The sequence below is a fragment of the Phytophthora cinnamomi genome, assembly GCF_018691715.1.
Source record: "Phytophthora cinnamomi strain GKB4 chromosome Unknown Contig42, whole genome shotgun sequence".
Lineage (NCBI taxonomy): Eukaryota > Oomycota > Peronosporomycetes > Peronosporales > Peronosporaceae > Phytophthora > Phytophthora cinnamomi.
Window position 1 is genome coordinate 542,743 of NW_027150975.1, and position 133,887 is coordinate 676,629.

At 55.3% G+C, this 133,887-nt stretch overlaps 38 protein-coding genes across 43 annotated transcripts; 17 read left to right on the top strand and 21 right to left on the bottom strand.

Moving 5' to 3' along the window:
• Nucleotides 1-10,781: 10,781 nt before the first annotated feature.
• IUM83_14264 (uncharacterized protein) lies at nucleotides 10,782-15,927 on the top strand (the record flags this gene model as incomplete). The annotated part of the gene is made up of 4 exons (XM_067938992.1): nucleotides 10,782-11,078; nucleotides 11,163-11,273; nucleotides 11,349-11,417; nucleotides 11,506-15,927. The coding sequence occupies 4 exons, from the start codon at nucleotides 10,782-10,784 to the stop codon at nucleotides 15,925-15,927; spliced, it is 4,899 nt and encodes a 1,632-aa protein (XP_067791052.1).
• Nucleotides 15,928-16,073: 146 nt separating this feature from the next.
• IUM83_14265 (Major Facilitator Superfamily (MFS)) lies at nucleotides 16,074-17,727 on the bottom strand (the record flags this gene model as incomplete). Its single annotated transcript, XM_067938993.1, has 3 exons — nucleotides 16,074-17,034; nucleotides 17,113-17,457; nucleotides 17,549-17,727. The coding sequence occupies 3 exons, from the start codon at nucleotides 17,725-17,727 to the stop codon at nucleotides 16,074-16,076; spliced, it is 1,485 nt and encodes a 494-aa protein (XP_067791051.1).
• A 175-nt stretch (nucleotides 17,728-17,902) lies between these two features.
• Nucleotides 17,903-18,603, top strand: IUM83_14266 (SYS1 protein; the record flags this gene model as incomplete). Its single annotated transcript, XM_067938994.1, has 4 exons — nucleotides 17,903-17,971; nucleotides 18,058-18,209; nucleotides 18,282-18,381; nucleotides 18,454-18,603. The coding sequence occupies 4 exons, from the start codon at nucleotides 17,903-17,905 to the stop codon at nucleotides 18,601-18,603; spliced, it is 471 nt and encodes a 156-aa protein (XP_067791071.1).
• A 128-nt stretch (nucleotides 18,604-18,731) lies between these two features.
• Nucleotides 18,732-21,320, bottom strand: IUM83_14267 (F-box protein; the record flags this gene model as incomplete). The annotated part of the gene is made up of 2 exons (XM_067938995.1): nucleotides 18,732-18,929; nucleotides 19,896-21,320. 2 exons carry the CDS (start codon nucleotides 21,318-21,320, stop codon nucleotides 18,732-18,734), a joined length of 1,623 nt encoding a protein of 540 aa, XP_067791070.1.
• Nucleotides 21,321-21,748: 428 nt separating this feature from the next.
• IUM83_14268 (uncharacterized protein) lies at nucleotides 21,749-22,308 on the top strand (the record flags this gene model as incomplete). The annotated part of the gene is made up of 3 exons (XM_067938996.1): nucleotides 21,749-21,896; nucleotides 21,997-22,158; nucleotides 22,241-22,308. The coding sequence occupies 3 exons, from the start codon at nucleotides 21,749-21,751 to the stop codon at nucleotides 22,306-22,308; spliced, it is 378 nt and encodes a 125-aa protein (XP_067791058.1).
• Nucleotides 22,309-22,483: 175 nt separating this feature from the next.
• Nucleotides 22,484-28,075, bottom strand: IUM83_14269 (E3 ubiquitin-protein ligase listerin; the record flags this gene model as incomplete). Its single annotated transcript, XM_067938997.1, has 3 exons — nucleotides 22,484-23,940; nucleotides 24,034-25,222; nucleotides 26,633-28,075. 3 exons carry the CDS (start codon nucleotides 28,073-28,075, stop codon nucleotides 22,484-22,486), a joined length of 4,089 nt encoding a protein of 1,362 aa, XP_067791072.1.
• Nucleotides 28,076-28,364: 289 nt separating this feature from the next.
• IUM83_14270 (ATP-dependent protease HslVU, ATPase subunit) lies at nucleotides 28,365-29,915 on the top strand (the record flags this gene model as incomplete). The annotated part of the gene is made up of 1 exon (XM_067938998.1): nucleotides 28,365-29,915. The coding sequence occupies one exon, from the start codon at nucleotides 28,365-28,367 to the stop codon at nucleotides 29,913-29,915; it is 1,551 nt and encodes a 516-aa protein (XP_067790986.1).
• A 131-nt stretch (nucleotides 29,916-30,046) lies between these two features.
• IUM83_14271 (Ribosomal biogenesis protein LAS1L) lies at nucleotides 30,047-31,669 on the bottom strand (the record flags this gene model as incomplete). Of its 2 annotated transcripts, XM_067939000.1 has the most annotated exons (2): nucleotides 31,117-31,183; nucleotides 31,257-31,669. In XM_067939000.1, the coding sequence occupies 2 exons, from the start codon at nucleotides 31,667-31,669 to the stop codon at nucleotides 31,117-31,119; spliced, it is 480 nt and encodes a 159-aa protein (XP_067790987.1). The 2 variants fall into 2 exon arrangements, with proteins under 2 accessions (XP_067790988.1, XP_067790987.1); XM_067938999.1 differs by having other exon boundaries at nucleotides 30,047-31,669.
• On the top strand, nucleotides 31,308-31,682 carry IUM83_14272 (uncharacterized protein; the record flags this gene model as incomplete). Its single annotated transcript, XM_067939001.1, has 1 exon — nucleotides 31,308-31,682. One exon carries the CDS (start codon nucleotides 31,308-31,310, stop codon nucleotides 31,680-31,682), a length of 375 nt encoding a protein of 124 aa, XP_067790989.1.
• Nucleotides 31,683-31,911: 229 nt separating this feature from the next.
• Nucleotides 31,912-32,811, bottom strand: IUM83_14273 (uncharacterized protein; the record flags this gene model as incomplete). The annotated part of the gene is made up of 1 exon (XM_067939002.1): nucleotides 31,912-32,811. One exon carries the CDS (start codon nucleotides 32,809-32,811, stop codon nucleotides 31,912-31,914), a length of 900 nt encoding a protein of 299 aa, XP_067790990.1.
• A 1,216-nt stretch (nucleotides 32,812-34,027) lies between these two features.
• Nucleotides 34,028-35,332, bottom strand: IUM83_14274 (uncharacterized protein; the record flags this gene model as incomplete). Its single annotated transcript, XM_067939003.1, has 1 exon — nucleotides 34,028-35,332. The coding sequence occupies one exon, from the start codon at nucleotides 35,330-35,332 to the stop codon at nucleotides 34,028-34,030; it is 1,305 nt and encodes a 434-aa protein (XP_067790982.1).
• Nucleotides 35,333-36,295: 963 nt separating this feature from the next.
• IUM83_14275 (cytoplasmic protein) lies at nucleotides 36,296-37,609 on the bottom strand (the record flags this gene model as incomplete). Its single annotated transcript, XM_067939004.1, has 1 exon — nucleotides 36,296-37,609. The coding sequence occupies one exon, from the start codon at nucleotides 37,607-37,609 to the stop codon at nucleotides 36,296-36,298; it is 1,314 nt and encodes a 437-aa protein (XP_067790983.1).
• A 258-nt stretch (nucleotides 37,610-37,867) lies between these two features.
• IUM83_14276 (D-2-hydroxyglutarate dehydrogenase, mitochondrial precursor) lies at nucleotides 37,868-39,385 on the top strand (the record flags this gene model as incomplete). The annotated part of the gene is made up of 1 exon (XM_067939005.1): nucleotides 37,868-39,385. The coding sequence occupies one exon, from the start codon at nucleotides 37,868-37,870 to the stop codon at nucleotides 39,383-39,385; it is 1,518 nt and encodes a 505-aa protein (XP_067790984.1).
• Nucleotides 39,386-39,716: 331 nt separating this feature from the next.
• Nucleotides 39,717-41,234, top strand: IUM83_14277 (D-2-hydroxyglutarate dehydrogenase, mitochondrial precursor; the record flags this gene model as incomplete). The annotated part of the gene is made up of 1 exon (XM_067939006.1): nucleotides 39,717-41,234. The coding sequence occupies one exon, from the start codon at nucleotides 39,717-39,719 to the stop codon at nucleotides 41,232-41,234; it is 1,518 nt and encodes a 505-aa protein (XP_067790985.1).
• Nucleotides 41,235-41,298: 64 nt separating this feature from the next.
• Nucleotides 41,299-44,265, bottom strand: IUM83_14278 (MBO2, coiled coil flagellar protein; the record flags this gene model as incomplete). Of its 3 annotated transcripts, none has more annotated exons than XM_067939009.1 (1): nucleotides 41,299-44,265. In XM_067939009.1, the coding sequence occupies one exon, from the start codon at nucleotides 44,263-44,265 to the stop codon at nucleotides 41,299-41,301; it is 2,967 nt and encodes a 988-aa protein (XP_067790993.1). The 3 variants fall into 3 exon arrangements, with proteins under 3 accessions (XP_067790993.1, XP_067790992.1, XP_067790991.1); XM_067939008.1 differs by having other exon boundaries at nucleotides 41,299-43,197; XM_067939007.1 differs by having other exon boundaries at nucleotides 41,299-42,753.
• Nucleotides 44,266-44,566: 301 nt separating this feature from the next.
• Nucleotides 44,567-45,568, top strand: IUM83_14279 (Ribosome functionion factor 1; the record flags this gene model as incomplete). 2 transcript variants are annotated; one of them, XM_067939010.1, is made up of 1 exon in its annotated part: nucleotides 44,567-45,568. In XM_067939010.1, the coding sequence occupies one exon, from the start codon at nucleotides 44,567-44,569 to the stop codon at nucleotides 45,566-45,568; it is 1,002 nt and encodes a 333-aa protein (XP_067790995.1). The 2 variants fall into 2 exon arrangements, with proteins under 2 accessions (XP_067790995.1, XP_067790994.1); XM_067939011.1 differs by having other exon boundaries at nucleotides 45,104-45,568.
• A 105-nt stretch (nucleotides 45,569-45,673) lies between these two features.
• On the bottom strand, nucleotides 45,674-47,899 carry IUM83_14280 (uncharacterized protein; the record flags this gene model as incomplete). Its single annotated transcript, XM_067939012.1, has 8 exons — nucleotides 45,674-46,135; nucleotides 46,199-46,261; nucleotides 46,336-46,389; nucleotides 46,451-46,531; nucleotides 46,593-46,943; nucleotides 47,056-47,161; nucleotides 47,229-47,395; nucleotides 47,468-47,899. The coding sequence occupies 8 exons, from the start codon at nucleotides 47,897-47,899 to the stop codon at nucleotides 45,674-45,676; spliced, it is 1,716 nt and encodes a 571-aa protein (XP_067791086.1).
• A 329-nt stretch (nucleotides 47,900-48,228) lies between these two features.
• On the bottom strand, nucleotides 48,229-51,632 carry IUM83_14281 (Transcription initiation factor TFIID; the record flags this gene model as incomplete). Its single annotated transcript, XM_067939013.1, has 5 exons — nucleotides 48,229-48,725; nucleotides 48,800-48,863; nucleotides 48,955-49,323; nucleotides 49,395-49,632; nucleotides 49,714-51,632. The coding sequence occupies 5 exons, from the start codon at nucleotides 51,630-51,632 to the stop codon at nucleotides 48,229-48,231; spliced, it is 3,087 nt and encodes a 1,028-aa protein (XP_067791085.1).
• Nucleotides 51,633-53,078: 1,446 nt separating this feature from the next.
• On the bottom strand, nucleotides 53,079-54,699 carry IUM83_14282 (Isovaleryl-CoA dehydrogenase; the record flags this gene model as incomplete). Of its 2 annotated transcripts, none has more annotated exons than XM_067939015.1 (5): nucleotides 53,079-53,322; nucleotides 53,412-53,882; nucleotides 53,981-54,274; nucleotides 54,351-54,541; nucleotides 54,619-54,699. In XM_067939015.1, the coding sequence occupies 5 exons, from the start codon at nucleotides 54,697-54,699 to the stop codon at nucleotides 53,079-53,081; spliced, it is 1,281 nt and encodes a 426-aa protein (XP_067791004.1). The 2 variants fall into 2 exon arrangements, with proteins under 2 accessions (XP_067791004.1, XP_067791003.1); XM_067939014.1 differs by having other exon boundaries at nucleotides 53,433-53,882; nucleotides 54,619-54,621.
• Nucleotides 54,700-54,887: 188 nt separating this feature from the next.
• Nucleotides 54,888-57,287, top strand: IUM83_14283 (uncharacterized protein; the record flags this gene model as incomplete). The annotated part of the gene is made up of 5 exons (XM_067939016.1): nucleotides 54,888-54,911; nucleotides 54,988-55,028; nucleotides 55,486-55,567; nucleotides 55,650-55,829; nucleotides 55,899-57,287. 5 exons carry the CDS (start codon nucleotides 54,888-54,890, stop codon nucleotides 57,285-57,287), a joined length of 1,716 nt encoding a protein of 571 aa, XP_067791087.1.
• Nucleotides 57,288-57,472: 185 nt separating this feature from the next.
• Nucleotides 57,473-58,027, bottom strand: IUM83_14284 (Histone H1; the record flags this gene model as incomplete). Its single annotated transcript, XM_067939017.1, has 1 exon — nucleotides 57,473-58,027. One exon carries the CDS (start codon nucleotides 58,025-58,027, stop codon nucleotides 57,473-57,475), a length of 555 nt encoding a protein of 184 aa, XP_067791043.1.
• A 1,861-nt stretch (nucleotides 58,028-59,888) lies between these two features.
• Nucleotides 59,889-61,249, top strand: IUM83_14285 (Aspartate aminotransferase; the record flags this gene model as incomplete). Its single annotated transcript, XM_067939018.1, has 2 exons — nucleotides 59,889-60,020; nucleotides 60,098-61,249. 2 exons carry the CDS (start codon nucleotides 59,889-59,891, stop codon nucleotides 61,247-61,249), a joined length of 1,284 nt encoding a protein of 427 aa, XP_067791082.1.
• Nucleotides 61,250-61,602: 353 nt separating this feature from the next.
• Nucleotides 61,603-62,919, bottom strand: IUM83_14286 (CCT domain; the record flags this gene model as incomplete). The annotated part of the gene is made up of 1 exon (XM_067939019.1): nucleotides 61,603-62,919. One exon carries the CDS (start codon nucleotides 62,917-62,919, stop codon nucleotides 61,603-61,605), a length of 1,317 nt encoding a protein of 438 aa, XP_067791084.1.
• A 1,467-nt stretch (nucleotides 62,920-64,386) lies between these two features.
• Nucleotides 64,387-65,289, bottom strand: IUM83_14287 (uncharacterized protein; the record flags this gene model as incomplete). The annotated part of the gene is made up of 1 exon (XM_067939020.1): nucleotides 64,387-65,289. The coding sequence occupies one exon, from the start codon at nucleotides 65,287-65,289 to the stop codon at nucleotides 64,387-64,389; it is 903 nt and encodes a 300-aa protein (XP_067791083.1).
• Nucleotides 65,290-65,469: 180 nt separating this feature from the next.
• IUM83_14288 (Hsp70-like protein) lies at nucleotides 65,470-67,724 on the top strand (the record flags this gene model as incomplete). The annotated part of the gene is made up of 2 exons (XM_067939021.1): nucleotides 65,470-65,511; nucleotides 65,622-67,724. The coding sequence occupies 2 exons, from the start codon at nucleotides 65,470-65,472 to the stop codon at nucleotides 67,722-67,724; spliced, it is 2,145 nt and encodes a 714-aa protein (XP_067791044.1).
• Nucleotides 67,725-68,156: 432 nt separating this feature from the next.
• On the bottom strand, nucleotides 68,157-68,912 carry IUM83_14289 (putative C2 domain-containing protein; the record flags this gene model as incomplete). The annotated part of the gene is made up of 1 exon (XM_067939022.1): nucleotides 68,157-68,912. The coding sequence occupies one exon, from the start codon at nucleotides 68,910-68,912 to the stop codon at nucleotides 68,157-68,159; it is 756 nt and encodes a 251-aa protein (XP_067791088.1).
• A 1,605-nt stretch (nucleotides 68,913-70,517) lies between these two features.
• On the top strand, nucleotides 70,518-70,913 carry IUM83_14290 (putative C2 domain-containing protein; the record flags this gene model as incomplete). The annotated part of the gene is made up of 1 exon (XM_067939023.1): nucleotides 70,518-70,913. The coding sequence occupies one exon, from the start codon at nucleotides 70,518-70,520 to the stop codon at nucleotides 70,911-70,913; it is 396 nt and encodes a 131-aa protein (XP_067791011.1).
• Nucleotides 70,914-73,478: 2,565 nt separating this feature from the next.
• IUM83_14291 (putative protein kinase) lies at nucleotides 73,479-75,555 on the bottom strand (the record flags this gene model as incomplete). Its single annotated transcript, XM_067939024.1, has 7 exons — nucleotides 73,479-73,544; nucleotides 73,617-74,404; nucleotides 74,485-74,670; nucleotides 74,748-74,863; nucleotides 74,945-75,139; nucleotides 75,225-75,378; nucleotides 75,477-75,555. 7 exons carry the CDS (start codon nucleotides 75,553-75,555, stop codon nucleotides 73,479-73,481), a joined length of 1,584 nt encoding a protein of 527 aa, XP_067791137.1.
• Nucleotides 75,556-76,163: 608 nt separating this feature from the next.
• IUM83_14292 (50s ribosomal protein l24) lies at nucleotides 76,164-76,565 on the top strand (the record flags this gene model as incomplete). The annotated part of the gene is made up of 1 exon (XM_067939025.1): nucleotides 76,164-76,565. The coding sequence occupies one exon, from the start codon at nucleotides 76,164-76,166 to the stop codon at nucleotides 76,563-76,565; it is 402 nt and encodes a 133-aa protein (XP_067791009.1).
• A 243-nt stretch (nucleotides 76,566-76,808) lies between these two features.
• Nucleotides 76,809-78,098, bottom strand: IUM83_14293 (uncharacterized protein; the record flags this gene model as incomplete). Its single annotated transcript, XM_067939026.1, has 1 exon — nucleotides 76,809-78,098. The coding sequence occupies one exon, from the start codon at nucleotides 78,096-78,098 to the stop codon at nucleotides 76,809-76,811; it is 1,290 nt and encodes a 429-aa protein (XP_067791010.1).
• Nucleotides 78,099-80,352: 2,254 nt separating this feature from the next.
• Nucleotides 80,353-80,802, bottom strand: IUM83_14294 (AP-2 complex subunit alpha; the record flags this gene model as incomplete). Its single annotated transcript, XM_067939027.1, has 1 exon — nucleotides 80,353-80,802. The coding sequence occupies one exon, from the start codon at nucleotides 80,800-80,802 to the stop codon at nucleotides 80,353-80,355; it is 450 nt and encodes a 149-aa protein (XP_067791061.1).
• A 355-nt stretch (nucleotides 80,803-81,157) lies between these two features.
• IUM83_14295 (AP-2 complex subunit alpha) lies at nucleotides 81,158-83,326 on the bottom strand (the record flags this gene model as incomplete). Its single annotated transcript, XM_067939028.1, has 1 exon — nucleotides 81,158-83,326. One exon carries the CDS (start codon nucleotides 83,324-83,326, stop codon nucleotides 81,158-81,160), a length of 2,169 nt encoding a protein of 722 aa, XP_067791031.1.
• Nucleotides 83,327-83,661: 335 nt separating this feature from the next.
• IUM83_14296 (ribosomal l1 domain-containing protein 1-like) lies at nucleotides 83,662-84,870 on the bottom strand (the record flags this gene model as incomplete). The annotated part of the gene is made up of 2 exons (XM_067939029.1): nucleotides 83,662-84,532; nucleotides 84,665-84,870. 2 exons carry the CDS (start codon nucleotides 84,868-84,870, stop codon nucleotides 83,662-83,664), a joined length of 1,077 nt encoding a protein of 358 aa, XP_067791012.1.
• A 1,380-nt stretch (nucleotides 84,871-86,250) lies between these two features.
• On the bottom strand, nucleotides 86,251-89,924 carry IUM83_14297 (ER degradation-enhancing alpha-mannosidase-like protein; the record flags this gene model as incomplete). The annotated part of the gene is made up of 2 exons (XM_067939030.1): nucleotides 86,251-86,869; nucleotides 86,950-89,924. The coding sequence occupies 2 exons, from the start codon at nucleotides 89,922-89,924 to the stop codon at nucleotides 86,251-86,253; spliced, it is 3,594 nt and encodes a 1,197-aa protein (XP_067791013.1).
• Nucleotides 89,925-90,066: 142 nt separating this feature from the next.
• Nucleotides 90,067-90,799, top strand: IUM83_14298 (ATPase, vacuolar ER assembly factor, Vma12; the record flags this gene model as incomplete). Its single annotated transcript, XM_067939031.1, has 2 exons — nucleotides 90,067-90,603; nucleotides 90,674-90,799. 2 exons carry the CDS (start codon nucleotides 90,067-90,069, stop codon nucleotides 90,797-90,799), a joined length of 663 nt encoding a protein of 220 aa, XP_067791008.1.
• Nucleotides 90,800-91,245: 446 nt separating this feature from the next.
• On the top strand, nucleotides 91,246-91,551 carry IUM83_14299 (uncharacterized protein; the record flags this gene model as incomplete). Its single annotated transcript, XM_067939032.1, has 1 exon — nucleotides 91,246-91,551. The coding sequence occupies one exon, from the start codon at nucleotides 91,246-91,248 to the stop codon at nucleotides 91,549-91,551; it is 306 nt and encodes a 101-aa protein (XP_067791032.1).
• A 29,872-nt stretch (nucleotides 91,552-121,423) lies between these two features.
• On the top strand, nucleotides 121,424-121,994 carry IUM83_14300 (Long-chain-fatty-acid-CoA ligase; the record flags this gene model as incomplete). The annotated part of the gene is made up of 2 exons (XM_067939033.1): nucleotides 121,424-121,577; nucleotides 121,717-121,994. 2 exons carry the CDS (start codon nucleotides 121,424-121,426, stop codon nucleotides 121,992-121,994), a joined length of 432 nt encoding a protein of 143 aa, XP_067791115.1.
• Nucleotides 121,995-128,240: 6,246 nt separating this feature from the next.
• Nucleotides 128,241-128,811, top strand: IUM83_14301 (Long-chain-fatty-acid-CoA ligase; the record flags this gene model as incomplete). The annotated part of the gene is made up of 2 exons (XM_067939034.1): nucleotides 128,241-128,394; nucleotides 128,534-128,811. The coding sequence occupies 2 exons, from the start codon at nucleotides 128,241-128,243 to the stop codon at nucleotides 128,809-128,811; spliced, it is 432 nt and encodes a 143-aa protein (XP_067791116.1).
• Nucleotides 128,812-133,887: the final 5,076 nt, after the last annotated feature.

Sequence of the window (133,887 nt, forward strand, 5' to 3'; positions counted from 1 at the left end):
GTCAGGATGAAGTCGCTGATGACGTCGTCCTCCTCGAAGAAGGCGTAGAGGTGAGCCAACTCAGTGGCCCCCAGACTCTCCATCTGGACCAATGCCTCCAGATCGCCGAAGCCATCTTACAGGAAGGTCCTGCCGTCGTTGTGTCTCTCGGTTGCCGGAATCCCGACAACCCGGACGGTGGCGTCTGGAGCCTCCCCTGGCGCGATGTCAAACGCCGCAGGCTGACTAGGCGTGGAGCCCTGTCCGGACGAAAGCTGATCCTGCGCTTGGAGAGCCTTCGCTAGCTCTGTGTCGAGCGTGTGAAGGCTCTTGGGGGCCACGGCGCCCGACCCCTGTGGCTGATTCGCCGGGCTCGAGGTCTTTCCGCTGGGTGGAGGCGTGGGCGTCTTGTCCTTGGACCCGGAGTCCGGAGTCCCCCCTTTCGGGGCGGGCGGCTGCCACTCCGTCTGCTCCTCCTCCTCCTCGCTGTCGTCGCTCGAGCTACGAGGAGCGCTCGGAGGAGGTCCCTCGCCTACGCCTGGTGTGGCGGAGCCAGCCCCGACCGGGGCGCTGCTCGCTGCAGACGCGACCACCATCGTCTTGTTTGGCTGATGGGAAATCGCGATTTGGCTGCGTTTCGATGAAAGAAGTTCCGATTGGCGTTTTGCGACCCGAGTGGCTGATGCGATATGGGAAAAAGAAGGGAGACCACTTCCGCAAGCTGGGCTACCCTGCCGCCGTCCGGACCACTCCGGCGTTTGGACATTTTCGTCCGCCTTGCTACGCGTGGTCTCATCGCAATCTATCAGTTCGAGAGTAAATTCCTCTATGAGAGATTGCGATGAGAGGGACGGTTGACACGAAGCGGCTCCAGAAAATTTGCCCAAGTCTCTGCTCAAGTGGCCCGGCCAGCGACAGGCCCGTAAGACATGCGACGGAAGAGCACAAGAGAAGAGCGAAGACAAGCGAGACGGAAGGCTCAAGCAAGTCCAGACAGAGAGCCGAGGAAGACTGCTCAAGATCGTCCGGACTCCCGCCATAGTGAAGTCAAGTCAAACTCCAGACTCACTGGTCTCCGGACTCCGGACGCAGGATTCCAGACACCAGGCTCCGGACGAAGATCTTCGATGGGCGACCGGTCGCGCCCTGTCCCAGCCTGATTTGTACCCAGAAAGACCTTCCAAGTTTCAAGTATACTCCGACCAAGACGACCGACCATGATGTGTTATGCACGGATCAGACTCCTGCCCTATCCATGACCTGCGCGACGCGCGACGTAATTACGCCACGCCCCGACTATAGTGAAACCAAGATAAAATAGCTGACTCCGGAGAGGACAGTAGATACAGAAGCCTAAGAAAAGATAATGAGAGAGTTCAATTTGCCAAGAAGGGCGCAAGTGCTTCCCCGTCCCCAGGGACGAGGTGTGCTGTAAAGTAAGCGAGAGGAACAAGCCTCGATCGGAGGGATTAACCCTGCCGGCGGCCCTAAGCTACGAGACCTGCGTTTGGACGCGTCGTGACCGCGAATACCGCTGTGGAACTCTCCCAAAGGCAAAGACCAAGTTAGGCGGTGATCGGGTGACGCGCGCTCCGAAGTGACCTGTCCTATTTCATATTCCAGTTGTTGGTCCTTCGTTCGGAGGTCCCATTTCATATTAACTGCGTTTCTAGGAGGTTGTGTGTAGTCACCCCTGGATTCGATCGATTGACTACTGTGTGATAGGATTATATATTGTCCGACCGGAGGTTGTTCTCCTTTTGGAGTTTGTAATGGGTCTAACTTGACTCGCTACTTTTGCTTACACGTTGCGCTACGTGTATGAGGAAGCGTAAGTACTTAGTAATTACTTAGGTTAATTATATTTGAATACACAAATATAATTTAAATCAGATAAGACTCCAAGTGACTTAGATTCGGTAAAATGAGAACTGTATTGTTTGTAAATTGATCTTCCTCCTAAATCTGCTAAAAACTGTTTATCATCTATAAAAGGGGTTGGCAGCGGCTGGCTGTCAGAGCCCCGCTAATATGCATGTCTCTGATTGGTAGAAAGATGCTGCTTTCTACCAATAGGATCTTTGGGTAGGTGTGGACCACTCATTGTGGTGGTCCACTTCAATGTATCCATTGGTGTGACTTACACCAAGGTGAGGAAGTATCTAAAACTTTTAACAGATATTCTATCTGTTAAATTCACAAGTGGCTTGTAGCCACTTGTACGTGTAACCTCGTTACACCATCCTCCCTTAAGGTTAGACGCGCAGGGTCTCCGCACGTCAATCTTCGGAATTGACCATTCGTCAATTCTCCGTGTTTGGAGAAGAAACCCGCGCTCATTCAACAATGAGCGCGCCTCAAGAGAAGAAGACCCCGAAGTTGGTGGAGAGTCATCTCTCCATCGATGATTGCTCCGAACGCTAGAAGGCGAAGTATGGCGACGTCGTCGACTTCGACGACGACGATGAAGATATGGAGGGCGAGGAAGACTCGCCCTCAAAGCGCAAAGACTCAGTGTCGAGCGAATCGCTCGACATTCACGCCAAGAACATCCGCCCGCGTGAAGGGGATGAATCGGACGCTTCGAGTTCGAAGCGTTCGCGGACTGAGAGTGATACCCCACTCGCTTCCGCTGGGGCTCTCAGTACTCCGCGCGCTGCAGCTGCAGCGCGTGATTGAAAAGCTCAAGGCTCTCCGCGCGCTGCGCCTGCAGCGTGCGATCCGTGGATGCCGTCCGCATCCGAGATCGCGGACCGGTATGGGAACTCGGTACCTCCGAATGAGGTGCCGCTGTACGTATGCAGCGCCATCAAAGATGACGCCGTGGCTGCCGAGCTGCACTTTGATGCGGAAACGCATCAAAGGCGCGATTATTACATCGAACTCTTCCATGAGCTCCGATGGTTTCAAAGCAAGAAGACATCTTCTCGCAGCAAAGTGCCCGAGTGGCAGGCACTGTGTCAAAGTTGGAATGCTTTTGTTGAGAACTTCAACAAGAGGCCGAGTGCTTACCGTGATCGGATTAAGCAAGCGCGTGATCACTTCGAGACGTACTCGAAGCGTGGAAAGTTGCAGCAACTCCACGTTGCTGCGGAGGAGGCAAATGTGCCGTGCGCTGTGCCCGAGGGCTTTCAGTGCACGAAGTGCTTCCCAGGCGCGGTCCGCTTGAGCGACCGCGACCTGTACGGGTACACGTCGTTCCGTGTGCCCGAGAGTCTCAAAGAGCTCCGTGCTAAGAACTTAGCACGGGAGGGTTCGGGCGCTAGCGATGGTCGCAGCGCTCGTACTGCTTCCGCTGCACCAGCGCGTACTGCTCCTCGTACGCCCGCACCATTTCCGGAACGTCCTCCAGCAAGACGTTCCGCGGCTCCCATATATCTTGATGGGGAGAAAATCCTCTCCAACGAATACGAAAACGAGCCCCTTGAGGGCTCGTTTTCGGGATACTATGGTCAACAATCCGCTCAACAATCCAGCGGGTTGAGCCGCGGGCGTCACGAATCGGCGGTGGCGGGGTGGGAACACGCCCGGGTATGATCAGCTCCGGGCTGATCAGTATGCGCCTCTCCACGACCGGGTGACCGCCGTGGAGCGTTTGTAGGCGCTGAGTTCGCCGCCCTGAAGCAGGAGCTGGCGAACCAGAAGGCCCAAGTCGCGGCGGTCTCGCAGACCGCCTCGAATATCCAGGTCGAGTTGGGGACCCAGATGAAGGGGTTGCTCCAGCGCGTCCGCGCGCTGGAGGAGAGGTTGCTCGTTGCCGAGGCCAAGGCTTCCGCTTCTGCCTCGGCTCCTGCCGAGGCTTCGGGTCAGCCGAGCTAGATGGCTCGTGCGGCAGGTATGGCTTCAGCCGTCCGACGTAAAAGGTCAGATGGAGGCGCATGCTAGACGGTATGTCTAGCGTGTATGCGTTGCCGTGCCGTGCCAACACAGTGAACGGCCCGATGAAGCGCGGAGCAAGCTTGCTTGCTCCGAAATCCGAAACTGCATGTCTAGGCAGGTTTTGTGTAGCTAACAAAACTAATGAACCAACTTTGAGTTCATTTGTGTTGCTTCTGCCCGCATTGTCTGCGTTCAGCTTCTGTTGATCAACAGAAGCTGCTATTGTGTCTTGGACAAACCGAATTACGGCTTGTCTTTTGGTGATGAAACTGATTGCATCCGAGCTGAAGTCATTCAGCTCGCTCTCCTCTAGAGGCCCGGCCTCTGCGTGGTTCTTTGCGGTGTCTGCGCCCTGCGCAGACCCGTGGTCGTTGGCCTTGTTGTTGGGGGAGTCTGCGCCCTGCGCAGACTCATGTGGTTTGTCCATTGTTGCAGCTGACACTGTGCAAGTGTCAGCGGTTTTCTGCGGCTGCTGTATTGCAGTCGTAGATCCTCCCCCACTTAAAGTGGGAGCCATCACTCCGAGTAAACTCGGTAGGCGTGGATGCCGCATGGCATTCACGTAGAACGGTGTATGCCCGGTCGAGGCATGCACTGAGTTGTTGATGGCAAACTCTGCCATCGATAAGCACTCGCTCCAGTATTGGAACGAGTGAGCGTAGCTCTTCAACATACCGACGAGCACGCGATTCACGCGCTCGGTTTGACCGTCCGTCTGCGGATGATCCGCAGTCGACATGGAAAGCTGGCTCCCAAGAAGTGTAAACACTTCTTGCCACAGGTGCGCTGTGAAGCGCGGGTCTCTGTCCGACACGATGTCGGACGGCATGCCATGGTGTTTGAACACCATGTCGACGAACAGACGGGCCGTCTGCTTCGCGGTCACTTCTGCCGGCACCGCAGCAAGATGTACCATCTTGCTGAAGCGGTCGACGAAGACCACGACACCGGTATTCCCTCCGCTATCCGGGGGAAGACCAAAGATGAAGTCCAAAGACATGGACTTCCAACACTCCGACGGAGTCGGTAGTGATTGCAGTGGAGCCTGCGCGAATGGCGCAGGCTTCACGCGTTGGCATACCTCGCAAGCACGGATGTACTCGCGCACCCACTTATACTGGTGGTGCCAGTAAAAGTCGCGCGTGAGAAGGACGTATGTCTTCTCACGTCCGAGATGTCCCGCAGTCGGGGCATCATGATATTCGTACATGATCCTGAGTCGCAGGTCATGGTCATTCGGCACGACAACGCGGTCCGCGTTGTCGTCGACTGCATTATAAAGAAGCAGTCCGTCGTGCACCCGATATCGATGTGCACGCGCACGAAGGTGTTTGGGCAGCTTTTGACGGGACTTGTCAGAAGGCGCTGTGCCATAGGCCAGCAAGAGTTTCGTGTCCGCGTCGTGCGCGTACGCGGCCTTCACATCGTTCAGCAGAGACGATGTGGGTTTGCTCGATCGCATGACGTCAATGGCATTGACGTCAGCTGCTTCTGCGTAATCCAGCCGACGTGATAACGCGTCGGCCACTGCATTCAACCTTCCGGGATTGTATTCGACCCGGAAGTTATACTCCGCAAAGAATGAGAGCCATCTCGCCATTCTTTGTGATATGTGTGGCGACTTCACTGCGGTGCGCAGTGATGCATGGTCGGTGTAGACCACAAATGGTCTACTCCCAAGCAAATACACTCGGAACCTTGCGAGTGCGTATTTCATGGCAAGGAGTTCCCTGTCATTCACCGGATAGTTGCGCTCAGCTGGCTTCAGCTGACGCGATTGGTAGTAGACGACACGATCACGGCCCTCGTGATCGTGCTGCATCAACGCGCATCCGATCGCGAAATCGGATGCGTCACACACTACGTGAAATGGACGATCTTGGTCAGTCACTGCCAAGATCGGCGCCTCAGTCAAGCCCCGCTTGACTGCATCGAATGCCTTCTGGCAATCGGGTGTCCAATTCCACACAGCTTCTTTCTTAAGAAGTTGTGACAGCGGGCGGATCTTGCCCGCGTAATCCTCCACGTACTTGCACAAGTACGTGGCCAAGCCAAGGAACGGCCTCGGTTCCTTGACAGTTGAAGGCGTTGGCCATTCATTAATCACTCTGACCTTTTCCGGGTGAGGGCGAACACCATTTTTCCCTACGAGACACCCGAGGACGGGAATCTCGCTCGCCCCGAAGATACACTTCTTCAGGTTCGCGTAGAGCTTATGCTGTCGCATAAGCTCAAGTAGCTTCCGGAGATGCACCCTGTGCATCTCTACGTCGTCATCCGTCCACAGCCCGGCTGTGGATGAACACATCATCGAAGTAGCTCGGTGCGAAGTCGCGCACCGAGCGCAACAAGTGCGTCACGCACCTGTTGAAGGTCGCAGGGCGTTCTTAAGCCCCTGCGGCATTACTAGCCATTCCCAGAGCATGCCGCTTGGCGTGCTCACTGCCGTGAGAGGGATATCGCTCTCACGCATTAGGATTTGATAGAATCCATCTCGCAAGTCGAGAGCACTGTAAACGGTGCTCCCGGCCATCGAATCGATGATAACATCTTTTCGCGGTATCGGCGTCTGCACCTGTACCGTCGCATCGTTCAGCTTGTTGTAGGCATGAACGATGCGCCACCCGCCCTGTGGCTTTTTGACACAGAACGTCGGAGCACTGTGCGGGGACTTTGATTCCCGCATTTGTCCTGCTTTGCGACGACTTTCAAAGAAGTTGTCGATTGCTTTTACTTGCTCTCGCGGTAGTGGCCACTGCCGCGTGACACAGTCCTTCGTGCCCGGCACGAGATCAATCTCGTGCTGAATGCCCTTATCCTGCGGAAGCTCCGCAGGAATCTCTTCCGGGAGTACGTCTTTGTACTCCCTCAACAGTTCGTAATAGGGACTCGACTTTAACGAGTCCCAACCTTGTTCCTCGAAGCGCTCTCGCTTCGTCTTCGCACTGAGAGTGTCTTCACTCTCAGTGGTACTTCCCATGAAGAGCTGCATCAGCTCTTCGCTCTCGCTCTCCGTTCTTTCGCTGTTCGAAAGAACGCAGACCTGCTCGATGCGTCCATCGTGCAAGTCGCGTGTGAAGCGCTTCCAACTCATGGCTGGAAGCGAAGTCAACTCCGACGCCGTCGTCGGAGGATTAGCGAGTCCCATCTCGCGATACAGGAATCCAGTATCGGTGCGTGTCAAGACGCTTAGCGTCTCGACATTCGGCGTCACCGCCCCGGTCTGCCCAGCAGACGGTTCTTGTTGCGTCTCGGTCCCGGACCGAGACTTACGCAGCGCTCTCCGCTTGCGCCGTCTTCTTGTTGTGCGGAGCCGGGCTCCGCACAGTTGTTCTCCTGGTCCAGACCCGGCCGTGGACAGTTGTTCGTCGGCGGACCCTGTCCGTGGGCGCGCGGTATCAAGCCCGGCTTGACCGCATTTTCCTTCGTGTAGCCCGGCTGCACGGTAATGTGTTCCTTCGCCGGCAGACCCAGTCTGCGGGCGCGCGATATCAAGCCCGGCTGCACGACAGCATGCAAATTGCGTCAGTGCGGTACGTTTGCAACCGCCCGCACTGTTTGCAGCGTCAACTCCCGGAGTTGACACGCCTTCGTCACTTCGTCGCCATTCATTGGCGGAGCCCCTCATGACCGAGGGTGCCTCGGCTTCCGGAGCCGACGCGTCGTTGTCGCCCTGACCTCTTCGGGTCAGGGACTGCCCCTTCCTCACTTGAACGCGGGTGTTGGTAGCACATCTTTTTCTTCTGCCGTCGGCAGCATTGCCGACGTGGGTTTCACTTGTGCGCGACCTCGCGCACTCCTCGGGCACTCCGGGACAGCAGCGTTAAGCGCTGTCTCGACTGGTGAGCCGCGCGCACCTGTTGGTGCGTGCGCTGCGGTAACAGGGCCATCGCTCTCTGTTCCGCTGTCGCGGCCGAAGCGCACGAGCGTGCGCTTCTTCTAGTCTATCACCGGATCATGCCGTGCAAGCCACGGCATGCCCATTACCACGTCGAACTTATCGTCCAGGTCCAGGACGATAAAGTGTTCGACAAACACTCATTGTTTGTAAGAGAAGCGCACGTTCACGACGCGCTTCTCGGTCTTCACGATGGCACCTGTTGCCAGTCGTACCTCCAGAAGACTTCGAGGTCTATTAACCTCCTCGAAGTCAAGTCTCGGCAGGCTTCGTAGTCGAACAAAGTTGTTCGACGCGCCTGAATCTACCGAAGCTCGAACAGAGTCACTCACTCTCTTCGAGTAAACCTTCAAGATGACTAGGTTTGGCCTGTCATCTTGTTTCTTGCAGTGAGAGCTGGTCTCACTGGGGGCTGCAGTCCTCACGTGCCCGATGTCGGCACGCGTGACTGCATTACCAGTAGGGCGCCCCGCGCCTACTGGATGTTCGCATTTTCTGTTAGTCCGCGGCGATGCCTAGCATCGCCACGACGGCCTCCTCCAGGGGGCATGGGAGCTGTGCACTCCCGCGCAAAGTGACCGATCCTTCCGCAACGGAAGCATCGCACGTTACCTCCCTGCTGCTGGTAACCAGCAGTTGTTGCGTTCGAGAGGTCCATTGGTTCCGGACCTCCCGTCCTCGCTATCGGGCGCGGTTGCGGCCTCGGTACATTTGCATGGAGTTTAGCTTGCCGCAGGCTAAACGCTTCTTGCATGGCAAGGGTGATTGCAGCTTCGAGAGTACTCGGGTACTCTCGGAAGAGATAGGTCTTCACGGGTCCATCTCTAAGTCGCTTCATGAACGCGACGACCTTGGTCGCCTCGCCAATTGGATTAGTCACGATATTTGAGACCAAGTATCGTGCGCGCTGCGCGTAAGCATGAACGTCATGCTTACCCTGCTGAAGGTCGAGGAACTCCGCCCTCGACCGGAACTCGTTTTGCGGGGGCTCAAACGCTTGTTTGAGCTCCTCTTTGAATACTTCGTACGTGCTGAAGCACGTAGGATCGGAGAGTCGGCGACCATACGCCCAACCCCTTGCGCGTCCGCCAAGGCAGGACATGGCGAACGCGACCTTCGACAGCGGGTCGACGATGCGTCGAGCCGCTATGGCTGTGTCGAGCTCGACAAGCCATCGGAGGAGAGGCTCGCCCTCTCTTCCCACGTGATTGCTCACGCTCAATCTTAATGATTGAGCACGCGGTGTCGTCCCTGACGACGCCGTCACTGAGGAAGCAGCATCACGCTGCTCCTTCATGATGAATCCTAGAGCAACACCATGTTGCTCCGTCGGCGATAGCGTACGCAGCATCGTAGCTATCGCCGCTTCTCCAATGACTGTTGACAGTCGTTGGAGGGCTTCCCACTCTGGGTCAGACAGGTGGGGGCAGTCAGCGCGTGCAACATGCGTTGCAGGCGTGTTGGAGCTCTCCATGGGCACCTCCGTGCTCATGGGGTTCTCGGCTCCGCGTTCGTACACCGCGTACGAACGTCAAGCAGTCGGTCGTTGGACGGACTACAAAGTGCTATCAGGTGTAGTGGGTCTAACTTGACTCACTACTTTTGCTTACACGTTGCGCAACGTGTATGAGGAAGCGTAAGTACTTACTTAGGTTATTTATATTTGAATACACAAATATAAGTTAAGTAAGCTAGGATTCCAAGTGACTTAGATTCGGTAAAATGAGAACTGTATTGTTTGTAAATTGATCTTCCTCTAAAATCTGCTAAAAACTGTTTATCATCTATAAAAGGGGTTGGCAGCGGCTGGCTGTCAGAGCCCCGCTAATATGCATGTCTCTGATTGGTAGAAAGATGCTGCTTTCTACCAATAGGATCCTTGGGTATGTGTGGACCACTCATTGTGGTGGTCCACTTCAATGTATCCATTGGTGTGTCTTACACCAAGGTGAGGAAGTAACGGAAATTCCCGATTAATACCTTCTACCCAAATAGTACCCTCTCAGAGCAACCCGGTAGTAACCCTACAGTAATTCACGTACCCTACCCTGCTCTGATGACCAGTCATCTTGTTACACCTCACTTCTCTATAGAACGCAGCCCCAGCCATTCACTAGCGCTGCCTGCACACGTTCGCAGCACCCCAACACCGCCACTGACAGCAACACTGTCATTAACTCAGTCTCTGCTGCTGGGTTTGCAGACAGCTACCTGGACTGGCACGTTGCGAAGCACGACGTGCATGGTGAGCAATTCTGTACAAGCTGGGAAGCCGCTGACGAGGACCACGAGGATATGGACGACTTTAACCTGGACGAGCTGCACGACGCTCTTGATGATGCTGCACTGATCGACGAGTAAGCTAAGGTAGCGATGTAACCTTTTGGTAATACAGAGTAACCTTTCGAGATTTTGTGAGGGGTACTATTAAATAGTGCCCGGGGTATTATTCCGTAATTTCCGTTTTCTAAAACTTTTAACAGATAACCTATCTGTTAAATCCATTAGTGGCTTGCAGCCACATGTACGTGTAACCCCGTTACACACGACGCCTAATTAATGTGTGTTGGGCTGGCCACAGCACTCCCTCCGGGGTCACTGCTATCTCAGTATAATGTATTATACTTTCTCTGTTTGATAATGATCACCACAATCGTAATCTTGGCCTATCTCAGTCAAAAAGAGAGCTTTTGCAATCTGATTGGATATAAATGAAGACGCATTCAGCGGCCATTAGACGATATTTTTTTTCGCGTACTTCGATGTAGTTCCGCCAGGACGCGCCTCCTTTGATCTCAACCGCCGCCACTCATTCTTAAAGTTTCCGCCACGCCATACAACTCATTGCTCTCGTCCAGCAACAACTACACAAACTTCAACATCTCCAATACGTGGTCCACAGAACCTCCATAATCCGATCATCCCAGTTATCACTTTCCCCATTCGCGCGTTTGAATCGAGGGCGGGAGTAGGTACGGTACTGTACACACAGCAATTGAGCTACCGTACCGTAGCCGCCGTCGCCATGATGCGCGCCGACGTGTCCATGGGCGGCGAGTCCAAGCGCGAGGGCGAGGACGAGCAGGAGACGGGCGACGTGGTGCCGCCCATGCCTGCGGGCTTCTCCACGCCGCGGCGGCGCCAGCAGCGCCAAAGCAGTGGCAGCTTCGAGTTCAGCGTCACGCCCGAGCCCAGTCGGCGGCGGCTCTCGAGCTCCCGCGGGCGCCAGCCGCCCGCGGGCCTGGAGGAATCGCCCGCCCGCTACTCGCCCAGCAAGGTGAAGGCGGCGGTGCGCTCGTTCGCGGACTTTCTGCACTTTCTGGTAGGTTTTAGGCCTTCGGAGAGGGGAGTTAGCGCTCGAGAGAGGACTTAGAGCCAATTTTCGCGTCTTCTTGTGGCTGTGGAGGAACAGGAGGGCCACCAGCAGGAGTACGAGCTCATGCCCGTCATTATCCAGAGGTTCGCGGAGCTGGGGGCGGTCATTGAGTCCCAGAAGAGGCACATCGACCGGTGGAAGGTGCGGCCTGGAGTTTGGGGGGTTGTGAGGGGAGAAGGAGAGGAAGCTGAGGGTTGTTGGACGGTGCAATTGCAGGGCAAAGAGCTGGACTTGGCTATTGAGGAGGCTCAGCAGAACTTGGAGCTCATACGGGAGCTTGGAGAGGTGAGAGAAGAGAGTGGAGAGAGGTGGAGAGTTTTACAGTGTTGTTGATATTTTTTTTTGTTTTTCTTTGATTTTTGTTTGTTTGTAGACTATTCAGAAGCAGGAGCTGCAGATTGCGTCGGACAAGGTGGAGAAGCAGAAGTGGGAGGAGAAGTACCACCTCGCTGCGCAGGAGGTCGAGGCGCTGAAGAAACAAGGCACGTACCAGATCCAGCAGCTGCGGGCTGAGGTGGCCATGCTGCGGCAGGCGGGTGTTGACGTGGAGACGAAGCTGAAGGAGCGTGACGCCGCCCTTGCTGCGTTGCAGAAGAGCAACGACACGCTGAAGTCGCAGCTGCAGAAGATGGAGCAGGATAGCTCAGTGGTCATGCAGGAGAACACGACGATGAAGCAGCAAGGAGCGCGTCAGTCCGGCGAGATGCGTTCTCTGGAACAGCAAATTGACGAGCTGCGTGAGCATTACGAGTCGGTTGCCGGGAAAGCGGCAGAACTGGAGCACGATGTGGCAGCGTGGCAGGCGAGATATAAAGAAAAGGAGCACCAGGTCGGCGAGCTGGAAGGTGCGCTTCATCATGGCAGGCAAGAAATGGGACAGCGCGACGGAAATCTTGAACGCTTGATGGCCGAGAAGCGCAAGTTACAGGAGCACGTGGATAGGATGGCGCAAGAGCACGAGATGCAGCTTGCTGACCAACACAAGTACCGCAGTGAAGTTGAGGCGGAGCGGCAAAAGCTCACTCAGACTCTCCAACAGGAGTCAACACGGTTCCAGAAGTTCAAGAAGGAAGCTGGAGAGGTGCGCGCACAAATTGAGGCACAAGCAATGGCTGCAATGAAGCAACGCGAACAACAGTTGTTGGATGAAAAGTCCCGGGTGGAAGAAGAGCTGCAGCTTCAGTTTGGCAAGATCAACCAGGAGAATATCGAACTGCGAGCGAAAGTAGAGAGTCTGAAAGACATCAACCGACGCAAGAGCACAGAGATTGGTCGACTAATGGCTAGTTCCCAAGAAGTCGAGCAGCAGCAGCAATCACGTATCGCAGACTCTCAAAAGCTGCAGCAACTTACGGAGGAAGTAACACGTGCAAAGCATCAGACCGAAGCATTATCCAAGGACCTCGCTGCAAAGGATGAAGTGATTAAGTCACAGTCTACTGAATTCGAGACCCAGTACAACGATTTCGTTGCTCAAGTCGAAGAGCAGTTCAACGAATTGAATCGAGAGAATGAGCAGCTGCGGGCAGATCTTGATGACGCCGTGAATAAGCTGCATGAATATGAAGGACAATCTTCGGCGGGACGAGAGGAGCTGACTAAGTGGCGCACGGAGTGCGAGACGCTTCAGCACCAATTACACGAAGGTGTGCGTGAAAATGACTCTTTGAAGCGGGAAATCGAACATCGCCTACAAGAGATTGAAGCGAAAAATAAGGAGAACGCCGAGTTGAACTCACATATCGAGCAGTTCCTGTCTCCTGATAACGAGCGTACGAAAGAAGTGGAGCTCCTACAGAGAGAGCGTGTACGCTTGGAAGAGCAAAATCGGGAGCTGCAAGGGCAAATCGAGACTATCCGCGTTGAGGCTGATGCTAGATTGAATGAAGCTCAGCAAATACACACTCGATATCTCGAGGAGAATACGGTTCACGAAAACACGGTCCGCTCGTTGTGCGAAGAAAAGGAAGAAATGAACCGCAGTATGCTGGCAATGTCCTCAGAGAAGGCGACGTTGGAGTTTCAACTCACGTCTGTCCGCACAGAGATTGAGCATTGGAAGGCATCTGTGCAGCAGCTGGAAAACGACAAGCGCGAGCTTGAACTTAGATTGCAGGAAGTGATGCGACAGGCGACCGAGCAGATTGAATCACAGAAGCAATCGGTTGCTATGGCCACGGAGGACGGCCGGACGCAGCTTCAGAAATTAACGGCGCAGCTTCTTCAGCGTGACACGCAGATGAGTGAAGGCCACCAGCAGCTGCGGAGTTTGCAAGACACGATTCGGTCATTGGAAGAGAAACTCCGGGCGCAGCAGTATGAGCATGAGAGCTTGCAGATGAAACACGAGCAGCTGACTGTCGAGATCGAGTCTCTCCACAACGAGAAACGCATGCTGGAACAAGTTATGCGTCGTCACGGCTCCTCATTCCTACGCGCGGGCCAGCCTGTAGAGGATATTTCTCTAAGCTTGGAGCAGATAATACGCGAGATGGATCAGCGCGTACACGAAGAAAGTGACAAAGCTAGTCAGCTACAAGCAGAACTAGACTCCCAGTTGGACGCGGAACAGCACCATTTGACGGATGAAAGACGCGTGTTGGAGGAGGAAATTTCCAGGCTTCAACGACAACTTGAGGATAATGCTGCCGAGTTCGAGAAGCTAGACTCGGAGCTTGTGCATTTACAGCGCGAACGTGAGGAGCAGGAGCGTGCGCTAGAAGAAATGCAACAAACCATTTCGGCGCACGAGGAAGAAAAATGGAGGCAAGGCGCTGCTGCTGTTGACGTCAAGCGCCTGGAAGATGAACGTAAAGAATCAGAAGCAACCCATGAACAGTTCAAGGCTGACATTATGTCCCAGTTGAAAGAAAAAGAAATCAAGATGGCCGACTTAGAAGATGACATCTCAGAGCTGCAGTCCAAGCTTGATCAAGAAAAGGAAATGACGCGCCATCTGATGGATCGCTCTAATACTGAGAAACAAGAGCATGCATCCAAGGACCAAACCCGAGTCAGAGAATTGGAAACGTCGGTGAAGGAACTACAGCTCAAGCTTAAAGCCAGTGAAAGGTCTGCGGCAGAAAGGAAGGAGCAACAACTGCGGGTGGAGGAGCTGGAATCGTTAGTGAAGGAACTACAGCGCAAGCTCGAATCCAGTGAACAGTCTGCAGCAGACAAGAAGAAGCACCAAACGCGGGTGGAGGAGTTAGAAGCGTCAGTAAAGCGACTCCAGCACAAACTCCAAGTTAGCGAGCAGTCTGTGGCAGGAAAGGAGCAGAATGCCATGCACGAAAAGCTACAAAAGGAACGAGAGTACCGATCGTTGCAAGCGCGCTACGATAGACTTGCCGCTGAAAATGCCGCTACTGTAGAGAAAATGAGTGTGAAAGTGGAAGAAGTGAACCACCTGCATCAAGATATTGAGCAGCTGCATGAGAAGATTGAACAGCTGCACGACGAGATTCGTGATAATACGACTGAGATGGATAATGCAAGGGGCCACCTCCACATATCTGAGCAGCTTACACTGAAGCTGGAGGAAATGCAGGACGAGCTAGCCGCACGGGAAGAAGAATCGCGTCAGCATGTAGCCGAGTTGGCTGCGAAAGAGGAAGACCTTCGACATGCTCGAAATGCTGAACAGGAACTGAAGCGCCACCTAGAGGGGAGAATCAGCGAGAAGGAGGACGAAGTTGTTTCCCTTCAGGAACAGAACGCAAAATTCCGAGACCAGCTCAAGCGAGTTGCCCAGACAAAACTCTCGTCTAAGCAATCTGCTGAAACTGACGCTGCTGCTGCTGCTCGGGAAACAGCATTGAAAGAACTGGAGGAAGTCTACGCGCAGTCAGTGCAGCGAGAGCACGAGCTTACATCACAAATTGCTCAACTCGAAGACGCCAAGTCGGCTATGCTTACCCAGTTCCGTCGCGAGATGAGGAAGCTAAACATTGAGTTTGGTGCTCAGAGTTTGAGTGGGGATGGTGGCTACATCGACGACAGTGCCTTTCACCGCGGTATTATGGAAGTCTCATCCCTTCTCCGGAGTTACCAGGATCGTGAGACTCGCCAGGACGCCCTTATTCATCGCAAAGAAAAGCAGATCAATGACTTGAAGACGCGATTGGACGAGTTGGAGCATTCGTTCGACCTACGTGACGATGAGGTGAAGAAGCATGAGGAACAACAGCAGCGAGGACGGGAGAGGTCGATCCGCCAGAAGTTAGAAACCATGAGTGAAGAAGTCTCGAAACTGAAACAGGAGAATCAGGAGCTGCGTGAGAACCCCACATTTGATACGAACGGCGAGGCCAGTTCCGTGGCGGTTCGTGACTGGGAAGAGAAGTGCGCGAAACTTAAGCACCGCGTTCGTGAGCTGAAGGAGGCAAACTCAAAGCTCAAGGAAAGCCGCTTTTCAAAGGCCGACATGAAGGCGCTTGTAAAGGAGGTTGAGAACCTGACGAGCCAGGTTTTGGAGAAGGATGTGCAGCTCCAGGCTCTTCGTAAACGGGAGGCATCTCGACTCAAGAGCAGCAGTGTTTCAGCCGGTGCGACTGGATCCCGTCGCTCTAAAGACTTGCTTATCGCGCTGCAGGAAAAGGAGGACAAGATCATGGTGCTAAACGATCACTTGACTGGGCTCATGACGGAGAATATGCGCCTTCAACATAGTACGGAGCAGTACGCTATCCAGTACGGCCCACTGGACGGTGCAACCACGAATGGTGTTATTGGCAACTCAGGTATTCGAGTACCCAACCGCAAGCGGCAACAGCCTACCGTTCGGTCTCAGTAGAAGAATCCAAACTCATGACAGATAAGGACGTTCCATGTTGTGCGTCCTCGCTCATCAAACAATATTTACTGACTTTCGTTTGCTGTGTATATTGTGCTCTACTCGTTCAGTCGTAAAAGCTGTACACCTGCATTTGTCCAGTTGGCTTAAACTAGTTGGCGTTGTTTTGTTTCAGGGAGACATGTCCAGAAGAAGACCAGGCACACGACGTACGTGGCCCCATAAGCGAGGAAAGTGGCCGCGGTACCAAAGGTTTCGAACAACGTAAGCATGGAACCGTTCACGAGCAGCGAGATGAGCGACATCGTGAATGTGCAGTAGCTCATGTATCGCGCTCGATAGCTGTTGTCTTGGAACAATTCGCTGAGGATAACAACGAAGAGAATACTGGGACCAACGGCGGCGAACACGTTGAGCACGGCAAAGGTAATCATGATGCTCGTCGACGCCGCCGGGTTGTGTGCAAAATCGTCGGTGGAGTAGCGCGCAAAAATTCCACCGCTCACGACGAAACAGGCGCAGACGACGGCAAGACAGATCAAGTACACTTGCCGCCGGGAGAACCTCGCAATGACGTAACGTCCAGCAAAAAGCACCGACACCACGGCCACGAGTGAACAGAGCAGCCCAAAAATGTTCGCATCTCTACGAGAGTAGGAAGAACTGGTCTTGGCGATGATCTCCGGCCCGTAGAAGAGAGATGCGTCGACACAGTTATTCACATAAGCAAGCAAGATTCCGATCACGAGTTCAAGGTGTGGGTTGGGAACTGTCGGAGTCGTCGAAGAATTCGACGGCGACGGGGAAGTTGCAGCAGAATCCTGCTCGTACGGGCGTCGGTAGTTCCCGTTTCTTGATCGCTTGATGGTGACACTATTAGCACCGGAACTGTCGACGCTCTCTTCATCCGAGAGGTCTGTCGCTCCGTCCTCCAGATCCGTCGTCGGGTTCTCCTTCCAGCGGAGCCACTTGATGCTCTCCGGGAAGTGGAAATGGAAGTTGTAGAGCACATAGAGTCCCGGCAAACTCCCGAAGGCCAGACACGCTCTCCAGTTCTCACTCACCGCGATCATGAACAGATACGGCACCGCCACGCCCGAGTTCACACTACACACCAGCAGCATCACATCCACACTTAGCAACTCTGCTCCGAAACCTCTTCAACACCCCTAAAACCGTCCCTACCCAAGCTGGAAGAGCGTCAGGAACACCCCGCGACTCGTTGCATCCACACACTCGCTGATGTACATTGGGATGAGCAGGATGGACAGCCCGTTACCCACTCCGGAGCATAGTCTCCACAGCACGAGCCACGAGAAGCTCGTGCTGGCCGCGCCCGCGAACAGCGCGCCCACAATGGAGCACGAGCAGGCGAACATGGCCGTCGCCTTGCGGCCGAAGCGGTCGGCCAGGCAGCCGCCCACCAGCATCGAGCAGGCGTCGCTGAGCGTGGCCGTGGCGCTCAAAGCCTCCTCCTGCGTCGACGAGAGCTGCAGGTCGTCCCTCATGTATTGCAGCGTGGCTGCCAGGCTGAGCACAAGCAGCGTGGGCTGCACATTAGTACGGCAAAGTATAATACTTAATTAAGTGTTGAACCAGAGCTATTGACTGTCTGTCACACCTGACGTTGTAGCCGTAGATGAGTCCGCCCATGACGCTGAAGAGCACCCACGTGCGGCGTTTGAAGCCGCCAATGCCGCCGTAGCTCTCTCCGTCGGAGATCTCCTCCTCCTCCTTGTCGTGGCGTCGCTGGCGCTCGGAGCGCAGCCGCAGGAGCTCCTTGGTCTCCTCGGGGGTCATATTGCGATTCTGCGCAATGGTCATGTTGACGTTGACGTGAAGGGTGAGTGCCGTTTTGGGTCACAATAACCGATACCCAAAACAGCGAGCCCAAATAAGCGTGTTCGCCAAAATAGGTATATGTATCCAATTAGAAAAAAAGTACCGAAAAGCAGGTTCGGCGTGGAAGAAGGCGATGCCCAAGTTCTACGGCGCCGCGCGGTGGGCGCCCAAGCTCATCCTGCTGCAGATGCTGTGCATGCAGGTGCGTTGCGTCGACTGCGTTGCTCTCTCCTCTACCCAACCGTACCCTTTTCTCCGTCTAACGTGGCGGAATGCCCAATATTTCAGTGCTCGCACTACGTGGCTCAGGGGCTCATGCTGGGCATCTGCCACGGCGCCCACGTGACGCTGGACCAGTTCTTCGCCTACCACACGCAGACGATCGTGACGGTGCAGGGCCTCAAGAACTGCCTCGCCGTTGTGACCGCGAGCCTCGTCAGGTTGGCGCGGCTCCGTGGGGTTGGGAACGATCTCTTGGTTCAACTCACTCTGGATTGTATTGTGTTGGGCAGCGCGGTGTGTCTCGCGCTCTTCGTGGAGCGCGCCAAGAAGTGCCTCGACTTCGGCGTGACGCTCTACTTCATCGACTTCCTGGTGCAATGTTTCTATTCGGTGAGGATCGATCTTCCGGGCTTGAAGTGAGGAGGACGGAGTTCATGGCTGACGTGGGTTTGTGGTTTGCAGGAGTTCCCAAAGATGTGGGACTGGTGGCTCGTGCACCTTGTGGCGGCGAGTGTGACGATCGTGCTGGGCGAGTATCTGTGTTCACGTCGCGAGTTGGAGGAGATCCCCATGGTCGACCTCTTCACGAAGCGTTCGTCGCGGAAGAACTAACGGGGCATTACCTACCAGAGAGGGTCGAGTTCACGTTAATAATGCACACAAAGCCACTTGTGGTCTACGTTAACTTCTGGTTTGCTACGGCACATATAGTTTGCGCTAAGTCGTCGTTCACGGGCTGTTTAGTCTCCAGCGCGGGCCTGGTTAGACGCGCCAGGTTTTTGTAAAAGGAACGTCACCATGTCGAGTTGCATGAGGTAGGATTTCTCCATGCGATCCATGGCCTGACGCACGTTCTCATCGAGGCACCGTAGGCACGGCAGCAAATCGGCGTACGCCAACGCTGCCACGAGGTGCTCCAGATTCTCGTCTCGCAAAATCTGCCGGGGGAGACGGAGATGCGTCAACCGGGGTAGCGTGGTTAGCTCTTGCAATAGTACCGACATCGGTACTCGAGCTCGAGACAAGTCCAAACGCTGTAGCGTACAAGTCTGGGTGAGAGCTAGCTTGCGCACCCAAGAAGAAGATGCACTGGACGGGGCAACGACGCTCACAAAACGTTCAGCTGGAAGATTCGATTCCTGCAGGGCCTTGGTGAAGTATTGACTGCCCAAGGTTGTCCTGGGCATCAGCTCGTCAATTACGACAGCGCTCACAGAGTATCTTGAGTCGTCCGCCAAAATCCCGTCCACACGGGAAGGCGAACTGCCGTAGTACGCCACGAGCTTGCTTTTATACTCATTAACGTCGTTGATGGGCGTGGTTGACCAGTGACGCGACGGCTGGCGATGAAGCTGAGATCTGGAGCATTGAAGGTAGTCGTGTCGAAGCAGTTTGGACGCGACGGCAGAGTGTGTGATGATGAGGTACAATGCAAACTCTAGGAAACTGCGCAGCCCGCTCGAAAAGCTGGCGGGGAAACGCAGTAGCAGAGCCAATACCGTGGGTGCAGATGCATCCGCAAAACGGCCACGTCCCCACAGAGTCATTGCGGTTTGAATCACCGAACTTACCATGGTGGGATGGGGAAGTGCTACTCGATTGCGGAGCATCGCAGCCACCCCACCACCCTGACCACCATTGCCCCCGACACCAACGCCAACACCTGCCTCAACTGGAGCCGCCCCCTCTATTCGCTGTTGTTGTTGGGCAATCTCACGCAGACCATCCCCATTAAGCATATCTGCAGGATGATTCGCCTCCGCATCCACCGCAAGCACAGGATCTAGAGCACGCCGTTGAGCACTACCTGTGTGTTGACAATTCCTGCGGCTGAGAAATAGCTGAAAGAAAGGGGTGCGTCGTCGAGCGTGCGAGCGATCATTCTGCAGACCCCTTGCCTCCACCTCATGCGTGTCTACCATGTCCACGTTGTCATGATCGGCTTCATCCTCATCGTCATTTTCTTGTTCTACTTGTGAACCTGCAGGAAGTGAGGCGGCTTGGGACGATTCGGTCTTGTGCTTCCGTGGTGTACAGTGCACCACAATATTAACCAGCGAAATATCCACGTGCTCGCAATTCGACCGCTCTAAAGCATCCACTGCCAGCAGCATTTGGCGCAAGAAGGAGCGCAACGTGCGTTCGCTCACACGTCGCTTCGTGGACAGCCACGCACTCAACGTCATTCGATCCCTTCCGTCCGCTACGCTGTAGACATCCTCGTCATCTGCAGCACCTGCACCATTCTGGATATTCACCACCGCATTCTGCTGCTCCTCAGGCGCCGGGACATGTACAGCTCCATTCGGCATGCCAGCCACAGCTGCACCGTGGTTCTCTCCCTGTGCCTGTAGGTTCAAGTTCGCCGCCATCCGCGTCATGACCTGGTCCTCCTGTGTTCTCAGCGCCGCCGGCGGCGGTTTACTCTTCACACACACGAAATGCACACTGGACACCGCCTCGTCCCCTCCGCATCGAGGTACTCGCTGTGCCGTCGGCAGCGCGCCGACCTGAGTCTGCCTGTGAAGCGTCTGGAACAGCTCCAGAAACCTGCTGTTATACCTCGTCGCCGCTGCACCTGCTGCGGTCGTCGTCGCACTATTCGTCCTCCCATTATTGTCACTGCACTCGGCCGTGTACGCCGGCTGGGCCATCTTCAGTCTCTGATACACCATGAACACTAGGATGGCCGGGACGTCCTCCCGTCCACGCGTCGGGTCTCTCTCGAGCCCCAGCAATGCACGCAGCGGGTACCGCTCGTGCGGCGTGACGAGCATCGGCTCCCAGAACAGATCGTGCCTGGCCAGCGCCCTCCAGGCCCTGCACACGCCGCTGACGCGCAGCAGCTCGTGGCGCGAGAAGAAGGCGAACAGCAGCATCTCGAGGCCCCCGAGCGCCTCGACGCCCACGCTCTGCCGCGAGCTGTGCGTCGTCTGACCATCACTCTGCGTTTCTTCCTGCCAGTCCGGCGACTCGTCCTCGCCCGAGAGGATGAGGCTGGTGGAGATCTTCATGGAGAACGAGGCGTCGCCCCGCCGCGCGTCCAGCGGCCGCAGCGGGTGGAACTGCATGCGCTCGCGCACCTGACGCAGCGCGCGCAGCTTGTCCCTGCACTGGCGCTGCTGTTGCATGAGCGGGTCCTCGTCCTGCCGCGCGTGCGGCGAGTAGGCCGTGGGCTTGGGCTGGAAGCTCTGGTTCTGGATGGAGCGGATCCACTGCGACGACGGCGGTGAAGAGGAGGAGGAGGAGGAGGAGGAGTGATGGTCGTCGGCTGCGGGGCGCTTGGGCCGTCGGCGCGGCGACGAGGAGGAGGACGCGCAGGAGGCCATGTCGAGAGTGATGGTCTGCTGGACGGCGCACTTTTGCCAAATGAGACTTTCGACGGAAACACGGGCATCAAGTTTGGGAGGGAAATGGGTTGACCCAGAATCGCTAGGGGCCTGTCCCTCCGTGGTGTATTTTTAGGCGGACAACGCCCCCAACGGCTCGCATTTTGGCGCTGCAGAGAATCAAGTGGGCTCCAGGAGGAGGAAGAAGAGGAGGAAGCACAGTACATGCATGTACTTGCATGCATGAGTATTATCACGCTGCCAGTGTTGGGCCCTCGCTGTCACAGGCCTGCGACACTGAGTCACTCGAGCGAGGGAGCTCATCACATGTCACCGTGACGCTTTTCGCCCAATCGCTGCGAGGCACCGGTTTTGGAACGTGAAGAAGCGACGCAACAAGTTATTATCATTTCCGCTTCCGCGTGACCATGGGCAGCAAGGCCGGCAGCACGGCGGCCGAGCTGCGGCTCAAGTTCCTGTTCGCCAACCAGGACGGCGTGCGCGTGGAGATGGGCTTCCCTCGGGAGGTGACCGTGGCGCAGGTCAAGGAGCAGCTCATGCGCAGCTGGCCGCAGAGTGCGTCTCCCATTGATCTGATTCAACGTCACCAGTCTCACTTAACGCTTCACTCTCTCTCTCTCTCTCTCTCTCTCTCGCTCGCTCGCTAATCCGCCAGACGTGCCGCCTGCGGACGACGCCAAGGCCGTGCGGCTGATATGCATGGGGCGCGGCATCCTCCAGGACTCGCACACGCTCGAGTCGGCGGTGCCGGCCTTCGACACGCACCCGACGCCCGTGAACGTCTCGGTCTACCGCAAGTCGCAGACGGCGGTGCGGGGTACGTTGACGCTGTGGTGCAATGGGGGGGCAGCAGCTGACCGTTGTTGTTGTTGATGATGATGTTGTTGTTATTGCTGTAGAAGCTGCAGGGGGCCAAGCTGCGGCCAAGACGGTGGAGTCGGCGGGCTGCGGCTGTGTCATCTGCTAGAAACTGATACCTTGGATGTACACACGTGAGCAATCGCGCGCACAGGGCTCTCTCTCACTTACACATGCTGCGCGGTGGTCTCACTCTATATCTTGACTCCTGTTTAGCACTAAGTTATTGGAAAAACACGAGCTTACTACCCTTTGGATATTGAATCGCTGGTCGCCGCTGCTCCTCAGCAAAAGGGCTGCTGGCAGATCGGGCACTTGTTCTTGCCCGACTGGTTGAACCACTTGTATAGACACGAGTTGTGGTACTTGTTGCTGCACGTCTTGCACGGCAGCGAGGGCAGGCCCATATTCTTCGGGTTCAGGATAGAGTAACAGATCGGACACGGCTCCACGCCCTCGAACTCCTTGTCCACGTTGTGCTTCCACAGCAGCACGGCATCCAGCAGCGAGCCGTCGCGAGACGACGTCACGCGGATAATCTGCAGCACCCAGCGCCGCCAGCGATCCTCAGAAATGCCGATGCGCTTCGTACACTCGACCTCCACACAGCGCAGCGGATAGGACGACGGCACGCGCACCACCATTTCCAATGCACACTCGTCCTTCATGTACGTGGTCGTGATCTCACGGGACACCCGACTGCCCTTCACAGTCATCTCTTCATCATCCCAGGATTCACCGACAGCCGAGGAGCCTTCGCTCGCCTTCTGAATAAGCTCCAGCTCAGCGGCTAGCACCGACGGGGTAATGTGGTCCTCGAAGTATTTGGCAGCCCAGCTACGCGTGGCGCGTGAGCAGTCGTCATTCCACCAGGAACGCACCATTGCTGGCAGTCTCACCACCGTGCGGAAGAAAACACGGGTGCCAAGCTGGAAAACGCGTGTCTTGTGGAGCCTCCACGTCTCATCATCCTCCTTCTTGTCCAAGTCTGCCACATCAAACAGCGCAGTATCTTGCAAATCCAAGACGGCAGCCTTCGACGCAGACTGCGGTTCTTGTGACAACAACGCCGAACTAAAGTTCAGGAAATTCGTTAGCATCCCATGGCGCGCGACGTACGAGCTCAGCGACGACGCAATGAGAGTGGACGATGCGCCCTCACTTTCACTGCTGCTCTCGCCCCCACTCCCGCTCGTAGGGAACAACTGAAGGAAGAGATCCCAGAGTAGCAATTTCCCCGTGATGTCTTCCCGCTCTTGCAACTTTTGCTTTCGACTACGCATGCGGATATTTGTTGCACTACTCTCGCCGTTTTTGTCAGCAAACACTGAACGCAACGCTGAGCGCAATGCCTTGGGAATAAGCACTTTCGCTAGTGCTGATTCGGTCGCGGCCTCATCTTCAGCATTCACGTCAATCGCACTGGCATCGTAGTTGCGCAAGCGAAGAGCACCGCTGTAGGACGCCAGAATGTACAGCAATACACGCACCACCGGCTGCAACGGGTAGCGTTTCCCATTGAAAAGCGACGCTAAAGTCTCGATACCACCGAAAGACTCCAACACAAGCCGATTGACATGATCCACATCGTGAATACTTGTCAGGGTTGAGCGCAATGCCGGGAGAGCACTCGCGAGCACCTTTTCGACGTTAAACCACAATTCAGCAAGCTGGAAGCACTGCGACGGAGACACTAATGCAACATACGTGGTTACGATACTTGCCTTCAGTTCCGCACTCTCTGAGAGTGCACACAACACGGTAGACAGAAGAGCTTCTCGATAGTGTGCAGCAAGTTCATGGAGTGCATCAGGGTTCGACTCGTACAACGCACTCACAAGATCCATCAAAGCCAGTCGTGCGGCCACCAGCTCGTTGGAGTAACTGAGTACAATTTGCTCCTCGTCACCCTTGATAATCCTCCGATCACCGAGTGCTGGGTTGCGCTTGTGGATCTTCAATGCCGCGATTTTGGCTGTCTCGGACTTGCCCGCTATCGCATGTGTAATAACCACACGTGACAGATTCTCCCATGCAGCACGGAAACTCGAAGATGCCTTTTGAACATATCTCGAGAGAGCGCTGACGTACTCCGTCACAGCAATCCACTCAGCAACTTCCACAACCGTTGAAGAACTAGGCACCAGCACCTCCTGGATTCGAGACATCACTGATTCTTGTGTCGAGAGGCTGATGACATCTGGTACGACATCGGAACCGCTTAATAGCTTATCTTCTTCCTTTGCAGCTCGCGTCACCAGTTGCTGATACGCGAAGAATCCAACAATGGGTTCAGCAATGCCATCGCGAGCGCATAAAGCGAAGAAATCCTTGAGCACAGAAACCACACTGTCACTAGCTTCGAGCTCCGAGAACGTGGCACTAAACAACGAGACAGCAATAGTTTGGGCAGCTTCAGCCTTCCAGTCAGCCTTCTGATCCACCAGCTCCTTCACGAAGGCTGTTCGCGCAGCAACAGAGCTGAAATGTGCAAGCACTACTGCAACAAGGTTATCCAGTTTATCGTGCTGTGTTTGCGTAAGTACGCTCGGTTCTTGGTTCTTGGTAGTCGCACCCTGGTTTTTGTTCAAAAAGACCATATCGCGGTATGCCGCGTTTTCGCGCTTTTGTTTACCCTGGCATGTAGCAAGTGCATCTGCGAAGACCTTGTCAATAATTGCTGATGAACGCTTTAGTGCTTCATAGAGGTGCTCCAGGGTCAAATAGCTTTCCGTGATCTCCACCAGGTCAACACCTCTCTGAATGTGGTCGTCCGAGTGGAACACTACCCATGTCAATGCATGCGTGACATCTAGGTCAACGAGCTGGGCTACTAAATCCACAGCCCTCTGATCGTTTTTTGGCTCCAGAGAGACAAAATATTCTTCAAGAACACCGACGACTTGTTCGTCTTCACATACTTCACCCAAACCCGAGAGCACGCGACCGTAAAATCGCTTCTGCATGTCATCGTCATTGACGCTGCGGCATCGCAAATTGATAGCATCCAACTTCTCCACCAACTGCGGCACAGAATAGAATGTCTGATCAGCTCCTAGCTGCACGTAGCTCTTGACATACGCTGCGAACTGTTTGGTATTGAATGCCACAGTGCCTGCTGGCAAATCGGCAAGGAGGAAATTGTTGACGTGTTCAGCCAGCTCATTCACAAACGCCTCCGTACGAGAAGCAGTCCACTTTTTCAGAGAATGGCGCACAGTCCGTGCCCACAGCGCACTAGCTTCAGCCCTATAGCTTCCTCGTGCTGAAAGATGGAAGAGTTGCTTGTAGAGTCGACCCTCAACAGATTCAAGTTCAGCTGGAAGGTCCCCATTGAGTTTGAAGAACAATTCGCACAGGTGTGTCAAAATCTGGACAACTACTCCGTCGCTGCTGTCGACACCATTTTGAATCACAAAATGGCATAATATCACTACTGCATCAGAGCTAACAACGGGAGAGTTCGAAAGCCCACCAAGGCACGCTTTGAGCAAAGTGGCAAAGGCGCTTGCATCCAAATCATCCAGACGACCCTTTAAGCTTATCATCAAAAACTCGTCCAGCAACTTGCCTTGCCAAATTGCTTGTAGAGCTCCCAGCACGGGTTCAGATTGATCGCTAACCGGCACGCCGCTCTCATAGCGCGTTTGCCAACTGCCACATGACAGCCATCGCTTTTTACCCAGGTCAGTAACAGGAAATTGCAGTCCATACTGGATGATGTCGCTCGCCTCCGCCATGTCACCGTATTGAACACTGCAATCCTGGAAAAGCTGCAGCAAGAACTGTTTCTTCTCCTGCGCAGCCAAGAAAAATGGCCGAGTAAGTTCCAAAGCGACACGCATCGTTTTCGCCACATCCTTAATGTTGGATGATCTCTTCCACTCAGCGAGTGCATGTAACACGGGACGGTAGTGAGTGTCGAAATGCACCTCCACTGGGATGTTGGATCCACTAAGAAGCAGCAGGTCCAATTCAACAACTTTGCAAACACCATTGATACTCTCCAGCAATTGGGTAAGTGAAGCGTTTTTGGATGGAGAAAATGTAGGCTCCACCACCAGGGCATCGATCTGTTCCAGTGACTGTCCGTACAATTCCTTGCCTGTCGATAGCCACTGCGCAGCCTCATGGTCTTCATTTTTATCCTTAGCGTCGGCAATACCAGCCCCGATTAATGTGATAATCCGTGAAGGAACGAACGACATTTTCGTGATCATGGAACTGATGGCTTCACGTGTCCAAGTATGAAGCTTCTCCGCGAATTCATTCTTCAGAATATTAACCACAGCTGAATCAGACGAAAAGCTTCGCAACCGACTGCTCATGTCCAGCATGTTGCGCGCAAACAACGCAACTTCTCCCTCTGGAAACTCTGGCGAGCTGAGTGTCGTCGTGAGCGAGGTCAAAAGCGCCTTCTCAAACTGACTTACGTAGTTGGCCTCGAATGGCTCTGCGTCCTGTTCACTCAGCCACACCGCATTGGCACTCTCCTTCAAGAAAATACTGAAGTACCCCGTAATACACTCGAAAAACGCCGTAATTGCCGGTGGCTCGCAGAAACGTGCGTCTTTCGATTCAATAAACCTCCAGCACTGCTCCAACACCCCCGTGTACAACAGGGATTGGCCCTTGACAGGGTCAACTGCCACATCCAATGGCACCATCGACAAGAACGGTAGCAGTGTCGGAAACGACGACCGACCCGATCCATAGAATCCATGCCTGATCTGCGCAAACAGACGCGGGTAGACAGCACTAACAACAAATTTGGGGAAGCTGGCACTCGAGTGCCAAACGTTGGGGAACGTTTGCAGGAACGTGAGCAAAGCGTTCCACATCGCCTCGTGGTTCGAGGGACTTTTGTCGCCAAGAATGCCAAGAACCACCTTGCCAAAGGCTTCTTCACGCGCAGCGACAATCTCCTTCGCATTCGTGCACAGCGTCACCAGCGCCACGTACACCGCTCTTCGTACAATGTCGCGCGTAAAGTTCGGGTGCTTCGAGGACGCAGTCGCCAGACGCGTGAACTTGTCCGACGAGACCACAGTAGCCACAGAAACGCTGGCGTCTTCGTCCTTCAGCTTGTCCGCCAGCTCGTTCTCCTTGAAGAACTTGACCACGGCATCGATACTCAGCACTGCAGCGGAGATGCACCGCTCGTACCTCTCCTCCTTCTCGTCTGGCTGCAGCGGGATGCCCTCGAATGTGTCGGGCGTCTTCGCGAAGAAGCTCTGGAACTCCTCCATCATGGCGGGCACGTGCTCCTCCAGCACCGTCTTCTGCATCTCCGGCTCCGGGAACAGCGTCACGAAGGCCTTCTTGGCCAGCGCCGCCACGTCCGCGTTGACGTCGTGCATGGCCAAGTGCCAGTACGGCAACAGCCGCTGCAGGTGCGGCACGAAGGCGCGCGGGCGCATCTTGGCGGCCAGCGCGGCCAGCACCTCGTTGAGCAGCTGGCGCACCTTGCGGTCGTTCTGGTCGCGCATCTCGAAGGTGTAGAGCTGCGTGAAGTGACCCAGCATGGGGCGCAGCTCGGCGGGCGTGCGTGGCGGCAGCACGTCCAGCAGGAAGGTCTGCAGCGCCTTGCTCTTGGTCACGGCGCCCTTCTTGGCCAGCATCTTGAGCGCCAGCGCGATCTCGTGGTCCGATCCATCATAGATGCTCTGCACCACAGGCTTGGCGTAGCCTGCGCCTGCCTTGGACGCAGCCTGCACGGCGTTGGGCGCGGGCTGCGCGAAGCTCGCGAAGCCGATGAAGGCGGGCGACGCCGCGCCCGAGCCGGCGCTGGCCAGCAGCGACTGGTGCGCACGCGCACTGGAGGACGCACGGCTCTGCTCCTGCTTCTCGCGCTGCTTGTTCTTCTTGGGGGCCATCGGCGGCGGCGGCAGCAGGCGATGAAGGTGACGTCTCTGCGTGCGGAATCGCTTGTGAGAGTGCGCACTCGGTGGGTTGGACAGGCGTGAGTGATGGTAGATCATGGTGTGGCACACATTACACACCAGTGTGGCACACACTATGCATCCGTAATGGGTGCGATTGGAGGAAAATGTCTTTAACACGCGCTGATTGGTTGAAGGCGCTTGTATGATACGATACACTGCGTGTGCGGCGAAGGAGGGGCGGCATTCGCCAACAAGCAGAACACGCAGCATCAGCAGGAGCATGCGTCGCGCCGTGCACTCGCAGGCGTTTAAGGCGCTGGCGCGCCGCACGCAGGCGGCCTCCCGGTCCTCCGCTTCCCCCGCTCTTCAGTCGCAGATCCAGTCGCGTGCGCTCTTCCAGCAGACGCCGCCGCGTGCGTTCTCCACCGCGGCGCCCAAGGCGTCCGAGGAGGACGCCGCGTCCGTGCCCGTGGCGGCCGCGGAGGAGGCCGCACCCGAGGAGGAGCAGGACGAGGACGACATGGGTCGCAAGCTCAAGCCGCGAGAGGTCGTGGAGCAGCTGAACAAGTACATCGTGGGCCAGGCGGACGCCAAGCGCGCCGTGGCCATCGCGCTGCGCAACCGCTGGCGCCGCCAGAAGATCTCGGACGAGCTGCGCCAGGAGGTGAGCCCCAAGAACATCCTGATGATCGGACCCACGGGCTGCGGCAAGACGGAGATTGCGCGCCGCCTGGCCAAGCTGTCCGAGGCTCCGTTCGTCAAGGTGGAGGCCACCAAGTTCACCGAGGTGGGCTTCCACGGCCGCGACGTGGACCAGATCATCCGCGACCTGGTGGAGAACGCCATCAACATGGTCAAGAAGCACCGCAAGGAGCGGCTGCGCAAGCAGGTGCAGCACCTCGTGGAGAGCCGCATCCTGGACGAGCTCACGGGCGCCAATGTCACGGAGCGCTCGCGCTCCACCTTCGAGCGCCTGCTGCGTGCCGGTGAGCTGGAGGACCGCCTCATTGACGTGGTTGTGCCTGCCCCCAAGAACCCTGCTGGCCAGCCCATCTCGTTCGTCGGCGGCGAAGGGAAGGGCATCTCCATGGAGGTGTTCGGCCGCGCTTTCGGCGAGAAGAAGACCGAGAAGAAGCGCATGACGATCGCCGAGTCCCGCAGTGTGTTCGAGGAGATGGAGATGGAGAACGCCATCGACATGACCGACGTCGTGCGGGAGGCTATCCAGGAGACGGAGGAGAACGGCATCGTGTTCATCGATGAGATCGACAAGATCTGCTCGAGCGGAGACTTCCGTCGCTCGTCGGACCCGAGCAGCGAGGGCGTGCAGCGCGACCTGCTGCCCCTGATTGAAGGCAGCGTGATCTCCACGAAGCACGGCAACGTCAGCACGGACCACATTCTGTTCGTGGGTTCCGGTGCGTTCCACTCGTCGAAGCCGTCGGACCTGCTTGCTGAACTCCAGGGTCGGCTCCCTATCCGTGTCGAGCTGAAGGGCCTCACTGAAGAAGACCTGCATCGGATTCTGACGGAGCCCGTGACGAACCTGATTAAGCAGCAGACTGAGCTTATCAAGACGGAGGGCGTCACCTTGAACTTCACGGACGACGCCGTCCGCGAGATCGCTCGTGTCGCCGCGGAAATTAATCAGACCGTGGAGAACATTGGCGCCCGACGACTGCACACTGTGGTGGAGAAGGTGGTGGAGGACATTAGCTTCGACAGTTCCGAGATGGCCCCGGGTTCCACGGTTACTATCTCGAAGGAGTTCGTGCTCGAGCGCGTGGGTAAGCTCATGAAGAAGACTGACCTCTCCAAGTTTATTTTGTAGACCACTCGCTCTCGTTTAGGCTGCAGCCCGACCAAATACTCCAAAGTAATGGAAGAAGAAACGTGTGTCCTAACCAAAACTGCGGTGCAATTGTGTGTACATCAATGAAGTCTATTGTGTGGCTTACCTGACTACCAGATCTCAATCTCTTCTTGAATACGCTGAAGTTCCTGTTTGGGTAGCACAGTTGTACTACTTCCTTGCCGGAGTCCGTCTCGAGCAATGGTGGCTTGCAAATCAAGGTTTTGCTGGAGTGCGGTGTCGTAAGCTGCATCCAAGTCCTCCATCAGGGCATCCATAGCCTTCTCTGCATCATCAGCACTAGCGCTGTTACCCTTTTCTTCTTCTTCGTCGTCTGGAGCTACGAACGTCGTGCTGTCTGGCATGAGACTGTCGTCGTCAAGCGCATATTCGCAAACCTGGGACTGGTTGGCGCTGTGGTAGCTTGTATAGCAGTGGCGAAGACCAAGAGAGCTTTCCGCCCACGCAGGGAGCTGCGTCCAGCCTGAAGCTGTCTCGGAAGATAAACTGGCAGCAATCCCCGTCTCAATGCCGAGCGTTGGATGGTTTCGGATACCTTTGCTCGATTTCAACACTGCCAACAGACGGTCGAGCAGTTCAGGATGCTCTGCAGCATCGTCAGCTTTGATTTTTTCAGCAAGAGCAAGCATCTCAGCACCACATTGGCACAGATCTTCGATCGGGCCAATCTGCAGTTTTACCCTCTCACGATACTCGCTGCTCACCATAAACTTCATCCACTGCAGAGTCAGCTCCACGTCACTCTGCTGGAATGCCTTCTCCGCCTCATCCAGAACCGGTAACTCGTCATCATCCACGCTCTCTCGACGAGCCTTCGGTGGGCAGATAGCGTCGAACACCTTTTGGCACAATCTCGCCAGCAGCGACGCACTGAAGCCTCTCCACAGCGGTTGAAGCTGCAAGAGTAGCGTGACGAACGCCTCCTTTTGGAAAATCTCCGCGGTGTCCTTGGCATTTTGGTTTTCCGGCAGCGACGGCGCTTCGAGGAACAGCAGTCCAGTGGGTGCCACACGCTCCCGGTACTGCTCTCCGACCGCCAGCAGCGGCACCACCACATTGCGGACATTGTCCGCATCCAGAATGGGCTTAGGGGCCCTCTGCACGGCCTCACTCTGCGTCGAATCACCCAACTGCATCTCTCCATCTTCTGGCTGTTTGTTCAAGTGCGGTAGTTGCTCGAATAACCAGTGCGCCACGTGATGCACTTGTCCCCGAATGGAGTCCTCCTGAGCCATCCAGTAGTTGGCACGCAGCCACGCCAGTAGATGCTGGGCAGCGAAGCGCAGCACTGGCAGCGACGGCAGCTGGTTGTGCGTGGACTCGTGGCGCAGGTCCACGACCCAGAGCGGGATGCCGATGCGCTGCGCCAGCGTGCTGACGGCCGTGGCGTACACGCCCTTCTGCGAGCCGTCCACCAGGCCGTTCACACAGCGCACGATGGTGCTGGCGTACTGCAACGATAGCTCCATGTGCGAGCGAGAGCTGACGCCCACGGCGTGGTGGTGGTGCTGCGCCATGGACTCGTGGAGGTGCAGCTCCACCAGCTGCGCAGTGGCGTTGATGGCCACGGGGAGCTGCACGCGGCTGCGCCAGGCCGCCACGCGTGAGACCGCGCGCTGTTGCGCGTACGGGTCGCTGCTGAAGAGGCCCACGTGCACGTCCTGCCACTCGGCCCAGTCCAGCCACGGCACGGCGTTCCGGCGCCCACTCATGGCTCCTGGTTGATACACCACGCTGATCAGCAGTGGTTCACAATATAATGATTGTCCGACATATTTGAATTAGCCGATTCAATTATTGGATGTGTTTCGACCAATCAGAAAAATAACAATATTTTCGCCTCGACTAGAATGCGCCTGGCAATAATTGGGCATCGAATAATCGCGATCTGTTCTTGGTGCTCAGCTGCGATGGTCCTGGGAGCGAGTGGAAGGCTTCCACTGGAAGCTGTCGCTCAGCGGTCTGTACATACGGACGAGGCCGTGGGAGACACTTGCTGGCAGCAGTAGCAATGGTTCCAGTCGTTCTCGCAGCGGCTGCAACGACTGGCGTCGCTGTCGGCCATCGAGACGCTGGGTCGGTCGTTCGCAGGGCTCTCGAAGTCGTCGTTTGATGCGGCAACGTGCACCGGGTACACGCTGTCCTGGTCGCTGTTGCAGTAGCAGTGCGTCCACTTCTGCAGACAGAGATGGCACGTGTCCGTGCCGACCTGGCGCTGGTTGCGCGACTGCTTGGGCTGCGCGCCGTCGTCCGACAGCGTCGTGTACGCCAAGCTCTTGCTGCGCAGCCCCGCGGCCTTGATCTGCTGCTGCCGCTTCTCTTCCATGGCCTGCAAAATCTCGATGGGGCGCTGCTTGGACGCCATGGTCGGGAACAGCGTCTCGGTCTGCTCTATCTGCAGAAACGACTTCAAAATGCAGTTCTCGATGTTCTCGCAGGCCTGCGAGCAGTCCTCGAAGCTGCGCGCCATGATGCACAGCAGCATGTGGCGCAGGAACAGCCCCAGGCTGTCCATGCGCTCCTTCACGACGGCCGCGCGGCTCGAGCGCAGCAGCCTTCGGCGCGGGAACGGGTACGCGGCGATCTGCTGCAGGTACTGCTCGCAGGAGCTGCAGTGGCCCCAGGACACGAGCTCCATGAGCTCCTTGCGCAGCTTGTAGAAGTCCGAGTACCGCCTCCGCACCACGCACTTGCCGCCTGTAGTGACGTTGCGCACGAAGACCGTGTACATGGTGTACTTGTGGCCCTTGCCGGCGTGGGTCACGACGCCGCCGTCGTCCGCGTCCAGCGTCTCGCCACCTTCGACCTCCTTCGAGGCCGTGATGACCACGGAGATGGAGTCCTCGTCGATCATGCTTGGCGCGCCGACGGCCTGCAAGGCGAAGGAGGAGTAGACGTGCAGTGGCTGCGTCCGCGCGAGCTGCTGGCTGGCTAGAGTGAAGCTGAAGGCTGCGCGGGGCCACCAGGACGATCGACCAGCGAAGGCGCCTCTGTTCTCGACTGCACGACGACAAACTGTTCCAAAAGTTACAGAGATGGGCTGCGTGTTGCGCGAAGGTGTCACATACGGTGTAGCCATCTCTCTGTGTGACAAGCAGCAAGCATCGCATCCGGCCAGCACCATCCGCGAGAGCTCGAGCAGCGTTGGGGAGGAATGGACAGCCGACGCGGCCTGTCCTCATTGCCTGCGCGGGCCATCGTGCCGCTCCCGATCTGCAGGCGACGCCATGTTGCAGCAATGTTGCGCGCCACGTTTCCTCGCTCCTCACGGTTCGTCGAAGCGACTTTTTGGACGTAGCGTTTCGATGCTAGGCCCGCGCCCCAACGCCATGCAACGGTGATCTTCTTGGGTGGCGCTATCCAGCGCCGCACATGGACATCGTCGTGTCGCGGTCGTGATGCCTCCTCGCCAGGCAGCAGCAGGCCATATGAACGACTGTTTGGAAGACAAGGCCCCGACACCGATGGCGAAGTCCGTGTCCCTGACACCAATGACGAAGTCCGTGGATTCGTCCACAGAGTTCCTTCGTCTACGTCTGCAGCGCCGACCGCGGTGGTCAAACGTGTAGTGGTCACCCTGCCCAGACGAAGTGAACTTGGCGCAGGTTTGAGGTTTCGAAACCGCGCCCAGGACAAATACTGGCGTCGCTCGAAGAAGCGTCGTCAAGAAGATGCAGGCAAGAAACCAGGTGCTAGCAGCAGTGATCGAGCATCAAGCTGCAGTACGAGTTGCAATATGCGAGCACTGAGCGGCAATGATCGAGAAGAATTCGGGAGAGACCAAGAGACTCGATGCGCGCATTTTGCAGCAGAAAGCACGACGGGAAGATTCGAGCGAGCATTGTCGTGTAAACGTCCGTCCGATTCTGCGATTCTTCTGGTGACGGTCGAAGCTAGCAGTGGTTCCCCGCTACATGTAGCATAGAATGACTTCTACGAGCATGATCCAAGAGGAGTATCGAAATCACTCAAAGCGCCGCCGTCTACATGAGAGCATGCTGAGTTATTGATTCCTTTATCTAGGTGTCGCGCCACTCCCTATCGTCTTAAATACTAGTTTGTACTGCCGCCTACTTCTGCTTTGCACACACTTCCGACACGGGGCCCGAGATCGGCATCCGCTCCGCGTTCGACAGCGACGCGGGTCGCGTGGCCTGCTCCTGCGTCTTCTCCTGCGCACGTTCCTTCTCGGCCATGCGCTCCAGCGCGAACACCAGCAGCGACCTCTCTTGAAGGAAGTCGCGGCTGACCTCGGCCTTGCCAAAGTCGCTCACGAAGGCCAGTAGCTTTTCGCAGTTGCGGACCAGGAGCTGCTCCACCTCGGGCGACTTGTTCGGGTTCGCCACGAAGATCTTGAACACGTGGAACGCGTCCATCCGTAGGGCATCGCTCGGCTCACGCAGCAGCAGCATCACCTGCTTGAGGTTGTTGCGCGAGGCAACGTACCGCTGCATGACAGTAAAGTTCACGGGGTCGAGCAGCAGCTCCGATAGCAACTGCAGAGCCTGCCGCCGGGTGGCGTAGTTCTCCGACGTCAGCAGGCCGTTCAGCAGCCCGAATATGCGGTCAAAGGACGAGTCCAGGATCTGCACCGTCGCCTTCTTGTGCACCGTCAGCAACCGCGAGATGTTGATCAGCGCGTCAGCCGAGATGTCGAAGTTGCTGTTTTCCATGGTGACCTTGAAGAGGAACTCGAACTCGGGCTCGAGGTCCTGGAGGAAGATCATGGTGAGCGTCTGGTACTCGAAGCAGTCGCGCAGCATGGAGCCGCAGATGAGCGCCGTGTCGTTGTTCCGGTAGCCCTCCACAAGCCAGCGCATGATGTCGGGCCGCTCGCCGACGAGCTCGATGAAGCCGCGCAGGTTGTGCACCGTCATGGCGCGGAACACGTTGCCCACGTACTTGCGCGTCTCGAAGGTGAGCTGGCCCAGCACCTTGGGCATCAGCACCTTCTCCAGCACGCGGTAGCGCAGCAGCAGCTCGGCCATGTCGTCCATCTTCTTCTCGCGGTCGCCCTGCTCCTCGTCCCAGTCGTGGAACACGGCGCGGATCTTGGCCCACTTGCGCTCGAGCTCGCCGGGCACCGTCTTCTCCGTGGCCGACTCCTCGTCGCTCGACTCCTCCTCGCCTTCGAAGTCGGGCTCGCACGCAGCGTCCGCGTCTCCGTTAGCGGCGGCGACGACCTCGGCGTCCTCCTGCTCGGGCTTGCGTTCGGCCAGCGCCGCTGCGCCGGAGCTCGCCGCGATGCTGAGGCTCTCGAACGCCGCGTCCAGCTTGTCGTCGGGCACCAGCTCGCGCAGCAGCACGTCCACAGAGCGCACGAGCTCGCCCGTGGGGTTCAGCCGCGACCAGAAGAAGGTGTTCACGCGGTCCATTGTGCTCTGAGCCGCGATGGGGTTCTGCTCCTGCCTGCCAGCTCCTCCGCGCGCGGTACAGAGCGCAGCGCGAGTGAGTGAGTCCGCTCGCTGCCGACGAGGAGAGGAAGGCGAAAATGGCTCACCACCACCGGCGCCTCGATCCTGGTGCAACCCGGACTCGCAAGCGACATACCACGATCGACGACGCCGCCGCGGCTCTGCTCCGTCACTTGCTTTCACTATGCCGAGAAACGGCCGCCGACCCGTTTATGCACGAGAAGCTTGGTACGTATGTCTGCGATAAGGGTTCAGCCTCAGAGTCTATGACATCATGGGCAGAGGCTCACTTCAACTCGGGCCTGCACTCGGCTCGCGCGGAGCCGTCCTTAATTTACTGCGCTGAGCTGAGAGCCGAGGTGCCACGATGGTAGACCGCGGAGCCGTGTATCCGTTGCTGTGCTGGGCACGACAGGCCGAGGAGAGGGCGTGGAGGGAGAGGTAATATCGCAGAATTTCTCCTGCCTTTTCTGAGTCAGAAGGAGACTCGATGGTTTGCAGCGCGCGCGTCAGTACGGTATGATTTTGCGAGCCTGTGGGCCGTAGCGCGGGGATGCTGAGCGCGATGGCGAAAGCGCGGTAGCTGCTGTCGAGAATCATCGCTATCGTCGCTGGTCCCGCGACGACAGGCTGGCCGTGCGTGGCGTGATTCGGCCTGTCGAGCAGCTCCCGGCGGGGGCCAGCGGTTTAAGATTCTTGCAGGCCCAGGCTCATTCGATCGACTATTGTACGTGTATTATACCGCTGGCACGTCTGAGGAAGACGGGCCCGACGAAATGGCTGGACGTGCGCGGCTGGACCTGAGTTTGAGAATCGCTCGCTACCTCGGGTAGCCTATCCTGTATGTGCATCGCATGTAGCGTAAGAGAAAAGTTTGGCTGGGAATGGACTGGTTGTATCGGTGGCATGCATTTCTACTTGGCTCTAGACCGTCACCATGGCTCGACGGTTCGGGTTCTTCTGGAGCTTGTGGCTGCGGTTGTCCAGGCGCGAGCGGTTCTTCTCGTGCCAGAAGTTCTTGCGCTTGGCCTCGGCGATGGACATGCCGCCGGCGATGTTGTTGCGCTTCTTGAGGAAGTTGGCCACGAACGCCGTCGACAGCGCCGTGCTGCCGCCGCGAGGGTCCACGCCCGCCGTCTGGTACGCCAGCAGCAGGTTCTCCTTGGTGGCAGCAAGCACCGACGCGCGCGTCTCGTCCGGCCGGAAGTGCTGCTTGTAGTAGCGCCGGAACTCGCGGCGGCCGAGGCGACGGCCGTTGGAGAGAACCAGCTCGCCCGTCTCGGACACCTCCATGGTGTTGTCGTCGTCATCTTCGTCATCTTCTTCCTCCTCCACGACCTCCTCGTCACTGTCGATGCTGGCCTCGCTGTCAGTCTCCCACTCGACCTCCTCCTCAGCAGTAGCCTTCTTCTTTCTTGACGACGCGTACTGCGCTTCAAAGTCGTAGAACTCCAGCAGCTCCTCCAGATCCTCGTCCTCGTAACGCAGCTTGCAGTGCGAGAGCGAGATCATGTGCTTCTGCACGTCCTGGTGAGTGCGAAAGGCCTTGCCCTTGCCGTTGCAGTACAAGCAGTAGAAGCCGACCTTGACCTTCTCAGCCAGGTAGGCGACCAAGCCCTCGGCGTCCACGAGGAACTCCACGTCCGGGATGAAGAAGCCGTGCTCCTTGAGCATGTGCGTCAAGCACGCGTCAAAGTCGGCGGCGTGGTGCGTGCAGAAGATGCAGTCCTCCTTCTCGAGCGGCACCTGCTTCTTGTACTCCTCGATCTCCTTGGCCAGCTCCTCCTCCGTGAGCTCCTTGGGCTGGCTCTCCTGCTTGCCCTCACCGCCGTCGTCCAGCGACACGACTTCCATCTGCTTCTCCACGGTCTCCACGGCCGAGGCGCCCTCCGGGTTCTTCTTGGCGTTGGCCAGGTGCTTCTTGGACGCCAAGTGGTTCTCGTGCGCGTTGGCGCTCGTGAACGTCTTGTTGCAGGCCACGCACTTGAGCACCGTCTTGACGCCGGACTTCTTGATCTGCTCCTGCTTGGCGCGCTGCTTCTGCTTGGGGTCGCTGGCGGCCTGCGCCTCCTTCTCCTCGCGCACCTTGCGCATGCGGAACTCGAACTGCTCCTCGGACACGGGCGGCAGCTCCACCACCTTGCGCTTGAGGTTGTAGCGGTGCCAGTCCTTGCGGAAGTGGTCCTTCTGCTCCGCCGGCGAGGCGAACTCCAGGCGGCACGCCGTGCACGTCAACATGGCTCAGCGATCGAGGTGGGCTAGTACTGTGCTAGCTATTGCCTCTTGGGAATCAGAGTGGAGATGATAACCAATCGGTTGGCCGCCACTCGTGTCCCGAATAGCATGTCCCTAACTAGTCGTCTGCCACACCATCCACACACAAAGTATCCGTTAGCGCGACGCGACCCATTTCTTTGGCCCAGGTATCAACACGCCATTCCTCTTCCGAGCCTCCAGCACCGCACACGTTCAAGAGCTCAGCGCAGATCAACCACGATGCTTTCTAGCTTACTGCTGCGGACGGCTCGGCGCCAGGCCGGCGTCGGTGCCGCTGCCGCACAGAGCTTCGCGCTGCGCGCCTTCTCCACACTGGAACGCAACCCGGCGCACGCCTCCTGGACGGACGACGACAAGGCCTACTTCCAGCAGCTGCTCAAGCCCGAGAGCGTGCTCACCGACGCCGACGACACCGAGGCGTACACCATGGACTGGCTCAAGAAGTACAAGGCGCAGAGCAGCCACCAGATGGTGCTCAAGCCCAAGACCACCGAGCAGGTCTCCGCCATCCTCAAGTACTGCAACGAGCGCAACCTGCCGGTGGTGCCGCAGGGAGGCAACACGGGCCTCGTGGGCGGCAGCGTGCCCGTGTACGACGAGATCGTGCTGTCCACGAGCTCCATGAGCAACGTCATCTCGTTCGACGAGGTGTCGGGCATCTTGGTGTGCGAGGCTGGCTGCATCCTCGAGAACCTCGACAACTACGTGGCCAAGCACGGCTACATGATGCCGCTGGACCTCGGCGCCAAGGGCACGTGTCAGATCGGCGGCAACGTCGCTACTAATGCCGGTGGTCTGCGGTTGTTGAGGTATGGATCGCTGCACGGTACGGTGCTGGGTGTTGAAGCGGTGCTTGCGGACGGCACCATCATTGACTGTCTGAGCACGATGCGGAAGGACAACACGGGCTACGACCTGAAGCAGTTGTTCATCGGATCTGAGGGTACTCTTGGTGTGGTGACCAAGGTGTCGATTTTAACGCCCCCGCGTTCGTCGTCCAAGAACGTCGCTCTACTTGCGTGCGAGGACTTCGAGGCTTGCCAGAAGGCGTTCGTGGAAGCCAAGAAGAACCTTGGTGAGGTACTGTCGGCGGTGGAGTTTATGGACCGCCAATCGCTTGACATGGTGTTGTCACAGCAGGACTGGACGAAGGACCCGCTGGAGACGCCAAGCCCATTCTACGTGCTGATCGAGACGGCGGGTAGCAACACCGACCACGACATGGAGAAGCTGGAGGCGTACCTGGAGGATGTGATGGGATCTGGTATCGTGGTGGATGGCACAGTTGCTCAGGACGAGGCCCAGGCGCAGAAGCTGTTCATGTTGCGTGAGGACATCTCCATGTCACTGAGCTCTCGCGGATACGTGTACAAGTACGACATTTCGCTTCCCATGGAACAGTACTACAAGGCCGTGGAAGAGGTCCGCGAGAAGATGGCACCTCTTGGTGCCGAGGTCGTCGGCTTTGGCCACATGGGCGACTGCAACCTGCACCTGAACATTTCCACGCTGGAGTATGACGAGAAGGTGTTCAACGCTCTGGAGCCGTTCGTCTTCGAGTGGACTTCCAAGTACCGCGGAAGCATCAGCTCCGAGCACGGCATCGGCACGCACAAGCCGTCGTACTTGCACCTGTCCAAGTCAGACAACTCGATCCAGCTCATGAGGCAAATGAAGCAGATGATGGACCCGAAGGGGATCCTGAACCCGTACAAGGTGTTGCCTTCCAGCGAGTAAGCCATCTTCGAAGGCGCCGCTTTCGTAACCATTGCATGCGACTGCAGCCGAAGGAGTGCAAACTGCATTTGGACACAACCTACGTGAACCGATTCAGCAGTATCATCAGCAAAGCCAGAATCGTAGCCGTCTTCTAAGGCGATAAATGTCGTTGCTGAGTCACCAAACTATCGGATATTGTCTGCTTATTGGTGCGTCGAGTTGGTCGCCTGAAGCACATGCCCCAACTTCAATTTGGATAACGTTTTATGCACGTGTTTTGCCAATCAAAATCGCACCGAGTACGTCAGTCGCGATTCCCCTCCGTGCCCGGCACTCCCTCCACCCCACGATGATCCTCCCCTCGCTGCTGCGGACGGCTCGGCGCCAGGCCGGCGTCGGTGCCGCTGCCGCACAGAGCTTCGCGCTGCGCGCCTTCTCCACACTGGAACGCAACCCGGCGCACGCCTCCTGGACGGACGACGACAAGGCCTACTTCCAGCAGCTGCTCAAGCCCGAGAGCGTGCTCACCGACGCCGACGACACCGAGGCGTACACCATGGACTGGCTCAAGAAGTACAAGGCGCAGAGCAGCCACCAGATGGTGCTCAAGCCCAAGACCACCGAGCAGGTCTCCGCCATCCTCAAGTACTGCAACGAGCGCAACCTGCCGGTGGTGCCGCAGGGAGGCAACACGGGCCTCGTGGGCGGCAGCGTGCCCGTGTACGACGAGATCGTGCTGTCCACGAGCTCCATGAGCAACGTCATCTCGTTCGACGAGGTGTCGGGCATCTTGGTGTGCGAGGCTGGCTGCATCCTCGAGAACCTCGACAACTACGTGGCCAAGCACGGCTACATGATGCCGCTGGACCTCGGCGCCAAGGGCACGTGTCAGATCGGCGGCAACGTCGCTACTAATGCCGGTGGTCTGCGGTTGTTGAGGTATGGATCGCTGCACGGTACGGTGCTGGGTGTTGAAGCGGTGCTTGCGGACGGCACCATCATTGACTGTCTGAGCACGATGCGGAAGGACAACACGGGCTACGACCTGAAGCAGTTGTTCATCGGATCGGAAGGAACACTTGGAGTCATCACGAAGGTGTCGATTCTGACACCACCTCGGTCTTCGTCGAAAAATGTAGCGTTGCTTGCCTGTGAAGACTTCGCATCGGTCCAAAAGGCATTTGTTGAGGCAAAGAAGCATTTAGGTGAGGTACTGTCGGCGGTGGAATTCATGGACCGTCAGTCGTTGGATATGGTGCTGTCCCAGCAGGACTGGACGAAAGATCCGCTCGAGACGCCGAGTCCGTACTACGTACTGATTGAGACGTCAGGCAGCAATGCTGATCACGATATGGAGAAACTAAACGAGTATTTGGAGGACGTGATGGGGACTGGCGTCGTTGTCGACGGGACGGTTGCCCAAGATGAGGCACAGGCCCGCAAGCTTTTCGTGATCCGCGAGGACATTACCGTCGCACTTGCTGCGCGTGGGTACGTGTACAAATACGATGTGTCGTTGCCGATTGAGCAATACTACAAAATTGCGGAGGAAACCAGAGAGAGGCTTGCTCCGACGGATGCGAAGGTCGTATGCTACGGCCACATCGGTGACTGCAATGTTCATCTGAACATCTCTACTCTGGAATACGACGACAAGGTGTTTAAAACTTTGGAGCCGTTTGTGTTCGAGTGGACTTCCAAGTATCGCGGAAGCATCAGTGCTGAGCACGGAATCGGAACCCACAAGCCTGAGTATCTCCATTTGTCGAAGTCTGACAGCGCCATCAAGCTCATGCAGCGGATGAAGAAGATGATGGACCCGAAGGGAATCCTGAACCCGTACAAGGTTCTTCCCGAGGCGAAATGATCAAGCCAACGAAGCACGCATCGGAATGGAAGAACGATATATTGTGATTGAACCTCCCTCTCTGTTAAATCTCGATATCCCTCTTTTGCGGCACGCGAATGTGACGCATAGTAGTTCCCTGTTGAGAAGGTTTGAACGGAGCTTGCTGTCCGTACGGCTTGGGGATGCCCAAGTCCTCCGGAATATACGCGTTTGGCCGTGCCTCTGCTGTGGTGTACGTGAGCTGCGATGGAAAGTTGGCGGCATGTGCAGCTGCAGCTTTCGCCTGTTCTTTTGCAGCCCGAAGCTCGTTGTTATGTAATTTTTGCGTTTGCAATCGCACAAGCTGTTGCTCGCAGTAGGCGTTCGGCGCATATCCTGCGAGAGCGCGCTTCTGGCACTCCTCAACGTCGACGGAAGCATCATGTTTTTCTTGCTGGAGCTTCATTGCTGTAGCTTGGTACATTGACAGCTCCGAAACTACAGCCATCATGCGACGCGTAGTCTCTTTGATACGATCTTGGAAATCGTTAACCCGCTTCGCGAGCTCTAAAGTTTCCCCTCGGCGGGCGGATGCCTGCGTTCGAAGCTTGTTGGATAGCCCTGTCACTTCTTCCAGCACAAGTTCCTTTTCAAGAAGCTGTTCTTTTTTGTGGTGGTATCGTTCTTCCAGATACGAAAGTTTAGCCGAGAGCTGCTCTTCATCGGGATCTTCACCACCCAGGGCACGCCATCGGTCGTTGTTTTTAGGAGTTTCCAGGTCACGACAAAGCAACTCCGTGACATCTTTCTCCTGCTTCAGATCTTCCTGCAAGGACATAATACGTTGGGCCAGCTCAGGTAGGTGAGGCAGTTGTCTTCGCGCATTCTCAAGCTGGCGCTGCAGGTCTGCCAACTGGATTTTGAGTACTCGGATCTCCTGGTCTTTGCGGGTTAATCCAGTTTCACCAGCACTAAGGGCCTGCTCCTGTAGGTTAGACTTTTCGTAAAGGATGCACAGCTCGTCGTTACGATCAATGAGCTGCACACCGGTAGCATTTCGGGCATCCACCGCCAACTCGTACTTCTTCTTTAATCGAAGCAGCTCTTTTTCCGTGTGTGTAATGATGCCATTGAGTTTGTCGATCTCGACAATTTGCTGCTCAACCTGCTCTTGCTTTGCCCGATACGCGTCGTGCGATTTGTTGGTGTCGAGGCGTAACGAATCGCGCGAGCACTGTGCTGTTGCATGTGCTAACTTCTCTTTTACGAGTGCCTTATCCTTGGCGAGCGACTCGTTCCGAAGCACCTCTACTTCGTTGTGAAGTATCTTGATCTTCTCTTTCATTTCTGCTAAAGCTTGGGTAGATGCCTGGATAAGGTTGACGTATTTGTTGCGTTCATTTTTGACAACGTCGTAAAGGGCGGAAAACTCGCGCAGGTGGTTTGTTGTCTCGTTCCATTTCTTTGCCAAGTCGAAAATCACAAGCTCTTTCGTCTTGAGCTCCTGTTGAGTTTGACGCTCGGCATTTAGCGCTGACGTGGCTTCGCGAGCTTTCATCTCGCGTTGGGCTGTGAGCATCGTGACCAACTTTTTCTGCTTGCTTTCCTCCACTAACCATTGACCGACCTCTGCCTCGAGCTCTGTAACCTGTGTCGATAAGGATTCGAGCTCCGCACTTTGTGCTTTCTCTCCATCCTCTTGTTTCAAAAAGCGGGCGATTAGCAGATCGACCTGCTGCTTCACATCCAGTTGTCGCTGGGCTTGATCTTTGTTTTCAGAACGTAAGGCCGACACTTGATGCTGCACGTCAACTACTTGAGCTCGGAGATTAGGCAGCAAAGCCTTGTTACTGTCCAGCATGAGAATCTGCTTTTTAAGTTCGCGCTTCAGACGGTCGTAGTCTTTTTGCGCCTTCCCACACCGCTCGTTTTCGCGTCGAGCTGCTAGATCTAGAGCCTTTGCGCGCATATCGAGTCGTGCCTTCTCGCCGAGCCGCATCATATTGACATTCTGCTCCTCACGGAGATGCAGTGTCACGTGATCAACATCTCTCTGGCGTTGATCGATTGTCTCTCGATGTACATCGAGTTTTTGAGTGAGTTCACGCTGCACCTCGTCAGCGTCATGTAACTTCGCAGCAGTAGACTCCACAGATGATTGCAACTCGACACCTCGTGTCTTGTCCTTGTTAGTCTCTCTCTCTAAACCAGCCACCGCTCGTGCAACGACATCCGCTTGCTTCTGCATGCGATCTGGGTCACCCTGCAGCTGGTTCAGGCGCTTCTGCTCCGCCGCGCTAGCTTGTTCTAGACGCGCATTTTCTTGGTGCAGGAAGTCCAGACGCGCCAAATACTCGCGTTTGCGCTGCGTGTCCTTTGCCAGCTCAGTGTCTAGGCGGTGGGTCTCGTCGCTAAGGCCCGTAATTTCAGTCGTTAGCTGCCGCACCTCGGGCTCAATGAGCTGTGCATGGGCAGCGAGGATGGCCTCCTTCTCCGCCACTAAGTCGGCGTATTCACGCTGCAGCTCTGTGATTTCAAACGTCAACACTGCATCTCGGTCTACCCCCTCCGCTAGTTCCTTCAGAGCCCGGTCCTTCTCGCGCTCTACCGACGAGAAGGCCGCCACCTCCTCGGCCTTGCGGATGGCCTGCTTCTCCACCTGGATCTTCTCGCCGAGGAGGTCTCGGTTCAGCGCCTTGGCCTCCTTCAGCAGCTGCTTCTCGTGCTTGTACGTGGCCAGCACGCACGAGTGCAGCTTGGCGTACTTCTCCTTGTGGAACTGCAGCTGGTCCAGCGTCAGCATGTCCGCCTCGAAGTACTGCTCCAGCAGGCGGAACGCCGATGCTCGAGCCGACATGTCGGAGGCCTGGCTTCCCAAGGCAGAGCCAGGTGCTACGCCACCGCCGCCAACAGCAGCGCCAGGCTCCGCATCTTCCAGCTCCTCTGCGTCCGCCAGCTCCTCATTGTTGTTTCCGACGGCGTTGCGCGCGTTCCCGAGGCTGTTGCTGCTCGAGAGCGTCGGCGAGCCGGACCCAGGCCCAGCGCCGTCGTCGTCCTGCGGCTCAATCATCTCCTCCGCCTGCCTCCTGCCGTCTACAACGGCCGCAGCGCTAGTGCCGCCATCGCCACATATAGGCCGAGTGCGCATTTTCCCAAGTTGAAGTGAGTGACCATCACTCTTGTCCGTCTCTGATAACGGCGTGGTCCACGTGAATGTACCCATCCGGTCGTGCGACATGTCTATCTCAACACTCAAATCCAGCACTTTGCGTCATCCCCATCACTTCTTGCCTGCCTGTGGACGAGCGCTTGTCCTCGCGCCGTCCCCCCCCTCCCCACTCTCCTCGCCTCGCCCTCCTGCTCGTCTCCGTATGTCCGTCTCGGGCGTGGAGATTTGCCGTCGCAAGAGCTGCACCAGACTGGACGCCGAGTGGAGCTGCGGCCTGCCGCACGCCATGGAAGTGCGCAGCGTCACGGTCGAGGACCTGGACGAGTACGTCGCGCCCGAGGACGCCGGAAAGCCGCAGGGCGTCGTGACGGAGGACGCGTGGGCCACGGACATCACCGCGTCTGACTCGGACTGCAGCAGCAGCAAGGTCGCCGCCGTGCACGCGCCGTCCGAGTTCGACGACGCGCCGTTCGCCGTGCACTCGCGCGAGATCCGCACCATGTGGACCGAGCCCGACGCCAGCGACGTCCAAGTGCGCGGCAGGACGTACATGGACGACCAGGAGAAGGTTCCTGCCGGGAAGGCCATGGGCAAGCTGCTGCACGTGGATCTGTGGAAGTTCGAGACGGCCGAGGAACGCCACCACGTCGCTATGAGGGAGGAAACACGACCGAACAGTGTGCTGGCCTACTGTCGGGAAACGTTTCCGGAATCGCGCGTGTTCATCGTGAACATTGAGCTGCCGAACGCCGACAACCTGAGTCTGGTCTTCTACTGGCTGTTGCCGCCGGCGCCGCAGAACCCCGAGGAGGACGAGAGTGCTGCTGCTTTCCACCGACTGCTGGACAGGTTCTGCGACGAAGGCGACGACGAGTTCCGTAACAACCGCTTCAAGCTGATTCCGAATCTAGTGGACGGCCCGTGGATCTTGCAGACGCTCGTGCCCAACCGCCCAGCGCTTACGGGCACGAAGCTCACGCAGCACTACTTCCGACGCAGCAACTACTTCGAGCTGGATCTGGATGTGGCCTCCAGCACCACGGCACAGTACATCGGAGCGATGTGCCAGAGCTGGGCCAGCTACCTACAAATGCACCTCTACTTGACCATCCAGGGTGAGAACGAGGACGAACTACAGGAACGGATTCTGGGCGGCGTCGACGTTTCGTATTTAAATCTCGAGCTCGCGACGGAGTTCAGTTAGCAGGGTAGCAGAGTACGCCTCTTGCTGCTGTGAACTTTAGAGGCTATAAACATGTGTACACAACGATGAACAAACGAGTCAATTCGCTGGCATCTGGTACCTGAATCATCTGGTTGCAGCGCCAGACGCCTGTTTTGCGAGTTTTTCCTGCGCTCTGCGAAGTCTGTTGTCCAAGTTGAGCACTTCAGACATGGATTCCATGAGCTCACGCTTGGTTTTGTCTAGCTTTTGCTGCATCGCGGCTTGCTGTTTCTCGAAAGCTGCCAGTAACTCGGCTTCTTTAGCTGCGGCGGCGTCGGCTGTTGCGCGCACTTCATTCTGTAGCTGCACAATAGATGTCTTCGCGTTGCTGAGGGTAGTGTTGGTGTCTTCAAAGCGTTCAAAGGCATCTTGAAGCTGCAGTTTGAGTGTGGCTGCTTCGGCTTCAGCTTGATGCGCACGAGACTCCAACTGGTTACGCTGTTCACACGCTTCCGCCGCTAACTTTTCTTGCCGGTTTGCATGTTGAACCATTTCATATCGCGCAGCCATAGCAAGCGTGACTAGACGATCCTTGCGCTCACTCTCCTGTAGATACAAGTTCTACATGTTAGAGGGGGGTTAGATATCGCTTGACTTCTACCAAACCACCTTAGTAAGAGCAGCGATCTTCTTTATTTCGCTTGATAACAAGAGCGACACTCGGTCACGCTCCTACAGCAAACGTAATGTTAGTAACGGGGAAGTACGTGCATACCAGCAGAGACGATCGATACAGTCAGTCGTACGCGCTTCAGTTCGTCTTCACCATCTTGTTGGGCAGCCAGCGTGGTGCTAAGATGCTGTAGTTGTGCAACCGAGTCAGGGCAGTAAATAATGATAATGGCTGAAGCATCAGCTAACCTTGTACATATTGGTCATCAGTTCCACGCTTAGCTTCACTTCTTCAAAAGCCTTGGCAGTTGAGAGCAAAATATCTTCCATCTGAGCAGCGTTCACATTAGAATTTAGAGAAGAGAAACGATGCAAGATAAATGTCGAGTACCTTCTGCATCTTTGGAACAAACCACTTCTTTCCGTTCAGATGAGCTCTCTTCTCCTCTTCAAACTTGGCTTGCAGGTGCGCCAGGTCGTCTTCGAATTGCGAATTCGTGAGCAGCAGCTTTGAGTTTGTACTTTTCAATTCCGCCACCTCACGCTTGAGCTTTTGCATAGCAAAATGCACGTCATCCACCGACATGTCAGACGTTGCTTCGCTGCTGACCCTACTTAGTGACACAGCTTTCGGTTCGGTCGCTAGGCCACTAAAGCCCTCAGCTCCTGCAATAGACACAACTGAGTTCCGGCTTTTAGCAGCGAGGCGCTCACGCTTCTCCTTCTGCAGGTCCTCCAACGCCTGCATTAGAATGACGTAAGTACATCAATGGCAACCATCGCGGTTCAACAGTTAAGGACACAGATATAGTCAACTGATACATCTGCAGGCATCGTTACCAACACAAAGGTACAAGCGAAAAGGATATATAGAGTTGTGTATCCCACGACGCCAGCGCATCTTTTTCAGTCGGTGCATTGTTGTTGCCAAGGCTGTCGTTGGCTAGAGCTTCCGGATTCCTGAGTTGTGCGCGACAAGGTGAGCAAAACATCTCAATAATTCATGTGACGAGGCATTTTATCCTACCCAACTTCGACGTCAAGTTGTTTTTTCTCCTTCAGTAAGTCCTCCGAGATGCGACTCGTAATGTCGCGTCGCATCTCGAAGAGCTCCAGCACCAATGCTGATTGTTCTTGCTTGCCTCCCATCTTCTCCTTCTTCGCGTTCTTATCGAGGAATGCCTTGAGTTGTTTCTGAAGAAGCATACCAGTGTTCGTTCAACATCAAAAATGAGTTTGAGTTGTACCATTCATCACAATACTTGCCGTTTCCTCCTCAATCGCCGAAAGCAGAGCTGGGTCCTTCTCGCCGCTTTGCCGAAAGTATCGGACCCGGAAGTCCTGCAACAGCCGTAGATCAGATCGCAGACAGCGCAGCCGCGAGCCTTCGGCTTCTTCCTGCTGTTTTTGAGCTGTAGTACTGATTAGCGACTGCGCGTAGTGCGAGCGCAAGGCGCGGCTGTCCTGCAGTTGCAGATCGATATGCTTTGCTAGAGCTGTCACGTCGCCGCGCCAGCCCCCAGTCTTTTTGGCGAGACGCATCGCATCTTTTCTTGCTGCAGCGAGATTGCTGCGAGCGCCAAACGTTGACGCGCTTGCAACGGCATCCTGCTGCACGCGCAGCGCAGCCGAGACCTCTTCGTTGAGCTCTTCGAACTTCTTGTGCAGGTCATTCACCTGCGCGTGGCTGCTCTCCATCTCTGCAATTATCTCAACTCTTCTCAGCGTCTGTAAAATGAAGAGGCGTTCTGTACGCGGCGAGTCGGTAAATGGACACTCGTCTCTAGTTCCTATCAATTTTTGTTGATTAGATAGATTTTGCTACTCTTACTCTGGTGTTGGGATTGGGATACCGGCATAAATATCAACGCATGTACGCACTCGACGGCAGCTTCCTAAAATTTGCACGTCCGCCGGGGATGCATCGATGCGAAACGCGGTCGGAAGGCTGGCAAACGCCGACACAACCCACCACTCGAGCCGCATCGCCGCATTGGTGTCAGCTCACCTCGTCGTGCACAGCGACGTTACAAAAATGAGGACGAGCTGAATGCATCCAGATCCTCGCTCAGTGTGGCGTCGTGAAGCTCGACATCGTCGTCACGAGCCAGCTTCTCACGCTCCATTGCGAGCTGGGCAAGACGTAAGCGTTCGGCTTCACGAGCACGTTCCTCTCGGGCACGTTTCTCTTCCGCGAGTTTCGCCGCCTGCTCCTGCTCCTGCTTCCGCCGCTCTGCCTGCTCGCGCTCCTTCTCCTTTTCGCGCTGCTCGGTCTCCCGACGCTTCAATGCCTCTAGTTCATCGGTGCGCTCCTTCTCCTTCTGCTGAATTTTTTGTTGCTTGATCTGCTCCATCGAGCGTGCAGAAAGCCACAACGAGCTTGACTGGCTTCCATTAGCGTGAGGGAGCGGCGTTCCGTTAGGGGTTTCCTTCTTGGCGAGCATGCTCCAGGCCCCGCGGTTTTCCACGCGAAGAGGCTCGGCATTCGATAGCTGCTCGTCACGAATTTTCTTGGCAGCATCTACTGTTGCAAGCACCAGCCAGTAATGTCAGCACGGGGTGTTCACCACGCAGATATTGGCCAACATATCTACTAACCGGCGTGAGTTGAAGCAGAAGGGTCAAGCTGTGACAGACTCGGAGCACTTGAGAGCGGTGGGGACTGTGGCATGGCAGCAAAGAGCGTTAATTAATACGTGACTGGAACCGCAGCACTTAAGACTCACTGGCTCAATTACATCTCACAAACCCACCCTTTCCAGAGGAGCGCCGCCGTCGTCCGAGTCAGAATCACTATCGCTATCACTATCCGAGTCTGACGACTCGGAAGAGCTAGACGAACTCTCCGATGAGCTGTCGCCACCCTTTTTGGCAGCTTCCGTATCGGCATCCACGTCTGTCATGGCAACATCTTGGTCCAAACGTCGATCAGCACCATCCCCAGGAGCTGCGCGTGCTCCACTGGTAGCATCACCATCGATTGCCGCCAGTTCACTCTTAAGTTCCTCCTGGCGGTGTCGGATATTTAATGCCGCCACCTTCGCAGACTTAAGTCGCTTGTCAGCTGGCGCCATCTTGGACTTTTTAGCCGGGCGCTTCCGCTTGCGGCCAATCCCGTTTTCCTACAAGAGGAGAAACAGTGAACACTTAGTACTGGCGGCGTGTGTGGCTTGAAGAGGCGTAAGATTCTTACCCTAACATATCCTTCCAGCATTCGCAAGCACCGGGTGTCGAACGCGTTGATGTCTAACTCTACTTCGTCGTTCTCGTTTGCCAGCTTTGCAACTGGAACCGCTTCCGCAATAATCTGAAGGACACGATTGATTTTGTCCTGAGGGAGTAATTTGATATCGGAACTCAACCGAGCCTTGTCCATTTGGCTCATAGGCTCGTTTAACTCCTCCTCTGTCAAATCTTCCATCTTGAACGGTCTGAACACGCAAAGCAAGAAAAAATACACAGTTAGCACGCGCGCAGCGCGAACACCCATACCACAGAGCAGAAAAGCGTACCTAGCAGCAGCTTTGGTTGGCTTGGAAACGATTGTCTTCGCCATACTTGGTTGAAGTTGCTCCAGAGTTGCCTTTAAACGCTCGATGTCTTCCTTCAACGACATGATTAATCCCGTTTCGTCCCCAGAGGCTTGTCGCTTGGTGTTGCCCTTTGTTCCCTTGCCTCCTCGAATTTTCTTCGATGTGTACGTTGCATTTGTCTTGGAATCCTTCTTGGACTTCGGATCCGAGAGCTTGCTCTTGGTCGATAGCTTGACGTTGAGACTCTTGAATCGCTTTTCAAAGTCGTCAATGAGTTTGCGTGCATAAATGTGTACTTGGCTGTGGGCGGCGTTGTAGAGCATTGCATTCCGGAACACAAGGCGCACTTGCTCCGCGAACGCCGTGGGGCTGTCATAGAAGCCAGTCTCCAAGTTCGTCCGAATAGTTCCGAGATCCATTGGTTCCTTGATAACATGGAAGTAATCTGGGATACCCAGTGCAACTGGATCTACCGGAGCCAAGAAGGGTGCAGACTTCGGATTAGACATCAGACCCTTCAAGATACTGAGGCACTTCTTCATGCTCATGGGAGCATGGTCCAGATCGAGAATATTGTCTTCGCGTAGGTGCGCCGGAATTGAACGCTTCCGCTCGGAGCGACCCAATACCAACGACGGCGACGAGTAGTCCGACATCGGCGTGCCGACCTTTCGCGGCGCGACAATAGTAGGACCGGCCAGAGGGGTCACGATCTTGACAACGTCCGCAGAGGCCGTGATAGCAGCAATGCCAGGGGCGGAGATCGAGAGGGCCTTCACTTCGCGCTTCACCGCCGGGGTAACCGCCCGCGCTGCCCTTGTGCGTCGCGGCAGCGTGCGTTTCACAGGATCCTTCGGCTTGTACACCTTGTACAGACGCAGCTCATTTGTCTCCTTGTCCAAGAAGCCGTGGAGCGTAAATAGCCCGAATCGGTTCTCACCAGCACCTGAAACGATAAACTGCGACGGGTTGCTCGCGTCGTGCACAAAGCGGATTTCCACGTCGTTCTCCGCCACGGTCTGGTGCTTGCCCTTCATGGCCTGGATCTGGAAGGACCCGCTGTACTTTCCCTGAAAAGGCATCGCCGATCGCACATTCGCATCCGTTTCGTAGCCCAAATACACCGGCGAGACATCGCTGACGGAGGTATTCGTCGTCCTGGACGACCGCGCAAGCGCTGATCCGGACATCGCCGGGTGCACGCTGTCCGCGGCGCCGGAGCACGTGGGGATAGAGACGTCTTCCTGCGACTTCATCTCGAACGGGCTGATGATGCCGTTGGGGCCAAACGCGGCCTCGCTCATGCCCCACATGCCGGACCAGACAGCGCGCTTGTCTTGGATGTAGTACTTGCCGACCAGCAGCGGCGCGTACTGCAGCACTTCGCGCGGAAGATCAGGCACGGACTTGGGCTTTTTGTTGGCAGTTGCAACTTTCTCCGCCTTGACCGACACTGACGCAGGCGCTACAGCATTGCTGCTCGTATCTTTGGTCGCGGGCGGATGGGCGGTGGACTCCTGCTTGATCGCGGGGGTGCCGTTGCTCTTGGTCTTCTGCGCCTGCTGCTCGACCATCATGACGCACACGTGCACGCTGGCGAGGCTGGTGGGCTGCGCGTCGGGGCTGGCGCTGTCAAGGTCCCCTCGGGGCGTGCCCGAGGTCCACGGGGTGGCGCTGTCGCTGGGGCTCACTACTTCAATGCGCGCGGTCTGGAACACTGCGCTCTTGTCGCCTTTCTCGGCCTTGTCGGGCCGCACCACCTCGTCCCGAGGATCGTCCAGCGTTGGGTCGCCTATGGTGGCTGCGGGCGCCAGCTTGGGCGAAGCCGGCCGCGTGCTGCTGCTGCTGCTGCTGCTGGGAGGGGCGCTCGCGGACGAGACTGCGGTCGTCGGCGGCAGGCGCGTCACGCGGGGACCGGCGGCGGCGGGGCGGGGCTGCTGGGGCGCCGGGTCCGCGGGCTTTGCTCTCTTTTGAGGAATGACCCCAGTTGCCGCGGCGCGCGAATTTGGACAGCCTCGGGAGTGATGGTCACTCCAAAAGAGGGCGGGGGCGTGTATTCGGGGGGGGTCCGCCTGCCACCGCTCGCTTGCTTTCGAAAATGACTGAAATTCGTTTCTGGGAAAGCGAGGAAAGAAGAACGGCCGCGGGCGAGCGGGAAAAACCTCGGCGACCGGCCGCCGCACTTGGATCCAGTATGCGCATCTGAAAAACCTCGATCGACCCCAAATCGCCTTTGGCGGGGTTTGCGGTCAACCCCCGCCAAAGCCGATCGAAAGCACCTGCTTTCTTCGCCGTTTTGGGCCGAAAGATGCCTCAAGACCGCTAAAGATCCGAGACAGCCTGGCCTCTACAGCTGGCGGCGGCGGTGAACTTGGCGGCGGTGGCGTCACGTCTTGCCAGCGACGGTCTCCGCTCGTGTGCTTCGTCGTGTGAAGCGTCCCCGCCGCGCCGTGCTCGACAGTCGTCGCATGCTGCCGTTGCCGCGCTTGCAGCCGTTTGGGACTTGAACTCAGATTTTGAAACCCCCCTCCCAGTCCGGTCTCAAAAGACTGCGCCGCAAATTATCGCTTTGTGCTGCCGATCCCGTGCTCGAGCGGCGCAGTCTTTCCGGCACGGCCAGAAAAAGCCCCTGCTGTGGCTTCCCACCATCCATTTCCCGTACCCAGCAAAAGAACAACCGTTCGAGAAGGACCAAAGCGAGCGAGACGATGGCGGCGGTGGCGGGCGGCGGATGAAAGCCCCCCGCGGTGCCGTCGGCGGACGGCCCCCGCCGGGCGTAGGGAGGACGAGTACAGGTGCAGGTGGCGCCGGATGACAGGCAGCAGGCAGCAGGCAGCTCGGCCATGGCCAAGCAGGAGCGAACACAGCATTACGGCTCACGCCCAAAAAACCGCCACTCAAATGTCGCCACGTACAAGGGTTACGGTGTTCTTATAGAGGGAGTTCCGCTCCCACTCGCTACGAGAACATATCATTTCAACTTGCACGTGACCAGTATCAGGCGGCCGCGTGTGATTGTGCTGTGCACGACGGACACTTCGCGTCGCAGCGACGGCTTTGGGTACGTCCGACACGGTGGCTCGCAGGCGGTCGATGCGGCCGGCAGGCCTGGCGGGGTTACGGGCGGGTTACGCTGTGGGTGGGCCACCCAAAGATCGCGCCGCTTTGCAAAGATCCGATTACCGATTCCTTCCAGATTTTGTCCACAAGATCTGCTGCTAGTGTAGCGCACTTCAATCGCCCGCTGACAAGGACGCTCACTGCTCCATTAGCTCTTTAGTTGTCGGGCTCGAGTCGCTGAGGCTGACTCGCGTGGCTGTAAGGGACACCCTCCTACCTTGGGCTCAGAACGCCGGGTTCCGCACGAGGTCCTGCACCATGTTCTTGTGGTGGGACTCGTTCGTGCCGCCGCCGATCTCCAGCAGCTTCGAGTCGCGCCACAGGCGCTCCACGTTGTACTCGCCCACGTAGCCGTAGCCGCCCAGCGTCTGGATGGCGCGGTCCGCGACGCGCTTCGCCATGTCGCCGCAGTAGAGCTTCACGCCGTCCGTGTCCACGCGGTTGCCCACCGAGTCTAGCTTCAGCTTCCTGCATTCAGCCATCCATGCGCAAACGGATTAGATGTTAGTAAAGCTTCGCCTTCACAGCTCAGTCAGTGTACACCCACTTCAACCCACCTCGCCGTGTTGTACACATACGCACGTCCAGCCATGTACTCTGCGTAGGACTCGGCAATGTTCTTCTGGATCTGGCCAAAATTGTTCAGCGGCCGGCCGAAGGCTTCGCGCTCCTTGGCGTAGTTACTCATGACCTCCAGTGAGCGCCGCGCGATGCCCAGACTCATGGCCGCCAACGTCACGCGCTCGATCTCAAGGTTGCGCATCATGCAGAGCACGGCGCCGCCCTCGGAGCCCACGATGTTCTCGACTGGCACCTTGCAATTCTCGAACACCAGCTCGGCAGTGTTTGAGGCGCGCATGCCGCACTTGTCCTTGATGCGCTGGCCCAAAGAGAACCCCTCGAAGCCCTTCTCCACGAGGAACGACGAAAAGTCCTGCTTCGCCTTCCCCGTGTTGCCAGTGCGAGCATACACCAGGAAGGTGTCGCCCAGTTCCGTGTCATTTAGGGCACCGTTCGTAATCCACATCCTGGATCATTGACGAGCATCAACAGCACCACACGTAAGACTCCTGCCCCCACCAGACTAAAATGAGTGGAAATTCACCACCCTAAGAACAACACGTACTTGGTTCCGTTCAGCAGATAGTACTTGCCACACTCAGACTTCTTCGCCGTCGTGCGCATGCCCAGCACATCCGTGCCGACGGAGGGCTCGCTCATAGCCATGCCGCAGATCTTGGCGCCCGAGCAGGCGTCAGGAAGGTACTTCTGGCATTGAGCGTCCGATGCATTGCGCGCAACGTTGTTCACAAACAGCATCGAGTGCGCCAAGAAGGACAGACAGAAGGCCGGGTCGCTGGACGAGAGCTCCTCGTGCGCGATCACAGCCGCCAGAGCGTCCATCTCCGATCCACCGTACCTGTCATAGCACCAGTCAACAACATGTTAGAGCCACTAGCTAAGCGAAACGACTCAATATGAGCAGCAGCACGCACTTTTCTGGTGCAGTGATGCCGAGCAGGCCGAGCTCTCCCAGCTCTCGGAAGAGCTTGATGTTGAACTTCTCTGCGCGGTCATGCTCCAGCGCCTGCGGGTCCACCTTCGTCTTCACGAATCCGGTCAGCATCTCCCGCAGGGCGCCATGCTCCTCCGTCGGCGTGAACAGATCCAGCTCGCTGCTCGACGACTGTTGGTTTTGCACGCATATCTCGGTCAACACCAGCGTTCCTCCCTCGAGACTTCCACTACGAGACAGCCACGCACCATGGAGCGGAGGAGGCCGCCGTCGGCCGCGATACGCGCGCGGCGGGCGACAACCAAAGGCTGGCGGAGTTGACGAAGCATATTGATATGATGCACGGAGAGGGAATTGGCGAGTGACGTCAAAACTTCAAGCGTCGGGAACTGTGTGCGCCACATCAACTTGAAGTCAAGGGCAACAGCGATGATTTGCTGTCTGTATGGCTGGTGCTGGTCGAGCCAATAATACCCGGAAACTCCCCATACTCCTTGCAGGATGCAGCGGCGACACGATGCTGACCGTCGCCGAGTGCATGGTACGATAGGGTAGGACTCGTTGCAAGCGTTTGAGTGAGTTTTGTCAAAGCTAATGGAATTGATGTGTGTCTGCAGCGAGGGCCAGAGGTTCCAACAATGATGAAGACGATTCAAGGGTACGTGTTGTTGAGTGCTTCAGGTTGTACTTGTTCAACAGTTCCTTAGCATGTTGTCGCGGTTTTTGGTATAATAGTTGCCTGTTGCAGTGATGAGGAAGATGAATAAGCTGCAACTCGAGGGTCCGCAATCGCCTCAACAGGAAAATGACGACAATCATCAGGCGGAGCTCGAATCGCGTGCGACCCGCTCTCGAGCAGGTAGCAACACCAGCCACCGCAGTGCTGGCAGTAGCATTTATGACTATTTAGACGCTCTGGAGAGCGAATCTGCAGCAGGGCAGTTGCCCTCGATCACGAGTCGGGCATCGTCCGCACCGTCACATCGTGCAAGACAATCGAACAGGAGACAACCGAAGGAGTTTGCCTGGGAGGAAGACTCCAATAGACCCCACAGTGCCAGCGAATTTGGCGACGGAGAACACTCGCCATTGCGTTCTTGTCGCTCGACTTTCAGTCGCCGGGACGATAGCAACAACTCGCACCAGTACTACGTCGGCATAAAGGAGAAGCTGGCAACCATTACGATCGAGTTGAATGTGAGCAACTCACTGGATAGTGCATATGGCTGTGGTAAGATCGAAGGCTAATGGTGATCTACTTTTCTACCTTTCTCTATAGGACAAGACAAAGACAATCGAGCTGCTGAAGATGGCACGCAAGAAAGACGCCGCTAAGACGCAGCAATTGCTAGCAGATGCTGAGCAGCATATGAAGCAGGAGCTTGCAGCACAGCAGCAAAAGTTCAACAAGGAGCTAGAAAAACAAATGGATTTCGCACAAAACCTCGTGACGGACAAAGTAAGTAGTGGTTTGCATGGCTAATAACCTCGGTGAATTCCTGACACTAATGAATGTGTAATGTGTTAGTCTGCATTAGCAAAGCGATGCGATGAATTAGTGATAGAGGCCCAGAAGGCAAACGCGAACGCTGCACGCGAAGCTGAGCGCTTCAAGATGAAGCTCAAGGACGCCAAGGAGAGGTGGGCCGTGCAGGAAAAGGTTCGTCGAGATCAGTGGATCGTAAAGAAGACCGAGGAGATCAAGAAGTCCACCGTAGCGGCATTGGAGCCCGACATCCAGCTCATTCTAGCCAAAGGCAAGACAGACTTGGAGAAGGCTCGTGACGCTGCTAGCGAGGAACGACGGAAGCTGCAGCAACAGCTCGAAAAGGAGCGTGAACTCGCGTTGCAACGACAGAAAGATGACTACGAACGCAAGCTGGTCGAGGCGCGTGAAAAGGAGCGCGCGAAATTGATGACACGGTTAGACGCCGCCGATGCCGAGTTGCAGCAGCAGCTCAGCGCTCAACGCCGACGACTGCAAGAGGAAGCAGAGACAACGCGGAACGAGTTATACGCCGAAGTTCGAGCAGCGAAGCTCGCCAATGCAAAAGAGATGGACGAGCTGAAAGAGCAGCACATGCACAAACTGCAGGCCGCGGCTGAGAAGCTGCAAAAGGAGAAGCAGGACATCATGTCGAAGTATGAGAGCGAGTTCATGGCGCTGCGAGAGCAGACCAGCGTCGAGTGTGAACAGTTCAAGGCACAGCTAACCAGCAAGCTGCGGGACGAAATGGCTCGAGAGAAACAGGAACTGGAGAAGCAAATGCTGAAGACCCGCGACGCGAAGATTGAGCTGGTGATCGAGAAGCTCCAGGAGGAGAGTAGGCAGATGGTCGAGCGCGCCGAGCGCAAGGCGCAGAAGAAGTTCAGCCAGGAGCGCGCCGAGTTGGAGCGCAAGCTCAAGCAAACGGGCGAGATCGAGGGCGTGTGGATGGAGAAGAACCGCGAGCTGCACGACAAGCTGAGCAAGCTGGAACGTCTGCACGACGAGCTGCGGCGCGAAAACGAAGCGCTCGGCCAGGACTTGCGTCAGGCCGGCGACAAAACGAGCGACTTGGCACGTCGTCTGCACGAGGAGCGGCGGCAGCACGAGGACTCGATGGCGCAGCTGGAGAAGCGTTGCAGCGGCCTCCAAACCGACAGCGAGTACGCGCAGCAGCAGCAGAGCGTCGAGATCACCTCGCTGCGCGAGAAGCAGGCCACCCTGGAGAGCCACTTCCAGCAGCAAGTGCAGAAGCTGCGCGACGAGCACGACACCGCGCTGTCAAACCTGCACGAGCGCGTCAAGGCGACCGTAGCTCGTAAAGACCAGGCCATCGCCGACTTGCAGGAGGAACTGCACATTCTGCAGGTGAAGCTCGACAAGAGCCATGCGCTCATCGAGGAGCAGCGCCTGCAGCTCTTTAGTCAATAGAGCAACGTATCTTCACTTGCAACATGCACTTTCAACTCATGGGAGCGGCAAATGAAGGCAAATTGAATAGGATTCCATTGGGAATAATAAGAATAAAGGGGGCTGTCATGGCGACGAGACCAGTCCGCGGCCGCCGACGATCACGAAACTAGTAACATACTGAACGAATTGGGCGCGTGCGTAGCTTACTTCTTGGCCGCCTTGGTGGTCTTCTTGGCCGCCGACTTCTTCACCACTTTCTTCTTGGTGGTCGTGGGCTTCTTGGCCGACACCTTCTTGGTGGCCTTGGTGGCCTTCTTGGCGGCGGGCTTCTTAGCCGTCTTGGTGGTCTTCTTGGCCGTCTTGGTGGTCTTCTTGGTGGCGGGCTTCTTGGCAGCAGACTTCTTGGCGGCCGGCTTCTTAGCGGCGGGCTTCTTAGCGGCAGCCTTCTTGGCCGGGGCGGCGGCCTTCTTGGCGGCGGGCTTGGCGGTGGCGGGCTTCTTGGCCGCCACCTTCTTCTCCTCGGCAGCCAGCTTGAACGAGCCCTTGACGGGCACGAGCTTGCCGGACTCGACGCCGCGCTTCAGCGCGATGTTCAGGCGCGACTTGGAGTAGCTGGCGCCCTTCTTGGCGGCCACGTACTTGTCGATGGCATGGCGCGACGAGCCCGAGCGCTCCTTGAGCGAGAGCACGGCCTCCTTGATGAGGTCGTAGTAGCCGGGACCGGCGTTGGCCTTCTTGGTGGACGGAGCGGACGGCATCTTGGTGAAGTTGGGGGCTTGGGGTGCGACTTGAGCTGGAGTGGGGAAATTCCGTTGTGTTCGAGGCTTTTTCAGCCCAAAAATCTGCTTTCAAGTCGTCGCACCGTGTCTTTCCGACAGGCCCGTTGAAGTGCGTGTGACTCGCGCTCTGTATGGGCCCGAAACTCGCGCGCTTAAATTCAAACCACTTTTCACAAAGCTCCGCCAATCAGCGCGCGGTTCGCGAAGACAGGGAGAAAACTTTGGCTTGCCTCTCCGCCAATCACGACCCGCGGTGCAGAGACGCGCCGGCTTCCTCGCGCGCGCTCGTCGAGGTCGTCGGGAACGCCAGTGAATACACTGGCTGTTTGAACGGGGATGGAGGGACGCTCAAAGGGAGGGGGGTCACGTAGAGAGCACCCGAGTTAGTCCGTGGAATGCCACGCGGCGCGAGCGTTCTCGGCCCCCAGCGAGCGCCGGCGCCGCGCGCGCACGTGTACAGCTAGATGGTGGCGTGCTGCACACGGGGGTTATGCTCGTGTCGGGCTGGCGCGCAGCGTCTCGGAGCCCTCCACGGCTGTCTCGGGCCGATTTTCCGATCTCCATTTAGCGCGGTCTGACCCATAAATGCCACCCGTCCCATACTGACCCATTGAGCTTCCAGGCGGGGGCCAACGGCGACGGGGCTCTAACGGCCGCTATAGTCGATATTGTACAACGAAAACTTGCATGCGAGTACACAAGACGTATGTTACCTCCCCTATGCAACTCGCATCGACTAACTCGGTCTGGGGCGCGCTGTAGGGCCCGTCAAACAAACCCTTCTTCCATTCCCATTTTCGTCACGCGCGGGCTAATCGCGGACACCTCGCTTCCGAGCAAGGAAAGGCCCGTATGAACACGGCCGTTTCTCGATCGAGCACTGCACTAGGGCAGAACAGTACGATACGGAGCTGCACGCGCATTCCCAGGCTCCAGTTCGTCCCCTCGCCTCGTGCACAAGCGCCGAGAGCGTGGCGAGGAAACCTTCTTCTGCCTTCCTCCATCTCACTGCCCTATGTACTGGAGAGGCCTCAGCCGTGCCATCCTACACCATACCGAAAACCGCCGAGTGCTTCACTACACAGCACGCGATGCTATAGAGGCCTTTGTTCAGGATATCGGTCAAGTGTCGATGCCCCCTACGGCGAGCGAGGTCATCGCCAATGCCTTGGCCACTTCATCGCTTGCGCGTTGCCACATGAGCTTTCCCAACGAAGCTCCTCGCAAGAAACAGGGCTCACCGTTTAAAACCTTGAGCGCGCTTTTATGCAAGGATATATCATTTATCTCAGTAGATTGGTGCGCACGCAGCTTTACTGCAAAGACGCAGCAAGTGACCTGTGTACGAGCAACTACACCACACGATCGCCCTGTGCGCTGCATATCACTTGAAATTACTACAGCAGCAGCATGCTTATCCACCATAACGACTATGAATCATTACGTGTCAATAAGCAGCCTCAACGGAGCGAGACAGCAACTTGTAAACGAACCACATTGGGCGAGCAAGTGTCTTCAAGCCATTCAGACAAAGGACTCAAGTAACAGCAAATCCACCCGTCAGCACAGTAACGTACCCGCAAATGCATGTTGACTTCATCACCTACAACGCGTCACAACTGAAGCTGCTCGACGTTGGCAATCCCTATGCGGGCCGTGACACCCTTATCTACTCATACACGTTAACTCGGCGATATTCCGGCGATAGATGGGAAGATCCCGGGTGTTTTAAACCGTGGGTAATTGCCTCGATTAGCGGCTTGCTTGGAGGCGCGGCGGCACGCACGCCGGCCATGGATGGCCACTCCCGAAAATCCTCGGCCTCGACTCCTCAGCGCCCATGCTCGCCCGCCGCTTCCTGCTCCAGACCTCGCGCGGCTTCGCCACCAAGGCCGCGGCCGGCCAGTGGCTGGCCAGCGTGCCCATGGGCCCGGCCGACCCGATCCTCGGCCTGACCGAGCGCTTCAACAAGGTGAATCCTCCCACAAAGCAGAGGACAAAGATCTCCTCATCGCGTAGTCTGACGCCCCGCCTCTATCTAATACACAGGACACCGACCCGCGCAAGATCTCGCTGGGCGTCGGCGCCTACCGTGACGACGACGGCAAGCCGTACGTGCTGCCGTCCGTGCAGGAGGCCGAGAAGCGCATCATGGCCGCCGGCAAGAACAAGGAGTACGCCGGCATCGCCGGCATGAAGGACTTCGTGGACCTGTCGCTGCAGTTCGCGTACGGCGACGACTGCGAGGCCCTCAAGGCCGGCCGCGTCACGGGCGTGCAGACCATCTCCGGCACGGGCGGCGTGCGCCTGGCCGGCGAGTTCTTCGCCAAGTTCCTGGGCGAGGGCACCCCCATCTACCTGCCCAACCCGACGTGGGGCAACCACATCCCCATCATGAAGAACGCCGGCATGGAGGTGCGTCGCTACACGTACTACGAGCCGGCCTCGCGCGGCCTCGACTTCTCCGGCCTGCTCAACGACCTGGAGGGCGCCCCCGACGGCTCCGTCTTCCTGCTGCACGCCTGCGCGCACAACCCCACGGGCGTGGACCCCACCATCGACCAGTGGAAGAAGATCGCCGAGGTCATGAAGGCCAAGAAGCACGTGCCGTTCTTCGACTGCGCCTACCAGGGCTTCGCCTCGGGCGACGCCACGCGCGACGCCGCCGCCATCCGCCACTTCGTCAAGGAGGGCCACAACATCATCCTCTCGCAGTCGTACGCCAAGAACTTCGGCCTGTACGGCGAGCGCGTGGGCGCGCTGAGCGTCGTCACGGCCAGCAAGGAGGAGGCCGAGCGCGTGCAGTCGCAGCTCAAGATCATCATCCGCCCCATGTACTCGAACCCGCCCATCCACGGCTCGCTGATCGTGTCCACGATCCTGTCGGACGCCCAGCTCAAGAAGCAGTGGTACAGCGAGTGCAAGGGCATGGCTGACCGCATCATCTCGATGCGTACGGCGCTGCGCTCGGCCATCGAGAAGATCGAGCAGGCCAACGGCGTCAAGTCGGACTGGCGCCACATCACGGAGCAGATCGGCATGTTCTGCTACACCGGTCTGACGGAGGCCCAGGTGACGCGCATGATCGAGGAGCACCATATCTATTTGACCAAGGACGGCCGCGTCAGCATGGCTGGCGTCACGTCCAAGAACGTTGAGTACCTCGCCCAGTCGATCGCCGAGGTCGTGCAGAACGCTTAAGCCTGCGTGCGTGCGTGCATGTATGTGTGCGAAGCGGGTGGGCGATGAGGCAAGTCCCCCACCACACGGATGCTGCTGAAACGTTGTTGCAGCTGCAAAAGGTGTAAAGATCACAGACCAAGCCCAGCTAATACACAGGCTGAGCCGTTAGAACCATCCTTCGCAAGTGTTGATTGCTTTCTCGTACATCATCCTTGCTGGCACGATTTGCTACAGCACAGTGTTCTGCCGTGAATCACGCTTGCTTGCTAAGACAAGACAGACAGACTGATAACACGCAATGTTGTATTTGAACGAAATGTACACTTCAATGAAGATGCTGCATACACACAAACAACAAATGCGCCCGCTTCTTATAGCAGACAATCCTCGGAGCTGGAAGCTGTCTCCGACGTATCCGGGGAAGCAGCGTCGCCGCATTTAGCTTGGATGTACTCGGACTTCCTGACGAAACGCCCTTTGATGCGCGGACAAGAATTGGCGAGCCGTTTGCGGCAGTCGTACTTGATGCGCTTATGGTACACGCGAAGCTTTCGCTTCTCGTGGAAGCGCTTCAGCCGCTCACGCCGCTCAGCAGGTGAGTAGATGCCGATTTTACGCTTGGGCAACGTCATGATCTGGTGCTGGCGCAGCTTTTTCTGCTGGTGGTGCTGGTACTGGTACAGCGGTAGCTGTTGTTGCAGTGGCTGCTGCGCCGTGACTTGGTGAACAATGGAGCGGAAAATGCTGGCACCGTTGTGCTCTGGATCTATTGCTACCGTCTCAGGACTCACCAACCTCGGCTGCATGCCATGAAACCCGTCTGAGCGGCCCCAATACCAACGGGGGTCAATGCTTGGTGCACTCCAGCCCGCTTGGTCGGAGACCTTTGCACATTTTGGGGCTGGGATGTCGTCGTAGTCGACAAAGTCAGGCTCTGGTGAAGCATAGCGCTTCTTCAATTGACGGGGTGTCGTTGCAGACGACTGAGGTTGGCCACCCGGCGAAGAGCCAAGCTTTGCACGCGTCGCTGACTTAGCACTCTTTTCGCGCACGCGCGGTGAGCTCTTTCTGGACGGCTCGTGCTCTCGAAGTGCTCTCATGTTCCCCATGGACGAAGAACCCTCCGAGAACAACCTGAGGTCGTTGTCTGTGACGAGGATCTTCTTGTCCACCATCGTCGGCGACACCACAGAGGTGTCATCCTTGAGCAGTGCACTGGCGTGGCTGCGGTTCTCTCTGCTGTTGCATGCAGCGGCGTCGACCCGGAGCCTTGTAGGGGGCACTATATTGGCGGAAGACTTACTCAACGGTGGCGACTTTGACGCAATGTCCGTGAAGACATCATCGACCAGGTAGGATGAAAACTCGTTTGTGCCTGGATCGGTCAGCGTCATGTCCTGCCAGTAGGCACCCGAGCGAAAAACCAGTGGCTTCGTGGAGTCGTCTAGCTCCGAGGAATATGCGAGCTCCGATTCGTGAAGACTCGGACAGTACCTCCTCGACGAGTCCTGGAAGAACGACCGAGTGGCACCGGCAACCGGGCCCGGCAATAGGAAATCCACGTCGTGCAGCTCCCAGGGCTGCGGCGACGATGTCGGAGCCCTTGAACTCATGAAAAATGGAGAGGCATTGGCCCTGCTGGCAAGGTGCAGCTCTTCGTGAGCAGGGTCGATGCTCTCCAGATCCATGGCGATGCCAGTCAACAGATATTGTGCGGCTGGGGTCGAGAGTTCGTTGCCTGGGCTTGGCCACGCGGAGGACGCCTTGCGCGGGACACGTCGCGCTCGAGAATGACATCCTGGGAGCGGATCCGATAGCTATGGCCGCTGCAGCCGACGGTTCACACGCTTATTCCAAAAATTAAGGGCTCACATTCGCCCGTGCGAGCCGCGCCGCTCGGATCTCAAGCGCGACGGCTGCGAACCAACGGATGGCTGGGCTCCGGCCAGCATATCCTGCCGCGATCCAGATTGAAGTCGCCTTGGTGCACTCTTGAAACGTCGCGCACAGAATCTCGAGACCTCCCTCCCTCTGCTGTGTACTACGCAATACGACGCCCTGGTGGACGCGAGGATGGCACTCTATCCAGAATGTAGACTATATCAATTCTGTGGCATTATAGACTGCAACTATCGCAGCATTGCGGCATGGCCAAACGCGGGGCAACCGTGCTTGGCCATGCTTGTCAGAGTCAAGATCCCAGATCGGATCCTAGTTGAAGCTGTCAGCCAATCGGATTGCGCGAACGATGAAATAGTGAAAGCGAGTATAAGTGAGCATCACGGGAATGGTCCTGCGTAACTGTAGGCTGCGCAGCTGCAACATTACCGAGCTCGGATGTCTGTGCCCGAGGCCCGAATCAAGTCTCGATAGAGTACATGTATGCGCTGCGGACTTTATAGCTACCGTGATGCTTGGGCCTCTCATTGCCAGGCTTCATGGCTACCGTGATGTTTGTCCTCATCGCCTGGTTTGCGCTTTGACAACATGAGACGGCAAACAAAGCGTAGTCTCCGCTGCCAAGCCTCTGCCAGAACGGCAGCTACCACTGCAAGTTCCAGCGGCGCTGCCAGCGCGCGTGTCGTGTGGGTATGAAACTGTGAAGATGCCTTCTTCCCGCCACCCGTTCGGTATGCTCGGTCGCGGAAATGCAGGTACACGGTGGATGCCGCCCCCGCGTCTCTGACTTGGCTAAACCCAATATTGCTGGCGACAACTGCGATAATACATGTTGAAGTTTCATTCGCGGCGACCCGATCATCAACTCGATCTTTGTCGACTCTATGGCCTGGAATCTCATAGAGCCGCGTGACTTCCTCAGCTGAGCGGATGTGGTTCTTGAAAAAAGCGCCTCAGATTCCCTCGAAACTGCATGCTGCACCGTCTTGCCAAGAAGCTACCCGACGGTGTCGGGCCGACACCATGCCGAGATCGCTGCGGCGACAGCAGATTATGGTTGTTGCCGGCTACTCTGTAAGGATTCCCCGGAAACAGCCCTCTCATCGATGCTATGAGTCAGTCACTAGAATTTGTGTCAAATCGAGGCCATGTCAAGTGATAAAATCGTTGGAAATATACATGTGTGCACGCCTCTTGAGGACACGACTGGATACCATCCGATGGTCCAGCGATCTCCTTTGCAATGCTGGACTAGCTCATTTGCCGACGGGCCACTTGCTCTTCTTCCGCGGCTTCACGCGAGCCTTCTGCTTCCGCGCGTACGCGACCCAGTCGACAATCTTCGGGTGTTGCATAATCTTCTCCAGCGTATTGTACTCGCGCGCGAGCGTCTTGTTGTCTTCGACCGAGTGGATCTTGCTGTGGCACTGGCGGCAGATCATAATGCACGTGTTTAGGAACTCTTTCGTATAACCCTTGCGCAGATACTTGGAGTGCGTGACGCGAGGGATCACGTGGTGCGCCGTCAAATTCATAGGCCGCTCACACATTTCGCACAGACCGGTCATATCCTCCTCCTCTTCACGACCAGCAACATCTTCATCCAGCACCACCTCGTCTTCCCTGACAATCTGCTTCTTGCCAAACTCGATAAACTCCACCTCGACCTCAATCGGCCGGTCATCATCCACGGCACTGCCTTCTTCGCTGTCACTGTCCTCCTTCTCCCCAATGTGCTTCGTAATACGAGCCGGGTGCCAAGCCTCGTCCTCCTTCAGCACCACGAGACAGCTCTTGCCAAGGGCAAACTGAGTCTCCAACCTCTCTCGCCTCAGGCGCCGTCTCCTACTGGCGTGACTCTCTTGCTCCTCCCCACTATCGTCGTCTTCGCCGCCTAGAACCACAGCAACAACCTGCTCTGCAATTGCTGGCAACTGGCCTGCATCCAGGAACTCCGTCTCCTCCAGCACCTCGACGAAAGCGGCGGTGAGCTTGGCTCTGTCCTGGGTCGAGTCTTCCTCCTCCGCTGTCGCGATCAAGAGCTCCGCCGTGTACTCGAGCTCTTCAGAGGAAGCCCCTCCTCTCGCAAACATCTCCAGCACCGACACTAGCCTCGAGGCTGTCTCCTCCACCGTTGGCGAGCTGGTAGTATCGATCATGGCGAGCTTCTAGCAAGTTGACAAGTGAGCAGCGCCGAACTGCGACTTGCCTTTTTTTGGTGAGTGATGGTCAAGATTTAATATAGGTACATTTGTGTACAGAACACGGAATAGAGTATTCCAGAGCCGTTGCAGTCACATTCGCAACTGCCCTCCTCCACACCTCGACGGACTGATCCCATGGCGACGACGCAGCCCCCGCGCGTGTTCGGCGTCGACTTCGTACGTGGTCTGCTTCTCCGTCGCCTTGCAATCCTAACAGTGGCTCCTGCGCGCTCTAACTCGCCTAATTCACCGACTAATTCCATGCTTTACGCTTGTTACTACCGCAGGGCGCGCAACGCTGCGTAGTGGCCGAAAGCACGGGCGACGTGGTGCTCAATGAGCTCGGAGCCATGACCACAGCCACGCTGGTGTCCTTCAAGGGCGAGGAGCGCCTGGTAGGCGAGTCGGCCGTGCTGTCGTCCAGCACCAACCCTCGCAACACCATCAGCTTCCTGTCCGGGCTCGTGGGCAAGCGCCAACTGGCGGACGTGCAGCAGCAGCTCGAGCGTCTGCCCGGACACCAAGCCACCTTCGAGGTGAACGAGGCTGGCTGTGTGGTGGCCGCGGTGGACTACGGCAAGGATGGCAGCAAGACGCAGTTCACGGTGGAGCAGCTCACGGGCATGTTATTCGCCAACCTGGCCACGCAGATGAAGAAGCGCTTCCAAGATGAGACGTTCCATGTGACGCTGGCGGTGCCTTCAGTGTGGGGTGACGAGGAGAAGAGCGCGGTGCGTTTGGCTGCTAAGATTGCGGGCATCCCGAGCCTGGCGATCATTTCGCGCGATGCGGCACTGGCCCGCTGCTTCCACCGCAAACACCCCGTGGAAGCCCCCGCGGCGTCGGATACCGATGGCGATGCTGCCATGGCGGCTGAGACTGTTCGCCACATTGCGATTGTGGACATGGGCCACACCAGCACCAGTGTTGCGGTGGTGAAGCTCACGCCGACTGGCGAGACGCTGCTGGCGACGGAGGCTGATGTGGAACTCGGCGCCGAGACGCTTGACCGCCGTCTCTTTGAGCACTTCCAGAAGGAGGTGCAGACTAAGCACCAACTGACTGTGGCGCTCCACTCGAAGGGGGGCAAGCGCCTGTTCCAAGCGTGCGAGAAGCTCAAGAAGCTGTTGTCTACCATTGGCGAGGCTAGCGTGACCGTGGAGAACCTCGCCCCTGAGAAGGATGTCAACATTTCGATCTCGCGCAGCGTGTTCGAGGAGTTGTGCGCCGCTGAACGTGCTCGTGTCACGGAGATGCTGCAGAAGGCCTTGGAGACTGCGAAGGAGAGCGTTCCCAGCGCTGATATCGCGTCGGTGGAAATCGTGGGCGGTGGCACTCGCATCCCGTTTGTGCAGGAGGCTATCATCGCTGCCTTCCCTGCCGAGCAGCAGCGTACCGCTGATCTTATCGGTCGGATGCTGGATTCGACTACCGCTGTGGCTTTGGGTGCTGCCTTTTCCAGTGAGGTAGCTGCTGAGGCTGCTGCAGCTCCTGCGGACTCTGAAGAAGACGCTGCGGAGTTGGCTCGCTACGTGGCCCTGGAGCAGGAATTCCAGGCTCGTGATGCTGAGCTGGCCGCGATCGCTCATGAACGCAATGCCATCGAGGCGTTCGTTTACGAAATGCGCTCGAAGAGCAGCGGCAAGCACGGAGACAAGCTCGACTCGTCCAAGCTGAACCCTCTGCTGGATGCTGCTGAGGACTGGATCTACTCTGAGGAAGCGGAGGCTGCCACGCTCGACGCGATCAAGACCAAGCACCAGGAGATCGAAACCGAGGTGCGGACTGCCTGCGAGGCATACTTCTCTGCTGTGGAGGCCGACGAGCGTGCGCTGGAGCAGCAACTTGAGCTGGAGTCACAGAAGGCTGAAGCTGAGCGTCAGGCCGAGGGCGGCGAAGAAGACCACGACACGCGTAAGCTCAAGAAGCCCGAGCGCATGCGCATGGTGGTCAAGAACAAAGAGGAGGGCAATGAGCTCTTCCGTGACGGCAACCACAAGCACGCCGCTGCGCGTTACGTGAAGGCTCTGACGCACGCCTCGAAGTTCTTCGACCTTACCGAGGCCGACAAGGAGGAGGTGAACGCGATCAAGCTGAGCCTGTACCTTAACCTTGCGCAGTGCTACCTCAAGATGGAGAACTACTCCAAGGCTGTTTCCAACTGCAACGAGGCGCTGGCTTTGGACGCGAAGAGCGTCAAGGCCCTTTACCGTCGCGCTGTGGCGTACGAGAAGGAGAACAAGTTGGAACTCGCGGCCGACGACGTCAAGGCGGCTCTGGTCCTTGCCCCGCAGGACCGTGCTGTTGTCAAGCTGGACGAGCGCCTGAAGTTGCGTCTTCGCCGCCAGCTCGACAAGGAGAAGAAGATGTGGAGCAAGGCCTTCGCGTAAACGCCGTCGTGAGATCAAGATGAGGCAAACTACAGCAATAGAGAATGAGAAAGATGAAGCCCGTAAAACGAACTGAAGTGGATATCATTCTTCCCTAAAAACTCGGAAGCACACAGCACCAACACAAACTGCAGCCTTTAGATCCTTTCCAAGCTTGTGCTTGTGCTCGCACTTGGTCTTTTACCTGCTGCTTCACTTCACAGCTCAGCTCACAACACGCGCCCAATTCATTCCGGTCGTCACTGTTGTTGCGCCGTTGTGCCTCCTTCATCACGTCGTCGTCGCGCTCTTCTCCGTCCAGAAAAGCGTTCAAGCGCACCGATTCTCGGCCTCAATGCGCTGGATAGTAAATCGTTTCCTCCTTTACGCGAGGAAGGGCGATCGATCGATCGGTGGATGAAACCAACGCCTGGACTTCTATCCATCCTCTCCTTATTGATTGTCGCCGGGGGCTGTGCACCTGTTGATCCACTTGCGTCGCCGCACCATGGCTAATGTGAACGGGTCCTTCTGCCACGGGCCGGAGAAGGACGGCGCGTAGATCCAGCCGTTGTCGTCTCCCTGGGACACGTCGAGCGTCCAGCCCTCGGCTTGCAGGTGCTTGGGCACCTTGGGGGCCACGTCCTCGAAGGCGTTGGACGAGATGTTGGCGTCCGTGACGGAGCTCCATCGCTTGCGCTCCGTGGAGCCGGCGATGTGCGTGTCCGTGGTCCACTTCTTGACGATGTGGTAGCGCTGGTTCTCCCAGAGCTCGAGCACCTGGTCCACCTGCTCGTTGGGCGTGACCTTGATCTCGAGGAAGAGCACGGACTTGCGCTTCTGCTTGTCGTAGTCGGGGGGCACCTCCAGCTCGTAGGACACCACCTCGGACTGCTTCTTCTCCAGGAACGGGGCCAGCGCGATGTTGGCGTTGCCGATGCAGTCGTCCTTCATGAAGCGGTCGTAGTCCATCACGTGCACCTCGAGGCACTTCTCCTTGGGGCGGTCCACCTGGAACTGGAAGGTCTCGGCCGGCTCCCAGCGCGGGTTCAGGCTGCTCTGCACCACGGAGCTCTTCTGGCTCAGACGCCCCACCTTGAACACCACGTACGGGTCGCTCTTGCCGCCGATGCCCATGAAGCCGAAGTCGCTGGCCGCCAGGTCGCCCGCGCGCACCAGCGTCACCTGCAGCGTGTGCATCGTGCTCATGGCCGCTGCGTGTCTATGGAGGAGTGTGTGTGTGTGGAGCGCTGGAAGAGAGCTTTACAGTATTAGCCGCTGTGCTGTGCTGCTGCGTCCGCGCGGTCGAGATACAGAGTGCGACTGATGCTGCGGGGCATGATATGTCGCCTCCTCGTGAGCGCGCGGTATAACAAATCGAAGACGCATTTTCCACCAACTGGCGACGCGCAATTTTCGGTGTTTTGCCCAATCGTGAGACGGCATTCGGCGTTGAGACATGCGGCGTTTGTACCCAGATCGATTATCCGGCGCTATCCGGACGAGAAGGTGTGGATTTTCGGCGTCGGACCTATTGATCACAGCTTCAACTACAGGCTGGAGCTTGAGCACAACCCCGTTCACCCTGGCGACCAGTGTGTGTACCCGTCGGAAGGCGACGGTGTCTTTGCTGTGGCTGGGGTGTCGGTGCAGTCATTCTCGTCGCTTTTTCGCGAGCGTCTGATTTCCTGTCTCAACGAAGACTGTCGACCGCACGATAGCTCGGCGCAATGGTCTCGACGTGATTGCGGGCGCGGGCAAGACGAGCTGCCACTCGCAATCGCGCCGGAGGGCTCCGTTCCCTTCTTTCGGTCCAGAGGCTGCAATGGCCGTCGCTGTCAACCCAGATTCAGGGCAGGAAACGCTTTGAAAACCGCGGCGGCGGCATTTGGGTCCACATGGCGCTCGTTTTTTGCTGTTGGGTCGTTGCGGCCTGCCGGTCACACTGCTGGTCTGTAAGATTGTTAGGCACGCTTGCAGTTGCTTCGAGAGATTAATGAGCGCTCTTTTTGTATCAGCGTCGGGCCTGTCGATGGGTGAAAAGGTTCACCTTGCTTCACACAACCAAGCCCGGCGCTTCACGGCCGAGAACGTAACTGAGGTGCCGTAGCGATGCCTCTCCGAATTGTCAAAACCTGGGCCTCCCGATAACGGTACGATTTTGCACCACCCTCGGCTCTTTACGAAAGTAAACGATCATTTTGGCGGAGGTGTGCATGACGCGTCTTGCGATGGTGTTTACAAAGTGTGAAGCATCGCTTCCTCCATTGAAATACATGTAAACAGGCCTATCATTTTGACCTCTCTCCACAATACTTAAAAGTATGTTATTGCTCGGGAACTTGGGTAAAATAGATTGTAAGCTCCACCCTTGGAGAAAAGCAGCATCTTACTTGAAGAAAGCGTACGGCATTTTTGGGAAGTAAAAGTCATTTTCTCCACCTTGGTAGGTGGCCTATACGATATTCGCGCTAGTGATGGTGCATGCAAAGTTTGAAGCATCGGTCCATGGCATGGAGTCCATGCACTGCAAGAAATAAGGTAAAAAGACACCTTAAAGTGTAAGTAGTAGCAACATTGCGCGCGGCGTGGAAGGAGCTCTTCCTAACAGCAGTCGCTTGCAGGTGTTTCGGTGCACTGGGCTCCCCACCACATGTCCGCATTCCCTCTGGCCGTGGTGTGGACCACTTGCCTTTCGCGAGCTGACGCACGTCGGTCGTTCACTTGTGAAAAGCTCAAGCTCCGTAGCAATCGTCGGCAGTCCGCCCCCCACTACTGTATCCTCTCGCAGTCCGCCCCCCCCCCCTCCCCGCAATGTACGCCGTGCACGTGACGCTCGTCAAGGCCGTGGACCTGCCGTCCGCCGACTTCAACGGCAAGAGCGACCCGTACGTGATCTTCAAGCTGGCCAACACGGAGCGCAAGAGCTCCATGATCCCGGCCAACCTGAACCCGGAGTGGGACCCGGAGGAGACCTTCGCCTTCATCGCCGACGACCCCAAGAGCGCCGTGCTGGACGTGCAGGTGTTCGACCACGACCGCATCTCCAAGGACGACAAGATCGGCTCGTGCACCATCCCGCTGGCCGCGCTGCAGGACAAGCCCGAGTCCGAGGTGCTCATGTACGAGCTCGAGACGCCCGCCGCCTTCGCCAAGCAGAAGCGCAAGAGCGCCATCATGCTCGAGATCAAGCTGGAGAAGGAGGACTAGGCCCACCGACGACGACTCGGGACGTGTAGGTAGGTGAGGTGCTCATAACGATCGAATCGAGTCTCCCCTTTTGTTCATGTACATACAACCCGCCGTTGAATTGGCGAGCGGCTGCAGTGACAAGCAGAGCTTCTGGCGACGACAAGAGCTTTGTTTTTTACTCGAGCTGGGACTTGCGCGGAAAGTGCTTCTTGTCTTTTTTGGTGGTGCTGCTGGTCGAGACCTGTCAACGATGGCGGTGTGTGTGGCATCCGGGACGAGGAGGAAGCTTTTCTCGCCCGAGTTCGCTCGAAGCAAGCCAGCGCCCGGCGCCAGACAGACGCAACCCACCAGGTCGCTAGCCATCTCGCCGCGCTCGTGGTTTCTTCGTCGTGGACGGGAAGCTGCGCTCTCGCCGGGTCCCAGGGCGCTTTCCGTCGATGGTTCGGCGCCTCCATCGGCGCTACGGCTGCCACGCACGTCGCTCGCCCACCCAGCTTTTTTGCCGCTTTCGAGCAGCTCTCCATTGCCGTTTTCGCGGACTCGCTCGCAGTTCCGATCCAACGGCGGCATCGGAGCCCAAGGCGTCGAGCTTCCAGAAGCCGAGCCGGAGCAAAACAACTAACGCCGGCAGCATGAAGAGAAAGGCGGCGTCGCTCTCAACTGGAGGCGGCGAAAGCGTCAAGAAACATGCCACGCACGACGTCCCCAAGTTCGGGGAACTTCTTCACGCGGCATCGTACTCGCAAGACGAGAACGACAGCTCCGAGATGTGGTCGCCGGAGATTCCGAGCACTTCGGAGACAGACGACGATGGCGAGCAAGAGCGCTACGCTGAAGAAGAAGAAGAAGATGGAGACGACGAGTTGAACCAGATCGCTGCAGGAAAAGTTTGCAGCGTCTCGGACTGCACCAATGCTGCTCGAAGTCGAGGCTTGTGCCCGACGCACGGCGGAGGCACTCGCTGCCGTGCTCCAGACTGCATGAAGCACGCTGTTTCCGGCGGGTTGTGCGTCGCTCATGGTGGAGGCCGCCGATGCCGGGATTCCTCGGGGTGTTCGAGCAGCGCGGTGAGCCAAGGGCTCTGCGTGCAGCATGGCGGTGGACGGAAATGCAGCGAACCGGGCTGCAACAAGCACGTAGCTTCGGGCGGCCTGTGCCGTACGCACGGAGGAGGTCGCCGCTGCCAGGTGACGGACTGTACTAGCAGTGCCCAAAGCCGAGGCCTCTGCTACGTTCACGGCGGCGGAGGACGTTGCCAGCGAGCAGGCTGCGGGTCAAGCGCCAAGAAAGGTGGTCTCTGTATCGCGCACGGAGGAGGACATCGGTGCCAAGTACCCGGCTGCACTAGCAGTGCTGTAAGCGGTGCACGCTGCCGAGCTCATGGAGGTGGTCGCCGATGCGCGGTCGAAGGCTGCACCAGCAGCGCGAAGACTGGCGGACGTTGCATCGCACACGGCGGTGGCAAGCGGTGCACGGTCAGAGGCTGCACGAGCAGCGCCCAGAGGCTCGGACTCTGCAAGGCTCACGGTGGTGGACGCCGATGCGTGGTCGAAGGCTGTGCGAATAGTGCGGTGAGTCGAGGCCGCTGCATTGCTCATGGCGGCGGGAAGCGATGTGTCTTCGAAGGCTGCACGACCACTGCGCGCAAAGGTGGGTTCTGCTTCGCTCACGGCGGGAGATCCACGGCATCGACAGCGAGCAGCAGGAGTAAGATGGCATCTCACGCTCAACCTGTAGCGCTGTCGTCGACTGCAGCTACTGCCCGTTCCAAGCCGCCGTCATGGCCTGAAGCACGATCACCGATCCCAGCACTCACACTGCCTCCGCGCCGACTACTTCCACCGATTAACACGATGTTGATGGTCAATCGTCCAGGCATCTTGCGCCGCTACCAACCGATCCCACCGATCCGCAGGCCAGTTGCTACGTTTGGCCGTGCCGAACGAGCAACGAACCACCCTCAACACTTGTTTGATGGAGAATGGCTGGACACATTCAACTCGGAACCGACTTGGCGGTGCGGGTCTGAAGACAACAGACCTACTGCAGTTTCCAGTCGTGCTGGTTACTCGTGGCAGCGACTGCAGGAAACCATCCGCCGTGAATCTCGAGTCCACGGGATCACGAACGATGAAGGCGAATCGGCTTCCGAAGACAAACCTTCATTCAAGTCGGAAAACAACGAGGTGCAGCATGATGCCGTGCCGGTAGTATCTGGTGGGTTTTATTGGACTCGAAGCCGCGGCCACATTCCATCCTGAAGCTCGGCTGAATGAACACCTGGCAACAAACGAAAGAGACCCGAGGCACTGAAGACGTGAGAGCAGCGAATTGATTGAACCGATCGGTCTTACGAATCCATGTAGTGCGTAATTCAAGACAACCACAGCAAGTGGATTTTGTTTGCAGCATTTGTATCATCTACGGCAGGAAAACAAAGATTATTGTCAGACATACACACCACTCCAAGGCTTAATTAACATCGTCGAGACAGCGTACCTAGTTTTGTCTTGCATTTGATCGCGCTCGTGTGCTGCAACGGGTTCGCTCATCGTTCCCATTTCTCTATTTCCTACCACTGAACTACTGAATGGAGCAGTAAGACCAGAATGACCGCCTCTGGTTGCGTTGGCGTGAAAGCATAGACTCCTGTGTGGCCACGTCCAGATGGTTACGACCTCTAGTGAACCGCCGAAGGCGTATCTCGTTGTCCTCACGGACCTTGTCCAGCTCGTCCGGGTTCTCCTTGAGATACTTCTGCAACTGGGCCAACGCCTTCTCGGTTTCTGTTTGCCCTTGCTTTTCGTACTCCTTCTTCGAAATGAGGGCGCTGTGGCGGCCGGGCTTCTCAAAATGGTACCAGAAGTACGCGATGGTTGCAATAATCTCGAAGACGCGAGTGAGCGACACGAGAAGAAGAATCAAGAGTGAGGCTTCTGTTGAAGACGTGCTGTAAAAGAGCAACGTCATGCCCATTAGCTTCAGCGAACGCGAAATGATAAGCTGCAGGCTTGTCGGAGGAGGAAGCTCGTCGTCCAAGACGCCAATTTCCTCGATCTCCTCTTCATCCTGCGGCTCCGTCCCTGACTTTGCCGACGCTCCCCACTGATACCACCACACCAGCACACACCCGAAGAAAGCGAAAAAGGCGAAATAGATCTTGCCAAGGTGGGGGATACCAAACAGAACCTCGCGATTCCACAAGTAGACGAGGTACGAAATTGCCCACGATCCGAGGCGATATAAGTTCGGCATAACAACGAAGCCCGTCACCGGCACCGCTACCGTAGCCACTGACGCGAGGGACGACACGAGCTGTGCACCAGGAAGCATCTTGGTAGTATTCCGAGCCTGACGCTGAAAAATGTAGAGGGCCAGAAGTGCCGAGAAAAATACGCCAACCGCTGCACCCAGCATGTAGTGGAAGGCGCGCGAGCGGGACAGCCACTCCGATAGATAAAATAATAGCAGACCCAGGAAGAAGTTCTGCGCGTACACCCACGACAAATCTACAACACGTACAAGAACATACTCGATCAGCATAGCCCTTTTCGACATAGTCGCAACCAGCGTCAACCAGCGTGCTCACATGTGAAGAACGTGAAATCAAAATTGAGCTGTGGCGTCGAAGTCGAGATGAACGGCTGCGGGGGCCCGGTCACCGTGATGCACGGAGCATGATACGGGCTGAGCTCCAGCATGCAAGCGTCTTCGCCCTCACCAGTTCTGCATTCGAGCGGGCAGCCTCCCACACAGTTCTCGCACACGAGCTTGGCTGTCACACACACACCGTCAGCACAACAATAAAGCAACGACAACAATTTGCAATTGCAAGCAGCGGATAACACGTACAGGCCAGGTAGAGGAAGCTTTCCGCCGCGTCGACCACATACGGGGGCACAAACTGCTCCAGCGCCGGCGTCAGGTGTGCCGCCTTCAACACACTGCGACACAACAGCCCCGGCGTCCTGCATCCCCACCAAACGTACAATAAAATAAGCATCCACCCCAACCACCCACCCATCCAGGAAAAGACAGCGGCCTCCTACCGCGCGAACGTGAAGCTCAGCTGGTCGACGTTGGGGCTGCGCACCACCACACGCAGCTCGCTCCAGGCCCAGAAGAACGGGCGCAGCGGCCACGCAGCCGTCTGCAGGTACGAGAGCGTGGCGTTGGTCAGATTGAACAGCGCCTGCGCCTCCCGCGACTGGCCCAGCGTCTGGATCAGCGCCGGCTGCAGCGTACTGCAGCCCACAATTGCACCCAGTCAGCACTCCACCTCCCCGCCACTTTGCACTGCAAACAAACGCTGCGTTCGCGCTGCTTCACCTGTTGAGCGGGTCCATGCGCACGTGCAGCGACGAGTTCTCCAAGAAGCAGAAGCTCTGCTGCTGCCCCCACTCGCGCACTGTGGCCGAGGCGGTGGCGCCCTCGTCCAGCCAGCGGAAGCGCCTGCGGTCGGCCTCGGACGCCACGTTCTCGTCTGCGGGCGCGACAGTGAAGCCATCGGTCAACGCAGTGGGGTTAGACGGCGGAGAGAGGGAGAGGGAGAGGGAGAGAGGGAGTGGATGCAGGACGTACGCGAGGATCTGGAGGCGGAGGCGGCCAGCGTCTGCGCGCAGCAGAGCAGCGCCAGCAGCCGCAGCAGCGAACGCGCCATCGCCATCAGCTTCAGCCCGACGTCACTTGACTCGGCCAGCGTCGAATCGCGAATCAGCACGCGCTGTTATGGAAATACAGCTTGGTGTGCGGCACACCAGGGAGGAAAGTTCGTGGAAACCCGCTCGACGCAGCAACTTGTACGGCATTCCCTTTCCAGTGTTTTTACCGGCCAAAAAGTACTAACTTGAACGAAATTCACTACGGACGATTCGATTCGACAAGGTATCGATTCTTGCAGGGGGTTGTTTCCAGCCTAATTTCGGGAGTCCGATGCGGTTTCAGAGACTATCGATTTTCAAAATCGAGCCATTTGCTTATTGCTAATTTCGGAAGCGCGATCCGATTCGACGATGTATCGATTCCTGCAGTGAACCCGAAAATAAAATAGAAGTCTTTTAGAGTTCTATTTTCAAAAGGGTGCTGTACAGTTAGGAATGAGGACACCCTAACGCGCAACGCGGGCCATTTTAGTGCTTCTACATCCAATTTCAAGTTGCTTGGCCCTCAAGGAGCAACTTGGACCACGCGGTCTGGCCCGTTTCAGACAGAAAGCGTACAAACCGCCACGGGCCGGGAGCGCCGTACAATTTCGGCATCCGCGACGTCATGGCGTCCACCTCGATGCGCTTCCTCGAGGCCTTCACGCGCGCGGCCAAGCGCCAGCACGTGTCCGGGCGCGCCCAGCGCGGGCTGTTCGCCGGGCGCGACAAGGCGTTCGGCAACAACGTGTCGTTCTCCAAGCGCCGCACGCGCCGCGCCTGGAAGGTGAACCACCAGTGGAAGACGCTCTACTCGGAGGCGCTGGACGAGAAGGTGGGGCTCAACGTGACGACGCACACGCTGCGCTGCGTGGACAAGTGCGGCGGCCTGGACAACTACCTGCTGAGCATCAAGGACGAGCGCGAGCTGGGCGTCAAGGGCCTCAAGACGCGCGACCGCGTGCGCGAGGCGCTGGCCGCCATCGACGCGGCGGCGGCTGCGGAGCACGTGGCGGAGGCCGAGGCCTAGATACACAGGAGTCAGTCAGAGCACAGCAGCAGATAGAGGCTACAAGGAGGAGGAGGATAAATGCAGAGAGAGAGAGAGAGACTCTGTTTTACTGCTGACGGAGGTTCTTCTCCTCTTCTTCTTGTTGGTTGACTACAGGTCGGAGGAGCTGGTGGAACGGTGTGGAGGTGGTTGCTTAAGTTAACAGGGGGCTATGGACAACGTCTAACTGGTTGGGGGCAGACACACACACTCTCTCTCTCTCTAGATCTCGCCCTCGCTGAGCTCGGACTCCTTGGAGGTACGGAACACGAGCGAGTCCGAGTCGCGGCGGAAGAACTCGTCGTCCGTGTCCGTGTCCTGCGTCGAGTGCGTGCCGAAGCTGTCGACCGTGGCGTAGCTGCCCTCCGTGGCGTAGCTGTCGTCCACGCTGAGGTTCGTGGCGAAGCTGTTGTCGGTCCGGCGGTCCGACGTGTAGCTGTTCTCGGTGATGCGGTCCGAGGTGTAGCTGTTCTCCGTGATGCGGTCCGAGGTGTAGCTGTTCTCCGTGTTGCGGTCCGAGGTGTAGCTGTTGCCCGTGATGCGCTCCGTGGCGTAGCTGTCGTCTACGCTGAACTCGCTCAGCGCGTCGCTCATGCCGCTGTCCCGGTAGTTCTCGCCGCTCTCGCGCGGCTCGGAGTGCTCCGACGTGGTGACCGGCAACGCCGACACGTCGAAGATCTGCGTGCTCATGCGGTAGAACTCGTCCTCGTCCACGGACGCGTTGAAGACGGAGAAGTCGCTGCTGGACCGGTCCGAGCGTTGGGTGTCTCGTTGGGCGTCTCCGAACGACGCGGCCGACGAACCGCGCTTCGAGGTGCGAATTTGAGACGCAACCACAGTCTCGAGACGAGTCGGGAAGCCTGGAACCTGCGCGGATCGCTGGCTGGACGTGGCCGACGGCGCAATGCTGCCGAGAGAGCTGCTCTCGGAAAACTCCGAGTGTTTCCCGAACGCACCCGAGGACGCTACCGACACCATTGACGGCGCGTTCCCTGTGAACGAGTCGTAGTCGTTGTTGCCGTGGTAGCTTTCTGTCGGGGTCTCGATACTCGCACTTGAGCCTGCACCGCTGCCAGGCCGATTCCTGCTGTTGAACGCTAGAGCTGCTGCTCCGGCGACAACGTGTGCCTGCTGGTTGTTGGACGGCATGGTCACAGCGATCTCGTCCCGCGGAGTGAGCGGGTCCGAGACGAAATTGTTTGACGACGATCCACCGGTCTCGCGCGGCACAGTCACGCGGTTCTGGCGGAAGAACGAGTCCAGCGCGCGTTGCTCCGAGCTGCCACGGGAGCGCTTGCTGGCCGCCGCCATGCGCACGTGACGCGCGTGCACGAAGAAGACGGCTGCAACCACAGCGCCCACGACACCGACAACGACCGCAGCGAGCTTCCAGCCGCCGAGAGACTCGGATTTTCCGGAGGAAGTGGAGGCGTTGGTCGGGTCCGAATCCTTACTCTGCTGCTGCGCCTCGGCGTTGGTGCTGCCGTCGGAGTTGATCGGAGAAAGCGGCAGTTCTCCCGATGCATAGCCACCGGTCGACTTCTCCGCACTCCTGTCGCCTGAAGACTGAGTCGCACTCGAAGACGTGTTGGTCTGCGACTCGATACTGCCGCCATCAGAAGAGTGCGTCGAGCTTGACGATGTACTCCCCGAGGTCGAGTCCGAGGGACCTGTCGATGAACCTGAGGCGCTTGAAGACGCTACCGGTTGAGGGGTTTTAGGTGAAGTGGTCACCTCAGGGGTAGCAGTTGTCGGCGTAGGTGCCGGAGTCGGTGCCGGAGTCGGTACTGGAGTCGGTGCCGGAGTCGGCGCTGGAGTCGGTGCCGGAGTTGGTGCCGGAGTCGGCGCTGGAGTCGGCGCTGGAGTCGGTGCTGGAGTCGGTGCCGGAGTCGGTGCCGGAGTCGGTGCTGGGGTCGGTGCTGGGGTCGGTGCTGGGGTCGGTGCTGGAGTCGGCGCTGGAGTCGGGCTTTCAGTAACTTGAACTGCTGTGGGTGCCTCTGTCGGAGCGGTTGTAGCTGGAGTCGTCGTTGATGGAGCTGTCGTTGATGGAGCTGTCGTTGATGGAGCTGTCGTTGTCGGCATTGTCGTTGCCGGCGCTACCGTCACTGGGGTGGTCGTGGATGGTTCTGCCGTGGGAGCCTCTGTCCTCGGGGCTGCTGTGGGGGCATCTGTCACTGTCGGCGCCGTCGTTGCCGGACTGGTTGTCGCGGGGGGCGTGGCTGATGGATATGCCGTCGCTGGCGATTCTGTTCCTGCGGCAGGTGTAGCAATCGGCGCATTCGTTGCCGGCGATTCTGTCCCTGGGGCTGGTGTTTCGGGCGCGTTCGTTGCAGCGGTAGGGGAAGAACTCGAGCCGTCTCCGCTTCCTCCGGCGGGTACGACGGTAGCCGGCCTCGGTGCAGCTTCCGTGGCTGCCGGCGTGTCTGACTCGAGTCCAATCTTTGAATGTCCCGCGTCCGTGGCGGTGTCTCCTGTCTGCGCCACCACCGCTGCCGCGTACAGCGCTAGCAGTAGCGCGAGCACGAGCGAGCGCTTCATGGGAGTCTGTGCTTTGGTCGAGAGCTCGAGCTCTCGCGGAATAACTGCCTGTACAGTTAGTAGGTTTGTTAACGTGCTGGTGACGCCTTCAGGCCGAGAAACTCGGCCGGGATTTCAAACTGTGGCGTGCCCTCAGGGGAGCGTGTTGACCACAATGTCCAGTTCCGCCAGCAGCTCGCAGAAACGCCGTCGCGGCTAACAGCTTGCACTGTGTGTATCAAAGTCCGCGCTTGGTGCGGTGCAGCAAGTCCCGCTTGATGCCTCGGGCGGAGCAATGGAGACTGTGCGTCTCTTTTCGTGCGCTAGAGTGATAGCGGGAAAGCCGGCTGGTGGCTGGTAACATGAACACTCCTACGCCCGATACAAGGGACCATACAAAACTCTGTTCAGCCGACCAGCTGGGCATGACCATGTTGTCGATTGAGCGAGTTCTCTACTCCGCCTGGTTCCGATCTGGATGGGTTTCACGGATGTCAAGGTGGGCCAGTGCAAGCGACACGGACCCCAGCTCGCGTCTATCCAGACTCACTGCATTCGGCCGTTGAGGCCATTGATCCCGCTCAAGCTTGTTGACGAGGTGTGCTTGGTTTTCGGCTGGAAGATCTCGTCAACACGAAGAGGATAGGATAGTGCGTGAAGCAGTGTGCCGAATTCGAGCCGTCCAAGCTGCGATTCAAATGTCGGACTTTAGTTTCACTGGAAAATGGTTTAAGACTTAATAGACTAAGTTACATTAGATCAGGTCTACCGGGGCAAATGAATACGACCCCGTCGGTACATCGCGGCGGTACGTGCCGGTTGTCCCCATCCCAAGCGCGCGCATGATTCGGAGGTACATCCTGACAGGGATTCCCTGTGTGAACGACGTCGGCGGGCAATGCCTTCCTGCGGCAAGTAGCTCCATGATAAACATCGACCGAGTTTAGGTACCTCGTCTCGGTTGTAATGGTGCCGATCTGTTCGGCTTGACTTTTGCTGAACATCGTGGACCGAGAAGCCACGCGAGTTGAGCTGTGGGTCCTGGAGTTGACGTTGCACACTCGCCTCTGTGTGGGCGTGAGCTACTTTACGAAGGTCGAAGCCTTTTCGCGTTACTACTTTCGGCGACACACGTGAGGAATGCTCGAAAGCTTTTGAAAAGGTTTGGTTGGTAACTCTCCTATGCGAACTACATGGATGGGGTGGTTCATAGATCGTTGCGTGGGTGACTGACCGCTGGGTTACTACTCTACGCCTCAAGCAGCATTTTGAGGCAGTTCTTGGTCGCAACACTCACGTCGCGATGCACCGCACGAACCCGGATGCGGTAGGCGTTACCATCGCTAGCTTCTAGGCGCACAAGGCAGCCAACCGAAAGTTTGTCGCCGTTGGGACCCACCGCTCCTGTGCGGTAGGTGGCGGCTCCGGACAGACTGCCGCTCGCCTGCGAGTCTAACCCGTCGACCATGGCGAACTTCAGATTCGTGCTGAGCCACTCGCGAGCCTGGGTGAAGTCCAACTTGCTGACCGCCGGCACCACCTCCTGCTGCTCGCGATCCTGTCCTTCCAGTGCATTCCACCGCTGGAGGAAGGCCTCTTCGTTCACTGCGACCGGGTCCATGAAACTGGTCACCTGGCACGGTAGAGCCATTTGGTAGGCATAGCTGGTTCCATTGCACGAGAAACTAACCGTCATCATTGGGGCTCTGTGAATGGCGCCATAGCCTCGATCATGATCTGTTGCTTGGCTTGCTGCTTCCCCGCAAGCTGCGGTGGCACCTCCTCCGCCTGGACACGGAAGAAGTTGCCCGTCGCAAGCTGCACCGAGAAATTATTGAGTGTGTGGGTGGTTTTGTTGCCGAAGAACAGGTTGATTCGGCCTTGAGAGCCGCGATACTCGTGCTTGGCACCGATTTGGAGGAAGTCATTCTCGACGAGTACACCTTGGGGATTCAACATGAGGTTTCGTGCCCAAACGGCGATCTGCGGCGTTAGTGACGCGTCCAAACCAATGGGTTTGCCACCGCTTGAGCCACCGCCGCCGAAGATGTCACCTAGATCTGTCGACGCTGGATTGGGGCCACGGATAGCCTCCGCACTTGCTCCCATGCCAAAAGCCGATGAAGTTTTGGGGCCACCGGCTCATCCAAAGACAGCAAGTCAACACCTTGGGATGCCGCAGGCTGTTCGTTTGCTCGCGCCTGCGCACGGGGTGAAGTTGCTCCCTCCTCGGGCAGTACGGAGCCTTCGCCAACAGCGGCTGCAGCCTTCTGCTGGTTGCGAAGACGAACAATGAGCCCGGACTCACGGTTCTCCGGGAATACCGGCATAGGTTCCAACACAGCACGAAGCACCTCCTCGCCGTTCGGAGAGCTCTGGCAAAGCTGACGCAGAGCCAAGTACTCGCAGGCACGCTGCTGGATCTCCAGGTTCATGTTGCTGGCAGCCTTGGCAAGTACTCCGTGCACGGTCGTGCGTAGTTCTTCGTATAGGTTGTCCATCTTGACGAAAGCCGTCAGCAGAACTCCCTTCGTAGGCACACTGGAGTCGGCGTAGTGCTGGTGGAGAACTTCAAACTGGCGCGTGCCGCTCATCGAGGCGTTGTCACACAGCAAATAACCGAATTCGCCTAGCACGTAAGCACCAAACTTGGTCGTAGTCTCATCCACGTACCGCGGTTCCATAGCCTTGAACATTTGCTCAGCGGCATACCGCTGAAGCTCCTCGCGGTTCGTAACGATCTGAACGACGCGGTGCCATACCGCGTCGGGAACCTCGCTACCGGCAATAGTCAAAAGCTGCAGCACTGTGTCTACGTACCAACGCAAGTCGCGCGCGTACTTCTCGGCCAGAATGGCAGCCTTTAGCACGATTTCCTCGCGGATGCCACTGACGGGCCCAGTGGCCGGGACGGTGCTCACCGTTCGCTCCGCGATGGCCAGGTAGTTGACAAGCTCACCCACGATCTCTTGAGCATTGCTCGAGTCGCACATGGCGAACAACAAGTCTAGCGCACGGCGACGCACGGACGGATCAGCGTCCTTGAGCGAGAAGAGCACAGTCTCCTGGTGCTGCTTTACACCGGTGCCATCTCCGTCCAGGCGAACCATTCGGTACATCGAGTCGAGTCCGACGTAGCGAATGTTGGGTTCCGTGACGGAGATGAAGCGGGCCAGCAAGGCCACAGCCTGCTCTCGCAGCTTGTACGGGGGGCTGTCCGTGTCACCACCAGGCTTGCCGCGAGCAATGACAAGGTTCACGGCCTCGATCAACACAGCATAAGCCGCATTGTTCTTGGCAGTCTTGCCGGGAGGAGTGCGCGCCAGCACACGGTTCAGAGTCTCATTCAACATGTTGTTGAGTCTGCCATCCGCCGAGTCGGCGTCCAGCGCACCGTTGGCATGGAACTGCTGCAGGATGCGAAGCAGCTTGACTTGCAGCCACGGGCACGGGGTGTTGTAGTACATGTAGTCTCGCGGGCAGTTTTTGTGCGTCACCAGAGCATTCAGTCTCTGGATGCAAGGCTCCACTAGCGAGCGGAAGGCGGTGGGATGCAGCGAAAGAGCAGTCTGCAGCAAGCCCGCCGCGGAGGTGACGACACCCAAGTGGCTCTCACTCATGAGGTCGTTCAGCCTACGCTCCATGTCTTCAACCGGTAGCAGCTCCGGGTTGTCCGGCATCAGGCGACGCGCGCACAGTGCCGCTTTCTTGCGGACGTGGGCAATACTGGCAGAGCTCGTGAGCAGAGCTGCCACATCGGGGCCCATGGTCTCACTTAGATCAGCTCCACCCAGGTTGGCCACGCAGCACAGTGCAAGACACTGAGAGCTGGCCTCTCGCGACTTGAGGTCGTTGCGGATGGAGTTGATGACGAGCGTCATGAGCTCGTCCGAGGCCTTGAGCAGGATGGAGCAGCCCAGGTAGCCCAGACACTTCTCCGAGTACTTGGAGCCGGACACGAGGCTGATGATCTGCACGTGGCCGAAGTCCACGTCGTAGCCCAGCATGTAAATGTAGATGAGCTTCCACGCGTACTTCTTGCGGTCGTACGACTGCAGTGCTGGGCCACCGCTGCCCAGGCCCGAGTTGCTCGCCGTCTGCGTGAACTTCTGGCGGATCTTGCCCAGCTCCTTGTCCACGCGCTTCTGCTCCTCCTCGCGCGACGTGCACGCGCGCAGCTCGCTGATGAAGTTGTTGAGCCCACGGGCACTGAACATCGCCATGGTGACCGACGCGTTAAGGACTCTTCTTGCTTCTCGGGCGTCTTGTTCCGGAGTGAGCGGTCGCAGGCAGGAGGCGCCGGCGGTTGCGATCAAGTGTGGCACACGTCAAGCACAAGTTGAAGTGAGCAGCTCCAGTACCTGTGCACAGGCAAACACAACGAACGAGACCATTTCCATCAGTCCACAAGCGCTCCGTTCCGGCACAGCTTCACTCGATCCCGGCCAGAGCTGTACATGGCAGACACGAAACAGCGCATTCAAGTGAGAGCAGTATGTGTATGTGTATGTAAATCATCTATCTACTCCGACCAGGAACGGGTTGCGCGGACAGGAGCTTACTTCTTCGCCACCTTCTTCTTACCCCGGGCCTTCTTCTTGGCCGGCGGGGTCGTCGTCTCTGGCTTCTTCTCTGCTGCGGCCTCGGCCTTCACGGCCTTCTTGGCCTTGGAGGCCTCCTTCTTCTCCTCCTTCACGGGGGTCTCCACCTGCTTCTTGCCGGTCTTCTTGGCCTTCTTGGCCTTGGGAGCCTCCTCCTCCTTCACCGCAGCCTTCTTGACCTGCTGCTTCTTGGCCTTGGGGGCCTCCTCCTCGTCGGCCTCGGCCACGAACTCCTCGAGCTTCCGCTTCTTCAGGTTGGCCGTCTTGCCCACGGGCGGCAGTTTGGCCAGCGTGGCCAGCGCGTTGTACACGGGCAGCGCGACCGAGTCACTCGTCTTGACACTGATGGACTGCACGCCGTTCCAGCCCTTGGGCACGAGGCTGGCGCAGCTGTTCATGGCCACCATGATGTTGTCCACGATCTGCTCCGGCGTCATGTCCAGGCGGGCCACCTTGACGTTGTTGCACACGCCGGCGCTCACGTGGAGGGCCGTGCGGCGCGAGGCCAGCCGCACGCTGGCGGCCACGCTCTTGCGGGACACGCGCACGGCGATGGGCTGCTTCTTCTTGGAGAAGAACTTGGTGCCCAGGTGGCCCTTGAGGTAGGGCAGCACGCGGTCGTCGGCCAGGAACATGTCGTAGGCCGCGGCCAGCGCGCGCTTGTCCTCGAAGCGCGAGAAGTTCTTGCGCAGCTTCTTGACCGTCATGACCTTGGTCACGCCGGCCACGGGGTCCTTGGCCAGCGCCTCCTTGATGCGTTTCTTGTCCTCATCCTTCACGAACAGGCAGATCTCGGCGCCCTCGTCGTGCAGCGGGTGCGGCAGGTTGCTACGCAGCGATAACACGGCGGCCAGAGGTCAGAATTGTGTGCAAAAGGTTGCAAACAGCTCGGCAGTCGCTGGCCATTGCGGGCCAGTGCATGGCCCGGGCGGGCCATGCCTTCCGAGCGAAAAAACTTACATCGGAATGGGCTTGAGCGACGTCTTGCCGGGCACCAGCTTGCGCGTGAGGATGCACGAGACGAACTCGGCGTCCTCCACCAGCGGCGCCTTGGCCCGCTCCTCGCTCTTCTTGGCCACGAAGGTCTGCAGGGCCAGCACGGCGCGGCGCACCTGGGCCTCGTCCAGCGGGTTGCGCAGGCCCTTCTTGATCGTCACCTCGGCCATCGTCCTCGGGTGGTGATTGGCAATAGCGACTGCAACGGGCCGAGTCTTTGGCTGGCCACGAACCGCGGCTGGCTGGGCGAGGTTGTACCACTCGGATGGTACATTGAGCCGCATTTGTCATTGTGGTCGGCGAAAATGCCAACGTTTGTCAAGGCGTTTTGCTAACAGCCGCTGACCATTTTTTTTTTTTTTGGGGGGAAATTCCAAACTATTATACGCCCGTAATTTTGATATACCATAGTAATTCCAGAATACGTTCATCAGGCGTATCAAACGGGAGAGCGCACTACATAAGTCGCGTTAAATTACTATCCAGCCAGCCAGCCACGGAACGCTTAGACCAGAGGGAAACTTAGAGTACATTCGAATGTATACCACTGCGCTTGTATTGACGTGCTGGTCCGTCACATTGCTACGAGTACATATAGCAGCGAACCCATTGTATGGTATTGTGTACAAGGTACATTTAGTAGACATGTGTACAGTAAAGGGGAGAGAACCTCGGTGAGATGGAGTAGTAGGACGCTGAACGAGCACCCTGCAACCGCGGACTTCCCTCTCTTGCCATGGATACGTCTTCACCGTTGTCGCTGTCAAAAGCGTCGGCGAACCGTTGGCAAGCGCTTTGTCAGTTTCCTGTCCTGTGGTTCTTAGAACGGTACCTTGATCTCACGAAGGCTGCGAGCCATCTTTCCGAAGGGACCGTAGAAGTATTATAGTGGTGTGCATTCGATCTGTGCGCTTGTTATACGAGTTTTACGTTTGGTGCCCGAAGCCTTCTATTATGGTGATTACAGTTCTCTACGGATGTCTTTTAGGCGTAATTTGGAATTTCCCCATTTTGCTTATTATGTGAGGTTATATTATTAGGGGTAGGGATCACTTTTTAAAACGGGCACAGTTTTCCAACTAAAAAATAGCAAAAAAAGCTAAAAACACGGTACAATCGATTGACACATGTATGTGAAGTTATCTTATTAGGTGTAGGGATCATTTTTTAAAACGGTCACAGTTTTCCAGCTAAAAATACGTCGAAGTAGCAAAAGAAAAGGCCAAAACACGGTACTACCGATAATGATTCGTACTTCCGGATAACTTATATCGCGCGCTCTTTTTCTTCTTCGGAGTCGATGGCCTCCCTACGGGAGGTGCACGGAGCTAATTTTTGGTGGTACGCACCAATCGATAGCGAAAATGTCTTGCTGTTAAAGGCAAAACAAAGAATGCAACATGAGAGAGCTGCTCGCGAGGCGGCAAGAACAATAGACTTCTACGGTCTAGCGGAAGTAATGCAGTTTTATTGTAGTGGACGCAGATAACAACGCAAAAACATTTTGTGAATTAGTTGCTGCTCTATTCTATGGAGTTGCCATCACATTTCTAATGCTGCCACGGAGGCGTGCCGACAATCGCGATGGTGAAGCTCTCTTGGTGATCGTCCTCTTGGTCCTGACCATTTTCACTGTCTGAGCCCATCGTGATAAGTTCCACCCCCCACACCGGGCCATAGACCTTCATGTTGTCCGCTGTACCGTCAATACGGGGAAACGATCGATCACCGGAGATGCCCCTTCCTCTTCGTCGCGTTTGGTCAACTTCGCGGTCATGATGCCGCACCGTGAGTTCAATACTGACCACTACAGGAGCCAACGAAGAAGCCTCTGCTTCAACCAACCGAGTCTCGAACCATTCGCCAAGGCGCTCAGGTACCATAACGACAGGGATATCAAGCGGCTCGTCGGTAGCCTCCGCACTGTTCTCATCGACACCGCCCATGACCATCACAAGGTCGTCGTCTTCAGTATTTACGATGATGACACCCGCAGCTCCCCACTTCTCAGCATTTCGCGCTTTGGTTTCGAAGAAGCACTCGCCTCGTTGGGCAAGCACAATCTTCCCACGCAGGCGTTCCTCGGGCAGATTGGATACCTCACTGCACGCGTCAACGGGATCAGCGACGACAAGTTCCATGTTGGGGAAGGCGCGAGACGCCTTAAAGCTGTTCGCCACACCAAAGCCAGCACCGACACAAGGCACAGTCAACCAAACGGTGGGTTTTCCCTTGCCACCCCCGTTTACGTGCGGGTGCCCTTTCCATTGTGTTGCGGCTCTCCTGGATGAGGTTTGTAGCCCACTTGTACGCGCAGTGAACAGCGTTGATCAACAGGTAGGGATAAGTCTTCGTTAACCTTGTACACGTAGCTCCATGCCATGTACGGCGGGTGATAATCATCACCGTGGTCAACCTTTTTGCTTGTTGGCTCCTCGAACGTGTACGAATCAGCGCCAATGTCATCGTCGTCACTACCATCATTGAAACCCAGTCCAACAATCATGTGGCTTGCATCAACGATCCCCGAGGCCTCAATCCAATCACCAGTTTCTTCTCGCGTGACGCGCAGGCGACCCGGAAGCTGCTCGACACGGAACTCTCCGAGTTGACTTCCACCGTACAAGTGTTGCACCACATGCCCTTGATCATCTTGTTGCATCACAGGCTGCCGTTTCTTCGTGACGCTAAGAGAGGTATCTTCCAGTAGGTGCTGGAGCCATTCATCGTTGACATTCTTCCCACCAATCTTTCGGAGTTTCTCCTCGAGCGCCGGTAACCACTCTTGCAGCACATCGGATGCTACACTTTCAGTATCGATTGGTTTTGCCTTCTTTTTTGTCGTAGTCGTCGTTGTAGTCGTAGGTTTTGTTGGTTTCGCTTTTTCGGAGGCACTCTGAGCAATCTTCTCAGCTGCCGGTTTGGAGGCCTTGATCAATGCAGCAGGTGACGGTGCTGCAGGTGAGCATCGAGTAGTGCGCGCCACAACTTTTCCTTCGTAATGGACAGAATAGTCGATGAGATCGTAAAACTTGGGGGCTTCGCACCGCATCACACGCTCAGGTGAATATCGATTGTCATATGACACTTCGCTCTTGGTTACATACGCGTCTGCAGCTTGTAGAATCGGTTCAACAAGCTTCGTTGGAAGAATCGGCAGTGGGTGGGCTTCTGTAGTCATCACGTAGTTGCCCTGACGAAAGAAATGGGTCGTGTTAAACAGCAAGTAGAGGTATTTGCACGTCTCTGAGAGAAAGAATGATGGCATGTAGTCTTCTTGTTTCTTGGAGTCGACGTCAGCAATACTCGCGTAACCACACGGAGTTTTAGCGTACTTTTGTAGAGAATGAACCACATGCGCGCCAGCCCGGAGCCATGACGAGTCGTTAGTCGCCTCGTGCATGTAAAATGTCGATTCGATAAGCTCAGGGCGAAGCGGATACCGAGCTCCACCTCCACCCCGAGATTTCACAGGCTTCCAGTCACCCACGTTGAACTGCTCTGAAAGAAAGCCGTAGTCACGCCATACGCGATAAAATGCGTTCATGGATTTCGCAGCATCATTTAAGTCACCTGCTGCGATTTGCATGCCCGGCCAAAATGCTGCCAAACTCTCGAAGACGACAGACGAGCTCCCACTATGATGATGGCAGCCTGTATACATCGACACATCGGTGTACCAGTCGCCGTGCTTGTTATGAGCCAGCACCGCCGGGTAGACTTGCGCGAACATCTCTAATGCCTCGCGATCACCAAATAGCTCGTACATCTTGAGCAAGTACTCGTAGAAACTGTCCGAATTGGACCCCGGGCCCGAAGACGTCTCAGTCCAATCACCATTCTTCGTGTTGATGTGCTTTCCGAGGAGTCCGATCTTCGATCGGCGCTGGAATAGTGCACGCACAGCACCACGTGATGCAGCAGCATACTTGGGGTCACCCGTTAGAACACTTAGCATCGTAAACTCAATAGAAAGCGACCCGGCACCGGCAGTCGATGCAATAGGCGTTTCTCCCTTTGGTACGCCGTGCTTCAGGTTAACCGTGCCGTATGGAATCCCCGTAACTGTATCAAACGCAGGCATCAGACGATCGCCAAGGTCTACCGCAAGTCGTAACAGGGCTCCATCATAGTCGCCGTCAGGGTACAATTTCAAATCGGTATTCACCGCGAAAAGGTGTGCCGACAGCAGCCCACCGAGCAACCGGATTGTAGTCTCAAAGACCGATACTTCCGTGTCCAAGTTAAAGTCGGCGTTCTCCACCACAAGCTCCACCGCTCGTCTAAACTCCGTCGCGTCCTCTAGCACAGCCAACGTGTCCAACGTGTCAACCAGCGTGAGCATAGGCAGCCGACCAAGCTCAAACTCTCCTCCACGACACGAAAGCGGCAGCAAGTCGTCCTGCGGGAACGCGTGCTTCAAGTAGCCATTATATGCATGGTAGAACATGCCCCTCACAGTCTTGGCCAGTGCCTTCCGTTCCTCCACCTCCATGTACGTCGGCGCCGTCAACACAAACTGGTCGCGCTGCATGAGTCCGCACGCCACGGGCGAGCACACGTTCATCTCGTACTCGCAGGGAGCCTTTTCCTCCACCGAGTCCACGTACGTCTCGTTGTCATGGAAGGCACAGCACTTGACCTGAAGCTTCACCATCCGCGGAGCGCCTCTCTCCTCACAGTAGTCGCCCGAGCCGTAAAGCTGCTGGGCCATGTAGCCCATGCGGTCCGGGTCCGCGAGTCTTGCCAAGTTGTCCACGGCCAAGACCCGCAGCGGCTGCGGCTTCTCTGCATTGTATGCACCCAGCAGGATGCTCAACTCCTTGGGCTTCTGGGCCTTGGGGCCGGCAGGCTGCGGGTGGAACTGCCGCACGTGCTTATCGACGCACCACTCGTAGTGCCACCAGGTCCCGGCGACGTGGTAGCGCAGGCAGGACTCGCCGCGCATCTGCCGTTTCAGGCGGTTCTTGAAGGCGCGGTAGCTGGCGCCCGAGAGCGTGTGCAGCCCGTTGAAGTGCGAGAGCACGGGAGGCTGGGACTCGCCGTCGCTTTTGGCGCCGTTCTCGGACGGCGCAGCGCCGACAGAGACGAAAAGCAGTGCGAAAGACAGCAGGAACGCACAGGTACATGCACGCTTGACGGTGGCGCCCCACGCATAGCGAGAGGCGCGGTACGCGGCGCCGCGCCCGTCGCCATGACGCGCTTGATGCTGACGCGGCAGCATCTGAGACTGTGAGGCATGACGGAAATTAAATGTCACAGGCAAGGGATCAGACAGCAGTATGCGATACGAGAGGTAATGTTTCTACCTTCAACAGGTATTAATAGATCTTTTTTCAGTTAAGAACACGGCAGTAGTACATGCAATGCCGCTCGACGTGCAGCTCCAGGGCGCGGGCGCCGGCGCGCTGCGCGTGTTCCTGGCGACGCGTCTGGGCCCCGCGCAGCTCAACCGAGCGGACGTGAAGCAGTTGCTGCTGGGCGAGGCGAAGGATGCGCTGACAATGGCCGAGTTCCGCCTCGTGGCGGACCTATTGGGCGATCTGCGCGCCTCGGACCCGTCGACGCCTAGCCTGGCGGCGCTACTGCGTCAGGGCAGCGGCCTGCAGGCGCGTGCAGTGTCCACGGAGCAGGAACAGATCGAGCAGGACGAGGAGAGCAGGGAAAAGAGGGCCAAGTACCTCGCCCGGCGCCGCGAGAAGCTGCTGCGCCTGGACGAGGAGATGCGCTACGGCAGCATGGTGCGCAACGTCAAGACGCAGACGGCGGACCGGGAGCTGGCCAGCCACCAGACCAGTGTGCGTCAGCATCTGTCGGTGGGCGCCAACATGGTGATGGCCAGGGTCACGGCGTTCATCGCCGTGTACTTCGTGGCGAGGAACCTCACGCAGAACGAGACGACGGTGAGGCGGCGGTGGATTTTGTCGTGCTGTGTCGTTGGCTTAACGAGGTGTTGGCGCTTGCTGCCTGCAGAGACTCGTCGCTGGCCTCGGTGGTGCCATCGTCATGATGGTCATCGAGATGGTGCTCTTTATCGCAAGAGCGGCCAAGATCGAGAGCATCGAGCACGATCAGAGGAAGCACAAAAGCGTCTTCTAGGCAGCTGGTCCGGTGCTTTGTCCGTCGGGTGGAGATGCAATTCGGTAGGTTTATGGTAGGGAGAAGGTGAGTTAGCAATAAATATGAGCTGTGAACTGCAATACTGTTGAGCAGGCTTATGCCGCAAGTCAGTGGCATTTTCAGTCGAGCCTCTGCATGTAAAGGCTCAAGGAGCGACACCGCGGCAATCATAGACAATTGCCAATTGCTCGGGGGAGGGGTCCACTTGAGGCAAGCAAATGGCGCCGGCCGTCTTATCTGCGTCTGCACGCAGCCATACTCCGATATGCTGGCGGGTTGTACCGACCGGCTCCCATTGCATCTTCCCCTCCTGGCTCCTGCTGGTCATTCCTGCCTTTCCACCCAAGTGGCGGTGGAACACACGCTCATTTTCGTTCGCGCGGCGACACGGACGCCGTGGCAGCAGGAGGAGACAGGCAGCTGCAATGCAGACTCGGCGGTGGTGTGTGGTGGCTCTGCTTGTGATCGCCACGCTCGACTTCAGCGGTGCAGCACCCGAAGCAGAGGCGACGACGAACCAAGACTCCAAAGCTGGGCACGTCCAGGCGGCAGGCAATGACACCTCAGCGACGGTGAAGCCCGGCCGCAATGGCTACGGGACGGTGACCTACGATGGGTCCGCGAGCAGCGACAGCGGTGAGGACTCCGAGGTCACCGCCAACCGCCTCGCGCTGGAGGAAGCCCAGAAGCAGCACCCGCATCTGCGGCTACGTCTCGGCATCGGCATCTGACCCACCTTGGACCCTTGACCAGCACGAACGATATATTATAACAAAATTATAATACTATATTGAGCAGCGATTGACGCGGATCAGCCCGATATGTGTTTTTTGGTAACGAAACGTGAAGGTAACGAAGAATGGAGCAGCGACTAATTCACGGAAACAGCTTTTTGAAAACACAAGAAAAATATTCTAGGCGCTGAAGCGCTCTTAGTGATGATCGTCCTCTTGGCCCCGGACTCTACTTACCGTACCTCGCAGAAAGCATGCTTTCGGTGCAGCTTGATTGGCACTCTGGTTACCACTAGTTGAAAAGGGCAAATATGCATTCTTTATGTGAAGAAAATACTGACAAGGAAGTCGACATACTTTTTTCGAATGCTATTGCAATGCTATTTTGGGCTTCTAACATTGGACGTCACCGAAAACCTCAATAACACCCTCTCCATGGGCGACATAAATTTAACATAATATGTCAAATTCATATTATGATCTGGCATTGTTCCTTACATAAGAGCCACTTAGTCTGGTGAGACCAAAACGTCGTCTCACTAGACTAAACCGCTCACCCGTCAAGATATATGCTGCGGGCGTACAAGCGGGCAGCGCGCGGGGGACCGCGCAGGGGGAGCTTAATTTGCGAACTTGCGTGCGAAAGACTAGGGCGGCGCGTACGCAGAGGGGTCTTCGGAGCGACATGAAATTGGAAGGTGAATGTGCTATGTATATTGACGCTGTGTTGAACGCATTGTAATCCCTTACTACTCCAGATCGCGCGGGGTGTTCAACACCGACGGGTACCATAGTCATCGTTGACACTAGCGACGATGAAACTGCACCGCCAAATGATGTCCTCGGCTAACGATCGCGAGCACAAGGTTTGGACGCGCCACGACAGGCGATGAGCAAGAGTACAAGTCAGCTAGAAACGAGGTGTCATGTGAAGAAATCCCGACTGGTCCCGATGACGAATGCCCGCCTTCCAAGCGCAGATTGTGTGAGTCATTTCAGGAAGCTGGCGCTCTACCGGAAATAAAGCTGTATGATTGGATTTGCGTGATGGTGCTGCAGTGAAGAACAGGAATGGTTTGCGTGTACGACGGTGTTGACATTACGCTAAGGTGACAGAACGCTCACCACATTGAGTACCGATCGCGGCTTTGGATGAGCGATCTTGAACGACCGCGGCTACGACGTTCGGCTTTGTTGACTAGCGCCAACTTCAGCAGGTTTGGCGCGCATTTGACTTGGCGCGCGCCGCACGCGTGCTCTCCCAACCACTTATTTAATCCGCGAACGCCAGCACGACGAAAGACAGCTATGGCTTGCTGTCGGCGCCTTTGTGAGTCGACTTCATTTCACAATTTGCTGTGCTCTACGTAGACCTCCGTCTAAGCCATCCAGACCAAGCCGGTCCGCTTTCCACTGGGTTCGATCGTCATGTGTACGTTCTTGCCCCATCAATAGCTACTTGCTCATCACTATGGTACGATGTCAATTATTCGTGCAGGCTCCCATGGGCAAACTTGCTGGATCGATGGATTGCTCTTCGCCCGAGGCCATGCACATGCTGGTCATTGTGAAGAAGACCTTAGTACAGGGTAAGGACATGTGGGATACCGTTGCCATGCGCTATGACATGTCCAAGCACTCCCACTGGCCGGAGCGCGACATGGAAAGCCTCCGCAGGAAGTTCAAGTCGCTGTACAGCTTCACAAGCCTTCCGGGTATGTCAACATGCCCGCACACGTCGCCCTTGCCAAGGATATAAACAACTTATCGACGAGGCGTCATCTGTACTCGTGACGAGTGAGAATGAAGTCGAAGAGGTTGTGCGAAACTCTCGCGGTCGTTGTCAGGCCTCGAGACCTTCTCCTGGGCCACCAGGAAGTCCAACAACACCGGTGTCGGAAGGTGCGTCAACAACTGATCCACCGTCGTCTTTGACGGGGACAGGAGATAGTGAGTACGATGGGGGTGATCGGGACTACGAGGTCTGTATGACGTCTGACGATTTCGATGGATACGAATCGACGGGAGCGATGCCACCATTTGAGGGTGTCGGATGAGGGCGATCCGTGTGCAGACACCACGTCGGACGCAGAAGAGGAAAATGAGCCCCCGGTGCTTTGAAGAATTCTTCTCCTGCGACGTCGGAATTCGCACTAAAAGCAGCACCGGAGGTCGTACCGAAAACACCAAGTGCTCGTAACACCGGTGCTGCTACGAAGACCAAGATGACTAAGCATTCGCGTGCGTCGAAGGTGAAAGGAATCGCCAGTGCTGATACTCGCGTACCCGAAGTTATCAGACAATTCGGACCATCTTGGTGGCATCAATCTGGCGGAGATACGAGATAAATTGACGAAGCGGGCGCATCCAGAGTTTGAAGAGGCCAGGTACACCAAACAAAAGAGGTTGAAGGCAAAGAAGGTTGCTGCCGAGCTGAAGTGCAAGTTGGATACCGCTACACACAGCGCATCTAACAGTGGGAGTGACCTTGTGAGAACTATCACGGTACTGTGCGCGGACGCTGACCGAGCGGACACCACTCGTACCGAGGCTACGGAGGTGATACGCCGTGAAGAACGCCGTACAGAGCGCGAGTATTTCGAGAATCGCCGCCAAGAAGAGCGTCGTGTTGATCGTGAAGCGCAGGAAGAGCGTCGTCGCGAAGACCACAAAGATGCACGTCAACACATGCAAGACACGATGATCATGCTGTCATCCCTGAAGAACGGATCGATGCCGGGCGTCACTCTTTGAACGGCGGAAGCGATACCACATGGAACTAGCAGTTGTCATTTTGCTTCATCATGGCCTGCCAGCCAGTCCAGCGAGTTGCTGTAGTAGGTACCGACGATGCGAGCATTTATTTTCATTTGTAGGTAGTACACGACACTACGCTATCTTTTCTGTTTTCATTGCTAATTGCTAATCGAATTCACTTAATGATTATTGCTTGAAATGAGTCTTGGTCACATTTCTATTGCCACGCTTTACACAAGATCGATAGAGCCAAGGTTGCAGAAAAGGGACTACACATAGAAGTTTTCATGTTCCTGTACTGACAGCCGTGCGTGTAGTCACAACACACTTAACGTTATCTCGAACTATGAACGCACGGAGAGAGCCCACCACCATGTTAGTAGTTGACTTTCAGAGATAGAAAACTACATAAATTCCCAACACATAAACGGACTTGAAACTAAATCAGCAGCTGACGAGCAACGGTGGTTCGAATCTGTCTGACGCCGGTAGCACGAACCCTGTAGTTTGAAATCTTGAACATGTTCGATAGTAGCACTCGTCTTCTCTCAGGGTCGTACGGCAATGACACGAGCAAGCGGTGGTAGACTTTCTCGACGCTGCCCACGCCCCACTCCGCTGCCTGTCGGACAGAGGTGATAGTATTGTGAAGCATGCGGGCTAGTCGACGGACGGAAGTGTAGTGGGTCTAACTTGACTCACTACTTTAGCTTACACGTTGCGCAACGTGTATGAGGAAGCGTAAGTACTTAGTAATTACTTAGGTTAATTATATTTGAATACACAAATATAAGTTAAATAAGAAGGGATTCCAAGTGACTTAGATTAGGTAAAATGAGATCTGTATTGCTCGTAAATTGATCTTCCTCTAAAATCTGCTAAAAACTGTTTATCATCTACGAAAGGGTTGACAGCGGCTGGCTGTCAGAGCCCCGCTAATATGCATGACTCTGATTGGTAGAAAGATGCTGCTTTCTACCAATAGGATCTTTGGGTATGTGTGGACCACTCACTTTGGTGGTCCACTTCAATGTATCCATTGGTGTGTCTTACACCAAGGTGAGGAAGTATCCAAAACTTTTAACAGATAACCTATCTGTTAAATTCACAAGTGACTTGCAGCCACTTGTGCGTGTAACCCCGTTACAGGAAGGCAGCAGTCGGTCTATATCACCGTCCTTCATTGCGGATGAGCACGGAAATGCCGAGTCGCTCACCATCCCAATGTCTGGTCCGGACACAACTTCGTGTCAAGCAGCTTGGAGCGGAATTCTAAACCGGTCTCAGCATCGTTCCACGATCCGGGCAGTTGTGTTTTGCCCATAGAATGCACCCATCTGCCCCGAAGCAAATCGTGGCAGTGACGAACACACCATGTAGCCATCCGTTGTAATACGGATTTTGAAGATCTGAACAGCTTGGTTACATGACCTACAAATGCATTCGGAGCACAAGCATCGACAAATACATATACGATAACTGGACCGCCTACCCTGTAGTTCTTGTGTGGCGTTGCGGGCTCCGAAATCAGGGAATAGACTCGCGGCTAGACCTTGATCTCAGACCACTCAATCCAGAATCTGAGATCAGATCTCAGCTTCCAAACTGGGTGAGGCAGTGTTCCTCACTCTTGCAATCCCTTGTCTTGGTTTTCCCAAGGCTACGCTGTGGGCCCAGACTTGCGTCGGCCACACCAGCTGCCTCCGAACTCGAGAGTTTTCAGGTGCACACCAGACGAAGCTCGCTCCTTGCTTGGAAGACCCTTATACGCACGCGCGAAGTCCGCTGTGCCCCGTTTTCTTAAATATAACTCCACGTCCACTTCACACACGCTTAGTCCACTTCTCTTCTCAGGCCCTTGGACTCTGGGCCTTAACAGCCTCCTCTTTGCTCAGCGACTCCGGCTTCGAGTCGCTTCCAGTCACGACACTTCCTCTGGCGGCTCAGACTGAGAGGCGCACAACGGTCTTCACTCGCCCCTCAGACCAGAGTGGCCCCGAGAGTTGGCTCGGCTTGAGCCTGTCTTGATCCAGGGATATCGCTCTACACCCTGGGACTTCCGCGCACCACGCCTTGATGTAGGCGACACAACGAAGCTGGGAACCACTATCCCAGATCAGTCGCGCCACACGGATACCACTAGCAAACCCAGAAACCACTGCCCCAGGTGTTGCTCTGCCAGAACCTCAGAGCGCAGCACCTTCCGCTCGAAAATATGAAGCACCGCCAGAAAACCAGCCAATCAGCAAGCAAACCAGCAAACCAATGTCCCGCGTGTTGAGATACAACAACGAAGGCAAACCGGGAGGAAACGCGAAAAGGCTTGGATGTTAAACTTGAATTTATTTGCAGCTAGCTGAGCTTGACCGTAGAACACTCGTAGCGACTCCACTTGACCTTGCGCGCGCCGCCGGGAGCAGAGACTTGGTCCCTGTGAAGCAACACGTCCGTCGGCGCAAAACGAACTCCGCAGCTTGCGGTCTTCGGGGCAAAACAAACTCTGATTGATTATCATGCACATGCACATACATAGGGCCTATCAAGTAAGGGTGCAAACATCTCCTGGGTACACCTTGACCAAGGGTGAAATACCTACTAAGCTACTGGCTTGACGGCGCCCGTGAATGCGCGTCACTGCTTTGGCGTCCTTCCATTGGCCTGTCTGGACAGTCATCACTTGATTGCACTGATTGCTCTTGGGTACAAATCAGTGATAACCCGATTACGCCAAGATCTTGTGGCCGGGATTGGCAGGACTTGGTCTGTCATCACTTGATTACACTGATTACTCAGGGTACAAATCAGGTGTAATCCAGATGAGGCCAAGATCCTGTGGCTCCAAATGGCCCATATCCAAAGGCGACTGGACGGGCCGAATCTTGTGTGCCAGACACCAGGTGTCGAAAAGCCACAACGAGGAGACCCTTCAGAGCTACACTCCAAACGGCAACCGCCAACTTGAATGAGCAACTACCGCAGATCCCAGACCGGCAATGTAGCCATCTCCATGTAGCCACTTCATACACGAGACCACGAAGTCACATCCCGGGTCCTGCAGGCACGTCGCAGATTCTTAGTCACGTCCTAGGCTCGGGGTGGCAGCTGACTTGCACTCAGTCGCTTAACTCCAAGACTCCATCATCATCTTAGACCGGGAGCACAGCTCAGCGTCCTAGAGTGTGTGTACAATTGCCGAATCTCAACTTTGACTCAAGCTCGGGGACTGCCAAGCTGGGAATCTGAGCTGGGGGTAAAATTACGATACTGATTCCATATCCCAGCGGTGGCACCCCAGAGCCGAATCTCGGTTTTGGCTCAGATTCTGAGACTCCCATGCTGGGGATCTAAGCTGGGGGTAAAATTACGATACTGATTCCATATCCCAGCTGTGACACCAATTTGCCGAGGTGAAATCAGACGCAGCAGGCCACGCTCTCTTCCCAGACTCCAGACTGAACATCTCAGGGTCTGATGCACAGACAACCCCCAGAATGAGCTCCAAATCCCAATGTGGCGAAGCGCCTCTCAACGAAACAGGTAAGACGCTCAGATCGCACAACCTCGGACTTGGCTCAGCTCGACACAGCTCAGCTCTCCTTCTGCACCGTTCAGGTTGGTCAGCTCAGCGCCACTTCAGCAAAGCTCAGCTCTTCTCGGCTCAGCACGGCTTCGCTCAGCCCAGTTCTAGGTGGGCGAGGTGTGTGTTGCTTCCTCACTCGTGCGATCCCTTGTGCGGTCATTCCTAGGGCTACGCTGTGGGCCCAGACTTGCGTCGGCCACACCAGCTGCCTCCGAACTCGAGAGTTTTCAGGTGCACACCAGACGAAGCTCGCTCCTTGCTTGGAAGACCCTTATACGCACGCGCGAAGTCCGCTGTGCCCCGTTTTCTTAAATATAACTCCACGTCCACTTCACACACGCTTAGTCCACTTCTCTTCTCAGGCCCTTGGACTCTGGGCCTTAACAGCCTCCTCTTTGCTCAGCGACTCCGGCTTCGAGTCGCTTCCAGTCACGACACTTCCTCTGGCGGCTCAGACTGAGAGGCGCACAACGGTCTTCACTCGCCCCTCAGACCAGAGTGGCCCCGAGAGTTGGCTCGGCTTGAGCCTGTCTTGATCCAGGGATATCGCTCTACACCCTGGGACTTCCGCGCACCACGCCTTGATGTAGGCGACACAACGAAGCTGGGAACCACTATCCCAGATCAGTCGCGCCACACGGATACCACTAGCAAACCCAGAAACCACTGCCCCAGGTGTTGCTCTGCCAGAACCTCAGAGCGCAGCACCTTCCGCTCGAAAATATGAAGCACCGCCAGAAAACCAGCCAATCAGCAAGCAAACCAGCAAACCAATGTCCCGCGTGTTGAGATACAACAACGAAGGCAAACCGGGAGGAAACGCGAAAAGGCTTGGATGTTAAACTTGAATTTATTTGCAGCTAGCTGAGCTTGACCGTAGAACACTCGTAGCGACTCCACTTGACCTTGCGCGCGCCGCCGGGAGCAGAGACTTGGTCCCTGTGAAGCAACACGTCCGTCGGCGCAAAACGAACTCCGCAGCTTGCGGTCTTCGGGGCAAAACAAACTCTGATTGATTATCATGCACATGCACATACATAGGGCCTATCAAGTAAGGGTGCAAACATCTCCTGGGTACACCTTGACCAAGGGTGAAATACCTACTAAGCTACTGGCTTGACGGCGCCCGTGAATGCGCGTCACTGCTTTGGCGTCCTTCCATTGGCCTGTCTGGACAGTCATCACTTGATTGCACTGATTGCTCTTGGGTACAAATCAGTGATAACCCGATTACGCCAAGATCTTGTGGCCGGGATTGGCAGGACTTGGTCTGTCATCACTTGATTACACTGATTACTCAGGGTACAAATCAGGTGTAATCCAGATGAGGCCAAGATCCTGTGGCTCCAAATGGCCCATATCCAAAGGCGACTGGACGGGCCGAATCTTGTGTGCCAGACACCAGGTGTCGAAAAGCCACAACGAGGAGACCCTTCAGAGCTACACTCCAAACGGCAACCGCCAACTTGAATGAGCAACTACCGCAGATCCCAGACCGGCAATGTAGCCATCTCCATGTAGCCACTTCATACACGAGACCACGAAGTCACATCCCGGGTCCTGCAGGCACGTCGCAGATTCTTAGTCACGTCCTAGGCTCGGGGTAGCAGCTGACTTGCACTCAGCCGCTTAACTCCAAGACTCCATCATCATCTTAGACCGGGAGCACAGCTCAGCGTCCTAGAGTGTGTGTACAATTGCCGAATCTCAACTTTGACTCAAGCTCGGGGACTGCCAAGCTGGGAATCTGAGCTGGGGGTAAAATTACGATACTGATTCCATATCCCAGCGGTGGCACCCCAGAGCCGAATCTCGGTTTTGGCTCAGATTCTGAGACTCCCATGCTGGGGATCTAAGCTGGGGGTAAAATTACGATACTGATTCCATATCCCAGCTGTGACACCAATTTGCCGAGGTGAAATCAGACGCAGCAGGCCACGCTCTCTTCCCAGACTCCAGACTGAACATCTCAGGGTCTGATGCACAGACAACCCCCAGAATGAGCTCCAAATCCCAATGTGGCGAAGCGCCTCTCAACGAAACAGGTAAGACGCTCAGATCGCACAACCTCGGACTTGGCTCAGCTCGACACAGCTCAGCTCTCCTTCTGCACCGTTCAGGTTGGTCAGCTCAGCGCCACTTCAGCAAAGCTCAGCTCTTCTCGGCTCAGCACGGCTTCGCTCAGCCCAGTTCTAGGTGGGCGAGGTGTGTGTTGCTTCCTCACTCGTGCGATCCCTTGTGCGGTCATTCCTAGGGCTACGCTGTGGGCCCAGACTTGCGTCGGCCACACCAGCTGCCTCCGAACTCGAGAGTTTTCAGGTGCACACCAGACGAAGCTCGCTCCTTGCTTGGAAGACCCTTATACGCACGCGCGAAGTCCGCTGTGCCCCGTTTTCTTAAATATAACTCCACGTCCACTTCACACACGCTTAGTCCACTTCTCTTCTCAGACCCTTGGACTCTGGGCCTTAACAGCCTCCTCTTTGCTCAGCGACTCCGGCTTCGAGTCGCTTCCAGTCACGACACTTCCTCTGGCGGCTCAGACTGAGAGGCGCACAACGGTCTTCACTCGCCCCTCAGACCAGAGTGGCCCCGAGAGTTGGCTCGGCTTGAGCCTGTCTTGATCCAGGGATATCGCTCTACACCCTGGGACTTCCGCGCACCACGCCTTGATGTAGGCGACACAACGAAGCTGGGAACCACTATCCCAGATCAGTCGCGCCACACGGATACCACTAGCAAACCCAGAAACCACTGCCCCAGGTGTTGCTCTGCCAGAACCTCAGAGCGCAGCACCTTCCGCTCGAAAATATGAAGCACCGCCAGAAAACCAGCCAATCAGCAAGCAAACCAGCAAACCAATGTCCCGCGTGTTGAGATACAACAACGAAGGCAAACCGGGAGGAAACGCGAAAAGGCTTGGATGTTAAACTTGAATTTATTTGCAGCTAGCTGAGCTTGACCGTAGAACACTCGTAGCGACTCCACTTGACCTTGCGCGCGCCGCCGGGAGCAGAGACTTGGTCCCTGTGAAGCAACACGTCCGTCGGCGCAAAACGAACTCCGCAGCTTGCGGTCTTCGGGGCAAAACAAACTCTGATTGATTATCATGCACATGCACATACATAGGGCCTATCAAGTAAGGGTGCAAACATCTCCTGGGTACACCTTGACCAAGGGTGAAATACCTACTAAGCTACTGGCTTGACGGCGCCCGTGAATGCGCGTCACTGCTTTGGCGTCCTTCCATTGGCCTGTCTGGACAGTCATCACTTGATTGCACTGATTGCTCTTGGGTACAAATCAGTGATAACCCGATTACGCCAAGATCTTGTGGCCGGGATTGGCAGGACTTGGTCTGTCATCACTTGATTACACTGATTACTCAGGGTACAAATCAGGTGTAATCCAGATGAGGCCAAGATCCTGTGGCTCCAAATGGCCCATATCCAAAGGCGACTGGACGGGCCGAATCTTGTGTGCCAGACACCAGGTGTCGAAAAGCCACAACGAGGAGACCCTTCAGAGCTACACTCCAAACGGCAACCGCCAACTTGAATGAGCAACTACCGCAGATCCCAGACCGGCAATGTAGCCATCTCCATGTAGCCACTTCATACACGAGACCACGAAGTCACATCCCGGGTCCTGCAGGCACGTCGCAGATTCTTAGTCACGTCCTAGGCTCGGGGTAGCAGCTGACTTGCACTCAGCCGCTTAACTCCAAGACTCCATCATCATCTTAGACCGGGAGCACAGCTCAGCGTCCTAGAGTGTGTGTACAATTGCCGAATCTCAACTTTGACTCAAGCTCGGGGACTGCCAAGCTGGGAATCTGAGCTGGGGGTAAAATTACGATACTGATTCCATATCCCAGCGGTGGCACCCCAGAGCCGAATCTCGGTTTTGGCTCAGATTCTGAGACTCCCATGCTGGGGATCTAAGCTGGGGGTAAAATTACGATACTGATTCCATATCCCAGCTGTGACACCAATTTGCCGAGGTGAAATCAGACGCAGCAGGCCACGCTCTCTTCCCAGACTCCAGACTGAACATCTCAGGGTCTGATGCACAGACAACCCCCAGAATGAGCTCCAAATCCCAATGTGGCGAAGCGCCTCTCAACGAAACAGGTAAGACGCTCAGATCGCACAACCTCGGACTTGGCTCAGCTCGACACAGCTCAGCTCTCCTTCTGCACCGTTCAGGTTGGTCAGCTCAGCGCCACTTCAGCAAAGCTCAGCTCTTCTCGGCTCAGCACGGCTTCGCTCAGCCCAGTTCTAGGTGGGCGAGGTGTGTGTTGCTTCCTCACTCGTGCGATCCCTTGTGCGGTCATTCCTAGGGCTACGCTGTGGGCCCAGACTTGCGTCGGCCACACCAGCTGCCTCCGAACTCGAGAGTTTTCAGGTGCACACCAGACGAAGCTCGCTCCTTGCTTGAAGACCCTTATACGCACGCGCGAAGTCCGCTGTGCCCCGTTTTCTTAAATATAACTCCACGTCCACTTCACACACGCTTAGTCCACTTCTCTTCTCAGACCCTTGGACTCTGGGCCTTAACAGCCTCCTCTTTGCTCAGCGACTCCGGCTTCGAGTCGCTTCCAGTCACGACACTTCCTCTGGCGGCTCAGACTGAGAGGCGCACAACGGTCTTCACTCGCCCCTCAGACCAGAGTGGCCCCGAGAGTTGGCTCGGCTTGAGCCTGTCTTGATCCAGGGATATCGCTCTACACCCTGGGACTTCCGCGCACCACGCCTTGATGTAGGCGACACAACGAAGCTGGGAACCACTATCCCAGATCAGTCGCGCCACACGGATACCACTAGCAAACCCAGAAACCACTGCCCCAGGTGTTGCTCTGCCAGAACCTCAGAGCGCAGCACCTTCCGCTCGAAAATATGAAGCACCGCCAGAAAACCAGCCAATCAGCAAGCAAACCAGCAAACCAATGTCCCGCGTGTTGAGATACAACAACGAAGGCAAACCGGGAGGAAACGCGAAAAGGCTTGGATGTTAAACTTGAATTTATTTGCAGCTAGCTGAGCTTGACCGTAGAACACTCGTAGCGACTCCACTTGACCTTGCGCGCGCCGCCGGGAGCAGAGACTTGGTCCCTGTGAAGCAACACGTCCGTCGGCGCAAAACGAACTCCGCAGCTTGCGGTCTTCGGGGCAAAACAAACTCTGATTGATTATCATGCACATGCACATACATAGGGCCTATCAAGTAAGGGTGCAAACATCTCCTGGGTACACCTTGACCAAGGGTGAAATACCTACTAAGCTACTGGCTTGACGGCGCCCGTGAATGCGCGTCACTGCTTTGGCGTCCTTCCATTGGCCTGTCTGGACAGTCATCACTTGATTGCACTGATTGCTCTTGGGTACAAATCAGTGATAACCCGATTACGCCAAGATCTTGTGGCCGGGATTGGCAGGACTTGGTCTGTCATCACTTGATTACACTGATTACTCAGGGTACAAATCAGGTGTAATCCAGATGAGGCCAAGATCCTGTGGCTCCAAATGGCCCATATCCAAAGGCGACTGGACGGGCCGAATCTTGTGTGCCAGACACCAGGTGTCGAAAAGCCACAACGAGGAGACCCTTCAGAGCTACACTCCAAACGGCAACCGCCAACTTGAATGAGCAACTACCGCAGATCCCAGACCGGCAATGTAGCCATCTCCATGTAGCCACTTCATACACGAGACCACGAAGTCACATCCCGGGTCCTGCAGGCACGTCGCAGATTCTTAGTCACGTCCTAGGCTCGGGGTGGCAGCTGACTTGCACTCAGTCGCTTAACTCCAAGACTCCATCATCATCTTAGACCGGGAGCACAGCTCAGCGTCCTAGAGTGTGTGTACAATTGCCGAATCTCAACTTTGACTCAAGCTCGGGGACTGCCAAGCTGGGAATCTGAGCTGGGGGTAAAATTACGATACTGATTCCATATCCCAGCGGTGGCACCCCAGAGCCGAATCTCGGTTTTGGCTCAGATTCTGAGACTCCCATGCTGGGGATCTAAGCTGGGGTAAAATTACGATACTGATTCCATATCCCAGCTGTGACACCAATTTGCCGAGGTGAAATCAGACGCAGCAGGCCACGCTCTCTTCCCAGACTCCAGACTGAACATCTCAGGGTCTGATGCACAGACAACCCCCAGAATGAGCTCCAAATCCCAATGTGGCGAAGCGCCTCTCAACGAAACAGGTAAGACGCTCAGATCGCACAACCTCGGACTTGGCTCAGCTCGACACAGCTCAGCTCTCCTTCTGCACCGTTCAGGTTGGTCAGCTCAGCGCCACTTCAGCAAAGCTCAGCTCTTCTCGGCTCAGCACGGCTTCGCTCAGCCCAGTTCTAGGTGGGCGAGGTGTGTGTTGCTTCCTCACTCGTGCGATCCCTTGTGCGGTCATTCCTAGGGCTACGCTGTGGGCCCAGACTTGCGTCGGCCACACCAGCTGCCTCCGAACTCGAGAGTTTTCAGGTGCACACCAGACGAAGCTCGCTCCTTGCTTGGAAGACCCTTATACGCACGCGCGAAGTCCGCTGTGCCCCGTTTTCTTAAATATAACTCCACGTCCACTTCACACACGCTTAGTCCACTTCTCTTCTCAGACCCTTGGACTCTGGGCCTTAACAGCCTCCTCTTTGCTCAGCGACTCCGGCTTCGAGTCGCTTCCAGTCACGACACTTCCTCTGGCGGCTCAGACTGAGAGGCGCACAACGGTCTTCACTCGCCCCTCAGACCAGAGTGGCCCCGAGAGTTGGCTCGGCTTGAGCCTGTCTTGATCCAGGGATATCGCTCTACACCCTGGGACTTCCGCGCACCACGCCTTGATGTAGGCGACACAACGAAGCTGGGAACCACTATCCCAGATCAGTCGCGCCACACGGATACCACTAGCAAACCCAGAAACCACTGCCCCAGGTGTTGCTCTGCCAGAACCTCAGAGCGCAGCACCTTCCGCTCGAAAATATGAAGCACCGCCAGAAAACCAGCCAATCAGCAAGCAAACCAGCAAACCAATGTCCCGCGTGTTGAGATACAACAACGAAGGCAAACCGGGAGGAAACGCGAAAAGGCTTGGATGTTAAACTTGAATTTATTTGCAGCTAGCTGAGCTTGACCGTAGAACACTCGTAGCGACTCCACTTGACCTTGCGCGCGCCGCCGGGAGCAGAGACTTGGTCCCTGTGAAGCAACACGTCCGTCGGCGCAAAACGAACTCCGCAGCTTGCGGTCTTCGGGGCAAAACAAACTCTGATTGATTATCATGCACATGCACATACATAGGGCCTATCAAGTAAGGGTGCAAACATCTCCTGGGTACACCTTGACCAAGGGTGAAATACCTACTAAGCTACTGGCTTGACGGCGCCCGTGAATGCGCGTCACTGCTTTGGCGTCCTTCCATTGGCCTGTCTGGACAGTCATCACTTGATTGCACTGATTGCTCTTGGGTACAAATCAGTGATAACCCGATTACGCCAAGATCTTGTGGCCGGGATTGGCAGGACTTGGTCTGTCATCACTTGATTACACTGATTACTCAGGGTACAAATCAGGTGTAATCCAGATGAGGCCAAGATCCTGTGGCTCCAAATGGCCCATATCCAAAGGCGACTGGACGGGCCGAATCTTGTGTGCCAGACACCAGGTGTCGAAAAGCCACAACGAGGAGACCCTTCAGAGCTACACTCCAAACGGCAACCGCCAACTTGAATGAGCAACTACCGCAGATCCCAGACCGGCAATGTAGCCATCTCCATGTAGCCACTTCATACACGAGACCACGAAGTCACATCCCGGGTCCTGCAGGCACGTCGCAGATTCTTAGTCACGTCCTAGGCTCGGGGTGGCAGCTGACTTGCACTCAGTCGCTTAACTCCAAGACTCCATCATCATCTTAGACCGGGAGCACAGCTCAGCGTCCTAGAGTGTGTGTACAATTGCCGAATCTCAACTTTGACTCAAGCTCGGGGACTGCCAAGCTGGGAATCTGAGCTGGGGGTAAAATTACGATACTGATTCCATATCCCAGCGGTGGCACCCCAGAGCCGAATCTCGGTTTTGGCTCAGATTCTGAGACTCCCATGCTGGGGATCTAAGCTGGGGTAAAATTACGATACTGATTCCATATCCCAGCTGTGACACCAATTTGCCGAGGTGAAATCAGACGCAGCAGGCCACGCTCTCTTCCCAGACTCCAGACTGAACATCTCAGGGTCTGATGCACAGACAACCCCCAGAATGAGCTCCAAATCCCAATGTGGCGAAGCGCCTCTCAACGAAACAGGTAAGACGCTCAGATCGCACAACCTCGGACTTGGCTCAGCTCGACACAGCTCAGCTCTCCTTCTGCACCGTTCAGGTTGGTCAGCTCAGCGCCACTTCAGCAAAGCTCAGCTCTTCTCGGCTCAGCACGGCTTCGCTCAGCCCAGTTCTAGGTGGGCGAGGTGTGTGTTGCTTCCTCACTCGTGCGATCCCTTGTGCGGTCATTCCTAGGGCTACGCTGTGGGCCCAGACTTGCGTCGGCCACACCAGCTGCCTCCGAACTCGAGAGTTTTCAGGTGCACACCAGACGAAGCTCGCTCCTTGCTTGAAGACCCTTATACGCACGCGCGAAGTCCGCTGTGCCCCGTTTTCTTAAATATAACTCCACGTCCACTTCACACACGCTTAGTCCACTTCTCTTCTCAGACCCTTGGACTCTGGGCCTTAACAGCCTCCTCTTTGCTCAGCGACTCCGGCTTCGAGTCGCTTCCAGTCACGACACTTCCTCTGGCGGCTCAGACTGAGAGGCGCACAACGGTCTTCACTCGCCCCTCAGACCAGAGTGGCCCCGAGAGTTGGCTCGGCTTGAGCCTGTCTTGATCCAGGGATATCGCTCTACACCCTGGGACTTCCGCGCACCACGCCTTGATGTAGGCGACACAACGAAGCTGGGAACCACTATCCCAGATCAGTCGCGCCACACGGATACCACTAGCAAACCCAGAAACCACTGCCCCAGGTGTTGCTCTGCCAGAACCTCAGAGCGCAGCACCTTCCGCTCGAAAATATGAAGCACCGCCAGAAAACCAGCCAATCAGCAAGCAAACCAGCAAACCAATGTCCCGCGTGTTGAGATACAACAACGAAGGCAAACCGGGAGGAAACGCGAAAAGGCTCGGATGTTAAACTTGAATTTATTTGCAGCTAGCTGAGCTTGACCGTAGAACACTCGTAGCGACTCCACTTGACCTTGCGCGCGCCGCCGGGAGCAGAGACTTGGTCCCTGTGAAGCAACACGTCCGTCGGCGCAAAACGAACTCCGCAGCTTGCGGTCTTCGGGGCAAAACAAACTCTGATTGATTATCATGCACATGCACATACATAGGGCCTATCAAGTAAGGGTGCAAACATCTCCTGGGTACACCTTGACCAAGGGTGAAATACCTACTAAGCTACTGGCTTGACGGCGCCCGTGAATGCGCGTCACTGCTTTGGCGTCCTTCCATTGGCCTGTCTGGACAGTCATCACTTGATTGCACTGATTGCTCTTGGGTACAAATCAGTGATAACCCGATTACGCCAAGATCTTGTGGCCGGGATTGGCAGGACTTGGTCTGTCATCACTTGATTACACTGATTACTCAGGGTACAAATCAGGTGTAATCCAGATGAGGCCAAGATCCTGTGGCTCCAAATGGCCCATATCCAAAGGCGACTGGACGGGCCGAATCTTGTGTGCCAGACACCAGGTGTCGAAAAGCCACAACGAGGAGACCCTTCAGAGCTACACTCCAAACGGCAACCGCCAACTTGAATGAGCAACTACCGCAGATCCCAGACCGGCAATGTAGCCATCTCCATGTAGCCACTTCATACACGAGACCACGAAGTCACATCCCGGGTCCTGCAGGCACGTCGCAGATTCTTAGTCACGTCCTAGGCTCGGGGTGGCAGCTGACTTGCACTCAGCCGCTTAACTCCAAGACTCCATCATCATCTTAGACCGGGAGCACAGCTCAGCGTCCTAGAGTGTGTGTACAATTGCCGAATCTCAACTTTGACTCAAGCTCGGGGACTGCCAAGCTGGGAATCTGAGCTGGGGGTAAAATTACGATACTGATTCCATATCCCAGCGGTGGCACCCCAGAGCCGAATCTCGGTTTTGGCTCAGATTCTGAGACTCCCATGCTGGGGATCTAAGCTGGGGGTAAAATTACGATACTGATTCCATATCCCAGCTGTGACACCAATTTGTCGAGGTGAAATCAGACGCAGCAGGCCACGCTCTCTTCCCAGACTCCAGACTGAACATCTCAGGGTCTGATGCACAGACAACCCCCAGAATGAGCTCCAAATCCCAATGTGGCGAAGCGCCTCTCAACGAAACAGGTAAGACGCTCAGATCGCACAACCTCGGACTTGGCTCAGCTCGACACAGCTCAGCTCTCCTTCTGCACCGTTCAGGTTGGTCAGCTCAGCGCCACTTCAGCAAAGCTCAGCTCTTCTCGGCTCAGCACGGCTTCGCTCAGCCCAGTTCTAGGTGGGCGAGGTGTGTGTTGCTTCCTCACTCGTGTGATCCCTTGTGCGGTCATTCCTAGGGCTACGCTGTGGGCCCAGACTTGCGTCGGCCACACCAACTGCCTCCGAACTCGAGAGTTTTCAGGTGCACACCAGACGAAGCTCGCTCCTTGCTTGGAAGACCCTTATACGCACGCGCGAAGTCCGCTGTGCCCCGTTTTCTTAAATATAACTCCACGTCCACTTCACACACGCTTAGTCCACTTCTCTTCTCAGGCCCTTGGACTCTGGGCCTTAACAGCCTCCTCTTTGCTCAGCGACTCCGGCTTCGAGTCGCTTCCAGTCACGACACTTCCTCTGGCGGCTCAGACTGAGAGGCGCACAACGGTCTTCACTCGCCCCTCAGACCAGAGTGGCCCCGAGAGTTGGCTCGGCTTGAGCCTGTCTTGATCCAGGGATATCGCTCTACACCCTGGGACTTCCGCGCACCACGCCTTGATGTAGGCGACACAACGAAGCTGGGAACCACTATCCCAGATCAGTCGCGCCACACGGATACCACTAGCAAACCCAGAAACCACTGCCCCAGGTGTTGCTCTGCCAGAACCTCAGAGCGCAGCACCTTCCGCTCGAAAATATGAAGCACCGCCAGAAAACCAGCCAATCAGCAAGCAAACCAGCAAACCAATGTCCCGCGTGTTGAGATACAACAACGAAGGCAAACCGGGAGGAAACGCGAAAAGGCTTGGATGTTAAACTTGAATTTATTTGCAGCTAGCTGAGCTTGACCGTAGAACACTCGTAGCGACTCCACTTGACCTTGCGCGCGCCGCCGGGAGCAGAGACTTGGTCCCTGTGAAGCAACACGTCCGTCGGCGCAAAACGAACTCCGCAGCTTGCGGTCTTCGGGGCAAAACAAACTCTGATTGATTATCATGCACATGCACATACATAGGGCCTATCAAGTAAGGGTGCAAACATCTCCTGGGTACACCTTGACCAAGGGTGAAATACCTACTAAGCTACTGGCTTGACGGCGCCCGTGAATGCGCGTCACTGCTTTGGCGTCCTTCCATTGGCCTGTCTGGACAGTCATCACTTGATTGCACTGATTGCTCTTGGGTACAAATCAGTGATAACCCGATTACGCCAAGATCTTGTGGCCGGGATTGGCAGGACTTGGTCTGTCATCACTTGATTACACTGATTACTCAGGGTACAAATCAGGTGTAATCCAGATGAGGCCAAGATCCTGTGGCTCCAAATGGCCCATATCCAAAGGCGACTGGACGGGCCGAATCTTGTGTGCCAGACACCAGGTGTCGAAAAGCCACAACGAGGAGACCCTTCAGAGCTACACTCCAAACGGCAACCGCCAACTTGAATGAGCAACTACCGCAGATCCCAGATCGGCAATGTAGCCATCTCCATGTAGCCACTTCATACACGAGACCACGAAGTCACATCCCGGGTCCTGCAGGCACGTCGCAGATTCTTAGTCACGTCCTAGGCTCGGGGTGGCAGCTGACTTGCACTCAGCCGCTTAACTCCAAGACTCCATCATCATCTTAGACCGGGAGCACAGCTCAGCGTCCTAGAGTGTGTGTACAATTGCCGAATCTCAACTTTGACTCAAGCTCGGGGACTGCCAAGCTGGGAATCTGAGCTGGGGGTAAAATTACGATACTGATTCCATATCCCAGCGGTGGCACCCCAGAGCCGAATCTCGGTTTTGGCTCAGATTCTGAGACTCCCATGCTGGGGATCTAAGCTGGGGGTAAAATTACGATACTGATTCCATATCCCAGCTGTGACACCAATTTGCCGAGGTGAAATCAGACGCAGCAGGCCACGCTCTCTTCCCAGACTCCAGACTGAACATCTCAGGGTCTGATGCACAGACAACCCCCAGAATGAGCTCCAAATCCCAATGTGGCGAAGCGCCTCTCAACGAAACAGGTAAGACGCTCAGATCGCACAACCTCGGACTTGGCTCAGCTCGACACAGCTCAGCTCTCCTTCTGCACCGTTCAGGTTGGTCAGCTCAGCGCCACTTCAGCAAAGCTCAGCTCTTCTCGGCTCAGCACGGCTTCGCTCAGCCCAGTTCTAGGTGGGCGAGGTGTGTGTTGCTTCCTCACTCGTGCGATCCCTTGTGCGGTCATTCCTAGGGCTACGCTGTGGGCCCAGACTTGCGTCGGCCACACCAGCTGCCTCCGAACTCGAGAGTTTTCAGGTGCACACCAGACGAAGCTCGCTCCTTGCTTGGAAGACCCTTATACGCACGCGCGAAGTCCGCTGTGCCCCGTTTTCTTAAATATAACTCCACGTCCACTTCACACACGCTTAGTCCACTTCTCTTCTCAGGCCCTTGGACTCTGGGCCTTAACAGCCTCCTCTTTGCTCAGCGACTCCGGCTTCGAGTCGCTTCCAGTCACGACACTTCCTCCGGCGGCTCAGACTGTAAGCCGCGTAACAGGTCTTCACGCGCCCCCCCCCCCCCCCCCCCCCCCGACCTGAGGGTGGCCCCGAGAATTGGCTCGGCTTGAGCCTGTCTTGGTCCAGGGTTCTCGCTCTGCGCCCTGGGGCTTCCGCACACCACGCCTTGATGTAGGCGATCAGCGACGCTGGGAACCACTATCCCAGATCAGTCGCGCCACACGGATTCACCAGCAGCCATGGAAACCACTATCCCAGGTGCTGCTCTGCCTTGAAACCTCAGGGCGGATCACCTTCCGCCCGAAAACACGAAATACGACACTGGGTATGCAAGTACCCAGCGCGTAACATTATGAAATACCCCCACCGCTGCAACCCCGTAGGAATAGCAACTGAGTTGGTATGTGGAGCTGAATTTAGTCGGATGATCTCCTTGGATCCTGCGGAAGCACCACCTGCGTCTTTGGGGGGGGGGGTCGGACTCTGATTGAATTTAACACATGCACAAAGTAAGATTTATCACGTGAGGGCGCAATTTCCCTTTGGGTACACCTTGAACAATGGTGAGATGTAATCCGTCAAATACTGACTTGGGCGACTCTTCGTGCTGGACAGGTCATTGTATTCACTACGACCGAGGTCAGGCCAGCCACGTAGAGGTCCCCGGTGATGCCAATTGGTCACTGCAGGTGAGGCACTTATACCCACAAAGGGGGTGCCTAAGAGTAGTACGGCTGATATGAAGTGACTGACTGAATGTCAAGTCGACTTCTCCCAGACCGCCCCGAGCCAACTCGCTCAAACTCCGGACATCGCCCAGATCCCAGACTCTTGGCTGAGACGGGCGGACAGTCCATAGCCACTGCGGGAGCTGGGCCCAGACTCCGTGATCTCAGCTCAGACCCCCGGTGGTCGAAGTCAAGCACCCTGGGTCTCGACTGCATGCCAGCTTGGCCCAAAGTCTGGGCGGAATACACCCAAGCCGCAGACCTAGCCAGGCCATTTCACCAGGAGCGAGCCAGTCCACTTAAAGTTCGCAGTAGTCAATGTTGGGTCGGGCCGAGCGGTTTTGGGTAGCCGACGGGCGGGTTCAGAATTTTCCTGCTAACCTCGCCACACCAAAGACTCAAACGTTTGACATCACTCTCAGGTCCCAGATCTGCCGGTACTCCAAACTTTTAGAACTCGGATCTGAGATCTGGGATCTGAGACTTAAGCAACCAAGTGACGCCAAGTCACAGATCCAAAAGGCCCAAGCTCAGATCTCTGCCCAGGGTCCGATTAAAGGCCTTTAACCCCAGATCTGGGGCCTCTAGAGCGAATCTCAGACCTCAGCCCCCACACTGAATTCAAATCTCAGACCTGGGGTCCGAGGTCGCTGCATCTTGACCTCCACAGAACTCAGTTTCCAAATCTAGCCAATCCAACTTGAAGTCTGTACAAAGCCAATACTTGGGTCAACAAATATCCACGAATCAAGTGACATATGGCCGGTACGTGGTAGCGTTTGGGCTTCTGACCGATGGGTCCTGGTCTAGAATTGGATGGGACCTCGTCACACTTCCCGTCAACGAAGCCAAAACCATTCTTAAGCAACGGTTCCCTTGTTTCCACCCAGGCAGCCATCCGTTGCTGATGCTCCAGTGATGGTCAGCCTATTCTCGCAGGATACCCCCCCCCCCCCCCCCCCCCCGTTAGTGTAGCTTGTAGTGCCAGCTCACCGCGAGCAAGCGTTCTCTGCGGCCTCGCTGGTGGAACTGGAAATACTTGGCATAGGGTCTTCAAACCCATCGATCCCTCGTAGTAATGCATGAGGAGCCTGAGGACTTGATGGTGATGCTGTAGTTTAGGAGGTCTTCCGCCTTTACGATCAGGGCGGTGAATACTGTAGTAGGGCACAAACCGACCAGAAGCTTGTCGAAGGCAGCGCTAGTAATCACAGCATAATCAGATAGCAGTGACAAACAACGAGCCATTCTCGTCCAGATCTACTTACCGTGTCAGTGTCGTGACGGTTAGCAAGTTCTCGTCCGTGCCGTACTCGTACAGCAGGACCCTCGGTGAGAGATGCAGCGCTCCAAGACACCCTGCCGAAAGTCGGTGGCGAACTCGCATCTGGCGCTTGAGCTCCGCCGCAATGAGGAGCTCATTCGCGTCACGACGCACACATTTCAAGATGTCCCCTTGGCTCTCCAGCATGGTGACCAGCGCTAGTACAAGCGAGAGAGATAGCATTGTTGTAGGATTGCGTGAGAGGGGATCTGCTGGCTTCTGGACAAGATTGCAAAGTGACCTTTGGAAGACTATGAAAGATATATGCAGCAGGTTTTCGCGCCTAAATTGTGTACTGTGTCAAATGACCATTTTGGACTTTCCTGTGTCGTGACCCGGGCTCATTGAACAAGACGCAATCCCCGCTTTATTGTCAGTTGTGGAGCTACGTTTTGGCAAAGTCACTGAGCAGTGTTATACTAAGGTCATCAAGCCATCTATGGCGGTTTTGGGCGACGTCCATTAGGTAAAACGATTATGCATCACATATTATGTTAGCCAGCGATTGGAAACTACTTCTTCTAAGAATAGCTATCAAACGAAACCGAAAATCTGGTTTTGGCATTCTATTTGTTACGCATTCTTTCTTATCCAGCCCTCCTCGCTTACACACCTTCAGAAGAGAGACCCGACGTATGCGAACGCTACACTAGCCAGGAGGCTCAATAAATTGACTCTTAACTAGCGCAATGAACGTGAGACCACATTTACTACTACTACGCATTCTTTCTGCGATGTACGGGGTAATCATTACGATTACCGTACCTCACAAATGAGATGCTTTAAAACGGCAACGAACTGTGAATAGTTAACGGCGGGATACTAGGCACAGTTTGCGTCTGCATCCACGCCTGTGATTCTTTGTTTTGACCAGTGAAGGGGACGACGGTATGAGCGCCGTTCGGAGCTGTTCGTTTCGGGTGTGTTAAGGTTTTGGATCGGACATGTTAGAGGAAGGAATAGCAGAGGAATATAACAGCGGAGGACAGCGTGAAGGTGCCGAAGGAAGAGGTCTTGGAGGAGGAAGGATGCCCGGAGGTGCTTGTGTATTAGCAGTCAAAAGACGGAGTGAGGACTGGTGGTCCCAGGCGGGGGAGATAATCCCCCTTATTCTGCAACTAAATACGTGGTCTACATTGTACGGGACAGCTCTATGAGCGAGTCCCATGTTCTCCTGCAAAGCATCAGCACGTCGGAGATGCTCAACTTTAACAGGGTGTATAATTCACAGTTCGTTAGTACTGTGTCTAGCGCCCTGCCGTTAACTAGGTATTCACAGTTCGTTAGGAACGCAGAGGTCCACCACCGAGAGCAACCCACGCCGCGCGCGACAAGTAATCACGGGGGGCTAGCCCACGGTGACCTCCTCCGTGCGCACCAGTACGCTGAACCGGGTAAGCTCGTGTTCAAGAGCCACGAATCTCTGCGCGAATACTACAAGGCGAGCACGCACGATCTGGACTACCTGTTCGAGACAGCTTGCGGCTGTGAGGGCGTCTTCGGCGCGCACATGACAGGCGGTGACTGCTGCATCGTGGTGCCCGTGCAGCAGCAGCACACACAGAAGCTCATGGACGCCGGATACCCCGCCGACATGTTCGGTTTCGACCTGCCGAAACTCGCCAGCTTCGTCACGCATCGAAGACGGAGCTCACGTTGGCCTCCCCACCACTGCTTTCGCCAAAAGTTTCCTCTGAACAGGGTAGTGAAGTATGAGAGACGAAGACATCGGTGCTGTTTGAGTTCGCAAATCACTTCTCAATTTGCCGCCTTCGAGTGACTTGGGAAACCAACGACCCTTCAAGCCTTCTTCCCAACATGACCATGTCTGCCACCGCCGTACAGCAAGTGGCACAAAACCATGCTGGTGCTCCACCTCCCGCTCACGCTGTCGCCCAGCGAAGCGAAGCGACCCACCGCGAACCAAGCTCGCAGGGAAACAGCCAACCTGAAGCCGGCGTACCCGCTCCCGTGCCTGCTAGTGGCGACGCCCCGGTGCACGGTCCAACACCGCGACGTAACGGACCCCCTAAAAGTGGAGTCACTATTGGGGACCTCCTGAATGGAAGTCACGAGTTCCGCGAGGACAATTGTGGCCAACATGAAGACCAACCTGGCAGCATAATAGCGGACGAAGATAGTCTGGAGTTAGTACGCGAAGCGTACAACAAAGGTGTTCGAGGTCCTGAACAACTTCTTCGCCTTGCCGAAAACGCGCAACCTACTCCCGTTCGAGATGCTCCCTTCAGCGTTCAAGCAAGCTTTGGTGGAAACCTCCAAAATTTGTCACGGCCGAAGATTATCGCCAACCTGAAACTGATCGATGATAACCCAATCATTCGAGACTTACTGGACAAACACGCCATCGTGCATGTGCACAAGCTACCTCGAAACCGACTGATGTTCCAGGTAGACTCCGAAGAAACAAAAAAGAAACTTGAGGGACAACGTTGTGTGTTCCTCGGAAAAAGACTGGAGTTTAAGATTTGTGATCGACTCTCAGACAACTACTTCATCGATATCATGGGCGTTCGCAGCCAAGCCACTGCTAGAAAGGTGTTTCAAGCGTTGGTACTAATGGGCTGCAAGCCAATCTACTACAACGCTACATTCATCAGTCGGGAAACACGAGTGTCTTCAGGGATTCTACGTTTCTTTCTTGCAAGCCCAACATGCCCGCCGAGCCTACTGGTCAACGGCTCGGTATGCTCACAGTTTTTAATGGACGGTGTCCTATACGCGGTCAAAGGCAAAGACGTGCCTCCTCAGTACTACCACCTCCAGCCAAGCAAAATGGCTCCCAACTGTCTCGACCCGAGCAAACTGCCGTTCGGGGAATACCGGCAGAAAGTGTCGAACATTGAGAAACCTCGCAACAAAACGTCCAAACAACTAGGAGAGAAACGATCACGCGAGGGAGACATTGCCAGTCACGCAATGCCACCCCCGATCGGTATCGATATTACCATGGAGAGCGCGGAAAACACGGGCACAGTCCTAAGCCCGGTCTCGCATGGCGCTGAGTCCGATGACATCCAACTCGATCTATCCCTAGACATTGGCGCAGATTCGGACATGTCAGAGCCTTCATCTCCGACAACCGAATTCCCAGGCGATACATTCCCACATTCGCCCAAGAGACTACAGAGCCGACGAAGTGGTCCACCACCAACGACGTCGTCACAATCCTGGAACTCACCCAACTTCTGGAGTCACCTCGATGAACTAGACCCGGAGTTGGAATGTTGTGTGTCAAACCCCAACTAAAATGGGTATTCGGGCTACCAAATCGTAGTAACCCGCATCAACCCGTCGGAACAGAGCACCAACAGCAATGAGTACGCGTACTACCACGAAAACCAGAAAAACAAGGTGAAACTATCGACGAACCCTATTACAGTCAGAGAATTGATTCCGAAGATGGCGGAAAACATCGTCAAATCAAAACTCGTTTTCGAACAAGAAAACAAAACCCTTCAACAGGCATTAGAAGCAGAGGAAACGAAGGTTTTCTCGAGCGAAACGAGCTCCGAAAATGCGATGAAAGAGATTAGCAAAAACCGTCTAGCTTTCTTGCTGAAAGTCTCACGGTGGATGCGCCAAAAATCAGAGCTGATTGAATTACTAACGCGTGCGCACCTGTGGTTCCGCTGTGTGCACGGCTCAGTGACCAACGGCAACAAATTCACTACAAAATGAAAAAAAAACTGACTGGGCTTGCTGCCCTGACATCCCGTACGGCGTTATTCAAAAGAACCGGAGAAATGCTGGTGAACATGAAGGACGAGTCGAAACTATACGATATCTCTCTAGCACTGGTGCTGTTTGAACTGCTGTTGTATGCCGCAGCCCATGAGATCTTCAAAAACGACTTCTGGATCCAAACGTTAGCCACGACCCATGTGCCATGGATCCAGACCTCAGACACCCGACTACTACACCCGAATGTACTAATGGCTATCCTTCGCACTGAGTGCGGACGGATCATTCTAGATCGAGTGACAAGCTCTGGATGGACACACCCGATCCTGTCCACACTCATCCACCTGAGGGACAACCATGAATGGCTAGCAGAGGAAAAAGCGATGCTACAAATGCAGGTGCAGGATGGCAACATGCTGCTAGCAGCAGGCCCATTGCACATTGACTGTTAAGGGCTCGTTCTGGGAAAACGTATCCATCTTGACCGTAAATACTAACGGAGTCTAGAAAATGGGTACAAACTGATTGACAAGACGATTTCCAATTTGCTTACAAGAGACGAAGTTTAGAGATGTTCATCATGCCAACAAATTTCAATTCCTTCTGCAAGCCATTTTCGTTTGCAAATATTTCATATCAGACCGAAATGCCGTGCATACAACCACTCAGTTCTCTAGAAGTGGTGGAGTTGCTACCATAATCCATAGCGATTTTCCTGGATTTGATTCAGCTGAAGAAATGGAAGATTGGACAATCCCCGGTCGTTACCTAGTAGTGCGAATACGGGTTCAAAACCAAGACCTATACATCCACAATGTGTATGCATCGGTCGATCCACAGGAAAACTATCACTTCTATGAGACCCTGTTGACACGGGAAATCAACCGTGACGACGTACACCGGGTAATGGGAGACCTAAACATGACCTTTAACCCACTTCTAGACTCGGCTACGGTGTCAGCTAGACATAACCGACCAAGACAGAGCGCTTTGGAGTGGATAGCTAGACTAGGCGTATCTGATTGTTGGCGAATTCAACACCCAGAGCGCCGTGTCTTCACAGGACCACCACCCAGGAAAAACAGACTCGATTATTGCTTATGTCCGATACAGTCACGACACGCTACTACGGATCATCACGCTACTTTCAAGTTCCTCACTCGGGCGATCATTTAGCACATATTGTCACCTTAAGGCAATGCCACCAACCGCGAGGTAAAGGGTATTGACGCCTCCCCACAAAAATGTTGGAATGTCCACTCGTCAAAGAAGCAATCGAAAACGAAGCAAAACTCCTCCTTCCAGACACACTTAACGCCAATAATCCTGGATTAGTATGGGAAGGGTGGAAATGCCGAATGACAAACCAGTTAAAATCCCTGCAAGCAGTAATGGCGATCCAAGAAAATCAAGGCCTTCGAGCAGCGGAAAAATGCTTCGAACACAGCATGGAAAATTACGTCGATAATCCGTCACCCAGTGCCCATAACACTTATCAAGAGGCAAAAGCTGTCTATACAGAGCGGAAAGAACATGTGGCTCGACTCCAACAGGACTCTGCCTCTGATTTCCACGCAGGTAGCATGGAAACATCAACCTCAGCATTTTTTCGACCTCCTATTTCCCTACTGCGCCCTGTGCAGGTGACGTCAGTGAAACTAGAGTCGGGGGAAATATCCACCGACCCTCAAGAAGTGCAACAACGTTTTCGTTCCCACTGGGGGACAATTTTCGGAGACCCAACGAGTCCACTAGATGGAACTGTGATTGGTGAAGAAAAGCGAGCGGCCTTGCTCGAGTCGATTAAACTAAAACTTTCAGGAGAAGATGTTGAAAAATTGGATAGTCCAATAACACCCGATGAACTTACAGCAGCTATCAAACACATGCGAAGCAATTCTGCTCCAGTACTGGATGGGCTAACCCCAGCGTTTTACCAGACATCACCCGAGGTTTTTGGAAAAATACTATGTAGAGTGTTTCAGTACCAACTAGACCGAGGGAATCTGCTACCTTCCCAACGAAAATCCTGTGTCACCCTTCTCTACAAGAAGGGAGACCGGAGCGATCCAGGCAACTACAGACTGATCGCACTTGTGCCGGTAGACGTCAAAGTCCTATCGAAGGTGCTAACTTACCGCCTCAAAGAGGTTCTACCTACCATTATACACCCCGATCAAAAAGGATTTTTTTCTGATAGATCACTACATCATCAAGTACGCCTACTAAATGACCTCCAACATCATGCAACGATGACTAACTCGGAAGCGATGGCTCTGTTCCTAGACTTCGAGAAGGCATATGACAGAGTGAATTGGGAGTACCTCTTTCTTATTCTGGCAATCCTTGGCTTTGGCGAACGTTTTATCTCGTGGATTCGCCTCCTGTACAACAAACCTCGTGCATTGATTTTATTAAACGGGTTTCTACTACAACCTCTGCAAGTAACGCGAGGCGTGAAACATGGTGATCCGCTGTCATCACTTCTTTTCTTACTCTGTATCGAGCCACTTGGCAATCTTATCCGCCAACGCCAAGACGTTGGTGTACCGGTCAATGTACAAACCACGATAGCTGGTCTATACTTTGCAGATGACTCGACATTGATAGCCACGAACCCGAATAGATTACGACAACAACTAGAACAGGTGCAAATCTACTGTCAAGGATCAGGAGCACGCCTCAACTTAAAAAATCCGCGTTATTGCCACTAAACAAAAGGCAAACGTGTCCAGTCATCCCCGAAGTTAAGTGTCTAGGCCCCAACGATTCAGTCAAATATTTAGGCATACCAATCGGCCAACACATATCGGATGACACAATAGTCGCCGAACTCAACAACAAATTCTACAGAGGGTTCGGAATATGGGGTCGGCGAGCGAGAACACTCCGGGGGCGGCTCCTACCAGTACACACTATGATACTCTCCGTACTTTGGCACTTCACCCCGCACACTACGATCCCAACTTCCGGCGTTCGGAGATGACAGCGAATATTAAATAAGTTTGTGCTGACCCGGAAAAATGAAGAGGACTCGACCTTCATTCAACTGGCTCCAACTGAGCGACTGTATCAACCGCGAAAGGCAGGCGGATTCCAACTTCCCCACCTGCAAACACAACTAAATGTACAACGACTCTCCAGCAGTTTGCGAAGATGACAGAAGCTCCAGAGAAGGGAAACTGGCCATCCCTAGCAGCCACGTTCTTCGAGACGCTAACTCCATCCGTACCAGTAAACCACCCGCTAGACTTCCTGGACTTCTCGCCTTCCAAGTTCAAGTGCCTGCTACGTATGGAGGCTCTGCCCCATTGGTGGACCGAAACTTGGAAGCTATGGCACAAGATCGAGTGGCCCGCGAAAGGAGGACAGAACCGCCCCGCAAAAGCACTACTATGTGCCCCACTCTGGATATCAAAAAACCCTCTCCTCCATTACACAACTCCACAAGGGCACAAACGAAACATTGCCACAATTGCGGAGCCGAAAAGGAGTTTCAGACTCCAGGTAGCCAAAAATCTACAATACGATTGTATGAAAGATATTATCGACGACATTGGCAAACATCCATCAATTTCCACATTCCTAAGGAAAACCCTGGATCCTAGTAATACTAGCGTCCCTCTACAGACTCAGAAAATGTGGCTCCGAAGTCTCCATAAAGAGCTCATGCAAGTTATTTCCCAAGTGGAAGCAACACTAGGCAACTTGGAACTTCAAACAAACCAAGCGACGACTTTCCTTCCCAACGTAGGAGTCAAAACAGCCGCAAAAATATTCGCATTTCCTCACATACCCCGGGACAAGGTGAAACAACTACTACAACCACAGCTGCTAAACCCCACCCAACATCCTATCTGCCTAGATTTAATTGCCACAACGTTAGAAGATGTTTCCGCCTTTGTGAGATTTGGACGCCAACACAGATCGGAACTCCTGCCAATTTACGATGATCTACAAATGCGCATCGCGCAACGTATTTTGCCAGTAAGGTCGCGCTTTTGGTTCCTCAAACATCTAGATCCAAATATCCAGTGCTGCCCTTATCCTACATGCAACAACATAGAGACAGCAAAACATCTCTTCAAGGACTGCTCCAAGTCTGACGCGCTGTTGAAAGAACTGTGGAAAGACTGGTGCCGCTTCTTTGAAGGACAAATATTGTGTTGCCCCACAAGCTGCAAGTAGCACCACGCTGGAATAACCAACAAGCTGAGATTATATCACTATGGAATATGATCAGGTGCATTACCCTCCACCACAGCTGGACAGAACGAAACCGGCTCTGCTTCGAGGAAATCGACCCTGAACCACTCAATACCACCCTTGCCGCGATTTACACAACATTCGGAGTTCACTACCGTCGGCTGCTTAGACAGACCGACAAGCCGAATCCAAAGAACTTCACAAGCATTCTCAAAATTTGGCAACATCCAGTTTCTTCGGGGGGTTCCAACGAAGAAACCACGATATATTCCGAGTACGTCATGTTCAGCTACATCTCACCCAACGGACAGGCATCGTATTCCAGACACTGATCGAATAACCGACAAGAAGATAGCACTACTACTTAGCAAATTGAGAAGACCACTAATCGGTAATCGACCATTCTTCCTGAGTTCGCAAATCAACGAGTGACAAACGAAGACCAAGACGATGTAGCATCCCGGTTGAGATAGATCGAGCCGGCTACCCATCGAGTCGCACGTGGGCACGGCCGTCATGTACAGCCAAGTGCAGCTAGAGGACGAACCCGAAATTGGCTACACGAGCCGCGACAAGGCCCGCCCGCGCGGCGAGACCTCGTCAAGGGCCCCGGGATGTTCGCCGTGTACTATGAGAACCCGGAGATGACGCGCGAGGCCATTCACGAACGTGGATGGGTACACACGGGAGACATCGGCTGCTGGAACGCCGACGGCACGCCCAGCATCATCGACCGCAAGAAGAACATCTTCAAGCTGGCGCAGGGGAGTACGTCGCCGCCGAGAAGATCGAGAACGCCTACTCCAAGTGCAAGCACATTGCACAGCTCTTCGTGTTTACAGCGACTCGCTGCAGACCTGTCTGGTTGGTGTGGTGGTGCCCAATGTGGAGGCGTTGAAGGTGTGAGCCCAGGAGCACGGACTCAGCGGCGACGACGCCAGCAAGGCCAAGGTGCTCGCCAACCCCGAGTACCAGAAGGACGTGCGTGACGACACGGAGCGCGTGACCAAGGCAGCACAACTGCGCGTTGTCGAGCGCGTCCGCAACGTGGACTTCCACCCGAAGTCGTTCTCGTCTGACGACGACCTGGTGACACCGACGGTCAAGCTGAAGCGGCCGCAGCTGAAGGCGTACTTCCAGCCGCAGATCGACGAGCTCTACAAAGAGCTCCACGGTCATCTGTGACGAAACCAAAGCAACGGTGTATTTAAACTTGACAGGCTTCTCGTACCCGTGGTGTCGGATAACGCCAAGATTATGGGCGATTCCAGTTCTGGAGTATTGATTCACGCTGACGTCTTGATGGGAAGCCGACCCAGAATCGCCTCGGGTAGTACCAAACACTCCAATCGTTGCTGCTGCCTCGGTGACCGTAGTCAATGCCATTGGCCGCAACAAGGTGTAGCCTATCGCTGAGTCCTTTTGTGTAGTTTCCTAGTTCAACTGCTAAAGCATCAATGGTCCTGGGTGCTTCTACATTTATACCAGAGGCTAGTTGAGCGAACATCCCCCTTCACAGTTATGCGGGAAACGTTTTCAAATGGGAATTCGATTTTCAGAAGAGAACATCTATTTGTAGACGATTTTTCTTTTACAGTACCGTTCGAGTTTCCCAGTTACGTACTAGTTGAACGCAGCGAGGCTATACAGTCTCCTGCCTGGCGTTGTGGGGCGTGCTTCAAGAGTTGAAACATGCAAATGGCATGCTAATGCTTCTTGGCATTCATACGCAGAAAGATTATGTAGTACTCGTAGAGACTTTTTGGCACATGGGGGAATACGCTGTCCGCGGTATGTCCAAGTTCCTTCCACTTCTGGAACATCTGAAATCGGTAAACCTCATCGTGCATCATATCGCTCAGCGTATTCGCGCTCATCACTCTCTCTTCCTCGTCGTCTTCGTCAAGCACCTTTTGGTACCTTCTAAGAAATCGCTTGTCCTCGCCAGCGAGAACATCCGAGGAGTGAACAACGGCCACGTTCGACACACCGGTTTGGTCGCCTTCGACACTGCAATGCCACTTGCGAGGAGTACACCGCAAGATCCACAAGAGTCGTGCTGGATAGACAGGGCGTTGGTTGTTGGGTCTTGAGGACTGGAGGAGAAATCGTAGAATGAGAAATGCGGCAGCTTCATGGGTACCGGTAGCTCCACGATGCGACATGTGTATGATTATTATTTTACATGTACACGTAGCCCTACGGTATTTCACGAGGCACGATCTCAATAACGATCATGCACTGCACCGCACTAGGAAGGGAATCTTGATGAGCATACTGTACCATATTACATGTACAGTACTTGTAATCAATGAATAATCGTAGACCCTGGTAAGGATAGGGTTAGTAGGGGTAGGGTAGTGGAGGGCGACGCTCATAAACTACACCTATTGTGAAAACGGGCGATTTTGTCACTCCGTATAGCTCTGTAAATCAGGGCTGTGAGCAAAAACGATACGTGGTAATTTGTACTGAATAGGAAGTTAATGTGGGTGCTATTCTGAGTAAGTCGGCTTAAATAGGAGTTGGGAACTGGACTCTGAAGCCATCTTGTCAGAACAGAGTGGTGAGGGAGAGAGACAGCGGAGACACGATGTATGCCGCGGAATTTCGACGGAGAGCTGTGGTTAAATCCACCCAGCCCTGCTGAGTGGCGCCTTGACTTGGCTTAGCGTAGAGATTAGTATCAGGGCGCAACGTTCTAATATCGAAAGCAACTAGCGCGGCTACGATGCGCTCTTCCGCTCTCGCGTAGAGGTCATCAAAGCTGCCCTCTGGGTCGAAGCGAAACTCCGCGTCCTCGACACGGACGCTGGTTCTGCTCGTCCTGTTGATTCCTCCTATTTTGACTGATATCTTGGCTAGTGTTTGCATAGCCGGTTGCTCGGTGGATTTATTTGTGCGGACTTCCTCGGAATGCCGAGGTTGGAGCTGACATTTCAGCCTATTTAGAGACCAAATCGATTACAACTCTAAAATAGCTTTGAAGCGATGCTGCATAAGACCGATTATAATTAGGGGTACCCAATTCTAAATAAGGGATGGGTCGAAATAAATAAGGGTTCCCGTCTCTAAATAAGGCACTAAATCAGCCGATTTACTATCCGATTAGACATTCTGAGTGCTTTTCACAATACATACCACTCCGTCTCAAAATTGATGTCCAATCCCACTCTTTTTTTGTCTCGAAAATGATGTCCTCAAACTGTATTTGATTTAACTATGGTGAGTAGTCTGCTCCCTGTAATGCTGCGACACAATTACGGCTGTTTTGGGGGAGCACTGAAGGCTCAGAGGCAGTCTTCCCTCCCGCTGAAGCTTCGGTGAGGAGGCTTGAACGTGTTGCCTCCTGTATCCTGAATGCACAAGTCCATCGACCCCTGCAGGCTTAAGAACGCGGCATTATTGTCGATGGCGGCAGCTCCCAGTACGCTGCTGTAACGGCATCAATGAGCTCATCAAAGTGAGCTCCCGCCTTCATGGCGTGCTTGAAACCTCCATTGGACTGGGAAAGTAGGAGAATGGGCGGAGCTGGACGCTTGGTTTGAGGAGGAAGGGTGACATCTGCGATCTGCCGCCCTGTCCCAGCTCTTAAATCACCTCCGTGGCCATTCATTTCGTCACTCTGCTGTCAAAACTAACCGTGCTGAGTAAATAAGCACACGGTTCAAACCGTGAGAACGCGCCGCGTCGTATTTGCCAAACCGCGCTGCAAAAGAAGAAATATTGACAAAACGCGCATGTGATCTACAACAACGGGACATCAATTTTGAGACGGAGTAGTAATCGACGCCGCGTCAACCGCGGCACTGCATAATCAGCACCAGTGGTTGGAGCTGCAGAGCCTCCTGTAAGGCAAGCAGCGTTAAGGAGCTTTGTCTAACTGCTAAATGTACTCACTTCGCAACTTACTATCGAGCGCGCAAACGTCATAGGAGGAAAGGTTATAGTCGCATGAGGAACGTGTCAGCCAGTAAATAGATCTATCAAAATAATTCCCTTCGTAATAGGACCCCCCCGTCAGATCCTAAGATAACCAACTTGACCTATAGAATTATGAGCTCGTATAATCCGTTGCCGGTTGATAGTTCTGGCTCTCTAAAACACTGGACAGCAAGGAATGTCAGGTTTTTCAAATCATTACATTATTACGACGTGGGGGCTATTACAAAGAATTTTGTAATTACATCCGGGCTACATCATTAAGCACGAATCGCCGCACGATCCCAATAATGATCCTGAACAGGGACCAGATGGCTCTGAGGTGCATTCTCAACCGCATGCGTCGAGGAGCAAAAATAGGCGTTCATTCATCAAATTTGATGCATGTCGCACTGCGGGGGTTGGGGAAGTATGAGGACTACCAATCGTAGCAGACTAGTTGCTTCCTCGCATGAACCAAGAGCGATACCAACGGAGAAAGGTGCTGTTCACGAGCGAGCTTTCGAAAAGGCTAAGCATTTCGTCAAGTCCGCAAATTATGCAACAATGACTGATCACGTTTAGTTTTTACGCTGTAAAAAAACTCATAATTTGTTAACAGATTATATAGGACGGGAACTTTTTTTACGAGTGTTGTAATCAACTCGTGGTTTACGGTATTTCGGTTTACGGTGTTTCGAAGGCACGATCCCAATAACGATCCTGCGCCATGTCCCAGCGAACAGCCGAGATGGTAAGGAAAAATAAGAGATAAACTCAAATTATACTAACTAGTACACTGTCGTTAGTAACTAAAATGATGCAGGTTATTAACTGCATTAGTGGAGGGGGTGTCGACCCTATATGTCTCTGTGTCGCACTAGAATCGTTTGTCGCACTGGAGCCGTTTTTTTACGTATCTATCGTCCAAGACTACACAATGGAAGATGTATCGCACCGCCCGCCATCGACTTCAGCGACGATGAGCTATAAAACATCCAGTGTGATGTAGATTACTCTTGGTGGGAGTAATCACTTGATTTGGTGACCAAGTCAAGTGATCGGAGTGTTCGAGACGACGACAATGATTTATTGTGCCTTTCAGCAAATCGGACTCTTATACTCCGAATAGCAAAGCATCAGGCCATGGGGTTAGGTAAACTGACACTTATTAAGAGAAGTCGATTTAGGCAACATGGGATTAGGTTGACCAATCGAAATGTATTGCTACGAGAGGAATAAAATCTTCCGATTTGATTGAATCAGAACATTTGTCTGTCATAAGCAGACGGCAGTAACATACAAAGGAAGTCGGTACACCATTTCCCACCCAACTTGCAAGTTTTACAAACCAAGGTGCAAATGACTGGTCCATACAACTTTTTATTTAATACTACGTTTTTCAAGAACGAACAACATTTTTCACGACTTGCAGAAAAATCCGGAGCACATTTTAGGCAACTTGAAAAAAAACCCGTGGTCAAGCATGTTAGAACAATCATAATACACTATTTCGGCGCATACAGCCTGATTTGATGTTAAAGGCCGTGGTTTATGTGTCCCGGATAGTAGTGTTGGCGCAATATTTTGGTAAAAAGAATCAGGCCTATACACTGTTCAAGAATAGAGGCCAATGTGTGATATAAATGCTTTTGGGAGCAAAATAGATTTGTTTCACTCAACCCCTTTGGTGATGTACCACGGGATCGATGAATGCGGTAGCACGCTTGAACACTAGGCCTGATAGCGTTTGTCCAAATCCTCCTCAAAATAGACAAAACAGTGGCCAAGCTCTTGTTTTGTGCAGTTTGGAGCATCAACTGAAACAACGGGATATGTTCCGATCAGTTTGACATCAGCTCTATACTGTAGAGTGTGCAGAACGCTGTTCATGTGTGCTAGCCAGAGGTATATGGCCATGCTTTCTCACTTCAACGCCTGAGGTCTATTCTCAACCGGACCCATGCAACCGCACCGCATCGTACAGTTACATGTATGTGTCATGTGGCCGCGTCGGATGATAATGAAAATGCGGTCGCAGTTCTTGTTCACAGACAGCTCGTGCAAGCTATTTAAACTCAAAAGCGTTCCAACATGGGGAAAATGGAATCTGCAAATGCAGCCAACCTATAATTGATACTAATACTCACAGATAAGGCAAAGACGCTGTGTCACCCCCATATATCTAATCTCTGCACCGTTTTTGCCGAAACCTGACAGTTTTTACGTGTTGAGGCCGTGCGTTGCGGTGAAGGGCTAAAGGAACAGCCACCAGTCATTTTGAGCTACTCGAGAGGGCGACGTTCTTCTTCCGCATTTCTCATTCTGCAATTTCTCCTCCACTCCTCAAGACCCAACAACCAACATCCAGCCATGCGTCTCTTCAACGCGACCCTTGTGGTTCTTGCGGCCGTCCTCCTTGGAAGTGTCAAAGGCCGATCAGACCACGTGGACGTTGTTCACTCCTCGCATGCTCTCGCCGGCGAGGACAAGAGATTCCTTCGAAGCCATCAAACGACGGATGACAAAGTCAACCTTCCTGAATACAACGAGGAAGAGAGAGGTATATATCCCGCGTTTAGCGCGGAGGAATTGTTTGCCGCGTTGAATTTTCACAGGATGCAGAACGATGCAAATTTCCGCTTCGAAATGTTTCAAGAATGGAAAGCACGTGGAATTACTTCGGACCAAGTCTACCAGCATGCGCCGTCTGATCTCCACAAATTGTGGGAAGCGTTCAGGAGAATTCATGGCTAAGAGGTGTGTTTCAAGTAGCCAGGACTTGAAGCACGCGCCACAACACCACCCAAAGGAGATCACGATAGGCGGGGGGCTCTATCGCCTCGCTGCGTTCTACGCATCTGGGAAACTCGAACGCGGTACTGTAGAAGAAAGCTCGTCTGTGGTTAGTTGATTAAACAAATAGAGGACGACCACTTCAAAGCTATTTGATCCGACGGTACTAAATCTGGGAATATCGAAAGTGGTAGATAATATTATCCGCATAACTGAGAAGGTCATCTCATTCAGATGACGAAAATCAACGTAGATGTACAGTACATACAAAATCTACTTTGCGAATTGTCTCGAGCAACACATAACAATACTGTACTGTAGTAGATAGATGCGAGGTAAACTACATGGACTTGATGTAAACTACATGGATTTGTGGTAAATTATATAATATATAATATATAATACGCATCCCCAACAAACTCGCTCTCTGCTCGTCGTGCTCGCTGAACTCATCGCGCACGTCGCGTTCGTCAAGCACGTCGCGTTCACCGCGCGCATGACGTCCATCTCGTACATGTGTCTGCTGAAGGCGCGCCCGTAGACCTCCACTGTTACAACGATGTAGCATCCCGGTTGCCGATAGATCGAGCCGGCTGCCCACCGAGTCGCACGTGGGCACGCCCGTCATGTACAGCTAGAGGACGTGCCCGAAATTGGCTACACGAGCCGCGACAAGCCCCGCCCGCGCGGCGAGACCTCGTCAAGGGCCCCGGGATGTTCGCCGTGTACTATGAGAACCCGGAGATGACGCGCGAGGCCATTCACGAACGTGGATGGGTACACACGGGAGACATCGGCTGCTGGAACGCCGACGGCACGCCCAGCATCATCGACCGCAAGAAGAACATCTTCAAGCTGGCGCAGGGGAGTACGTCGCCGCCGAGAAGATCGAGAACGCCTACTCCAAGTGCAAGCACATTGCACAGCTCTTCGTGTTTACAGCGACTCGCTGCAGACCTGTCTGGTTGGTGTGGTGGTGCCCAATGTGGAGGCGTTGAAGGTGTGAGCCCAGGAGCACGGACTCAGCGGCGACGACGCCAGCAAGGCCAAGGTGCTCGCCAACCCCGAGTACCAGAAGGACGTGCGTGACGACACGGAGCGCGTGACCAAGGCAGCACAACTGCGCGTTGTCGAGCGCGTCCGCAACGTGGACTTCCACCCGAAGTCGTTCTCGTCTGACGACGACCTGGTGACACCGACGGTCAAGCTGAAGCGGCCGCAGCTGAAGGCGTACTTCCAGCCGCAGATCGACGAGCTCTACAAAGAGCTCCACGGTCATCTGTGACGAAACCAAAGCAACGGTGTATTTAAACTTGACAGGCTTCTCGTACCCGTGGTGTCGGATAACGCCAAGATTATGGGCGATTCCAGTTCTGGAGTATTGATTCACGCTGACGTCTTGATGGGAAGCCGACCCAGAATCGCCTCGGGTAGTACCAAACACTCCAATCGTTGCTGCTGCCTCGGTGACCGTAGTCAATGCCATTGGCCGCAACAAGGTGTAGCCTATCGCTGAGTCCTTTTGTGTAGTTTCCTAGTTCAACTGCTAAAGCATCAATGGTCCTGGGTGCTTCTACATTTATACCAGAGGCTAGTTGAGCGAACATCCCCCTTCACAGTTATGCGGGAAACGTTTTCAAATGGGAATTCGATTTTCAGAAGAGAACATCTATTTGTAGACGATTTTTCTTTTACAGTACCGTTCGAGTTTCCCAGTTACGTACTAGTTGAACGCAGCGAGGCTATACAGTCTCCTGCCTGGCGTTGTGGGGCGTGCTTCAAGAGTTGAAACATGCAAATGGCATGCTAATGCTTCTTGGCATTCATACGCAGGAAGATTATGTAGTACTCGTAGAGACTTTTTGGCACATGGGGGAATACGCTGTCCGCGGTATGTCCAAGTTCCTTCCACTTCTGGAACATCTGAAATCGGTAAACCTCATCGTGCATCATATCGCTCAGCGTATTCGCGCTCATCACTCTCTCTTCCTCGTCGTCTTCGTCAAGCACCTTTTGGTACCTTCTAAGAAACCGCTTGTCCTCGCCAGCGAGAACATCCGAGGAGTGAACAACGGCCACGTTCGACACACCGGTTTGGTCGCCTTCGACACTGCAATGCCACTTGCGAGGAGTACACCGCAAGATCCACAAGAGTCGTGCTGGATAGCGCATGGTGTAGTGTCTGCAGGGAAATCGAAGACACGCTGGGGGAGTCGGCGAGGCTCCCGGCAGTTTAGCCGTAGTGTATTGCCATAGGTAAATAGCAAAGTGAATAGGACACGAGGTACTCCTAGTGCTGCGGCTCCTGCTAACCAATGAAGCCGCAGCTACTGTAATATAGGTTGTCGTTAGCTAGTCATCAAGTTTGTCGTTTTGGCGCACTGGATTTCTGGCTGGTCATCAGCTTTACGTTATGCTCCGCTTGCTTTTCGTTATGCACACGATTTGTTGTCGCAGTCATCACGTTTGCCGTTATTGACTGCGACCAGTTGGTGTTGAAGCTGCTAGCTTGGACAGGCTGGAGATTTCCTCCACTACAGATGGCTGGGTGTTGATTGTTGGGTCTTGAGGACTCTACCATAAGGTAAAACGATCCTTATTTGCGTTTTGAAAACGCAAATCGAGGTCGATCAAAATATATGGAGGTCGTTCACGATGGAACGAGCGAGATGGTGTCAGCCAGTAAAAAGATCTATCACAGAAATGTCCTTTGTACGCGTGATAGGGCACCCCCAAGATTTACCAATACAGTACGATAGAATTATGACTGGGATTATCCGTCGTCATTTGCTGGCTCTCGCCCTCTAAAACAGTGGACAGCATGGAATGCAAAGTACAGTCTGGGAAAACAAATCATTGCCAAAAATGGCGCCGACGAAGAATACCTCAAAAGTCCGAACCAGCATCAAGGGCGTCCACAGAAAGTCAAACGAATTCAAGCGTGAAAGTGTGAGCAACGACAAGAAAGCAGAGGAGCTCTGGATTTTACCACGAAGTAAGGTCTGCTTCTAAGCTAAACAGTCTCTCTGTTTCCCCCAGCGCATCTTGTGTTGCCGTGAAGTATTGCAGGAAATCCAGTTTAAGTCGTTCCATTAGATAGAGTTCTTTCATCGTATTACTTGAGCCCCTCCCTTATCTTACCCGAATGGCAGCGTTAAATGACTACATGAATGTCGCCCCTAAAAGATTCAGGCAATACGCAACTAGATAATATACTATTCTCTGGATAATATCCAGAGAACTCTTGAACTTGCCATATTTTTTTTTTTAAAGAATTGCATTATTATCACGTAGTACTGGGGGCTGCCCTATTACAACAGAAATTCGTAAATATATCCCGGCTATGTCATTAGACACAAATCGCCGCACGATCCCGATAACGATCCTGCACTGTCACAAATCGAGACCAGATGGCACTGAGGTGCATTCTCAACGGGCTCATGCGTTCAAGTTGCCGCACGGCGAGGTTGGGAGCCCCAGCCCATCCTCCGAGGGTCCCATTTGGACCCTCAGGCCCTGGTCTAAGTAAAACCGTGCTGAGATTCCAAGTAGGTGCTGGGTTAGCTGAACGCGACGTTCTGGTCGATGTAGACGCGTTCCGAAATTGGTTCCCAAACACCAACGTGATCAGAACGAGTTCTGGGCGTGTAATAGCAGTTTCACACACTGCAAGCCGGTGAGAGGCTCATGGTCGTCCTGCAAGCCACATACAAGTGAGCTCCGTCACACAGGGACCAACGCTGACCTTGTCTACCTCCGGGCGCAGTCCTACAGCAAGAGACTACGTGAGTTTGCCTCACTGGGGCTTATGTCGCAGCGAAATGCATCGGTAGTGATGTGGGCAGAATTAGCATATGGCCACGATAAAACTCGTTCCGAGTCAGAACGCCTCGCCGAAGCGTTCTGAGAACGCCATACAGAACGGGTCCAAAACCGAAACTCGTTCTGAGTGCCGCATGCGAGATTAGCCAATGAAAACGCAAGTTCGTTCAGAACGAGTTTCAGAACTTTTTCTTAGACCAGGGTCTCAGAGGTCCACCAATCATAGCACACCAGCTGTTGCAGACCGAGTATTATTATCAGTTATAGGTTGTCTGCATTGCAAACATCCATTTCCCAGTTGGAACGTTTTTGAGTTCAAAAACGTGTAGCTGGCATCAGCTGGCTGTGAAGAAGGATTGCGGCCGCATTTACATTTTCATCCGGTGCGGTCGCATGGGTCCGGTTGAGAATGGACCTTGAGTGTTTAATTTTTCTGAAAGCATGGCCACAAATCTCTGGCTAGCACGCATGAACACCGTCCTACAGAATGTACAGTGTATAGAGTTGAGAACGTTTGACAAACTGACCGGAACATTTCCCGCTGTTTCAGTTGATGCTCCAAACTGCAAAAAACAAGAGTTTGGTCGCTGTTTTGAGGACGATTTGGACAAATCGCGGTCAGGCCTAGTGTTCAAGCGTGCTACATGTACCGCATTCGTCGATGAGCTCGAACCCCGAGGTATATCGCCAAAGAAACGAATATATTTTGCACACCAAAACCTATTCTTGAACATTGTATAGGCCTAACGCGTTCTTTTCTTTTTAAACCAAAAATTGCGCTAACGCCATCAACTGGGACTCAAAAAGCATGGTCTTTAATACCAAATCAGGCTACTGAGATAATTATACCTTCTACGTACTTCAGACACACATAGTGTCAGCCTGATGACCCATGACATTCAAATTCGAATCAAAATATCCTCTAATCTCGAAATTGTGGTTAGTGATACGAGATTGATGTTTAGCCTACGAACCAGCAGTAAGCGGAGGTGAGGTTAACCCGCAGTGGTCGCTCACTCAGTTCTTCTGGAGTAACTGTACCCGTATAATGACAAATTATCATTCATCACGTCATGGCTATAGTTCTTGTGGTGGCCGGCGGTAGGATACAGTCGGCGTGGGCATGTTAGCTATACTGTATAAATACCAGCGAGTTGTGCAACCAGGTTTGCAACCGTCACTTGATTGGTTAAAATTATTTATTGTTGACGAGGTGGTGAGCCATAGGTCAATGCTAGACACGCAGTGTAGTGGGCCTACCTTGGCTAACTACTTAAGCTTACACTTTACGCTACGTGTATGAGGAAGCGGTAGTTTAGATTTAATTAGAATAAAATATACTTGAGTCCTCAAGTATAATTTAATCAAAATAAAGACACCAAAGTAATTAGGTAAGGTAACATAAAAACTATATAGCTTAAGTAGGGTAAAATGAGAACTGTATTGTTTTTTTCTAAATTGATCTTCCTCCTAAATATATTAAAACTGTTTTAGTATTTATGAAAGGGGTTGGCACCAGCTAGCCCGCCAATATGCTCATCTCTGATTGGTAGAAAGCAGCATCTTTCTACCAATAGAATCTTCGGGTATGTGTGGACCACTCATTGTGGTGGCCCACTTCAATGTAGCCATTGGTGTGACTTACACCAAGGTGAGGAAGTATCTACAACTTTTAACAGATATCTTATCTGTTAACATCACAAGTGGACTGTAGCCACATGTGCGTGTAACCCCGTTACACCATCCCCCCTTAAGGTTACACGCGCACGGCCCCCGCACGTCAATCTCTGAATTAACCATTCGTCAATTCTCCACGTTTGGAGAAGAAACCCGCGCTCATACAGCGATGAGCGCGCCCCAAGAGAAGAAATACTCAAAGACGATGGAGAGTCTCTCCATCGACCAGTACTACACGCGCCAGGAGGCGAAGTACGGCGACGTCGTCGACTTCGGCGGCGACGACGAAACAGGCATGGATGACGAAAGGATTTGCTCTTTAAGCGCAAGGACTCAGTGTCGAGCGACTTGCTCGACCCCCACGCTGGGAACGTTCGCCAGCGTGAGAGGGATGAATCGGAAGCTTCGAGCTCGAAGCGTTCACGAACTGAGAGCGATACCCCCACTCGCTTCTGCTGGGGCGCTCAGTTCTCCGAGCGCGGCACCTGCAGCGCGCGACCCGTGGATGCCGTCCACGTCCGAGATCCCGGACCGGTATGGGAACTCGGTATCTCCGAATGCGGTGCCGCTGTACGTATGCAGCGCCATCAAGGATGACGCCGTGGTCGCTAAGTTGCACTTTGATGAGGAGTCGCCTCAAAGGCGCGATTACTCCATCTGACTCTCCCATGAGCTCTGATGGTTTCAAAGCAAGAAAACGTCTTCTCGCAGCAAAGTGCCCGAGTGGCAGGCACCGTGTCAAAGTTGGAATGCTTTTGTTGAGAACTTCAACAAGATGCCGGATGCTTACCGTGAACGGATTAAGCAAGTGCGTGATCGCTTCGAGACGTACTCGAAGCGCGGTAAGTTGGATCAGCTCCAC